Here is a 131,712-nt window from a genome sequence, read left to right as displayed (position 1 = left end):
ATTTTTGCATAAAAAGTTTTTTCCTAATTATAAAATTGGCAAAGTTATAGTCTGTTAAAGGTTTATTACCTATACTTATACAGTTATACGAATAAACCGTTTTTAAGAAATTTTTAAGTACCTATGTTAAATTTTCACTTAAAAATCAAAATAATATTTTCGATATTTTTAAATATCTGTTTTTTGACATATAAAATTATAAAACATAAATAAACACTTATTTGTTTTTATAATGTACCTACTATTTTTTTGCCATTCATAATACGTGCATCCGAATTATGATAAACTAAGTATGAAAGTAATGAAAATAATTATAAAAATATACACGCTACGATTTTAAATGTCGAAGATTTAAAAAACAAAATACGAGTGGCATGTAGTATGTAAATATGTAATAATTTTTAAAGAAGACCACATAATAAACGCTGCCTCATCAGGTGAATTTTTAAAACGTTTAGAATCATGTTTAGAACATTAAGTTGAAAAGTTTGAATAACTATTATTATTAGATAAAACTATGTAAAGTAACAAATTGCAAATAAATAAATACTAATTTTACTTTCGTAGTAATTGTACATATATTTATTATTACATGACTATTTATATACAGAGTGATTCTTTTATCATTAAACACTCATTATTTCATCAAATATTAACTTTTTTCATTTTACTTTCTTGATTTTTAATCAAGTAAGTATGGTAATTGAAATGAAAAAAGTCTGAATTTTTAAAATTTCAAGAATTTGTGTTAAATATGAAAATGATAAAAATGTAACTCAGTTGTAATGAGTAGGTGGATAATTAAGCTAGCTTTAACATAAAATATTAATGAGGGAGATCAGTACTCAAATGGTATAACGATTTAAATCAACAAAACGTCGGCGTGAACAGTCCCAAAATTTCTATTTTTTTTTTAACTTTTTTCCAAAACTATTATAGCTAAAAACTTGGTTTATAGATCATTAATAAGGAATTATCAAGTAGATACAAAATGTGAGATTAACATTTAAAAAAAAATGATTTAATTTTTCACAGTTAAAAAAATAGTTATTTTTTGATAATTTTCATTTAGCGAGGCAGATTACCGAAACTGGAGAACGAATTTTGTTGTTTGGGGTTTTGTTAGATTCACATTGGCCATTAGCTAGGAGAAGTGCAGTGAAATGTGTTTTATTTTTTTTTGAAGCTCTGTAGTGAATTAACTATAAAAGTTCTGAAAATCTTCACTGCACTTCTCCCAGCCAATGTGAATCTAACAAGACCCCAAACAACAAAATCCGATCTCCAGTTTCGGAGATCTATCTCACTAAATGAAAATGAAAATAAAATACATTATACATACATAATGCATACAATTAATAAATTTCTAAAATTTGAAAATCAAGAAAGTTTACATGCCGATCTCTGACTTGGCAAGGATTTTTTTTTCAAAATATTTTGTTTCAATATTTTTTTCATTCTTTTATTTTTTAATAGCAATGAAATAATTATTAGGTATCTTGATATATTTGATTTTCAAATGGCAACCTATATTTTAAATATACTTAATTAAAAGGGCCATTTTTTTTATGAATTTTAACGTTCAAATTATTATTTTTTGTTAATTTTTTAGCGAGATATAGCATTTCATAATTGGGTGGTTTTCGGTTTTTATAATGTGCTACATCTCGTTTCGATCGTTCCTACCCCTCTAAATTACGTGCTTTCTACTATAATAGTAGGTACTTAAAGCTATTTTCAGATTATCTAGTTTTCATGGGTATTTGAGGATCTTCAATAAATTATTGACATAACCCATGGTCTGTGATAACATATACGTATTATCAAAGATTAAATGAAGCATAATATTGTCATAATAAGTGGTATTATCATAGAGTAGATAGATATTTAGTACCGTGGCCTTAGATTATACTGAATGCCAAGATAGTACTATAATCACAATAGTAAAATAATATATTATAGTAATATATTATATAATTATTAATTTAAATATTCAATACTCAGCACTCTAGAACATAGTTACCCAATGGAATTATCATGTATCAATAAAGTGCAAAATTATAATAAATTGTTTCGTACAATTAATGTTAAATACTTATACTTTATAAAAAATTGCTCTTGCTGTCTATAAGGTTGAAAGTTACCTAATTGAAAAATTATGTAATTTATTATTTTGGTTATTAAAATGAAATATTAAACTGTGAACTATTAGTTTATTAAATAGATATTTTGAGTATATTTTTAGCTATTTTGTTAATTATAAAGCAGTTAAATGAGCAGCAGCCAAAACCGTTTCACTGTAAGTATATTTAATCTGCTAATAAATTTTGGTTTCACTGAGAGAATTTTTATTTTTATTGTCTTATATTATTATTGTTGGTCATTTTATTTTCAAAATGAATCTATCTATTTTAATATAATCAATATATTTTGTTTCAACAATTTATTACAATTTAGTATCTTAAGGTATGATTATCATAAATGTATAACAATGAAAATTAATATTGTTCATTTATCTATCATGTTGTGTAATATATTGAAACACACTTTTATTACACATTTGCATAATAATTATTTCCAATTTAAACTTGGCACATCTTGTTTATGCTTTGTGATATAACAGTCTGAATCATTGGTCAATTGAGTCATCAGACATCAGTTATCTGTAATACACTAATACCATCTGTGCCAATACAGTTTTAAAGTAAAACAAGCATGTTTATTGCTTAAGGATTATGACTGTGAATATTGATATCATAGAACAAATTGTTGTTATTTAATTTAATTGTTCAGAAGTTTTCTCACTGTTTATGACAATTATATAGCATGATAGGTATCACTTATAAAACAATTTTTCATTTGTTTTTATTTTAATAATTCAGTTGTTTTAATATACATTTTTATTTAATGATTGAAATAGACTAAATACGGAACTATGTCTCATAATAAAAAGTTTGATTCATTTTCCGAGAAAGAAGATTCAGTGCCAATCGGATCATTAAATATTTTATCAGCAAAGTATGAGGTGAGTTATTATTAATATAATTATTTGTATATTATACTTGTAAAATACATAATGTGTATGCTTTTCCGTTTCATATAAAATTTAAAATTTAAAGAAAACATTAGGTATTAGATAACTAGAAATATCATTAAATTAAAATAAGTAAAAAGAAAACTATTTTATATTACAAGTTTTATGTAGAGATTATATTATAATTTATTAGTTACCTAGTTGATATGTATTGGTAACATTCATGTACAGACTTCTATACTAGATATACATAGAAGTCTGTGCATTTATGCTTTGATTTATTGATATGATAGATAGTCATGCAGAAAGATTTTATTAGGCGATGTCCAGAATTTTCTATATCTACCACCACTATCCTCTTATGATCAAATCAACAAATGCACTTATTTTATTTTTTTACTACTTATCCCAACTGAAAGTATTATTCAATTATAAATTAGTAACTGGATATTTTTGAATAGTTGAATAGGTCTACTTGATTTTAGTTTATTCAGTAATAGTAAAATAATTATTTTTCATTACTTCTTTTCAGGAGCGGGTTTTATCACTCACTAAGGGGGGGGAGGGGCTAATTATTGAGGTTCAAGGATTTACTTAGCTATACATAGATCAAGGCGGGCAGTTATATAATTTTACAGGGACCGCGCTGTGTGTCAGAGCCATTCAGAGCATTCAATTAATAAACAACCATATTATTCTTCTAAGACGATATTTTATAATAATTATTGTTAAATCATAATACTCGCTTTAAAAAAAAAGATAGCTTAGTCCCAAGGAGCGGGAGAGCTAATGCCCCCATAGCCATCCCCTTAAACCCGCCACTGCTACTTTTAATATTTCATTGCACTCAATTGTTTTCATTCAAACTATATAAATTGTATAAAAGATAAAACTCAAAAATAATAAAAATATCAAAATATCCATGTTACTAAAAATGTTAAGCCATAGAATCTGATAGTTGTAGACTATTGTATTTTTAATAAATAATAATAGATACAAAATATAGTACCCTTAGTGGCTAGAATTTAGAAGCTTAATATATCTCACTGTTTGTCAGTTAAATCATGGGCCATGGCTAGAAGTACATAGTACCTATTACCTTGAATCATACACATTAACCTATGTCCTATACTTTAAGATATTGAATGATAAATTAAATATAATAGATTTTTATTAGTTATTAGTTTGGTACTCGTCTAATATGTTACCTACCGTAAAATAATATCTACCAAAAAACTGTATACGTGTAGTATACTACATACCGACAATAGGCTACCGTAGTTATTTTTATTTTATTTCATTTTATTGTGGAAGTACATTTGATTCATTACGATAAATGTAGATGAAAATTTATCAGGTGATGCTGACGTTATTGATGATGATCATTCAACTCAAAAAAATTACGGTACTCGCATTTGAAGTCCGTGTATTTTTGGTATGTGTTGTAAAATGTTAATGGGGTTGTAGAACAAAGATTTTTTGAAGTGGAAAAAATAGATAAGGCAACTTTATTACCAATAATACAAAATAAAATAGAACTAGGATCAATTATTTATTCAGATCAATGGCGAGCATATAGTACCTTAATTCTTAAAAGATATAGGTTATCATCATGAAACCTTCCTATTCAATTCCAAATCATTCCTAGTTTTTTGTTGATCCTACAATGGGCGCACAAACACAAATGATCGAGTATATAATATGGAGACATATCAAAACTAAATAGTAAATACGGAATTAAACCCCAAGGAGCAACATATTTGTAGACCTACAATTTAAAGAAGAATGGTGGAGCGGACCATTCATACGCAACACGACTTATTAGAAGATTTCTGGGATGATGTAAAAATAATATAAAATATATTGTAATAATATATAATGGCGTTTAGAAATATTATAAAGTACTTTATAATAATAAATTAATAAATTATTATTATTATTTTTTTTTTTTGGTAGGTATCATTTTACGGTAGGTAGCATATTGATATTAGACGAGTACCATTAGTTTATTACTTCAAACTCACTGATTTACAATCTTATACATCCGATCATCCTGAACTCAACTACCAATTTTAGTTGAGGAGTAAGACTCAAAAGCACAGGCTTTGCAATGGCATTTGTGGTGGGTACTATCAGTCTCTCCAAGTTGTGGATTAAAATAATTGTAAAGATAATTGTTGTTAAAATAGTTTATTTATTAAAGTCTAAAAAAATGTACATAAGTATGAGACATGACGGTGTTGATGACTATCAACAAAATTATGACAAAATTGAAAATGCTGTGCTACGGACTTACTTATTATATATTCCTCTTCTCCTATACCTTGAGGTCCACGATTTGGCTATGGCTTTGCTGTTGCACCTCCCAGAAAGCTAGGTTTTTGTAAAATATAATCATGTGGTAAATCGTTGTGATTACTAATTATGTGTGACATACCACTACATTTCTACATAAATATAAGTAGAAGATATTAGTCTAACCTATTTATTTATACATTGGATGTTATTAGTAAGCTATTGGGGTGAGGGGGGGGGGTTCCGGACCCCTGGACCTAATTATTTGAATAATGTGTACTGAATACCTATTTTAAAATTTAAAATTATTTAATTAGTATTAAATAATAATGACAAAATAATTTTTTTTTAGAGTTTAGATTATGAAATTGTTGAAAACTATGTTTATCGCGATGAAGAACGAAAAAAAGGTTACCCATTTGTAGTCAAGAAAAATTTTGTGAGATGGGTTATTTTCTTTTGGATTGGTGTAATCACTGCTACCGTTGGTATTATAATTGATTTATCAATAGAAACTATTGCAGATTTGAAATTTAGTCATGTCAAGAAATGTATCCTTTTATAATTTTATTTTATATTTTATATGATAAATTCTTTAAGTATTTTTCCTGAATTTTACATCTATTAGATATTGACAAATGTAATGAATCTGATTGTTTGTGGAGACCATATTTATTATTATTGGCTTACAATATTGTGCCAGTTTTAATTGGATCTACTTTAGTTGCTTATGTTGAAGTAAGTATGTTTAAAATAAATATTAGTATATTTATTATTATTTATAATTCAGGTTAATTTAATTCAATTTTTCTAGCCAGTTGCATTGGGATCTGGAATTCCTCAAGTGAAATGTTACCTCAATGGGATTAAAATACCAAGATTAGTTAGAATAAAAACTTTATTTATAAAAGTTATTGGTGTCATTACCACTGTTGTAGGTGGCATGTGTGGAGGAAAGGTAAATTATTAATTAATATAGTATTAATTTACTACTTAAGATTCTAAGCAAAGCAAGAAATGTTAAATTTTAAAAAGAAAGTTTAATTTTAGGTAGGAAAATATAAGCAATAAACATAATTTAAGAACTTGGGCCATTACACCAACATATTTTGTCTGTTTCCTACATTATGTAGTAACAAAGATATTCCATACATCCACATTTATGATTGTTTAGTTCAGTTAAGAGCAAAATGACCTATTATATGTTTTATAAAAAAAGACTTGCTTAATAGTTTTTTTTAATATTTTTATTTTTTATCAACATCATTGTGTTTTAATTTGACTAAATATCTCTTACTTTTAACCATTAATAACTTAAAATGTTAATTTTCAAATTAAATTTTAAATTTTAAATTTAAAACATAAAATATGATTAAAATTGCTAAATGTTTAGATAATTTTTATTAATTTTTATCAATTCAATTTTTTTTAGGAAGGTCCCATGATTCATGCTGGTGCAGTTGTAGCTGCTGGAATTTCCCAGGGGAAAAGTACCACATTTCATAAGGACTTTGGAGTTTTAAATTATTTCAGAGAGGACCATGAGAAAAGAGATTTTGTATCTGGAGGAGCTGCAGCTGGAGTTGCTGCTGCTTTTGGTTCACCAGTTGGTAAATATTTTATTAATATTATTATTATTTGTATTAAACAACTTATAAATTATTCTAAGGTGGCGTATTATTCAGTTTGGAAGAAGGAGCTAGTTTTTGGAATCAAGGGCTTACTTGGAGAATATTTTTTTCATCTATGATTTCAACATTTACACTAAATTTAGTTTTGAGTGCATATCATGGTCACCCTGGTAATATAATTGTTAATTATATAGTAAGAATAAAACATGGACATTTTTGAACATTTATTTAATTTTATCATGAAATAGGTGAATTAACATATTGGGGCTTATTGAATTTTGGCAAGTTTAGCGATTTTGCGTTATCTTATCAAATGTTTGAACTGCCAATCTTTATTTTTATGGGAATTATTGGTGGACTAACTGGAGCGCTATTTTGTCATCTTAATTATAAACTCACCGTATTTAGAATGAGGTAATTTATTGTTTGATTGTCTATATCATAATTTTTTAACTTATTGTATATAATTAAATGGTATTTCAATTAAAAAAAAAAAAATACTTTAATGGAAGTTATAATTATATAATTAAACTAAAACTAACCTATCTTTTTAATCCTAACACTTGTTTTCAGCAATTGGAATTTTTAGTGTTACTTTATTTATTTTTATCTTGTATTATATTTAATACAAATATACTTAATATATTTCAGTAATTAACAATACCCAAAACTTCAACTAATAATAATAACATTAATAATATATAACTAAAATATAGATCCATTAATAGAGTGTATAACATTATTTAATTAAAAATATTTTCCATAGAGTTTTATTTTTCATTTATGTAAAAAGGTACTCACTGTATTAAGAGTTTGATGTAGACTGCGATGATCATTGGTTGTCGCTGTCCGGTCAATATTGGTGTTGTGTAAAATGTGATGATAAGACACTTTACTAGATACAAAATTGAATGTATAATGCATATAGACTTAAGACTACGTTTCTTACAAACATATAACATAGTAAATAGTTTTATGAGCAAGGACCACTCAAGCTGTAGCCCAAGTTAAGCAACCAAATTTTTACACTATAAAGAGGAGATTTTGGACTGTGCAACATCATTTTTATATTTTTTTATATTAGAAATACAGAAAAAGTAATAAAGTTTAAAAAATAATGGATTTTGAAACAATAAGAATTTTTTTTGTATAAATGATATCAAAAAAAAAATAAAAATGATGTTTTCCTTTTTATAGTGTTTGTAAATATAATTGACTCAGTCTTCTGTTCTACCTCTCCCATGGTTGGGTAAGGTCGGAAAGTCTACCAAGTCTCCTTGTTTATGTCCCAAAGAGGTTGATAGAAATGAGCGTTGGCAGTACGCTGCAGTGTTTGTACTTTGTAATGTTGTAGACTACAATAAACATAAATGTATTCAATTAAATTAATATCAAGTCAATTATAGATGCATACAAAATATATATAAATATTGTTTTAATTATAATACTAATCATTATAAAACATTTAGGTAATACAAAATTGTATATATTTCATTTTATTTTTCAGACATTTGGTGGATCGCTGGAAGAAAGTCCTAGAAGCAGTCCTGGTTTGTTGTTTTACAGCAACTGTGGGAGTTTTGTTAATGTTATGGCAAAATGATTGTAAACCATTGGGCCTTGATCCAACAAAAAATCCTGTTCAGGTTATAATAATTTTATTTGTAATTTTAATATTAATTTATAGTGGATATTTTTGGGTATTTTTTATTAGTTAAACAGTCTTTTTTTGTTCTTATTTTATAAGAACCTTGCCAGTAAACAGAAATATTTAAACTGAAAATCAATTAAATTATATAATATGTTATTTATTATTATTATGAAAAATTGAGCATGAATATGTTTTCTGTATTTAGTTAAATTGTAACGATGGTGAGTTTAACTCTATGGCATCATTATGGCTTCAAGTTCCTGAAGCTTCAGTTAGATCGTTTTTTCCATGATCCGACAGGTAAATTATTTGTTTAATTATTTTTGAGACTTAAAATATTTTTTTATTTTAACTTTTGCTAAACATTTTTCAGAATCACTCGATGCAACTACATTAGTGTATTTTGCTATTTCTTTTTATTTACTTACAATTTGGACATACGGCTTAAGTGTTAGTGCTGGTCTGTTTATTCCATGCTTAGCTACAGGTGCAGCATGGGGACGACTTATTGGACTTGGAGTTCAGTGTATATTTCCAAATGTAGTAAGGCTTATCAATATTTTTTTGTCATTTATGTATATATATTATATTTCAATAATTTTTATATTTATTTATTTAATGATATACACAATACATAATTATATTTAAGGATGTTGGAAAATATGCATTGGTTGGTGCTGCATCCCAACTTGGTGGTGCTGTTCGTATGACCATTAGTCTTACGGTTATATTAATTGAAGCAACTGGCGATATAACATTTGGTTTACCACTTATGATTTGTCTTTTAACTGCAAAATGGATTGGTGATTATTTTACAGAGGTTAGATACTTAAGTAATTAAATAAATAATTTATTATTATTATAATTAAATATTTATTGGATTTAATGATTTTAATATTATTTTTATTATTTTTAAGAGTATTTATGATATTCACATACAATTGAGTGGAATACCATTAATGGCATGGGATCCTCCACCACTATCATCAAATATATATGCTAGTGAGGTCATGTCTTATCCAGTCATTGCATTTAGATCAAAAGAATCAGTAGGAAAAATTGTGGATACTTTAAAAAAATATACATACAATGGATTTCCAGTAGTTGATGACGTTTTTAGCACTGATTCAGTAAATTAAAAATTTATCATAAAAAAGTAGAATCATAGTTTCTTTTAAATGTACTTTGCATTTTAGGAAGGAGGTAACAATAAGCTTAATGGTCGTTTACGTGGATTGATACTTCGATCTCAACTTATTGTACTATTACAAAACAAAGTGTTCAATGAAGTTCCGGCAGCTTGGGATAATGTTTCTTTAACTACTTTCCGAAAAGATTACCCGAGATATTCAAATATAGATGTAAGTAAAATTTCTTTTATATTTTGATTGTAACATGCATTATAATTTTTATTTCCTCATTTATTACTCTTTAATTTATTTAAAAAAAACACTTATGATTGAAAATATTTTATCATTTAAACTTCACATTTGTTTATATATTATTATTATTATATAAGTAATATTTTAGAGTGGAATTATTCTAATACTTGAATAAGAGTCAGTAAATAAATTAGAATATATTTTTGTATATTTAAGGGTTGTTGGTGACTATTTTTTTATACTGAAATTCTTATACAGACTAAGTGTAAAATAATTCATTTGAGTTTAATAAAATATAGCTATGGGATTGCTTTTTGGTTATTGTATGTCCGGTAGCCAACATAGATAAATCTTGATTCTGTTTTCATACTCTGAAATATTATTATAGAATTTAATTTAGGTTGTTCATTATAGACACACATACTGCAAATAATGAATATAGTTGTTAGCTGCTGTAATAAATAAACTATTACAACTCTGCAATAATTATTTTATAAAACGATGGATAATGAATGTAGATAATGTAAAAGTTAAAAGTATAAATGTATTCATTAAGGGTTAATGATACATTAATTTAACAATATCAATTATTATTTTAATAAATATAGTTATTACTTTTATTTTTTGACACCATAGAATTTCATATAACTAGGAATTAAATATATTACTATTTTTAAATATTAGTTAATGAGTGTTTTTTTAATTTATTAGGTGATCGCTATAAAGATTTAATATTTTGATAATGCTTCTGATCAAATGTATAAAATGAATTATTAAATTTATAATTTATCTACGTATGTCAAAGTAAATAGTAAAGAGTTTGAAGTTTGGTAATAGAATTGAAATTTCAGCCAGTAGCCAATTGGTAGCCACTGGAATATGATAATTAAAAGGTTCATAGGTACTAGGTAGTAGATACTATGCATTGTCATGAACGCTTTTCGGTACAACATTAAAATTATTAATTAACAGAAAGTATTATATTTTTATTTAGAATATAAACGTCTTGGACAGTGAAAGGCAATATACAGTTGATCTATTACGATTTATGAACCCATCTCCATATGTTGTACAAGATGTAAGTACATACAATTTTAAATTAAATGTTCAGTTTATCTTTATTACATATAAACTAAAATATTGAACTATTTATTTATTTAGATGGCATCATTACCAAGGATTTTCCGGCTTTTTAGAGCAATGGGTCTTAGACATATTGTTGTCGTTAATGATTCAAATGAGGTATTTATTACACAGATAATTACTTAGGTAAGATAATATAACTGATGATTTTTATATTCAATTTATTTCAGGTAACTGGTGTTGTGACCCGTAAAGATCTTACCCGTTATAGAGTATGGAAACATAGAGGTGCTATTGGTGTCGAAGAACTGAAAGTGTCTGCAAAATTGTGATAACTTTTCTTACAGTAAAATTAACCTAATAATATATATTCTAATAATTTAGAACTTTTCGTTCATTATTGTATATTAATTATTATATTTTATCAAACTTGTTTGACATTCTATATTTTATTTTTTTAACAAATGTCAATTTATTTAAATTTTTATATAAACCAGTGGTTCTCAAACTGCAAAAGACCGTGAGGTAGTAGTACGGAATATTAATATTATTATTTTGTGTTCTATGTATGTTAATATTAAATATAAATAAATTATTTTTATATATTTTAATTGTTACAAATGTATTGCAATTTTGAATAGTTATATAGTCATTAGAGATACATGACTGATTCTCCGTACAAGTCAAAAAAAGTTTGTGAATCTCAGGAATAAAATAATATATATAAAAAGTATAAGTTTATTTTGAAAGTGAATTACTAGCCAATGCAATTTTTTCTTTATTATTATTAGTTATAAATTATAATATTTATATATATATATTGGCAATAACATGAAATTATTATGAATAATTATATTATAAGTTTTTAAGTAATAATTAATTTTCAATGTTTCAGAAAATAAAAAGATTTTTACTGAATACATTTCAATATTTTAGGTAGTATGCAAAATACAGTACATTTAAACTTATAAAAAATAAATTAAAAAATCATTATAATAAGAGCTTAACATAATTCATTATATACGATATACATATACATATACATTATTATTTTAAATTGCTAATTTGAAGTAAGATCAAAATTATATGTTTCATTTTAAATAATTTATTAAAATTTATCACGAATAGGCATTAATTATATAATCAGTGTAAAGCTTTTTATACACTCAACCAATTTTGACTAAAAATATTTATGGTTATTGTATTCTTAAGTTATAAAAATATAAAAATTTTAAAGTCACACTCAATAATATAAATTTATTTATGTATTAAATATAAGTCATAGGTACATAAAACCGATCTCACAAATGAGTTTTCTTTAAATACTAAAAAAAGTTCTATTAGTGAATAATGAATTTGTAGGCATATAAACTTCAATTTTTTTTTTTTAAAGTAAAAAATGAAGAAAAAATACAATTATTATACATATTAGGTGCTCCAACAAAACCTAAATTAAATATTTCTATAATTAATCTAACAAAATTTCCATCTGTTACCACATTCATTGCACATAACAAAGGTTGTCATTGGTTCATCGGCACTTCTTGTCTGGATTTGGTTGTAAGTACAATTTCGTTTCTTACATTTACCACATTTCAATAAATCAGTTGAAGTTCCCTGTACAGTCGCCAATTGAGCATCATCTATAGATTCTTTGATGAGTCTATTTCTCAATGTTTTCATCTCGTTACTGGCCATCTCTTCAGCAGTCATTTTAGCTAATTGAGCAGGAGTAATAGCTCCAGCAATGAAATTGCTTCTTAGTTGTGGGTTTTTAGCATCTCTTAGATTTGAGTATCTACTTCTTACTCTGTTTTTGTAACGAGCATCAGTGTTTTTAAACTCAGAATAAATAGCATCTTCTAGTTCATCAGCCAGTTCTTCAATCGAGGCACAACCTCCAAGTTCATCGTCTTCAGTTTTCAATGCAGTGATTAATAAATCACGACATTTAAGACGAATCGCATCTGTTGTCGATGGTGTTGGAAATACTACTGGTTTTGGCGTATCTTTCTTTGAATCTATTTTTTGCTCCCTTTCCTCTGATTTTTTGCGCTCTTTTTTATCTTTCTTTGGTTCTTGAGGCACAGACTTGTCACCACTTAATAATTTTTTCCAATTTTTAATCAATGCTTTTGAAAACGTAATTACTTCTTCATCTTTGCAGCTTTTTCGGAATGAATTGACAGTCATTCCTACTCGAGTCTTGGTAAGTATGTCCAGTGTGATCGGCAGTTCTTTAAGAGCTTTCAATAAATCAAGGGCTTGGCTTTGATCAGCATTTTCATCAGACATGTTTTGTAATTTGTTTTGAATTTTAATTATATCTTTTTCAACCGACATTGTGAAGATGAAATTGGTAATCAAACAGTGTTCATTAACAAGTAACCTTACCAAACTTCGATGTCTGAAAAGTCGATTTAATACCGTGCGTGCTTAAAAAATAGTGTGGGTATTATACGTAATATTGTAGACACACGTTACAAACTAAAGGAAATATAATATAAGATTATAAACAAACACGGCGGCGGCGTGTACCCTCCAAAACAATTATTATTAAAATGAAGAATGAAACTTGAAATAGAAAAAAAAAATTGTTTGATGATAAAAATTGGACGCAAGCAGGTATTTCGTAAACAGTGATACCAACATACGAGAGATCACCAAAGCATGCACTGTATCAAACGGTGAACAGTCACATAGATCCCTCGACAGCTAGATCCCGGTGACTAACTGACGCAAGAGGATACAATTGATGGGGGATTAAAATAATCATAAGGATTTTACAAATTAATTAATTTTATAATTAGTATTATTAATTTTTAATTATCAATGTATTTAAATGCTTTTACGTTATTACATCGTAGTAACACTAGTATAACAGTTGTTATCTAGCATAAACCATATGATTTTTGTTTAATAGACAATTAAAAAAAATTTTCTATTATTATAACCTAATGTTTTAATAATACACGCATAAATTATTTCATAAATAAAGCTTTCATAATGTTCGGTTTTGTTTATACATCTAATAAAAAATTAAAATTTAGTAACTGAAGTTACTGAACATTTCACTTCTCAGTTAAAATAGCCATAACTCATGTCTGGTCATCATCTTATGTCTTTTTTATATTAATCAGAAACCTATATAACTATTAGTACAACTATATAACTAGCTATAGCTACTATTATATTATTATTATTGCTTAAAAGTTTTAACTTTATTCATATTCTCACTCCCAGTCTCAGAGGTTATTCGTAAGTCCAGTGGCGCCGATCTATATTTCATGTTAGGGAAAAAAAATGCTGGTGTTAGACCCACCTACTAAAAAAATGTTTAGTTAGTTACGATAAAATGGTACTATATTTATTTCTAACTATATAGGTACATACAAGATACTGCATAACAAACTATTTTTGATTATCACCCACTCACCCATAAATATTTCTGGTGAATTTTCCCCAGTTCATACCCGTGTTCGGCGCTACTGTTAGTACATATACCAAATTTGAATATTGACAAAACTGTATATTTTAACGAAAAATAACGATTATATAGGTATAATTATCTATTTTGTTTTAAGTTATTACAAAAATATTATTTAAAGACACCAATTCGTGTATTATTATTTAACACTAACAGAGAAGTATTCAAAATATTATGTAGATTAGTTTTAAGCTGTTTATGCCATAAATTTATTAACACCTGCAGTGGCGGCTCGTCATGGGTCTTTGAGATGGCGGACTTACCATAAAAAAAGGTAGTAAAGCAATAAAAAAGTTTGAAGAAAATTGTAGTACCTATAATTTAATATTTTTGTCTATTTGGAAAATAATTATGATAGTTTTCGATATTAATATTGATTATTGATAATATTATAATATTTTTACATTAATAATGAGAAGACGAGTGTCATTCAATAATAATACGGGCGAAAAATATCGATAACAACAACTAATTACTAATTTATGCGATGCCAATGGCAGAAACTTTGAATGAGTCTATTGAGTCTAGTCTCAATGTCCTGAACAACATCAATACAATCTACCCCGCCCTCCGCCATGTCATGCATATAAAATTTGTATAAGTACACAATTGAGTCTCTCGAACGGCAGACTCCCGAATAAATTTAAATGTCTGGCTAATAATAATATTACAACATAATAATACAGTATATAATCTATGGATATGGATCTATATCATATTAATATATTATCTATGGTAATCATCAATCTTCGCTATTCGTCGGAGACGATTGACGGTTATAATAACTTTAACGGAGAAAAAATAGACGTACAAATGGTTAAACCGTACTTTAATATATATAACATTTTACACGCATATGCCGTTCTGTTCAGCTTATTTTTATGAAATATCTCAATATCTGCAATTCGAAACGTGGTAAAGACGGACGAGGAAAGGTGTTCCTGCGTCGGCGATGTGGTTACTGAACATGTGGACATCAAATATGACACAACTAAGTTTCACAAAAAAAAATCGATGTTTACGTGAGTTTGATTTTCTATAATTTTAGAGCTTTAATTTACTTTTTTAGACATAAAATAAATACATACTTATTGCACCGGACAATCTGCTACACGCCGGGTGACGTATACGTATGCATATATTTTATTCCCGAACGCACGGTGCATAAAATACGTGAGACCAAAAATACATAATCGTCATATTAATATATTACCGGACCCATTTTATAAAATAATTTATATTTATATTAATTGTATGAAAAGCATTTTTCATTTTTAACTGGCCGAGTACTTGACTAATATAAGTTTTTTTTATCCCTAACAAAAATAAAAAGTTTTCTGAAAAGACGCATTAATATTTTTTTATAATTGTCTGAATTTTGAATTTTTATGACATTATTAGATATTCATTTCATATTTCTGTGATAACTATTTCTGCTCAACCGATTTTTGTTTTTTTTGTAGTAATTTAAAAACGAATAACTGTAGTTATTTGAAAATTTCACCAAATGTTAATGTTTGCAATTCTTATACATATTATAATTTTCAAAATATTTTGACTATACACTTATAGGATAAAATAACAATAGCATAATACCATAAATAGATGCATTTATTAAATATATATATATATATTAATATCGCAAATTATCTGAACATATTAACATTAGAACCTATATAAATAGTATGAGTAGATATGTATTATTCCTAAACAGGACGGTACCGAAACGGGAATGATATAGTCACATGTGTATATAACGAGTCAAATGTGAATAACTACTTGTATTTAGAAATTAATTTTATTGATTTTGTAAGTCCTTCTTTATTAGACGTAGATCATAATCTATTAACTATTTAGTATGTAATATTAATTGAATGATTCAACTTTTAAATATTTTTAAAATTATTAATCATTTAGTACAGCCCACCCGTAAACTGCTGTATAGCTACTATAGTAGGTGACTACAATACTACATGTAGACTAGGTTAAGTATGTCACTATAACGAATTTGTATAATTTGAATCCAATTTTCAATGTATATTGCATTAATACATTGTGTACAATGTAAAATTATGCTGGTCGAAGATGGTCTTATTTGTTGGTGAGAAATTTTACCAAACAACTATTGAAATAATAAAATTATAATTTAAAAAAAAATTCAGGATATACAATTATTATGGTTTTACGTATGAAATTAATTAGATACCAAAAGTTTCGTATGCAAGACAGCTGAAATATAAAAATGAATCCTATAATATCACAAAGAGTTCTATAAAAAAAAACATATGATCTATCATATTATTATAATATTTGTCATCCATGGCAAACATCAATCGTCGTCATTTGTAGGAGACGATTAACCATTCTAATATTTTATTGAACAGTCGTCAAACAACAGCCTTCAGTACATGACAAGTGCTCTCATTTTCATAAAAAATTTCAATAATTTCATTCTGAAGCGCAAAGAAGACGAATGAAGAAATAAGAGCTAGCTGTTTCTTCGGTGGCTGATGTACACGTTTGAACTTTAATATGGCACAGCTTGATTTCGTCGAAAAGCGTCGAAGGATACTTACGTAGGTTAATTTTCTTATAATTTTAGGGTAGTAATAAATTAGTTTTTATACTTTAAATAAATATTTATTGACTTGTACAAGCTGCCACCCCGATTACTTAGACCTATATTCTATTTCCGATAGTTGGCAACCGGCGGGTTATTGTATACGACCCGTTTTAAATTCTTAAACGATGAAATCTTTTTTTTAATATTTTATTATTTTAAAGTTCTAGATAATATTTTTTTTCATAGTAAATTATTTAAGAATATAAAATTTTTATTTTTGTCTGGTCCGCAAACTGTTTTTAATTTGTGAATATGGCATGAGTGTTCTAAAAGGTTAAAGATAAAAAATAGCCAAGAATAAAATAAATTCGTCAATATTACCTTGGATCCTGGACGTAGCAATGAATCTATATTGATTTTAAATTTATTTAGTTTTTTTTTATCTGTTATGAATTCTTGTAGCAAATATGATATATTTAGTACTTTGAGTGGTTCATAGTAAAATAACATAAACAATTTTAGATCTTGTCATAATATCGAAAAAACTGGAATCATTACGCTATTACTTGTATAATTTCGACAAAATTAATTAATTTAATAAGTTTTAGTTCAAAAATTCTAATCATAGAAGATAGAATGTTGAAAATTTTACCAACTGTCTACATTATGATTTCCTATACATTGTATAATTATAAAAACAATTTTAACAATTTTAAATAATTAATTTTTTTTTTAAGCCGATAAAAATTATTGATAACAAATATGATTTAAAATTTAATACAGTGTTCCTCATCAGTCACTAAATTACTGCAATAAAAAATGTATAGTCATGATATTATATTTTTTTAAACGTTTAAAATCAAAATTTTGTCTAAATTTATACAATTTTCAAATTATTTTTTCATGAGATATTTATATAATATTGTCTTTTTATATACAAATTTGATATAGTAGTTCTCATTAGTTCTTTTAAATATAACAAATATAAAAGGTTTACTGGAAAGTCACATTATTTTTTACGACTGAAGTTCAATATTTTATGACTTATTGTGTATTAATTTTTCATCCCCAAAAAAAACTATTTCTTGTAAAACGATTTTTATATTGTGTTATAGACTATAATACTATACATAGTTTAAAAACAAATAATCTTATACACCGATAACTTAGTCTTAATTAATTTTTTATGAGAGTATTTCTTATTTATGTTATTATTTTAAAAATATTTTCAAACTATATATATATAAAGAATGTTCTGTATTTTTTTATTATTGCAAATTTTTAAAATTTTTAAAATGTTCAAATTATTTTTTTCATTAGTATTCATATAAATATTTTCTTTTTATATCTACAATTTTAAAATGTTTTATAAAAATTCTCATTAGTTTTTTTAATGCAAAAACAAAAATAAAATGGTCACTGGAAACTTATATTATGACTGTTTGAAGTTCAATATTATATAATTTATATATAAATTAATAAAATATGCGTCTACATCGATTACATCATCCGGGTAGCGGATTTTTCATAAAAATGAATATATTTTATTTTAAGTTTAAAAAGTAAATTGATTAACTAAAGCATTGACTAGTGACTAGGTACTATTTGTTTCAAGAAACCACAATAAACGAAATCTATGAATTTTTTCTATTATGATAGGTGCCTTCAGACACAATATCTACAGACAGAGGTAATTGCATCTAATGTAATAGATAAGTAAGATTAAGTTAAAACACTGCGCGTGATTAGAATCAAAATAATGCAGAAATAATAACTTAGAAACATAACGATATTGATCATAATTCTTTTTTTTTAATACTTAAAAATATAATTATTTTTATTTAGTTCACTATTTTCACAGATTAAATTAAATAATTTGTTATCATCTTCATTAGAATAAAATATTAATACTTTGCAATATCTATAAAGATTTGGTCTAGTTTATATGTTTCAATTTTACGTATGTCAAAGAGCTAAAATATAATAATAAATCCTATAAAATCACAAAGAGTACTATAAAAAAAAAAATTATAATATTTATCATCCGACATCCATGGCAAACGACAATCGTTGTCATTTGTAGAAAACGATTAACAATTCCAATAATTTTATTGAACAGTCGTCAAACAATAGCCTTCAGTACATCACAAGTACTCTCATTTTCATAAAATATTTCAATAATTCCATTCCGAAACGTAAAGAAGACGAATGAAGAAATAAACTACCTATATAGCTATTTCTTCGGTGACGGTGCACGTTTGAACTTTAATATGGCACAGCTTTATTTCGTCGAAAAGCGTCGAAGGATACTTACGTAGGTTAATTTTCTTATAATTTTAGGGTAGTAATAAATTAGTTTTTATACTTTAAATAAATATTTATTGACTTGTACAAGCTGCCACCCCGATTACTTAGACCTATATTCTATTTCCGATAGTCGGCAACCGGCGGGTTATTGTATACGACCCGTTTTAAATTCTTAAACGATGAAATCTTTTTTTTAATATTTTATTATTTTAAAGTTCTAGATAATAATTTTTTTCATAGTAAATAATATAAGAATATAAAATTTTTATTTTTGTCTGATCCGCAAACTGTTTTTAATTTGTGAATATGGCATGATAGTTCTAAAAGGTTAAAGTTAAAAAATAGCTAAGAATAAAATAAATTCGTCAATTATACCTTGGATTCTGGACGTAGCAATGAATCTATATTGATTTTAAATTTATTTAGTTTTTTTTTATCTGTTATGAATTCTTGTAGCAAATATGATATATTTAGTACTTTGGGTGGTTAATAGTAAAATAACATAAACAATTTTAGATCTTGTCATAATATCGAAAAAACTGAAATCATTACGCTATATACTTGTATAATTTCGACAAAATTAATTAATTTAATAAGTTTTAGTTCAAAAATTCTAATCATAGAAGATAGAATGTTGAAAATTTTACCAACTGTCTACATTATGATTTCCTATACATTGTATAATTATAAAAACATTTTAACAATTTTAAATAATTAAATTTTTTTTTTTAAGCCGATAAAAATCAGTGATAGCAAATATGATTTAAAATTTAATACAATGTTCCTCATCAGTCACTAAATTACTGCAATAAAAAATGTATAGTCACGATATTATATTTTTATAAACGTTTAAAATCAAAATGTTGACAAATTTTGTCTAAATCTATACAATTTTCAAATTATTTTTTCATCAGATATTTATATAATATTGTCTTTTTATATACAAATTTAATATACTAATTCTCTAATTCTCACTAGTTTTTTTAACCTAAAACAAAAATAATATGTTTACTGAAAAGTCACATTATTTTTTATGACTATTTGAAGTTTAGTATTATACCTATAACTTATTAAATGTTTATTATACACCCACCCTAAAAATAAATATTTTTTCTCAAATAATTTTTATATTTTGTTATAGTTCAAAAACGAATAATCTTAGATACTTAAAACTTTAATTAGTTTAATTAAATTCTTATGAGAGTATTTCTTACAAATAGTATTTTTTCAAAATATTTTGAAATTATGTATATTTACGATATTTTGTTATTATTTAAAACATTATTTGTAGGGACATAAAAGTTTTTTTTACATGTTATACTATACGGACACAATGACATTTTTGACATACGTATAGATTAATCTTAAGATATTATTTATTCAAATTATTTTACGAAAGGGTTGTACCTATTAACTCAAAAGTATATAACAAAAATATAATACGGTATAAATTATATTTATTATTTATACAATATTATAATAATAATTATGATAAATGCAATGTTTTCGGAAAAAATGTAGCTTGTCAAACTTTACACAAAAAAAAATAAAATAAAATACTTAGCAATATCAATCAACATATAATATTATAAGTCATAATACATCAAAATTATACTTATTAATGAAGGTTGACTGACTGTTTCTTTCAAATTCAAATTTCACACACTAATTACAGTAATAAACTTAATCACTAATGTATAAACCAACACTGTAATATAATTACTTCTTTATCTTTAATTTAATGTAATTTTTGATTATTTTGTAAAATGGTACTGAAAATTGAATTCCTCAAAGCATTGACTAGGTACTATTTGTTACATGAAACCATAATAAAGGAAATGTATGAATTTGTTTCTATTATGATAGGTGTCTTCAGATATATATATGTAACATGTAAGTTTACATGTAAGAATTTACATGCGTGATTAAAACCAAAAGAATGCAGAAATAATAACTCAGAAACATAACGATATTAATCATAATTCTTTTTTTTAAATATATATAATAATATAATTATTTTTGTTTAGTTTACTATTTTTATAGATTAAATTAAATAATTTGTAATCATTTTCATTAGAATAAAATATTAATACTTTGCAATATCTATAAAGATTTGGTCTATAGTTTAAATGTTTCAATTTTACGTTCATATGTCAAATGACTCAAATAGCTAAAATAGAAAAAAAGATCGTATAATATCACAAAGAGTTCTATAAAAAAAAAACCATAGATTTATATAATATTCGTCATCTGTGGTATACGACAATCGATGACATTCGTCGAAGACGATTAACAATTCTATAATAGTCTTAATGAACAGTACTGAAGTACATGACAAGTACTCTCATTTTAATTTCGTGCTGTTTATTCTCATTTAGAATCACGATTGAAGATCGATATGAAGAAAATTTGCAGTTTCTTCGGCGGCGGTGCACTACTCCGTATAGTCTGAAGATTGACACAACTCGGTTTCACGGGAACAGTCGACGCTTAAGTAAGTTTTTTTTTATTTTCTTTTTTGGGATTAAAATTATTTTTTAAACTTAAAATAAAATATACAAATTTATGTGAACAATCCGCGCTAGTCGGACGATGTAATTGATGTAGACGCATATTTTATTCTCCAGGGTCTAATGAAAAAATAGTACACAATGCCTACTTATTTTACTCATTAGTTATAGTAGAAAAAAATTGTGAGAAATAACAACCATGTATTATTCGCGATTATATTATATTAGAATAGTAGTAGAATAGTACACCTTAGATCCTGGACGTGGACGTAGCGAAAAATGTATAATGATCTTACAATTATGTAGTTTACTTTTTGTTTGTCATAAATTCTTGTAGCAAATATGGATCAATTTGTTACTTTGGGTGGTAAATAGTAAAATAAAACAAAAAATTTCAGATCTTGCCATAATATCGGAAAAACAAAAAAAGTGAAATAATTACGCTATAACCCGGAGGACGATTGGCAGTATCATTAAGAAGCTCATCTGAATAACACAAATAAGTGTCGCAAGGCTGTGTTTGTTTAATAATATAATTTTTTGAACAGTAGTACAGTATATTATGAATATTTACTTAAATTATATTTAATTTTTATGGTTTTTTTTTCAGATAATATACTGTACTACGGTTTTAGGTGTTCTTTTTATTTTAATAATACGTTGATAAATTACCAATTTTTTCAATTTTTTTTTCTTATCACAAAGCTAGTTCGTCTTTGTGTATGTTTAAATTTATATTTTTTTATAGTTATTGTGCTGTTTAACTTTCTTATAAAAGAGAGTGAGGAATTAAAAAGGTGGCCACCGAACAGAAAGTTAAACTGCAATATACTATAATCTTTTTAGTTCATGTTTACATTTTTAACTGATAAATTATGAATATAAAATTTCAAATTAATTTAAATTCAAAAATAAAAGAACACCAACATAGATTTCTTAAACATTAAAATTTTACTATAAATTTAAATTACATTTAATCAGCACATTAGTTGAAGTTTTATAGGAACCGAATATTTGGCTGGATCATGGACTACCCACCGACGGAGAATTTGTCATTGAGCTGAAGGAAAATGTGTCAGCACTCGGCTTCGTTTCAACCCGGAGGACGTCTAGCAGCAGCAAAAAGAAATTCAACTGATGATAATCAACTGTCGAAAGTATTTGTTTGTATTATATTATAATTTTTAGAATCGTAGTAGGTACAGTATACTATATATAAATATATAATATTTATTAGTGAAGAAGAATTCGTCACAAAGCTGATGGAAAATGTGTCAGCACTCGGCTGTATTTGAACACGGAGGACGTCTAGCAGCAGCAAAAAGAAATTCAACTAATGATAATCAACAATCGTAAGGATTTGTTTGTATTTTATTATAATTTTTAGAATCGTAGTAGGTACAGTATACTATGTATAAATATATAATATTTATTAGTGAAGAAGGATTTGTCACAAAGCTGACGGGAAATGTGTCGGCACTCAGCTTCGTTTCAACCCGGAGGAAGATTGGCAGCATCAATAAGAAGCTCATCTTAATTTAGTTGTCCCCCCTTTACGCATTCGCTCTCATCTCTCATCCACTCACCCAACACATTGACTATCGCCGGCCGGCAACACACATATATTATACACATTACCTGTTTTATATTGTATAATTTTATTAATACCTACATAGTTTAAGTTATTGTATATTTTTTTTTATTATTTGAATGCATTCATATGATCAGTTGTGTATTTAGGAATTTTAGGATAAGGGCAACACATATTTTGCCGCATTCCCCCCATTAAAAAAAAATTAAAAAACTTCTACGCCGCGCAATAGTGGTCAAACTGTTAATACCATAGAATACCATGTTATATAAATAGTATAGTATTTTATACCTCTATGGCACACATGTGTTGTGAAAATTATTAATGATTGACGTCACTACGCCAGTACGAAATAAAGTACGAAATAAAAATTTACCGCCCCTCTAAATCTTTAAAATTTTTCCGTTCTGGACAACTGAACCCAAAACCCCTACCTAAATACGCACCTGCATATGATGCGTTCTCGCTTACGATGTGGATTAGGCCTACTGGGGACACCACAATAAAAAAACGCGCCTCGTGTAATACCTCATAAAGTTATTAAACAATACGGACAATGTTATTGTACGTCGTTTAATAATAAAGGTGGTGTGGAAAATTACCTAACACTGTTATTCTTATCTTATAGTTACCTTGCATACATTTTTTTTTATTAAATACCAATTAAATAATTATTTATATTAAGAAACGAGAAATATTATAAACTTATAAATAAGTCCAATATAAATTTAACATTAAAGGAATAAGTGGTCATACAATGCTTGTAAATAAGTATAGTCACCCTGTTAGGTCAATGGTTAGGTTTTAATGTATTTACCTATTATAATATATAGGTATTTGAGCAAGTTCTTTTAAAAACTATATATAAGTTCTACATTAACATAATCGATAATTCATATATCGTGTATATTAGAATATAATGAAACGTTACTACTTATTTAAAACATCGAATCTAATATCATAATTAATGGAATTAGAGATTTTACTAACGCCATGTAACTTCTTATACTTCATACTATTTCATAATATTTTTAAAATTTAAATTGTTATTTAAGTATTTTTTTTAGACAAGTTTTTTAAATTATCGCCTATTTCTGGGTACCTAAATGACGTGGGAGATTATAGTTAATATGAAATCTAAATTGTCTTTGAGGTTCTAAATATCCAATGGGATCCAGTTGACGTACGTGGATCTACTTGTCGCGGGATCTAGGTGACACGTAACCGTATCAAACATAATTAAAGGTCTAAAAAAAGAGATTAAAATAGTCTATGGTATTATTGTATTAAGACTGACCAGTAGACAGTAAGACAGAATTTAAAGCATAGACCTTTTACTCCTTTAAAGGTCTATGGAGTAAAGTTACCGTAATTCAAATGAAATTGCATTTATTCTGTGGTAATAATATTACTCTATGGTTACTATTGCAATTTAGACCTAACCTATAAATTAACCTTGGGATTAGTGTAGGTTGTTATCATATTAGAAGATATAGAACTGTTATCTTTTTTCCGGGATTTCTGCTTAAGTGCTTATATAGTTATTATAGTGGTTAGTGCTTACCGCAATACCGCTTATGCTTTATTGCATACTGTTTCTGCTTTTGATGATAGCAGTAAGCAGACAGATTGACATATTCACTACCTGTTTAAATATTGACTATTGAGTACTTAAGTCTTAATAATATGACTTAAGTTATGGTCTTCAGTCTCGATTATTTTAGTAAATAAGTATATAACATAACTTTTATTTCTTAGTTTATGTTTTTACTCATAAATACTTGTTAGTAGTTTTCAGTTGTATTTTTTTGTGATTTCCATATTCATAATAAAATAATGGTTATCTGATTAATGTTAATTTAAAAAAACAATTGTTTAGACATTTGCTATTGATTTTAGCATTCAGTTGATACAAATCATCATAAATATACACTAAACAATTTTTTTTTAAATATTATGATTTTAAAGAACATATCTGTTTGTTGTCATACACTTGTACGTTTTTGTCATTCAAATGTAAGTGATCTCTCTAATTTTTTTGAAATTTTGTACATGTTTCATAGTTGATTCAATATTTTTTAGGTTAAATGGAAAGAGAGAGTATTTTCAGGTATTCAACCAACAGGAACCCTACATTTAGGTAATTACTTTGGTGCTGTGTCCAAGTGGGCTCAGCTACAAAATGAAAATAAAGAAGTCATATTCAGTATTGTTGACATGCACTCTATTACTTTGCCATATGTTAGTTGAATGTTGTATATTAGTTGTAAATTATGACTTGTATTGATGTATTTTTATTATGTTAGAATACTAAGGAATTAGAAAAAAATGTTTTCCTCATGACAGCTAGTCTAATTGCATGTGGTATCAATCCTGAAAGAAGTACTCTATTTTTGCAATCTCAGGTAATTCAACATTTTTGATTATGATTAAAAATACTATTTGTTTTATGTATAATATGTAGTTTTATTATAGTTTAATGTTAAGACTTTGATAATACATTATAATTATATTTTTTTATAGAAATTTACTAATTTAGTTATAATATGATACAAATATAATACCAGATTTTAAATTCAATTTAATCTTAAGGTACCTGAACATACACAATTAAGTTGGGTGCTTGGATGCTTGACTACTATGCCTAGATTGGGTCAGTTGCCTCAATTTAAAGAAAAGTCTTCAACTTTGAAAGATGTTCCTCTTGGTTTGTACTTATATCCAGTTTTACAAGCTGCTGACATACTTTTATATAAGTAATCAACTATACTTTTTATCTAATGTTTTCGTTATTGTCCTTTTTTATTTGTTATAGAGCAACTAAAGTACCGGTTGGCGAAGATCAAATTCAACATTTGCAGTTGGCTCATAACTTAGCTCGTACATTTAATAAACGCTTTGGTGAAACATTTCCTGTACCTGAAGTCCTTATTCAAAGTAAATACAAAATATATATAATTTATGTATTCAGTATAATATACTTTAATGTACAAGTTTTCAATTTTATCTTTAGAAGATTGTTCTTCGAGAATCAGAAATCTTCGTGACCCTATGAAAAAAATGTCTAAGTCTCATCCAGATCCTCGTGGAAGAATAGAAATCACGGATGAACCAGATGTCATTATAGAAAAAGTGAAAAAAGCTGTTACAGATTGTAAATCTGAAATAACTTACGACCCTGAAAATAGACCTGGTGTTTCAACGCTTCTAACTATGCATTCACTTATTTGTGGATCATTACCAGAAGACATTTGTGAAGAAAATTCGCTCTTGGACACTGGGCGGTAATTAAGTTTTAATTTTTTATTCTATATTATTAACATTTTTATATTTTTACCTATATAATACAAATGTATAACCATTGATAATTATTTTTCAGGTATAAATCTATAGTAGCAGAAGCATTAGTGGAAAAATTCACACCTATTCGCCAAGAGATTTTAAAATTAATAGATGCACCAGAATATTTGAGTAAAGTTCTACAAGAAGGACAACAGAAAGCAAATTTAATTGCTTTAGATACATGGCAAGAAGTAGCTTCAAAAATTGGTACAATACCAAGAGCAATAAGATAAAAGATTCATATATCAAAAAAATAATTTAATACTATAGAATTGTTTTTAACATTAAAGAATTTAAATTTTTATTTTAACAATTCTTATTTACACTATGTTATTTTTGAATTGATTTTAGGGTTTTCCATTCTTCTAATTGTTTACGGGCACTTTCAATGTCAGCATCAGTTATTGTTGGTGTTACTCCACATTCGATTTCTTCTTTTTTAGCCCATTCTAATGTTTCCAATTTTTGTTGCAAAAATTTTTCTTTTTCTTTATCTAACTCACTACGGTATTCAGCCAATTTTTTTGATCTTACTTCATCACACCATTGAGATGTTAGACGACGTAATGACTTTTTTCTTTCTACCCGTTCATACGGTCTATAAACAAAAATAAGAATTTATTATCAATGCATATATTTTGTAAAATTATTATGTAATTTACTTACGGGTGAGAATGATACTTTAAATCCAAATTTTCCAATAACCATTCAAACTTCTTATAGTCCCAAGTTCGTAAATGTTTCAGTCTCTTTTTACGTTTATCTATTATTTCTTTTAATGCTACTCTAGAGTTTTTATCTCTTGGAGCTAATTTGTAGTGTTCTTGAAGATTACGAATGTTTGCTGTCATACTGGCAACTAAGTATAAAACAAATATTTATTGGTTAGACTTCAATTTTACTGCAAAGTGCATTATTGTATGATTGCTTTAGCGCATACCATAACAAATACATGATTTGTTTTATATAACATAAACTTGAAAGGTAAAACTTTTATTTTGGAATTGTTGCCGTTCCCATTTTTTGATTAGTTTATTAATTTAAGTGTATATTAATACATTCAGTAGGAAATTTAAAGTATTTATCAAAAACATTATTTTCATAATATTATATGATTATTTTAGGTTTTTTTACATGCCAATTGCACTATTTATGAAAGTGGATATATTAAGATATAATGCATTTATTGAATATGATGTGTTATCAATCAGGTTACATCTCAATTGCATTTATTTCGAGTATAATATTGTTTATGTATTTTGAGTGCTTAAGTTCAACATTGTATGTAGGTATTATAGTTACTTTAGTTAAGATTTTTAAGTTTTTAATGTGCCCTAAGTTAAATTGGTAGTATTATTTTAATTGAGTGCCTATCAAAAGTTCTACTTAGTCAATTTTTAAGAGCCCTATTGCATTGGACATTTAAATCATTAAATTAACTGGCACTAAACAATATAACAAGTCTTCAGACTTTGCAATTATAATCTAAATTAATATATTGCATTATAACCTTACTTTGAACTTCACATGATGTATAATCCAAATTATTGGCTTTGACTTTATCAATGAGCTGTTGACGAGCTAGTTGTGTTGCATATCGCCGTCCCATAAAATCACATGAAAAGACTTTACGCACATATTCGTTAGCTCTAAAATATAATTTGACTATTATTATAACCGTTTATGTTATTAAAAAGTATCAAGTGTTGTCAATTATTTACGTTTTTAGTTCCTCGGAATCTTGAAATTCCAACGGAGGTTTGGTCATATCTAGTTGTTCCAAAGGTGATAAGTCACCAGATTTTTTGGGATCCCAGCAAGCAATTTTTTCTGGTCGGACCCATTTTATATGTAAATCAGACTTAAGGCCCCTAACTGATAGGACTAAACCATTCCCAGGGTGAATGAGTGAACGTAATGTTGTGAACATGATGGCACAGGAAATTAAACTGATGAATGAAAACAAATAAAAATTATTTATTCATTTTAACAAGTCAAAATCAAATTAAATTTAAAATTTGAAGTAAAAGAAAACCTTAACTGGCTTAACTTAATAGAAAATTTCAATGAAAAACTACGCCACTACGGTGACGGGTGAATCGGTAATTTATTATCATTGTTATCTCGCATTAATTCTTTTTTTATTATTATCATATAATTTTAGAGGTTAGTACAATTGTATTTTGTAGGACAACTACGGTGAATAATGAATGATAACCTGGTCACTGATAAGCACTAAGCTTGTTTTTGATAATCGGCTTAGGTGTTCTCACTGTTCTCGGTTTTTCACACGGATATATTATATAGAAATCTACAACCACAATGTATCCGGTTTCCTGTATTCCGGTACCGGTAGTATCAAGCTGACAAGCTGTACGCAGCACGCATTTCGCATCTTGTATACTCGAATTAGTCGAATTGTAATCGTGGCATGAACGCCACTGAAATAAATAAATAAAATTATTTTTTTTTATATAGATTTATTTATTTTGAATATCTATGATACTGCGTGGATGGCGCCATGGCAGGTGTTAGCGACCCACATTAGCCTTCAAGACTAAATTCCTAATTTCTAATAGAGCAAATTAGATTAGATTTTATTACACTCATCCTATCGAAAATAATAGAAATCAAAACAAATTTTTAATATTTAAATTCACAATATTTGAATATTTTTGTTAGAAATTGTCTACCGCTCTATAACCGTTAACTATAATTCAATAATAATAAATCCATGACAATATATATGTATTTTGTCATGAATAAATCGAAATCCGTTACTGTATGCTGATTACCATACGTCGCTTGGATTCTATGTTAATTGTTTGTATTATTATGTCTGTCATATTTGTATTTTATATTTATTAATAATTTATTGTTAATAATATGTATGTATTCGTAATATTTTCAATTTTGTATATTACGTGTTGCTATCGAAATTTGATGCCGTAGCGCCGTGTTGCAGTGTAGATGTTACGTCACTAATCCCGTGTCACTACGACCAACGTTACATAACAAAAATTGTAAAATATACCTATGTATAACATCCGTGGAAAGGCGTATTTGTAACCTCTTTGGTATGCGTACACCATACGTGTCGCCGACTCATCGACAAAAATCGTTTCATGTGTGTTCGTGTTGATGTTGTCGGTCAAGCCGCTACGTGGTTGTACGTTCCACTAAATATTGAAAGTAAACCGTATTGTGTTGCCGTGACGTCCACCTTTTGCCGATCACTCGTCTCTTATGGTTCCTGACGTTAAATACGTGTCGTTTTACCACTGATGTTCTTTAATAATTGAAGCCAAAAGACTGTCACGAACACAAATCTATTACAATGGGTTGTAAGTATTATTTAGTATTATTATACCTGGTTATTTTTCATTTAATTTTTGGTTTAAACTTTTGAATTTGAGTTTTCTTTAGCCCTTTGTGGAAGAACCTCTTTAAATTAGAGATACCTGTTGACCACAGGCATCTGCTGTAAATTGATTTACACTTCAGCATTTAAATATATGTTTCTTTCTTTTCAAAACTGTTATTACGAATTCTAAAATAATTGGCTTGAAACATTTCTTCGATTTTTTCATTTTTAAAAAGTGGGTCAGGTTTTCGAAATTTGATCTTTTGAAATTGTTGTTCAATCATTCATAAACGTGTCATTGAATATCTGCATAAATGATAGGGCTTTTTGTTTAAAATAGTTAAACATAAATTGTAATTAATAAAATTAGCATAATTAAATATAAATTTTATTAGTCAATGAATTTTACAAGCATGGGTTTATATAATTTAGCTATCTGTTAAGTCATCATATGATTAATAACTATAAGTGATTAATTTATAATTGTATTTTGTAAACAAATACTAATACCATGTATCGTCATGTTTAATTTTGTTAGTATTGTACATTTGGCACCTTTCTTACACTTACTTGTTGTTTAATAACTCATATTAGATTTATCAATCTTAAAAAAAGAATAGTATTAAGTATTCTATGAAAAAGATAGTGTTTGTAGATCTTATTTGCTTATATTTTCTTGTACACACCTGTGACTAAATAAACATGCATTTCAGCTAGTTTAATTTTCACTATCAATGTTTATGTTTCCTAGATATTTAAAAAACAACTACAGTTGAATATTGTATATTATCAAAATGTTCAATATTTTAGATTTAATTCCAAATTTAGGCTACATATTTCCATGTATAGTGTTATTTAGTAGATATGCCTATTTATTTAGTCAAACATACTCTGACCATTTGTATCTATCAAATTAGATCTATTAAAAATTATTTTAAATTTCAAATATACAATCCTACTTATTATCTAATACACTTTAGATTGTTCAAAACAAATCATTGTAATACTAGTATATAATTTATTTATTTGTTTATTTTTGTTTCAGTTAAATTTTTAGAAGTAATTAAACCTTTCTGCAGTATATTGCCAGAAATTGCTAAACCTGAACGAAAAGTAAGTATTTAAACATAGTTTATAAAGTTATAACTTTTTAGTATTTATGTTAAAAGGATATTTATAGGTCACTAAAAACAAAACAAACTAAATGACACATGTGCCATAATTAAAAGTGCTCAATCTTAAGATCCAAATTAAATTAATTATTCTTGTTGTTTATGACAATTATATTTTAGTTAAGCAAATAAACATATTGATTAAATATGATCATTTTAATTTATAAATTTATTTTAGTTCATTTATTGGTTATATTATATTTTATTTCTAATTTTAATTCATTCTAATTATTGGTTTATTGTGTATATTTTTAAAAGTATTTGCTGATACTAAAGATTTAATTGTAAATTACCTTTATATTTGTTTAAAATTAAAATTAAATAATGAATTTAATTCAATTTACTAATTATATATTTTTATTTTACTTAGATTCAATTCAGAGAAAAAGTATTATGGACTGCCATTACTTTATTCATTTTTTTGGTGTGCTGTCAAGTAAGTTATTTTATTTTATAACCTTTTTTTATTGGATTCAGAATTTTAAAATTATTTTGTTTTTAGATACCTTTGTTTGGAATTATGAGTTCAGACTCTGCAGATCCTTTTTACTGGATTCGTGTAATTCTGGCTTCAAATCGAGGTACTTTAATGGAACTTGGAATTTCACCAATTGTAACTTCTGGGCTAATTATGCAATTGTTGGCTGGAGCTAAAATTATTGAAGTTGGTGATACTCCTAAAGATCGTGCATTATTTAATGGAGCACAAAAATGTATGTTGTAGATTTATATTTTAAAATATAATTATTTTAAAACTAATTTTGATTTTAGTGTTTGGTATGGTTATTACTGTTGGACAAGCAATTGTTTATGTTATGACTGGTATGTATGGTGATCCCAGTGAAATAGGAGCTGGTGTATGTTTGTTAATCATCATTCAGTTGTTTGTGGCTGGATTAATTGTCTTGTTATTGGATGAACTCTTGCAAAAAGGATATGGTTTAGGTTCAGGAATATCACTTTTTATTGCTACCAATATTTGTGAAACAATTGTCTGGAAAGCTTTCAGTCCGACAACTGTTAACACAGGTGAATTATATTAAATTATATTATATTATACAATGTTGTATAAGTTATTTGTTATTTTACAATTAGTTTTAATAAATTTATACTTATGTTTCAGGCCGAGGTACTGAATTTGAGGGAGCTGTTATTGCCTTGTTCCATTTATTGGCTACAAGACAAGATAAAGTTAGAGCACTTAGGGAAGCATTTTATAGACAAAACTTACCAAATTTGATGAATTTATTAGCAACTGTATTGGTGTTTGCTATCGTAATATATTTCCAAGTAAGAATTTAAATTAAAAAAATAAATAAATTATGATTTTAATAATATGTATATGATATAGGGTTTCCGAGTTGATCTACCAATTAAGTCTGCCAGATATCGTGGACAATATAGCAGCTATCCAATCAAATTGTTTTATACATCTAACATTCCTATCATTTTACAATCTGCTTTAGTATCAAATTTATATGTTATATCTCAGGTAAAATATTTGTTTTAAAATTGTGATTAAATAATTAAATACTCATATTTTGAATAATTATTCATAGATGTTGGCTGTCAAATTCCATGGTAACATATTAGTGAATTTATTGGGTGTATGGGCTGATGTTGGTGGTGGTGGACCAGCTCGAGCATATCCAGTTGGTGGTTTATGCTATTATTTGTCTCCACCAGAAAATCTATCTCATATTGCGGAAGATCCTATTCACGCTATTCTTTATATTGTATTTATGTTGGGATCATGTGCATTCTTCTCCAAAACTTGGATTGAAGTCTCTGGATCATCTGCTAAAGATGTTAGTATAGCAAATTTATATTCAATTTAATTCATGAATTTATGTTAACCTTATACTATATTAAAATACTACTTATGGTTATAGGTTGCAAAACAATTAAAAGAACAACAAATGGTTATGCGTGGTCACAGGGACAACTCTATGATTCATGAATTGAACCGTTATATACCTACTGCTGCAGCATTTGGAGGGCTTTGTATTGGTGCATTATCTGTGTTGGCTGACTTCATGGGTGCCATTGGATCAGGCACTGGTATCCTGTTAGCTGTTACTATTATATACCAGTATTTTGAAATTTTTGTTAAAGAACAAAGTGAAATGGGTGGTATGAGCACCTTGTTGTTCTAAAATGTTAATACATTATCTAACAGTTAATGAAATTGTTGAATAAATCATCGAGTCCCTATGGGACAGAACTGTTGTTGTCACGATCTATGTGTGACTCAAATTTAAATTATACTGAAAATAACTTTATTTTTAGAAATAAAAATTTACTGATATATCGACTCAGCTTTTCAAAATAATGTTATTTAAAAAATTGTCTAAAAAAAAATATCTGTCCCAACAAAAAATTTATATTTATTTGTTATTTTTTTTTTTTATTTTGTAAATTATATAAATGTTAGAAAATAGGAAATTATAATATAATATGAACATTTTTTTTTGCTCTTAAAGCTTACATAATAATATAAATATATGTTGCAATTGGCAACAATTCTTCCTAATTTTTTTAATGTAAATACTAAATACTTACAGTAAGTTAATAGCAGTAAAATTAAGAATATGTTTTGAGTCAAATGATTATATTTTTTTTTCTGACCATCAACAGAATTGTTTTGTCACTTCAGTTACTAATGACTCATTGCTATATGTTAATGAATAATAATAAAAAAAAAAACTTATATTTACCATCATTCTTTTCTATAATGATAGAAAAATGAATTGATATGGTATAATAATATATACTTATGAGATTCTGTAATTGAAGTGCATTTTAAGCATATCTATTGTTATGGAAAAATTGTTATACTAGATCAATTATGTCGTTGATCGTCATTTAAAAATTGAAATGGCATAATGATAAGGGTTTTCTTATATTTTCACTTAACATTTTTACGTACAATTGAATAAAAACATTGTTTTTGATAATATTTCATTTTTTTTATTCATCAGGATCATTGTTTAATATTATTAATGAATTATATCTATGAATATGTTTTATTAACATTCTAAAATAATATTTATGTGGTTTTATCAAAATTGCATAGGGAATTGGGATGAACCACATGCGCTCAGTATTTTTCTAGTTCAAATGAAGATAGTTTTAATTCAGCAATTGTTATTATTATTTTCATATTACAACGATGTATGACAAATTAATATCCATTCTAAATTAAATATGCAATATTATTGAATACAATAATTAGATTTTATCATTTTATTCAACTAGGTTTAATTAGTTTTACTTACATTAAAAGTTTTTCTCTGTATTTAATTTAAAAAATAAGTAAGTAATAACTTACATACCTAGGTAACTATGAGTTTAGTAAATCGTACGTTTACCATCAAGTAGGTATACATGAGCACGGAAAAAGGTTTAATTCTAATACTATTATAGTGTGGCACGATATTGTTTTATTATCATAGCAGTAAAACCATTATTTGGACTCAATGGCGAAAATACCGCAATTGTGACGAGACCCTTAGCGGGCAATAGACTGCAGTATTACTTTGCATTAAATCCTCCGAGAGTACATGCGTCAATTTTTATTGACATGTCATACAGTTTTATGTGCCTATTGCGCATTGATAGAGTACCTACGCCATACTTTTCGCAATGTACTCGTGGTTGACGGAAGCGAGGAGGTCAAGTGCGCTATGGTGTGGGCATCTGGTCACGCAACGTATGGGGCAGTATATATAATACTCGTCGGTGGGTTACCGGGGTGCAGTGTAAGGGAAGAACGCAATGCATCCGCAGCAGCGCGCCACCTCTTGGGCGTGGCACGTCCTATCCACCACAGCGTGCGGCTGAGCGGCATCACCATTCCTCTCTGCGCGCGATTCCTCGCCATTGCTCGCTTGCTCTCTGTAGCTGTTTCTGTCTTTCTCTCTCTCACACTCTTTCGCGCCTTTGCCCTGGGTCCGACGTTGCCATGGAGACCGCATCTTGTCCCTCGTCTTAAATCAATAATAAAAACGTGGAACTCGAGCGAGCGATTCTGACGCGCCGTGGCAACGTCGCAGCAACGCCCGGCGCATGATGACAGATTATCTGGTTCGGTGTGTTTAGAAGAAAATTGGTATCCGGGCACTACACTTGCCGGTATAGATAATTCCTAAAATGGTGTCAAATTTTTTCGCCCATACTAATTGCATTAAAACAAATAATAAAGGTTAGAAAAGAGGAAAATGATTTTGGCTTCAGAGCTAATTATTGTGCAGGCAACGAAACCTTCCTTTCGACCCCTCTTTTTACATTCGTGAGAGTGCCGTGACGGAATAATGTAGATACGGGGAAGCGAGACTTCTCGGATAATGACTTTGGGACTCTTCTCGTCTTAAATTGGGTTAAACATCAATGGGGTCGGTGCGTCATATGCTTTGATTGCGGATTTTTAAGTGGTGCTTGTCGAATTATTTTTTTCATCACGTTGTCGGCTGACGACAACGCTACTGAATTGCCTCCGGGTAAGAATAGGTGGGGTGGTGGCAAAAGAGGCACTCGAAGAGAATGGCTATGCGTTCAAGAGGTTCGAGATTATGGGTCAATAAAATGAATGACGCTGGTTTTTGAACACGTTGCGGTAACAGGGATTCTCGGGTTGGCCGTATATACCGCGGATACGTGTCTCGTCGACAAAACGACCAAAACTCCGATAACTAGAACCACAACGTCTCCTCGAGAATACCACCGAACAAAATTTTTATAAAATTTCAAATTTTCTCGGGCCGCGAGAGTTGTTGTGGATACACGTAACGCCACCGTCACCTTAATGTACGTATATAGGGTCTGTAGCTGCAGCCCTCCTGCACCCGATCCTACAACACCATCGTTTCACGATGGTACATCGTGAGTAGGGGCACCGTTATAGAGTACGGTCACCGCCGAGTGCATCAGACTCGATGTGATCCCGGCAAAAGCGTACCCGCAATATTCGGGTGGTACGTCGGCGGAGGGCGCAAGGGAGTGGCGTTGTCCCCGCGGTTCGCAGTGCATCATACAGAGTTCGCCAACGGTCAGATCGCCCCCGCGATCGCGTACTCTCTCACGCACTCGCACACACATAGTGTAATAATAATATAATAGTCGCCGCGGACGGGTAAAGGACCGCCGGGTAGCGGCGGGACACTGTGCGCGCGTGTGTGTGTATAGAGTGTGCGTGGGCGGCAGAAGGAACTACGAGTGAGCAGGAGTGAGAGAACCTCCTCCCACTATTTCCGCGAGCTTGCATTGCCGCGGTGCGCTCGAGTCGAGATGGCCCCAATTTTCCGCCAGGACGTCAAGGGCGGCGGCGGCGGGGCAACACATACGCGGGCCGGTGTGGGTGGTGCGGAGGATGCACGTCGCGGCGGCGGTGTAAAATCCTGGGGCACGCCGACGGGAAAATCCCCGGATTACTTTACGGACTGTCGTCGCGGGCTGCGATAGCGCGAACGTGCCGCTGCCGTCGTCGCCGCCGCCGCTGCCGCCGTGCGCGTTTCGCGTCGTGTGCCGCCGACGCGGGCTGTTGTACAGGAGAGACTCAGTAGCGGTGCGTGCCGGCGGGTCGGGTGTCTCTCTCTATCACTCTCCGAGCGGTCCGCGCACGGTTGTGTTATCATCAGCAGCACCGTTGTCATTATTACTATAATACCACTGCGGTTATTTATTATTAATATTTTATATTGCGCGCGCGTTTGGGCGTGTGTGTGTGTGTGTGTGTGTGTGTGTATTGCGCGCGGAAGACTGTGTGATCAGTGCGGGCGCACCACCGCGGCCGATACATAATGTGATATATTATTTATAGAAATATATTATTGTGGTCGTTTACTCGTCTCCGCCGCCGCCGTTTAATATTAACGTCGTTTTAAATGGTCCGCGCGTACGGTACGCGCCGCAAAAGCCGCGCGACCGACTCGTCTACGTCGTACTCGCATGTCGTCGTGCGTTATTATAGTGTGCAATAGAGCGGTTCGTATAATATACAATACATCGTTATTATTGCCGTTGTCGCTATTATTATCATTACATTTGAAATTTACAAAATTTAAATTTTTCAAACGTTTCGTTTCGGGTCGCGCAATATAGGACATCATCGTTATAATAATATATTATGTCGCGTGCCGTTCACACCGTGCATCACACGAGACCGTCGCCGCCGCCGCCTCTGCCGTCGTCGTCGTTTTTGTGCAGCCGACCGCCGCTGCCGGCGTCGTCGTCGTAGGAGAGCAACGCACCACCGCCGCAAATTCTGCAACCGCCGCCGCTCCCCTGTTACCCCCGGACGAGACGTGTGAGTTGTGTTTTGTCGTTATCAGTTATCACATCACTGCTCAATTATATCGTCAGCGCATTTGTGTATGATATATATATGTTATAAAACGATAGCCCGCAGGCTGCAAGTACCTATATGTAGTCCTATAGTATATAATATACATTATACACGTATATAATATATATATATATATTTGGGCATTCCACATGGGGTGATTGAGGGAGGTATGCGGTTCGTTCTCAGGGCAAAAACAATCGACCAGTTCGAACTTTCGAAGTAATGATCACGTGCTCAAAGCAACTTTTTGATAAAACGAAAGAAAAATTTCAGTTATTGAAAAATCATTCGTACGGTCTTTGCTAAGATACACGATCGCCTATAAATGTGGAATTTAAGGTATTCGGAATACTCATTATAATACGTAGATTACGTAAAAACATGAATTAGAAAACGAATTTAAGGCATGCCAAACCGGTGATTAAAGCGATAAACAATTGACTTAAATAAGAAATTGTTCAGCGTACCAGTTCCCCTATCATAATTTAAAAATAACGGTTTTGTCGGTTTTATTTATATATATTTTTGAATAGGTACTTAAACAAGAACTTAAACAGTCAAACTCAAATAGATACCTAGTAAACATTTTTTTAAATAAAAAAATGGAGTAAAAAACCGGAAACGTGGTGGGATATTAATATATATTAATATTTAATAAGGTAGGCTTAAATAATTTTTACAAAAACAAATTTCATATAGGTATTATATATTATATTATTATTACTAGCTATTATTAAATAATTAGTCAATATCGAAGAATGGTGTGAACAGGTTCGTGTTATAAATAAATTGAAATTAAAATGAATATTTAAATATTTTGAAAATTATACTGTGTAAAAATAAGTAAAAAATAAGCATAATGTGGAAGAGTTCAATTATCTACAAATAAAATTTTTTTAATTAAAATAAAATAACTATTATTTTTTGTTTAAATATATAATTAATTAAAAATTTAAATTTTAAATAAGCATAAAAAGGATACATTTTTAAACTTTATAGGCAGCTGTAAAGAAATCTTGAGAAAATGTGTACTCAACTTTTAAGCTTTAGGTCTTATCTTAGGAAAGTGCTGTATCCAGTGGGGCACTGGGGTTACGTCTTGCGTGCCTTCTGAAATCTTTTTTTTTTTGGCCGTATAGCTTAGTGCAGGGATCGCCAACCAGTCGATCGCGTAATAAATAATCGGATAATGTTAATTACTATATTATATTCTAGGAATTTACCATTATCTGTATATAAAATGGCTTGAAGATTTTGCATTTTTAGTTGATATTACTGAAAAAATTAATTTCCTAAAGTTAGAGTTACGAGGAAAAAAAACAAATCATTAATAAGATATCAGATGTTCAAGCGTTTTCTAGTAAATTAGCATATTGGGAAAATAAAATGAAAAATGGTGATGTCCAGCATTTCCCTACACTTCAAGAATCAATAATTAATTATTCTGAAAATATTTATGATTCTACAAACCACATAAATATAATTCAACATTTACGTTCCAAATTTAAAAGAAAATTCACGACTTTAAAATACTTTAGCCAGCTGCGCAGTTTATATCAAATCCATTTTCTGGGGATGTTGAGACAGTTTTGGAAACACGCAAGTACTCAAAAATACCCAAATCTACGAAGCATTGCCTTTCATATAACTTCATTTTTTTGGTTCAACTTGATTATGCGAGTCAACATTTTCGAGTATCAAATACTTAAAGAACAAATATCGGTTCAAAATTACAAACAGTAATTTGGGTTCAAGTATACGAGCAGCTATTTCTAATTATATACCAGAATTTTCAAAACTTGCAGAAGAAAACCAATGCCAGTTATCACATTAATAAATTATTTTTTTTCTTTTCTTTTTCTCGTGTATTATTATTATTTGAAGAAACAACTTTTTTTTTTTGCTCATCAAATAAATCTCTTCCTAGGTCGATTAGGTCGATCACTAGGGTCTTAAAATTTCAAAAGTAGCTCACTTGTTTGAAAAGGTTGGCGACCCTTGGCTTAGTGTATGGATGTTCCCTATAAGTTATATCATTAATATAATATTCATATAATTTATAGTAAAACCATGATAAATTATTTGTGATTTGTATTCATAAATGTCCAATAGTAATAATTAAGTATTAAGTATAATGTTAAAATAAAAATTTGATTTATTTCTACGTTATCTTCAATACTTATTTATAATTACGTGACATTGGCGTAGCCATGGGGGGCAGTGTGCTATGCCCTCCCCACCCCTATGGGCTGTATCAACTTAATATAAAATTAACTTTTATTGTTGTTTATGATTTTTTAGTATTTTGGGTTTGCCCCCCATTTTAAAATCCTGGCTTGCCACTGTTATGGTGTACCTGCCGCACACTGTATTTAATTACAATTGTACTACATATATAATATAGATAATAAGTATAACCACAATTCCTGAAACATATTGTTATAATTTAAAGTAATGAAACTTAGAGACTACCTACTGTTTATTTTTATTTGTTGAACATTTAGTATGTACCTACGTCGTATACGAATACTACGAACGCACGCGGTTACACAGCTATTTGTTTATTGGAACTTCGTGTACAAATTGTGACTTATGTTACGTTTTTAAGTTTGGCTCCTAATATAACCTTAGGATTGACATATTTATAGAAGAAAACGGAATAAATAATTCTGACTTAATGCTTTAATAAAGTACCTAACAATTGTTTTTGATGAATTTTGTTAAAATTTAAACTTTAAACACTTGTTTTCTATTTTCAATATTTTTTTAAGTGGTTATACTCATCAACTACGATTTAATCATACATAAATTGAAAATTTAAAATAGTTAAAGGTAGCATAAAATTTTTAAATATTTTGAAAATAATATTATATATTCATAAAATGTTAATACAAATATTTGATAAAAAATTCAAATCTATAACAAAGTGTGAAAAAAATCTACCTACATGCGGCCCATTTACAAATTTGTGGTTCACACTAGAATTGAAATGTATATTCAAAAGTGTGAAAATAATAAAAATATATATTTTTGTGGTTCTATTATAACATGCAATATTAAACACGAAACTTTTGTGTATCAACAATAAAATAACATTAAATATTTAAATTAAAAAAAATCAAATAATAAATTAATACAACATAGTCATAAATAAAATAATAATAATTTATTTTAATTTTATGATAGTGAACTTAAGAGGATGTCATACCCGCATGTGTTGTCTCCGTTTTACGAACGTAAAACATTGCAAATTTGCGATCAGCAGAATCAATTTCATGCTACTAGCTTTAATATTAAAGTCAATTTGCCTATTACTTAGAGGTCATAATATTATCTAGGGCATCCATAGGCTTTTATTGATATCTTAATTTTTAAGTGAGTTTTATTTATGTAAAATATTAAAACTTTAAAATGCTCGTAACTCGCTTAAAAATTAAAATATCAATAAAAGCTTATGAGATGCCCCAGATAATATTATTACTTTTAGGTTTGCTAATAGGTAAATTGACTCTAATATTAAAGCTAACAGCATAAAATTGATTCTGCTGAACGCGAATTTGCTAATTTTATAAATTGATCATAAAATGTATATATATTTTAACATTTAAAATTGATCATTATGTCAATGTGTCAAATAATATCTTTAATAAAAATTGTGGGCGGTTTGCAAGTAGTTTTAAAATTAATATTTAGTTTTTTTTAAATTATATAGCAAGTATCACTATTCTACACTACCTAATTAATTTTTGAAAAACAATAAAACAAAAATAAATCAATTTTATGTACTAATTCTTGGTTTTTCGATTATTTTGAAAAGTACTGAGAATCTTCTACTTGTGACCCTCTTATCCATATGTGTTTATGTGTAAGAAAGAATAGACGAAAAACGGCAAACCTTCTGTTCCAATCAAATGGGAACATATTGCTCCATTTTGGTTTTTCGTTAAAACAGAATTTCGTCTCTAGATGTTCAAAAAATTTAAAAAAATCATGTAAACTAACTTTTCTCTTTTCATATTTGAATAATCAATTTTAATAATACATACATTGCTGATGCTCTATTTAAGTAACACAGTATTGATACGATCGTATACAATATACATGTATACGTATACGTTATAAATATTATACGTAGTGCACATAAAGCTGAGAATAGGTAGTTAAAAACAAATATGATATTCTTCATAATTTAAGTATTATTTCAGTAACGTGCATGATGACAGAGAAATTATTTTTTGACTTAGTCCCGTCGTGCGTGTGTATGTACTACATATACTGACGTACTCGTAGTATACGTTAATATATATACAGTCGAGTCGCGATAACTCGAAGTCGAATGGAGATAAAAATTCGATTCGAAATATCTAATTCGAATTTATATTTTAATTTTTATATAATTTATATTTCTAGGGGAATAAAAAAAAGTTTCTCGAGTTATCGCAACTTGACTGTATATATATATATATTTATATAATAATATATTACCTTCAAAATATATATACCTACGGTGATGTAATTTATGTGGTTGATACACACACGTTGTACAATAACTATGATCTGGGCGTATTTCAGAGTTCATCTTGAGAGGGGGGGAAGAAAAAAGGTCAAATATGATATTTGCCACTTAAAAAAAAATTTGGCATATGATAAAACAAAACGCAACGTTATAACGTTATTTAGTATCGAGGAAGCTTATTGTAAAACTTGTATAATCTACCTACAGCCAGCACTATGACTGCAGACCAACGAGTTACCAATGTTTTATTATAAATTATTATAATATTATGCGTAGGTTAGGCATAATCTAATCTAACCTTGCAGTAAATACCCGCATGCCCTGCATGACATTGTAATATAAGTGATATAACAATTAATATTATCAAATGAATGTTTATGTTCGTGTGCATTTTTGCTAATTTTTTTTAGTCTCACCCTGGTGTCGTTCGGGTGGCTGACCAATTGGTTTTTAGTTTTTTTAGATAATTAAGTTTGAAGACTTATAATATTATGGTCGCAAATTGGTTCTATTCTTCGATTACTAGAAAAGGTAGTTAAACTTTTTGAGCACTCAAACTAAATACCCTAAATTTGTTTTTTAAGAAGATAATTTATTTTTAATTTTAATAGTAAGACTAATACTTAATAATGCAATATTTTCCTTGTTAAATTTAAAATTTAAAATATAATAATTATTAAAAATAATTTACATGTAATTAATAAATTAAAATAAGTGAATTTATTCTGGTTATTTGCTGCATAGAAGATTTCAAATGTATCTCGTTATAGAGTAGATGTAATTTATTTGTGAAATTTAAATTTAATAATAAATTATTGAATACGAAAAACGATTCTGTGCGTCGATGTTGTGTCAGCAACTATTTCTAAGGTCATTTTAAAATTGGAATTTGGTTTATAGTATTTATTTATATTACTATAAGTAATTTATTTTTCTATTAGTAACACACTAATACGATGGGTTTAACGTGGTTCTGGAGCTGATCTTAAGCTTATTTTAAGCCTAAGGGGGGGGAGGTTAAAGGGATATTTATGAGTGACGTATAATTTGATGAGATGAAAATATGACTATATTTATGCAATTTGCTGAAAATATTTTTTGACTTGTTTTTAAGATAAAAATAAAAAACTATTTTTATTGTATAACTTTTTGGATGTATGAATGAACTGGAAAAGAAATAAATTGGAGTATTAATATTGATCGAAAACAATAATTCTTTATATCCGAGATCAAATTTACTTTAAAATAACTTGTGACTAGATTTTAATGTTTTTTTAAAAAATAGCTAAAAATATGAATGGTAAAATTGTTATTTTCCGTTGAATATCAAATTTCGTCCTAATTTGAACTTAATATGCCTTTAAAAATTTATAGACTATGAATTTTCGTGGTATTCATCTGTTATAACCTAATATTACGTATTTAAACATTAAGTAGGTAATTGAAAATAATGCATTTTCATTAAAAAATAATCTTAAAATGTATACGATTTTGATTAATTACAAAGTTAAATAATATTGTTTTAGATGTTATATTTTAATTTCTTGTTATTTTTTAATTATATGAGAATCCTATTGAATAATCGTATATTGTAATACATTTTAAAACTTTTTTCATCGAATAATATTTTTTACCAACATAAATTTAAAAGGAACTAAAAAATAATTTTCGGAAAATGCTAATATCTTAAGTATTTAGGAAACATTTTAAATCTCTGATTATACATTTTTGAATTACTACACAATTGGTAGAAAACTGGTTTACGGAAATATATTTGTTTTGATTATTCATGAGAATTTTATAATTTATCTAACTAATTTTAAATTTCACTTATCAAAGTAAATCAACTAGATCAAATTTTCATCTAAAAAGCTCTTTAATATTGAAGGATGAAGCATTGTTACCTTCTTTAGTCTTTACGTTACATTACACACATGGACACACAGACACAGACACACACAGACACAGACACACACACACACACAAATTGGAATTGATTCTGATATTGACGATATTGGTAAGTGTATAAGTTGAAAAAGGATATTTTATTATGCTGAGTGATTCTATTTAAACACTCATTATTTTAAAATATATTAGGAGTATTTTCTTATAAAAAAATTCGAAATTCGAACGACTAGTTTATGAGTTATACGTGTTTAAAGTTTTTGTATACAAAGAAGTTAAGTAGTACGTACTACGTTAGCCCGTAAAATGTTGGTCTACTACTCCGGTCATTTAAATTTTAAATAACTATTTAATTATTAACTATTAAATTACAAAATTTAGATTTTTATATTAAAATGTGTCGGGAAATATTCTGCTTCAGAATATAAATTTAAAAAAAAATATATGTTGTCATTAAAAATAATTTATAACGATAAAAAATGTTTTTTTTTGACTGGAAATTATGTAAGAAAAATATTTTAAAAACATTAATAGATTTTGAAATAATGAGTGTCATTTATTTTCCTATTAGAACCTAATAAACTAATAAATTATTATTATATATTTCTTATGTAGGAATAATTATTATAATATTATATTATACTTATATTATATACTAAGTTAGTATTACTAACTATATAATATTACTAATTAATAATTATAAATGTATTATATAAGTTATTTGGAAACACACTGTAAATCGGTGTGAATACATATACGTTTGTGATATATACAGATAAAATTAATCTGAATATTTTAATATTTTTCATTGTGTAAAGAAAATAATAATATATGTAGTAACATAAAATTCAACTACGAATAATATTTTATGAATTATTACGATAAACTAACTAAAATTTCTTTTTTAAATTAACTTTGTAAAGTAGGTATAGGGAATTTTTAACCCCTTAAAGTGCCATCTTAATCCAATTTGTCAACTTTTCTTGAAGTTGAAAATAGAAGTATTTTTTCTAATGTACAAAGATACACATACAGACAAAAAATAATAATAATAATAAATAAATAAAAATAAACACATCGGTTATCGCTTCACTCAAAATCTAAAAGTAGAGATTTTATTACAAATAAAAATAATAAATTTAATTATGGTATATATTAACCTTATTACAAAAATAAATATAATAATTGCATAAATCTCGGCTCACTTAAAAACTTTTTGGGAATAACATCTGTTCCACTCATGAGCGTTTTTCGTTCGAGGGGTCTATACAAGAAAAATGTATACGTAGTTATCACTCAGTCTGTCCAGTCTTGCATTAATGATGACAATATTATTTGAAACGTCGTTTCCATTTGCCAAAGTAGATATTGATTTATTTAGCTCGAAGAAATATATTAGTTTTTGATATTCTGATTTTATAATATTAGCATAATACTTATCATAAGTACTTAATTTAAGTTTAAGCAAAAAAAAAAAAACTTTAAACAATAATTGAATTAAATGCATTGGCGTAACTAGAGAGGGGTGTTTGGGTGGTCTTAGCCTCCAGAATTTCTTAAAGCCTTATATTTTTTTTTATGAAAATAAAAACTTTAAGAACTAGTTATTCCTATGATTAGTTGTATTGGATATCACTATGCAAATATATAAAACTTTACGCGTATTGAATTATGGTACTATATTTTATTTAATATCTATACAATTTTATAATCAGGGCTCGGTTTTTATAGCATTTGTTAATTATTATAGGATACAGATAAAAATAGCAGTGAGCTATAAATTTGTTTTATGCACCAGGGACTCCAAATATGAAATTTTATAATGCTATTTTTTGCATGTTTAAAGTATTTTAGGTTTTTGGTGCTATTTTTCAAGTTTTGGTGCTACTTTTTGCTAATTTGCATAATATAACGTTTTATTTTGTATTTTCATAAATCTAGTTTATATAACGTGGTATGAAAATTATAAAAATGTTGTCATTTATTTTATTTTTTTGTTTTTTGAATACATATGAAAAATACTGACATTTTCGTTCATATTAAAGCCTATTTTGAAATAGTCCGGCGTATTGGCCATCGAACAGTAATTATGACTCCTTATCGGCTGTACCGGTCGTATCTTTCTTTTTAATTATGAACAGAACACATTTTAATTTTTGCTATTTTTCATGTTTATAGGACATATTATAACGCTTATTTTAAAATTTTTTAAGTCGCATATTATATCGCATATTTCATTTATTTTTAGTGCTATAAAATCCGAGCCCTGTTTATAATAATGTGTGCGCAACTATGTGGAGTGTTTTGATAATATATTATAATATAAAGATAAAAGGTAATATTGTTAATTTATTTTGCTAATGTTTCTATATTATAGTACTTCTATAATCATTATAGTCTATGTTAACTGCTGGGTATTTGGATTTAGTTTTACACTTTTAATTATTTTTATGTTTTAAGTATAATATAATACACACTTCGAAGAAAAGATAGTTAAGTATTATTTATCTTTGTATAAATATAAAATTTGATTTTCTAGAGATGAAAATTATAACTTTAGTGGTTGACATTTCTGATTTTAATCGCTTTTAAAGGTATTATAATCCACACGTTCCCCATTAAATATCAATAAAAATTGCATGACAAGCATTTTCAGAGTGAGCGAGGCAAAAAAAAAACAGCACAATTGATTACTTAAATATATGTGTATATATATATATATTAGTACTTATATTTCCAACTACGACAAAAAGAAACAATAACAAATAATATAACGTAGGTATTTATTGTAAGCACTTAGTAACAGTTTTATTTTTATCAAACATTTAAAAAATACTTATTAGACATAGGCACTTAAAAGTTAAAACTTATTAATATTTAAAATTTTAAACTATTGTGTAAATATTAAAAAATATTATAAACTAAATTGTTTTAATTCAAAATTATCTGTACAATATATTATAACAATATTTAATAAGGTAACGTTTTTATTATTTAGTCTGCATGAATAATTTGATTAAATTCGATTACTAATTTTAAATTTTTATCATATTATTTAATAGATGTATTTATTTACTTTACTTTTACTAAAAAACTTATATTATTAATCAGTTATCACTATATGCATTGGGATATACACATAAATAAACATTACCTACGTTTTTTGAGAATCAATGTTATAATTGATATTAAATTCAATGGACAATTAAAATGGTATTTGATCGAAAATAAAATAAATCATGTCCTAAAAAATGACGTCCAATTAAATGAAGCGTTTTGAAGAAAAGTAATTAATTTCTAACATCTTTTAATCTGAATTATATCGGATTACGTTTTACGTATTTATTGACTAGATATATTAATTCACCTGCATAGCTGCGTGAGTTGTTTAAAATTTAAAATATGTTTAATTAATGGATAAAATAGTTAAATAAGTTAAAGGTATAAAAAGTTTAAAATAATAATATGTGTTTTATATGATTCATAACGGAATAATTTTATTTATAGCAATGCTTATTACTTATTTATAGTTATATTTTAATATATATTCTAAATTATAATACACATATTATATTAGAGTGGGTCAAGCCCAATATAATGGTGGGAGGAGGGTAATTGTCTATAGACGCATATAAAAGGGTTAAGACCTAGGGCTTATGCACGTCTATACCTTATTTTAAAAGCTGTGGAGCGATTGCCCCAATCACCTCTCTCTGCATCCTTTCTTGTATAATGTTGAAATGTTTGAGGTTCGTATTGTAAGGAGAATCAAATTTTATACTTATGGTTAATGAATAAATATAATAATTAACATATTGTATATTATGTATATATATAATATATATGTATTTACGATTAGATTACGTTACTTATTAATTTTTTTTTTCGATTAATTTACTAATAGATTTTACTAAAAATCATTTAAGATTATGAAAATTCTGAAAATAGGGCGTGTCATGATTTAATATTATTAATAGGTCGCTCTGATTACGTCGATTACACCGAATATAAACACCTAATTTAGCGTGACTGCCATTTGGTTAGAATCCTTGTAAGATAGTTCTTTTAGAGACTACATCGTCGTGATCGTCGTTTGTGCACTACCACCAGTTAAGCTATTATAATATAGTATGGTAGTTATGGGGGGTATAATGGTTGGTTTAGTAACAATATCATAAGACAATACAATGTTTGTAACGCTAATTTATTGTTGTCATTATTTCCGTCGTATACTTAGATGAACTAAATTATCTTTCAGGGATGTATTTTTTTTTTTTACCATTTTTGACAAGTGTCTTCATTACAACTTTTGTTTATTCTGTTTACAGTTAAATTAATTCAAACATTATTAGTGAATATAATGGACTATTTAATTAGTTATTGATACTCATCGGTTATTTATAGTCGTGTTGTACATTTGTGTACAATAATTAAAATTATATTTATTACTCAAACTATATTATCCATTACTCTAAGTAGTTATTGCTTATTGGTAATTTTATGTAATTATTTATTATTTTACGACACGAAAGATTTTAAGTAGTAATAAATGTCGTTTCTGAGTAGCGATAGCCATGGGTGTTTTGTATTTTAATGTAATACTATATTTTCATTTATAGTTAAAATAGTTATAAATTGCTTACTTATTCTAAAAATATGTCTGGGTACCTACATTTCCTAACCTGTAATATGTACACATTTTGCGATTTGCAGAAAATTTAGGTACTAAATAAGTCAATTCAATAAATTTGTTTTAAACTTTTACAAAAATATTCTATATCTTCTATAAAGTCCAGTGACTTGAAAACAAAAAATAGATATCATTATCATGATCTCAGATAAAATAATCTAATTATGTTATTCAAGTCATGATTAATTTGAATGTTACGTAATTTGTGATTTAATCGGGTTTACATTTTTTTTTCTGTAAGGGTTTGGATTATTTCAGTACAAATCGTTGATTTTATTATTATTATTAATCCTGGGCGTGGCAGTGGATTCAGATGAATTAAAGAGAGCTGTGTTAGTCACGCGCTGAAATGGACCAGATAGACAGCTATGTTGCTCGATTAATTTTCATGTTATTATTGTATACATAAAGTTTTACATTATCAGTCTGTGAATCAACGTGTACTTGTCGTTATGGTGTCTATATCCACAGTAACTGTACAACCAAATTTTTGATGATAATTTCAATAATCCTATTGAGAGTAACAATGTATAGTTTATTTAAGTAATGTAATTTTAAAAACTTAAAATTTTGATTAAAACATTAAAATATTTTATATTTCTTAGGTATATTAATATAATTTGTCTTTAATTTTTGGTTCACACTCACATAAAAAAAAAATTTTTTTCCTACTACCTGGGGCTCTGTACTTAAATATTATATATCTTTATATATAGGTACGAATTACGAATTATATGGGAATTCATCTTTCCTAAACCAACGAATCTATTGACTATAAAATCAATTTGAAGTGTATTTTTAACATAGATATTGTAATTTTTGTTAGTTAGCTTTTAGACTACGTAGATTTATTATATTTTCATGATTGAATCACTGCATACGCAGCTATTTATAAAAAGGGGGAAGTTCTATGTTAAGCTGTACGGTGTTTTTATTTAGCCATTTGATACTTATAAACACAGTACTCTATGTTCTCGTTATTTGTTGATATGTTTTTCTAATTTAATATGTTAAAATCAATATTATGTAATGTCATGAATATTATGAGGATATAATATACAGTAGGGGCGAAAATAAATAATCTAAAATGAAACTAGTTGTATTTTTAATTTTAATGTACGTAGTCTATAGATAATAGATATACAATGTATACATGTAATCATAACGATGGCGGTATTCTTTATTGTCGTCTAAATAATAAATAGTATAAATTATAAGACCAGTGAGGTCGGTAATAAATAATACTAAAAATAAATCGATGTAACGCGAATCGTCCAATTAAAACTTAAAATGCATGAACAATATAGTAGACGATAACGTACACGATAACGCCGTAAAAACGTAAATATTTCGTATTAGTCGGTATCTCGGTGTGTGTACCAATTTAGACACATTGGTATCGGTTTGAATCGTGTGTGTATGAAATAAAAGTCAACTCGTTATACCATACTGGGAATGGAAATGTTAATAATTCGTAAACGTCTTGGGTTCACATAGATTATCTTATAATAATAAACTGTTTGAGCGGAAAGTGATGTTTAAGTGTACACGCGCATGCGCACAAGCGATATTAAATGCGATACGCACTCGTTTTATTATTTTTTATTTATTTCTGCACGTGAACACACACCACCGACGACCGACATACACTGTACAAATATATTTACATAATACAATTTATTATGTACGGCACGCGTTTACATGTGTATACTGCAGATCGATGCAGTGGTTCATGTAGTATGTAAGACTACACTACACTCCACCATAGGCACAAATTCAAATTTTTTCTTCGGGGAAGAGGAGAGGGCAAAACAACTTTATGCATAACAGAGCCATGGAAAACGAATCCTTGAGTTTACCTTGATCAATTTTTATATCTTACGAGATCCTTATTTCTTACACTACATTTTATTGATATTGTCATTATAACTATGCCTGTCCAGGGAGGGAGCAAAGGATTGTTACCTCACACACAAACTCATCTATAACAAATCAAATTACAAATTAGTGCTAACTAAACTCTATAAGAATAATATAATCACCACCTAATGGATGATACCATAAGTTATAATATTATATTATAAACATATTATGAAGTGTTCTGTTAGCGTATTATAATATTTTATGTTTTTTCTGATCCACTGACGCAACATAGTAAATTTGCATTCAGCTGAACCAATTTAATATTATTATATTTTATATTCGAGCGAATTCATCTATTATAATATCAATCACAATCTACATTATCTGTGTTTTTAAGTTGGCTTTTTTACGGTGTTCCATTTTTTATAATATAATTATTGTTTTTAAATTCTAATATTTTATATACTTATAGCCTGTAATATCGCAAAAAGCCAACTTATCGAAATAGATAATGTTCTTAGCTCAAAGTTAATAGTATACTAGGTAAATCCACTCTGTTCTGCTGAACGCAAATTTTGTAACGCTGCATGAGTAGCTAAGCCACTCTTAACCCCTCCAAATTGCGTTTAAGCGCACCACGTGACATCAGATATTGACGTTTATTTAGTGGTGGCCTATAAGCATGAAACGTGTGTAATAACTCTGCGCAGTAAATTAATAGTCAAATAGCCATGTTTTCTGTTAGTAAAAGTATAGGACGCACGATGAGTGTATACACAGCCCGCGGTCGGAGCTCGTGACATTTTATTATTATTCAGACAGGGCGTGTGATGGCCACGGGTCGGCGGCGGTGGTTCCGCGGGACACACGCCCTTGTGTAGGTATACGCTATTCATTGACTGGACCCCGCAGCTGCCGCAACCGCCGCCGCTGCCGTCACTATCGCTACCACCACGTCTGCGGGTCGGTCTGTCTTCCGGTCGGTCGGACGATGGGTCGGTTGGTCGGTCAGTTTGTCGGTCGGTTTGTCGGTCGGTCGGACGGGCCGTCAGCTGTGAGGAGTCGTTCAGCATCTCGCCGCGCACGCCGAGCTGAGCATGTGGAGCGATCTGCCGACGACGGCGGCCGCAACGGATACTACTAATATATATTCGACTGCGACGACGATCGGTGCGCGCACGCGGCCTGGCTCGACGCTGCCGCCGCCGCCGCATCTATCTTTCCTACATCGCGCGCCCGAGGAGGAGGCACCACACTCGAGAGTTGTCGCGCGTACACGTCCGACACACCCTGCGTGTCCTCCGATCGGCCACCTTGGGGCGTGGACAGTGTTCGGTGCTTTTTTTTATTATTTTTATTATTATTATTTATTTATTTGTTTGTTTTATTATTCTTATTATTCCGCGCGCGTTGAAGTGTGTATATAGTAATAATATAAGACCGTGCGTGTGCGTTTGGTGCTCTCGTCGGGTAATCTCATCGGAAATCGAGTCGGAATTAAACGTCGGCGGCCTGACGTGACTAGCTTAAATCATCGTGTGACGTGTACCAATAATAAATATAATATTATATTATTGCACTAAACTCGAAAGTAATAATAATAATAATAATAATAATAATAATAATACTATAATATATTAAAAGTGGTAAAAGTACAGTGTGTGGGTGGCCAGATCAAACAGCGCGAGTGTTATTAGATTCGATCAATCGTTGATCGTCGTCGTCGTGATCATACGGTGTCGGTGTTTCATTACTACGCGATGGGCATACATCCGAGCGCTATGCGGTCGTCGTCGTCGACGTCGTCGCACGGCGACAGGCAGATGTCCGTCAGGTCCAGGCGATCGCAGGTATAGTGGGGGAGGGTATAGGGATGTGTTGTATGTAATATTATGTTTGCATTTGTCTTTTAACTCGTCGTCGAATGCAGCGTTAGGACATGAACGCGATCCATTGATGTCAATTGCAGAAGGGGCTCTTAGGGCTCTTACGTGCTTGCGCATTGCTCTTCACGCGAGTAATTATGTACACGTCATATATAATGCATATTGCCTGCGTGTGTCTATGCGTGTACACGGATTAATACTTTAGCGTAGGTTGACCAGTGTGCGAAAGTTGTTTTTTTTTTGTCAGCCCGAGGAGACCTTTAGTGTAAGTTTACAGAGTCTGTGTGCGTGTGCGTGTATGTGTAAGTGCGTGCGAGCGCGCACCCGACCGCCAAAACAGACTTTGGCACACACTGAACGACGAACACTCTCGCCGATTTCCCCGTAATACCGTCTCCTGTCCCACTTCGCGGACCGACTCAACGATCTCGCGTAGTAGGGGTTCGCAAAGGTAACGCGGCGCGTCAGATAGGCAATTCAGGTGCACGCGCGTCCTCGGCACAAACCAAATGATGTCTGTACGAATATTATTACTATTATTATTTCGGTACACTGCAGACGCGCGGGCGCCGCTGCGCGAACGTCCACGTCGTATATTATTTTTCTATTATATTATACACCGTTTCGCGTACACCACTGCGTGTGGGCTTATGTTGTGTACATACAATATATTACGTATGGTGATATATGTATATATATATATATATATATATATATGTGTTTGTAAAGTTGCAATAATATGCGTACGGAACACGTCACATGTACGATTATCATGGTGACCACGTCCGTGTACGAGTGACGCCGATAAAGTTTATAACAAGATTCCATTACACACATATATATATGCATCTATGTATGTGTGTGTGTATGTGTGTGAGTTTATTATGCTCGAGTTTTTGTTGAGCTTGACCCAATTGTTGTAACGTGCCTTAACGGCGTTTGATTTCGACACGCTTTGTATTGCACCCCGGCATCGCGTGAAAGCTGCTAAAATTGTATTCTGTTCCTCTTTATCAGTACGCACGTTTGCGATTAGCGTATTAAACGTAACGGACGCTTCGTCGATGGTCTATTCATATATCCCGTGGGTTCAAGTAGTGTAGTTGTATGTAGAACGATTACACTTCCCCATACGTTAAACGTAGAATAAAATGTTTCGTAATATATTATAATAATTGGCATGCGTTTGAATCGAAACGTGCGTGTGTTCGAGTAAACTTTGATTTACTAACGATTACCTAATGAAATAATACCCAACCAATGCCGGCTGAGTAGGAAAGGTTTACATGGTTTTGGTAGGACACTTGCATAGCTTTAACGTTACGCAACGAGCAGTTGGATGGATTTTTAATCCGATTGATGTGTGTATATATATATAATATGTACAATTTGTACGGGAGTGGGTATACCATTCTTCGTGTGTATACTTATCGTATTCAACGATTACTTAATAACTGGACATTTAATATCTGTCCCTGTTGTATAATAAAATTTAGTTTCAGAATCGTCATGTTTTTAGCACATAATTTACACTTTATTGTTCAAGAAATGTATGCTACGCGTACGGTTTTAATTATCGAGCAACAAGTTTTCGAAAGCACTGATGATATTATATATTTTTCATATTATCATGACTATATCTTATGTTTTTTTTTATATCTCTGTGGGATTATGCATTTTATTATTTTCAAAATAATAGGAAAAATTTTGCTCATTTATTCAATGGTTCTTCAAAACAACCTCTTGGCTTCGTGTAACTACTAACTCGACATTCATATTATGTACACTACCATGTTCTTTATTACTTTTTTATGGAATTATTTGTACATATTTATATATTATATGTATTAAATTCTTGGGTTTATTATTATTATTTGTATTATTCAAAAGAGAACTAATACGACTATAAATATTAAACAAAATATATAGCAATATTAAACAACATAAAATAACATATTTTTATCCTTCTATATGGGTATAAATATATACGGTATATCTCTATATATTACACAGTTTTATCAACTATAAAAAAAATATTAATAAGTAACATAAGTATAATGGTATATGTATTAATATGTATTTATTTTTTTATTGATACAGATTATTTGGGTTTAAAAGTATGTATTTAAAATAATTTTCACCTTGATGTTTGATAAAATATTTAATTTAATTTTATAACCAAAAAAATTATTTTTATTTTTATTTTTTTGTATAAAGTTACGATAATACTAATTAAAAACAGAATAAATCGATTTTAAAATAAATTATGTGATTTTAATACCCATTATATACATAATGATTAATATAATGTACAAATATCGATATCATATTCTAATATGCTACGTATGTAAGGCGTGTACATATAAAAGATCTTTTTTTGCACCGCTATCAGGTCTATAGTTTAATATGGTCAATTATTTGGGATCCATTTATTCTGATTTATACTTATTAGTTATTCGAGACGTATTTAGTGTTAATTTCATTTTTTTCTCTCTTAAAATCGAGCATCAACCACATGATTATTCCCCAATTCTATGATATTTAAAACGTACTAGTTTATCTGATGGAAGAGTGTTAGTCAACTTAAACTTTCTCAACAAACTTGTTAATGGCTCCATTGATGCACCTGAACTTCTAACAGAGGTAAATTTTAGGATTTCGGGTAGATCATCTAGATTATTGGCTCTTAACTACGTTCCTCTTCATCACACTAACCATGACCATAATTACCCCATCCATCGAATGATGCGTCTAGTAAACCTTTGTAGCCAATAACACTTCATATTATATAATAAATTTCTAAATATTATTGCTAAATTAAGCAACTGCATCTTAGATTCTTAGGTAGCCATCCATAATGTATGTAAAATAAAATATGTATACTCATTAAATTCGTAATTGGTTTTTAAAAATTTCATTCATTTTGCTAAGATGTATGGATTACAGAATGAGATTGAACTATTTCATTAAATACGTATATAATATACTATTTAGTATTTTCTATCATTTTATCAAATATTAAACAATTGTAAAGCTATTTAGTGAAAATTATTGTTTTATTGTAATAATATATTATATCACTATTCTACCGATTTATCAAAGTAAAAAAACTGAATGATTTCTAAAAAATACCAACACAGATTAAATGAATACCTATATCATACATTATTGTATGATTTTATAGTTTATCTATAAATTAATATAATAATAATACGTCGAGTATAAATTTGGTTAAAATATATTGATTTTTAAAGTTTCACTATACTTACGTGAATATCTAAATGATGGAACAAGTTATTGATATATAGATTATAAGTTTTGATATATATATATTTTTTAAATAATATCCTGATTGTGTAATTACAATAAATGTACACATATTGACATGATGTATAGAAAACTATTTTATTTCGTAATGAAGACATAACGCGATATATAAGGCATGTATAACGTACCTATAATCTATATAGATGTGAAGTATATATAAATTAATTTTTAATTTTTTAGCGATGTTTTTCAGATTTTTATTAGGACCAATAGTTTTTTTTTATAAGATCATAATAACAATACACACAAACTTATAGTAAGCTGAAAGAAAAAAAAATTACGTTTTATTTATAATAAATCAAAATGTCTTATTGTCTTTAATATTAAGTTATTTAATTGAATTATTTATCATTGCTTTATAATATTATAACCAATAATGGTGGATCTAGGATTTTTTTTTTTTTGTGGGGGGGGGGAAGCCAACATTTTTCATATTATTATATATCATATCATATAATTTTGTTAACACGATATTTAGGATTTGATGTTAGACCTCAAAAATATAATATAACTGTCATGGAAGGGGCAGGCTCCTTTGCCCGTCCTTGAACCCGGCACTGACAACTAATGTAATTAATCACGTAAATTTATTTTGTTTTAAAATTCGTGAATTTTTATTGACCATTGAACCATTATTATTTTAATTTAATATTGATAAATCATTTATAGTAATCTAACAATAAAAAAACTACTAAATTATTGAATTTCGATTTATATAAATTTAGAAATATTATACATATTGATAATATTGTTATTTTAATGTGATGTTCATGAGGATTTACCATAGTGCATAAACAAAAGGTATTTTTTATACCTGTAGACTGTATGTGACTGATTGTATGTGATTATTATTTATTTTTTAGAATGGTAATAATGAATGTAAAATCACCTTAAAAATATAAAACAATTTTGATTTGATTATAGAATTTACATGTATTTTTAAAAATGTATAAATCATTTTATTTTTTATTTTTATGAAATATATAGGTAAATTGAAATTTAGACACGATTTTATATTAATACTTTTATTATTACCTACTATAATACCATTATTTATATTCTTATAACTGTTTGGATTAATACATTAATATCAAAATGTAGTAGAAATGATTTTGCTTTCATATTTCGTGTTTAAAACGTAAGCGTATTTGAATAATTTATATCCTGAACATTATTCATAAGACTTTGATCATAAATCTTTTGTGTACATTAATATTATTATGTACACCGAAATAGATTTCAATTGACTGTTAGGATGAGAACATTAATAAAGTACATAAATGTAACACTATTGTGTGTTTTTGTGCGACTTTTAAATCGATTACTCTATTATATTATAATGATGTGTAGGTAATATCTGTATTTAGTAGACGGCTGCGTTATAATTTCGTGTACACTATTATGAATATTACGCTACACGTTCGTATAGTGTACGTATAAATTACTATGTAGCGAGAGCAATAAATACACCTACAATGTTTAGTAGCCCTGACCGTGATATGGTCCCGTGACGTCACGGGAATCATATATACCCCCATCGATCGTGGGCGTTGTTAAAGCATCCAGAACGATTCGTTGGGCTGCGGTTTATTATAAACGCTATCGGGTCAGTTTTTTTCCTAATCAGAAGAATTATCGAAATGGGTTCCTATTTGCTTTTAACGACACTGTGCTATTTTAGTTGTTGCGTATAATATTGTTATATTTTATGTAATATGCAAAAAAATTAATAAACTATTGAGGTTTTTTAAACCTTTGTTTAAAGTTTCAAATTATTATTAAACAAACATATATAAGATTGATAAAAATATGTTTATATTATTTATTTGAATTTATATCCTATTTCTGTATTATACTGCTTAAAGAAAATGTTTATATAACATTTTATTATTTTTCCTTTATACTTTCATAATACATAGTATTAAAATGCTTATGGATGAATATAATTTGAGTTAAAAATATAAAATAATTAAATAATTTGTATTACGTTTATAATAAAATTATTAATCAATGAAAAATATTATTTCTTTTAGTTTTTTATTTAATTTACAGCAAGTTAAAAATTAGAAATTAAATACATATATTAAATGGTCATCACTATATTAGAGTTATATTTTAATTTTGAATTCTTATAATTTTGTGAATTTTTAGAAATTTAAATTATGTAGATTTGTAAAAGTTTAATATTTCATAATATTGTTTTATACACAGAGAATGGGGGATGACGGTGGAGGTTGGTGACCAGAACAGACGCAGGGGTTGGACATGGGCAACAAACTGAGCTCCTGCGGACCTCTAATCAAAAAATCATACAGATACGATGACGTTGCCGGACCATTCCAAAGCTCATCGAGAAGAAGAGATGGTCATCTTCTTAGGTGATTTTATTATTAATTAAATAATAAGTGTATAAATTAATGAACTTAATAAAATGAAATAAATTAATAAACCGCAAGTTACTCAAATATTTATTAACACAAACGCAATAGAAAATAAATTATATGGTAAAATAAACTGTTGTAAAATGTGTAAGTCATGATATTATAATGAAATATACACACATATAAAAATTCGTATACGTATCATACTGTAATATAGATGCGCCGTTGAATGTGCATTTTATTTTTTTTGTAATGTACAAGTACATAATAAATCATTTTAGAAGAACAAAATATAATGATCATATTATAGATATAACTTTGATATATCAATTACCACTTACATAATTCTAAAATTTTAGATGCGATCTATTTAAATTCATTAAAAAAGCTAAAAACTAATTATATGAAAAGGAAATTATTTCTATCCTGCTGTTAAATTACAATACGAAAAAAAATGTTAATGAGTACAAAATATTCAAACAATTGTCATAAATTGTTATTTCCACGAGGATACATAACAAACTATTAATATAAAAACAAAAATAAATAAATATATTTTATATTGATATGTTAATATTACAGTCATTATATTCTTGGAAACGAAATTCAAACGGTATTCATCATTGTACAAAACGCATTTTATCTTGTTCGTAGAAAATACATGTTTTATTTTTTAATAAAACCTATAATTGTAGTTTTTACTTTATTTATATCATACACATATAAATATTATGCATGTATTAAAAAAAAAAAAATTATAAAAGATATTAAAATAGACGCAGTGATTTGGAATCCATATCACAAAAATTGTGCGAATTTTATACTAATATTGTGAGATTACTATTATAATATTTATAACGCATATTTCTAATTTCATTGCATATTATATTACCTATATTATATACACATCTAACTTAAGTTGACTCAATAAATAAGAAATATTGAAAATAGTATTATTTTTATTTATCTATATTATTTAAGGCATTTTTCTTATTTCCAGTCATCAATTGACTTTGTTCAACTGTGTTTGTTCTTACTTTGTATTCGAAAGTTTCATCTTCTCAAGTATTTTTCGTTAATAATTTTATTAAAAATATATTAAACTCCTTATTATTTTGATAAATCAAATCATTTCGAATATTATAAAAAATATAATAATATTTTATATATATATTTTATATTGTTATGAATGTTTTAATTTTAATATTTATTCAGTTGATATATAATTTAATAATACAATAAAAATATATATTACACAATTAAATCTTATTAGTATTAAAGCTCTATTACAATAGTATAATAACCGTATACTTATTTGTATATAATGAAATTAGGTTTTATTTTTTAATTTTCAAATATTATTATTATCAAACCATTATTAACATTTAAAACATCTAAAGAATTATTAATTAGTGTATAATGAATCTCTGAGATTTATGAATTTACTCGTACATGATAAACATAAGAATAAACAATAGCTCATGAAAACTTAAAGAGTCATAAAACATTGAAGAAGATAATTATTATTGTGTAAAGTCTGTTTTCTCCCTAAAGATTCAATTGCTACGAAGTTCCAAGTTGCCTATTAATATTTAGTATAGATATAACAACATATAATAAAATATTTAGAAAAGGTTCAATCTAATATTCTAGATTAAGTATTTCAGTTTTCAAGAAAGGTGCACTTTTCAATAGATTATAAATTCCAATTTTATTAAAATAAACTTGAAAAATATTTATCATTTAATTATTTTTAATATTATTACATATTAAATGAATAAAATACGTTATATTGTATAATAAAATAATTAAAAGTATTATAAGTTTAATACAGTAAAATAATTAATAAATTCTGATTATAATATACTTATATATATTAAAATATATATATAATATATATTTATAATATATATATTTAAATAAACTGCTGTATAGGTGTATTCTTTACGCATGCATTACATTTTATAGATTTTTTAATTATTTTTCTGTTTTAGTTTGTATTGACAAATATTTAATAAAACATCGCTTGATATACTTTATTTTTAAAATTTTATATTAAAAATGGCATTCATTTTTTTTTATGTAAAAAAGTATTAATTTTAAAAAATATGTTAGGATTAGTCATTTGATCCTTCATTCTAATATTCCCAGCGATACTTCGTTTCGTAAAATAACTTGGCAACCTCAAGTTTCATATTATTTACTCATATAACAGATAGTAGTAATACTTATCATAACTGACGACTTCCAAGCTAGGTACGAAATTCAAAATCTACTATATGTTTACTTATAATTCTATAAGTATATAATAATCTGAAATAGAGATCAACTACTTTTTGTAATAATATAATAAATATAAATATAAGAGTTCGAATTTTAAAGTTAACCCATCTTTAAAATGATGGTTTTTTTATTTTTATCTTTTGTTTTATCGATATACTTCTTTGTGGAAACTATTTTTTTAATAATATGAAATAGGTATATTATATTACGTACTATAGGAAAAAGTATATATTAACATGTATTGGACAAAGAATATAATGTTATTGAAGATCAATGATTTTATTTTACAATAATATTACTTGATAATATAATTTGTTTAGTATGTTTGTGTGTTACACTTTATTTTTCGGAAGTATTAAATATATATTTTTAATATAATTTCAGATTATGGGCTGAAGTATTTCACGTGAGTGCTAAAGGAGAAGAAATAAAATGGCAACAAATATCCGAAGATCTCGTCCCTGTAAATATTACCTGCTTACAAGATGGACCAGAGTATATATTCCATATTACTGCTTACAACAGTCAAGTGGAAAAAATCATGGATATTCGCCTGGTTCAGCCAGGTATATTAGTATATAAATGCTCAGTTAATTTTTATTATACACTGAAGCCTATCCATGCAGAACATTTTAAGAAAAGTTTAATATGTCTGCTATTAAAGGCTGTTTGTTAACAGAGGTTTTACTGTATACGTATACTAAAACAAATTGTGTTTATTTTTAGGCACAAAAATAGGGTTAGCTTCAGAATGTTTTGCGTATTGGAAAGAACCACATAGCAATGACACTTGGGGCTTAAATTTCACATCACCAATAGATGCTAAACAATTTAAAGAATGTTGCGTAAGTAAAATTAAGTACATACATGGTTTACCAATAAACAATATAAATCTTAATATTTTTTTTTTTGTAGACTCCAACTGTGAAATTGTCTCGGAAATCATCTTCATCGTATTCTTTAAAATTAGATACATCGAAAAGGCAAAGTACGAAAGTGAGAAAGAAACCACTATCGACACCAACTTCACCTAGTAGATCAAGGGAGCCACAATGTACTTGCATGACAGCTGATCAATTTAATAGACTCAGGGCACAAGATCCGAGATACAATAAAGAAAGATGTTTGTTACATTTTAGATAGTTATCACATAATATAGATAAAAAAATCATATAATTTTATTTAGCATCTACGTTACCACGTTCTCATACTCGACAACTTTCACTTGGAGATGGACCTTCGGAAGCTGATAAAACAACAGTGCCTGAAGATACGTCCAAACAGACCATATCCCGAAGCTCAAATACGAGAGACAGAGAAACTGCCACGCCCGGTGGAAAATTAAACATTACCGGAACTGGGTCACAAACAGAACAGGTAAAAAAATTGAACGTTAATCAAACATAAAAAATATAAAACGATTGTATAGGGTCAACAAGAAAGTTGTAAAAGCGAAGGAGTGCAAACAATTGGTGCTAAGACTACGTCTACCACGGGCACATGTACTCCAAGAATGCCTTCCAAGGACTATTCAGAAGGGTATGTGGAGTCAGATTTGTTTAAATCATCAACAACTTCAAAAAATTCAAGAAATCAAAACAAAACATACAGAGATGATTACCGATATAGAGACAGTAAGTTGTAACTGAATTTTTATAGAGTATGATAAATTTTAATCAAAACGTTATTTTGTTATTTATATTATTCATCATTACACGTACAATTATTTTGCCTAAAAGAAAATTGTATTTGAATTCAATCTAATTTGAACAATTTGAAAATTATTTAGATATGGGATCAATGAAACGTACATTAAAACCAATGCCATCATTAGAAAGTCCTGTTACTTCACCAGAAATGAATCGGAGACGTGGATACAGTTATTACACTCAGCCATCATCAGTGTCTTCAATGGTACCTCCTATGCCACAATGTCCAAGACAACAATCAGCATCAGAACCAGAGTCTAATGTAAAACATAGAAATTCACGATTTAATAACTCAGGTGAAGTCATAACTATATTTTAAAAAGTAAAAATAAAACCAACAATTAATTTTGTTTTTTACTTTTAAATTAAGGTTCTCGCTCATCATATGATATAGGTCGAAATGGACAAGTAAGGGATCCAAGAGGTCTTTATTTGGAGTTGGATAGAAATGGACGGCCTACTCATGGTGGAGACGTTTCACCACTTTCCGATAACGTTATGTTTGATAACCAGTGTTATGCAACGACACCTAGCTCGAGCAATGGTAATTCCGACCAGGAACAGAGTAACAATAAGGGTATATCAGGTCCGTACGCATGGGAAACAAAAAGCATGCTGGACAGTTGGTCAATAGGTAGAAAAATAATTAGAGGGCTCTGACGTATATTGAAATACAGTTTTTAAGTTTTACAGTAAAACTAAAAATACAAGTATAATCAGTTGTGTGCTTTCCATGCGTATAATTTTAATAAAAAATTATCTTACTGCATAGTGCTTAAATATTTGCAAATTAAAAAAACAATAGGTTTCATTAAATAAAAAGTAAATAATGATAGTTATATTTTAGAAATTAAATGCACTATATAAATAAAATAAAATAAAGCAATAAAGTTATGAAACATTAATAACAATATAAAGTTTTTTGTAAAATAAAATATACTAAGATATTTTTAACTTTAGGACGTTATCAAAAACATGATAATCAAGCAACAAGTACTCCTGGTTCACCAACTAGTCGACTTTTACTCGAATATGAAATGCACTTACGAAATACTTTAGCACGTGGTATGGATGCTGAGAGTTATAGCTTGCACACATTTGAAGCACTACTAACTCAGAGTATGGAAAATTTAGGTAACTTTTAATAATAACTTTTATTAGCTTACAAAAGATTAAACTATGGTTAAATTTCTAGAAATGGCAGAAAAGTTGCCCCCATTAAATTCAAGAAGTCCGTATCCTATTAGAAGGCGTTAGTATATTGTTTCTATAATTTATCACTTTTAACGCATGCATATTATATTTATTAAAATAATTTAATTTTATGTACTTATTTTTAGGACCGATGAGTGCTGGAGGGAGTTTTAATAGATCATCTACACTTCCACATAGAATTGAAAGATCATCCAGTGCTACGAGAGAGGGTTATTATAGTGATCGACAAGATGCAGCTAGAGAAAGAGACAGAGAACGAGGTTACTTATCCGATCATGCACTTTCTAGGTAAAATTTAACTAACGCGTTACATCTGTGCATAAAAATTATATATGTTAAACCATATTAGTAATAACTGATTTAAAAACTAGAAAAAATTTAGTAAAATAAATATTTTTTAAAAAATATAAACAGGTGCAAACAATTTCTTAATTCACAAACTCGTAACATATTCACTTTAAAAGTGAATAGGTAATATAATGTATTATTTTAATTAATTCCATTTATACCTGAATAAGTTGAAAATTACCTTCTATAGTTTTTTAGTGTTTTCGATAAAAATTAGCGTGAAAACTATATAAACTTTAGTATAGTAGTAATGTACTTTTTTGCTTTTAACAAAGCATATTAAATAAAGAAAAACAATTTTAATTCATAAAGACTTGTAACTGTAATATCAAATATTTTATAATCATTAGCAATATATATAACATCAAAAAGTGTGACTATTAAAGAAGTTGTTGTATAATTGTTTACATTCTAGAAAAAGTTATATCAAGAGTAACACATTTAATTTTACATACCACTAGAAAAAGACACAGCATAAATATTTTAGGGGTGGAAAAAATACTTTTAAAATTATATTTAAATATAAAATACAAGGAACTAAAAATATTTGATAATTTTTTGAACAGGGTAATATTGATACAAACTTCTTCTCGAAAAATCTCTTTTGTTTTTTGGTAATAATTCAAAAATTAATGTCTGTAAAGATTGGACATTTTTAAGAAATGTTAATAAATCCATTTTCAAGACTCGAAATAATTTTCTAAAAATTTTGATTATTCTGAAATATTACATTTTATTTTTCGACTTTGTATGATAACAATTTTGAATAAGTGTAAACGCTTAAAAAATACATCGTTTTATATATTATGTTGTTAACATCCTACTAAAAATGATCGTAATAACTTTTAATAATTTGTAAGCGTCTAAAATCCATTTTTTTTTTACCAAATTCGTCGAAATCGCGAAAAAAAGTAAATCATTTTTACCTAAAAATATGTAAATGAGGATATCGCTTTATTATAGGTACTGTAGGAATCGAGCGGGTTATTGTAATAATTTAATGGATGTATTCAATTTGAATTTAATGATGTACCAGTGTATATAAAAAATGATACTGAGTAGACGTGTAAGCCTGATTTATATATTTTAAAATATCATTGTGTATAGAATAATTTATAATATTCCTAAAAAGTATAATAATTCTCAAGGAATAATATTTTTGGATCATAACAAAATAATTCAAATTGTTATTAATTATTATTTGAATATGTAATCTCGTCCAGATTTGAACTTTAAATCTATAAACACTTTTTGTGTTTCTATATTTTTTGTTTATTTTTTGAAAAAAAACAAACATCACTATAAAATCAATACACTAAATTCACAATAAACATCATTCACTCCTCATAAATTTAGTTTACTTAAATTAAAAAAAAAGTTAACTTTACACATTTTTTATGAGGATTTAAAGTTTTGGTTATTCAAACTTATAAATAACAATTTATCTTTAGATAATTTAAATTTTTTTGTTGTTATTCAAAGTATTAATTGTATTACTTTTAAACATCCCTCTATCTTCAAACTACCATTTTGTATACTTAATTACATTTTCAAAATATTTAGACTAATTATATAGATATTCTTATTTTTAATTTTTTTTTTAATGTGTTGATAAAAAAATGCTTTATAAAAACTTTGAATATATGTAATAAAATATCCAACATAAAATGTTCTTATAGTAATTAAATAAATATTTAAAATACACAGAAACAATTTTTTTAAAGTCATTTAAAATTCAAATTTTTACAAAAATTATAATGTTCATATTTACTATTACTTCATTACTTATAGTGCTTACAAATACTCAAAAGACTAAAAAATAGATAACCACAATTTTTTTTTTTTTATTATCATTTGAAGTTCAAATTATGACGACATTATAGATATTTAAATGAAAAATAAGGAAAGGTTTGGTAGTATGTTGTAATTTAACAGAATTATTTGTGAGGCCAAATTATTACGTATATTACGAGTATTGTATTTCACAATAATCCTTAATATTTCTTAAAGATCTATATTGAATTTCAGCTATTATCTATTTCTACAGTAAAACAGTTCTACTTGGAACTGTATTTACCAAAGTATTCATATAGCTCTACAATAATATAATATATAAAATATAAATATATATTGGTATTAAATACGTATATACGAAAATAATGAATAATAAAATAAATGAGATATTTTCAGCAAACACTGCTGTTTTAATAATAGTAAAATAAGTTGTAATATTAGCAATTTAAATATTAAAATACATTATTTTTTTTTATAAATAATCAATAGTTTAATATACTAAAAAAAAAACTAAATTAATTTAAAATAATAATAACAATATTAATTTATCTAGTTTTAATTTTATCAAGAAAACATATATGTATTACATTATATTACATTACAATAAACCATGTTAAATAGTCTAGTTTAACCAGATTCCATGTGAATTTGGATCAATTAATGAAGGTTCAGTGTAAACTAGTGTTTGTGTTAGATATCGAATAACGCTAATGTGACATAGTATTACTAAATAGTCTTATGATTAGACTCTAATTAGTACACAAAATAATAATATTTATACAAATCATTAAAAAAAATAATAACTAATATTATTAGTATAAAAAGTACCTAAACTAATAATATATAAATTAATATGGTCGATTGTGTTCAAAATACAATGTTCGTAGATGATTCATCACGTTGACCGTCACGTAGTAATTTATTATTATAATTTTAGCAATAATAGATGTGCCAACTGTTGGAATGAATCTGCTCGAGCTCAATGGTTTAGACATAGTGATGGTTGGCGGTGCGGATCTTCAACCATGGGGAGTAGTGCATCGAATACTGGTGTTCCGTACAGCTCTTTTGACGGACACCATGCTCATCATCACATTCCACCAACAAGGACTAACAAAAGATCAGCTTGGGAGTCTTTACCGTCACTTCGACATGAAAACAGTCTTGTGACAGATAATGGATACAAATCTAATAGAAATGATTTATTCGAACAAAGGTAGTTAAATTAATAATTACAATATTTATTTTAAAATATGATATTTTACATAGGTATTTCACAGTATATGTTAAGTGTCAAGTTTCAAAAGTAATGAAAATAATTTATAATAGTATAATATTATTTTCACAAATTGCTAAAATTAAAAAGGTTTACCTTAATTCTTTTATATTGTTACAGTATCCTAAAATATTTACGCCTAACTAGGGAAATTTGTTTTATTAATTATTATAGATCGTATAAACTGCTGCCCAGGAGAAAACAAATTCGAGGGTTAAGAGCGTAATATTGTCGAATACATTTTTTTTTAGACAAGTAAAAATGCCTAATTATTATTTGTTCTCCTCAACTTGATATAATTGTAATAATGTTACGACAACAACGGTTTTAAATTTAAAAAAATGTCTTTGTTAAGTACTTAACGAATTGTTCATATTATTATTAAATAATTAGTTAATTTAAAAAACAAAACATTCTTGAAATGCAATTTTGGAAATTGTACGTTTATGGCTGATTTGCACTAAATTTAAAATGTATAGTAAATATATAAATGTTTATGTTGCATCCATCTAACTTTTTGATCCTTTTAGTGTAACTATTAAAAATTACATTTATGTTATAAAGCATTTATATATATTTGATAAGTGATAGTAGCTTATAGCTAATGAACAAAAATATGAAAAATCGTTTATTTGGTACAACTATCAGATTTAGTTCAAACAACATTCTAAATATTTCTGTACCATACCATGTAACTATTGTACCTAAAAAAAAAATTCTGTAACTTTCATCAAAGTTGGCTGATTAATCTTTAAGTCTATAATTTATATATTTATATACCACAATTATTACACATTGACATTTATGTATACAGATGTATAATACTAGTCACTAAAGCTAACAATTAATAGTTAATTTTTGTTTAAAGCAGTCAGTTGTTTTTTATAATATTCATTATGAATTATTTGCAGGATGTTCGAACGACAAGATAGTGCCAGAATGGATTATATGGCTGAAAGAGAGGCTAGACATAGCTTTAGTGGAATTACACAACAGACTTCTGTTGAAAGCACAGATTCTCGTCTGTGTTACCTTACGTCGTCAGAGGTAAGTGCACATTTTTAATCAAAAACAACTAACTATATATATATATATATGTAAATTAGCTATCGTCATGTACTTCGTTGCTTATTTGATTTTCCATGAACTTGCCTCGTCTTAAACTCTGTTAAATTTAAACTGCAGAGATATTTACCACCTTTTTAGGATGATCGTTCAATAAAACAAATTCACAATTCTCCTGTGTACATTCATTAAGGACATTTTACCACCTATTTAATTTATGTGTGAATCGTTTAAATATTATTTTTATATATTACTTCGTACGTTGAGTTCGTAATTTACATTTAATTTTTTATTTAAAAATACATTGTTTGTTTGTTCAATAGTTCATTTAAAACCTTGTATTGTTTGTAAATATTGTTTATCTAATACACTATTTGATGTATTATATTTTTAATTTTTACTAATTATTATATTAATATAATCTATAACCAATGGTAACAACTATTTAAATAAAAAAATATATTCTATTTTATTAAATCAAAATTAAATTTATATGTGAGCTATACATTGCAATAGAAGCTTAAAAAATTAGCTACAAACACTCCGAGTTTCAAGGAATTTATTGTTATAACTTTGATTGAAAACGGTCCAGTAGTTTTTGATTTTATTTATTTCGAATATACCAATATAAATTTATATAGATATTAAATTTTCTAGTATAAAATTAATTAAAATGAATATTGATTTTAAATAGGTACATTTATTACAAATTATTTACTTTAAATTTGACATTTAGGTAAGTATCTTTAATATGAAGTATACTAACAGGCAACAGCTATAAAATCATATAGTTACACATTTATTAATGAAGTATAATAACTATATACAAAATACGAATAACAACATTGAATTTTTTGAATAGGTATATCTGCAGATTATTTGATTTAAGTTAAATTGATTTTTTACGGTTATAAAAAATAATTATTAATATTTGGATATCCAAGCTTTAAATTTTCATACCTTAGTTACAAATCACAGTAAAATGAATGGGTTCGTTATTTTATAATAAAAAAAAGAATATTTATATGATATTTTTAGTATTCTGGTAGAACGATATACAAGTAAATTAAACTTTTTAATTGATGAGTTAAATTGTATCTTGATACTTTGAGTATTTTCATAAATCAGTTGACGCAATACTCAGTAACTTTGTTAACTTCTCTCAGTATCCAATTAACAGACTAACGATGTGCAAATAATATACAGAGTCAAACTATACGATGTATATACGATATAAATTAAATTAAGCTCCCAACACTCACTCTCATACACACACACACATATATGTAATGTTTATGTACATGATTATGAAATTAAGACGCCTAGTACTTTTTTTGTCATATACCGATAATTTTACTTATATATATGGTAGGGAAAAATAGATACATCATTGGAAAGGTATTGTACTATTGTAGAGTAAATTTGTATAACATTTTTTACACATTTTATGACGTTAAGAAAGGTATAAAAGTTAACAATAGAAATAAATTTAAATTGAACTCATAGCTTTAGGTGTTATAAAATGGGCTTGTTCTTTTCCTACTTTTATTGCACTAAATGCCAATATTTTATCATATATGATGTAAATCTAAAAACGAATTTAAATAAAACATCATTACATAGTTGGTAATTAATTAAAAATATTTAACTTATTATGTAGATTAATAATCAATTTAAGTTTAAATGCAGTAAATCATGTATCTGCAAATTGAAAATTATTAAAAACAATTTTACAACTGAATTTTTCTTCAAAAGCTTTATTACAAAGAACAAATTTAATTATTGCATAATATTTTTTAATAAAATAATTATTAATACATTGTATACAGTCTCGTATTATTTTATGGTTAACCATACAATATATACATACTTACATGTTTTTGATTACGCCGAACTATTACGTTGTTATCGTCGTTTGTATCCACGTCAATTATTAATATGTACATTTTTATAGACTTGTCTTAAACAATATGGACAAATATAAAGAAAAACATGAAATACGTATGTACATTTACATTTTATTCATGAAAAAAAAATGGATATTTATATCTCAACCGTATTATTTTGTAACACAGCGATACTATATGCATATTAGCATATTATAATAATATATTGTATGCAAAGGAGTTATACGGCTTGCTTAATGTTTAACAAATCCCGTTTACCGACGAGGAATGTTTAAGATACACGACAAACTGAACCAAACGAAACAGATACATATGCCGCGGAATATACTTAAAATGTAAATTTTTAAGAGGCGTCTCTCACGTTCGATAATATTAACACGGCTAATATCTACTATACGTCTACACATTATATTTTACGGTTGAAAAATGTTTCTACAAAATGGGAACATCAAAGGAGTCGGTTATTATTTCTCGAAGCATTCCCATAATATAACGTGGAATGATGTAATTAAAAATACACGTTTTCTTTTACTAACTGACAATAACAATAATTATCAAACACGCGGACGGGAAAATACTCGAAACCCACTTTTCAATCATTTATACTATTTTAATCGTTTTTTTTTTCTCCGCCGCTTACTTGATGTGTAGTGTCCGCGATATCCGAGAACCTTTTCGCGTTTCGTTATTATTATATGTATAAACACAAAACACACACACTCAAACGCACACACGGTCTTTTTTTTTTTTTTTTGTTCATTTCACTCGGCAAACGCGTGTGCGGATTCAATACACATTTCTCGTCGGGCCATTTCCTTTTGATGTGTGTTACACCAGAGGGCGCCGTCCGGGCGCCGGGACGCTGCGAACGCCGCTGAAATACGCCCTCGTGATACACCCTCGTCCGCTAGTCCGCTAATGGAAGCTGAACGATCGCGTCGCGCTCCCCGCAGTGTATAGTCCACTCGGTACGGCTGCAACACCATCGTCACAATCGCACCGTCGTGCGCCGTTCACCGAAACACTAATATACGGGCCGTGCACCGATCATACCGCGTAGACGGGACGGCAACACAACTTGTTATGGTCGCGAATTCCGAGTGGACGATGACGAAAACAGCGATCCGTCTTTTACGTCATTGATGTTACGGTATTTCTTTCGGATAACACGTCGAACGCGTTAACGTTGTCGACGTCGTACGTCAACGTCATCGGATAACGGAGTCCGTCGCGATCGACATGACGTCTCGTCCCGCCGCAGGTCTGTACGACGACAACAATATCGTAGCGGTGGTGGTCGTCGTCGTATCGGCATCGTTATAAAGCCGTCGACGTCACCACGTTCAACTGGGCCGCTACCACCGCCGCCACAAGGTACGACAATACACTACGGCGGTACAATAGTACGACAATACAATAGGGTACACGGCGGGCACAGCGACACCGAAGAAGGGCGACGATGGACGATCGGGAAGCGTCGTTGTGGTGTTATTGTTTGCGGTGCGTCCGGCGACGGCGGTCGGCGCGTGTCAAATGCCGAACGGCGGCCGTACTGCCGCGCGTGCACCACCGCAACTGCCGCATTGCGGCGGTCACTGAATAACGGCAATCGCGCTGTCCGCCGATGAAAATGGTCGAAACGAACCGGCCGAAACCGCCGTTGGACGTCGCCGCGGCCGACGCGAACTCTTCGCCGACACAGCAGCAACACGAACACCAGCAGCAGCGACGCGAACACCAGCAGCGACGCGAACGCCAGCAACAAATCGAACACCAGCAACAACACCGGGGGCAGCAGCCGCCGCAGCACCGTTCGCAACAGTCGCGACACACCAAGACGGTGCACTTCGAAACGGACGTGCTGGCCGCCGACTCCGCGTTGGCAGTGGCCGCGGCGACCAACTGCACGGCCAGCGTGACCAGTCTGCCCGACCAGTTCGACAGGCACGTACAACAGTTGTTCACGTTTATCGGCACCGCTTTGAGCGGAGGTCACAATCGTCATTGCAGCGACGACGACGATGACGACGACGACGACGACTGCAGCGGTGACAACGACGACAGCGATTGCGTTAGTGACGGGTTTTGTGGCGGCTGCGGTGGCGGCAACGACGGCGATGACGACGACGACGACGACGATGACGACCGGAGGTCGGTTAGTGACAGCGAGACGGTCAGGAGGAGATCGACGTACCGGCAGCGACCGGCCGCGGCGGTGGCGCCGCACGCCGCGTCGTCGTTCTCGCGTGGCGCGCGTACCATTAGTTTCGAATGCGACGTGGACAGGGGCAACACGCCGTTCAGGCACAAGCACTGCAAAACGACGGCCGGCACATGCAACAGAGTCTTTCTCAAAAAGGTAACGTGGCGGATCCTAGTGGTAGTCGCAGTGTCCCCCTGCACCTCCTCTACCCCGGGTGGATGGTTATGAGTATTGTTTTTGTATTGGCCGTCTTAACACGATAGGCAGACACGTGTCTGATGCTAATAAAAAAAAATAGATAAATAAATAACTCAAAACACGCCTATAATGGGTGTCAAAAATGATTTCGCATAAATTTTCCGAATTCTCGCGATAGATATTCCGACAGCGCTTTTGTCAGACGACAAGAATATTGTGAACACACGTTTGTCGGAGAAAGTTCAATGGTGATTTTTTAACGACTAAAGTTTTTGCTATACACGCTCGTTTAAAAAAAAAAAAATAATAAAAAGTAATAAAAGTTTGTGGCGCAGAGTCGGTGACGACAACATCGACGCCGTGTCGTCGTCGCAAATCACGGTGACGGAGCGATGGCGAGACGGTATATGGGAGGCAATTATAATGTGGCATTTTGTCCGGAAATTAAAAACGTTTAATAGAAAAGCCTTTTCTATTCCGCCCCGCCGGATATCTCATGCAGCCGGAACTAAAACAATAGGGACATTTGTAATATTACAACCTTCGCCGTACATATAGCTAAGGCTATTATTACAATAAAAACGTCGAGATTAGAATATTTTTTTTGTTTTTTTTTTCTGTTATTCTACTACCTATAACCTCTTATTATTATTATTATTACTTCGCGTGTTATTTACTTTTTCAAATAAATTCGTGGTAATGAAGAATATTTCATTGTTTGACATTGAATGAAATATTTAGTAGATTTTCCATTACAAAACGAATAATGTATATATCAATGTATATGAGTCTAAAAATTATATTTTAATATTTTTATACGAATAAAGAGAAATTTAAACATAATAATATCATATCAGAGTGCTCTAGTTATGATGGATTCAAATTATTATTTACTGTACATCATTGTTAGTGCATCGCAATATTAAAATTATGTAGGTAGGTATTTATTTTCAAAATAAAATACACATAACGCATGTTTAATAGCACATAGACGATAATCAGATCATTGGATTTTATGAACGTATTATATGCTTGTATAGAAAAATCATTTCTAAGTATAATAAGTTATCTTGTTTTTGTAAATAGGAAGCATACATCTTAACAGTCAAACATATCATATTACCCATAGAATTTCATTCATTATTGTACCATAAGTCACTTTAAAACGATAATATCATTAAAATCATATGACATGACTTGGATAATATTCTTACCTTTATGTTTGATAATATGTAAATTAACCACAATATTATAACTAACATAAAATGTGTTCTACTGAACGCAAATTTGGTATGGTGTACGTGTTAGACATCGAAGATAGAGACAATTCATGTGGCTATAACGTCCTCTTAAGTAAACTTCAATAAAAACTATTAGAATTATATATCAAATTTCATATTTGTTATTAATTAGAGAGTATGCTTCTGTATGTTGTTTATGTGTTAAATAAATCGATTTTAAACGTATGGTCAGTGTTTGGTTTCTAACCATGAATAGATATTTAATTCACCACATACCATATTGTTATCCTCAATTCATATTTACATAATTTATTATATTTATTACAGATATAAATAGTTAATCGTTTATTTTATGGGCTTATAATGAAATAAATAAGTATGTAAACAACGATTGATCTATATTTCAATATTAAGATCAAATATTTAAATAAATGTTATTCGTCCGGTTTTTTATCGTCTAATTGTAACATTATTTAATAAGACTGAAAGGGTGGCCGATGTACTCGTATAACAAAAACGTAATAAATTATTAGTAATAAAAATATAGTAATAACTATTATTGCTATTTTTTTTAATTTAATACACGAATTTCATGCGAAAATAAATAATTTATCAACTCATCTAAATCAAAATGTGATAATATCTGTATAGTTAATCTATAGTTAATTTATATCTTTATAATATGACGTATTAATTATACTATACGTACGTCAACATTTTATTAGACAGCATACGTATTAATAGATAGTATTACAGATTTTTTACGTCAACGTGGCATATTTGATAGGACAAATGCATTTTAATCGACTTAATCCGTACGAATATCTTTTACGTGAAGCTACCCTTAAAAGTGAATTCATTTTGAGCTACCGAATTTCCGTTTATGTCAACATTTTTGTTATAAATATAGAGAATATCACGAAATGTTTTCTACGCCATGACAGTGATAATTTAAGAGCACTTATTTGAATCAGTCATAAAAAAAATATATAAAATATTTATTATACACAGTGACTAAATTCGCATTTTATTTAAACGTTTCTATTGAATACATTATTTGTTCGAAATATTATTTTTTGATATTTCATTAATATAGAAATAGTATGGGTAAAGGAGTATAATAATTGTTTACCTTTATTTTTGTTATTTTATCCGAGACTCTGAGCTATACTTATTTCAATTATCTGTTATTGACGCATACTATGTATCTATCTATATCGTCCTAAATATTCTTCTTAATGTCGAAATAGCTTATTGTCTTGAATATAAATAAACGATATTTTCAATTGTGTAATAAGTTGTTTATTTTAATTAATTTTAAAACCAACGTCACATACAGATGGTGTAAACATATTTCTGTCGTGTGAATTATAACAATAATAAACACTCAAATACCTTATTTTAATACCAATCTACATATTAAACCTAATAAGAAGCTGTAGCTGTCTCGTCATAAATAACTAAATAAATTAAAAATCTTTGCAAGGTATCATTCAATTTAAAAATCTTACTAAATTATTAATGAGAAAAACAAACTACATGACAGTGATGTACCTAAAATGCCTATCCAAAACGCCGTGTTACCACACTTTTATTGGATATTATTACGTCTAAATAATAATAATTATAACGAAAATTAATTTTTACCAGGAAATAACATTGGAAATAAGAAAACGGCTAAAATTAAATCAGTGACAACTAGGCACGTTAACCTATTTTTTTTTAATGGATTAGAGACATTTTGAGATTTATTTAACAATTTTAGGTGGTTTTAATAAATAAAAATACATGAAAATAAAAATAAAACGTTTTGTATTTAAATTTTATCTAAATTCTTATATATCTCTTATTTTAGTGGAATATATAGGGCCTACATTGTAGGTAATTAAAACTTTAAATTTATATTTTTATTTTTATTTATAGCTTTATTTATGAGCAAAAACGATTCAAACAATTTTAAATTTATGAATTTACAAATACACAACAAATTAATTTAAATATCAAAATTATTTCGTTAATGCAAAAAACAGTTTATGGCTGGTTTATATATTAAAAATTTTAACGGTGTTATACTACTAAGTATTAATACTAATGAAAATGTTGTATTTTTGGCTTAAGTTTAAAACATTAAAAATGCATTATCGTCTTTATAATACAGAGTAATTATTAAATGTATATGTATATTCAAAATGTTAATACCGTTATATTGTTTATCTCAATAGTCTATTGTTAATTGTTATAAAATAAAATATTCATGTAAATTTCACAGTGATTGTTTATGTTTTACCAGTCGTACATTAAAAATAATTATTTTGAATTAATATTTATCACGTTTTATCGTATTTTGAATAATTTAAAATTATTATTTTACTGCTAAACATTTATGAGTAATTATAGTAGTTATAACACGCTCAAAATTAAATTTTATATTAATGTTGATAAAAATTAATAAAATGTTAATAAACAGCATAAATTTTTTAACTTTTTACATAATTTTTTAATATACTTATAGTTCATAAAAGAATAATAAATCTAACCATTATGTAATTATTTAATCATTTATTATACTCATTAAATTAATTGTATTGTTATTTTCTTTTCAGTTTAATGCACCTCCAACTTTATTGTTTATTCGGTTAAATAATTTTAATTTTTTTTTCAAGATTGAACTACCCTTACTTAAAAAACATTATGTAGATAAATAAAAATAATTTAAAATAAAATATTCAATGGCTACCCCATAGTCTAAGTATATTGAACTAAAACAACAACAAAAATAAATAAAATAACAATAAAACGAAAATATTTATTGTATTTTCCTTTATCAATGTTTAGATTTCCATAATATATTAAATTTTATATTTTTATCATTATGATAGTTTATTTTCAATATATAACTTTGTTTGAATAATAGAATAATAAACAATTATATAAGCGGTAAGTTATAATACTTCGTTATTGGATACTTAACAAAGAGTGGAACATTTTCTTATTTTTCCAAATAAAAATATTTTAAATATATATATTTTATTTTAATGTAAAATAATGATTTTTATACACAAATTTATATACTAATATATAGTGTGCTACAAAAGTTTCATAGACTTTTATTAGCGCAATATTATTATAAATTTTAAACTGTAATTTATCTGCATAATCATTTTAACAAAAAAATAAAAACTCAAACCACTATTTTAAGAACGGTCAAGTGCTATTAAATCGTAAAAACATTCTGCATTATCTTTCAATATTATTAAATAATCATACATTTTTAATTTGAACTTACTATTTATTTTAGTGTCAATATTATAGCTCACGGTCAAATCAAGGTGTACTGAATTCTGGCTAGATTATTTATTTTGCTTTTGAATTATGCAATTTTGGGTTTTACGGCTTTGCATTTCTAATTCGACCCAACCAAATACAATAACTATAACGCCATCTTGTTATTCGGTCCGTCTGTGCGTGTGTCGATTCACGACTATGATGGTTAAACAGTTATTAAACGCATATAATTAATGTATATTTTAGTGTCAGGTTGTGTGGAAGCTATAATGTAGTCGCGATGGATGTGTTGGATAAGAAGCAGTGAACTAGTTAGTAGGTTGTATGAGAGACAGTGTGATTTTAGATAATAGTCGTATATATCAGGAATGGCAACTGGTAGCTCGCGGGCCGTATACGTATAATGCTTATTAGTTGGCTCGTGTTTTATTTTTAAATTTGAAACTCAAAAGTTTAAATATAAAAATTATTTCATAAAATAATAGAAAATCATGTTATAAGTTGTATTTATAAACTATGTTGTTCGTAGACTGTAGATATTAATTCGTATCTTCTATTTAACTGCAACTAAATTATTAAATTCCTAAATATATACCCATAGCTAATACGTGGTAATAAATTTTTATTTGATTATGTCAGTCAGTTTTGTTATTTATACCGTATCACGCTATCGTAGTTTTATACGTGTTTTTTACTGCTTAAAAATTGTCCATGAAAATATTTTTTCGCTTTATATACTTTGACCTGATAGATTTTAGAGTTTTAAAATCTTTCTTAACTTTGAGTTCCCCACCCCTACCTCCTGGTATACCTTTATTTAGGCATTTGCATACATATACAAACCAAGATGAACGTACACACACTGTGGCTGTGGTGAATTTACGTCAGAAGTCCCTAGACGTGAACGAATATTGATGCGAAGGTTGAATGTGTGTCATCGCGGCGCGTGATGATTCGGTGAATATTTAACGACTCCCGACCCGGAGGCTCCGATGAATCCCGTGAGGCTGTGAGACCACCCCCACTGAAAATACACAAACAAACACACATACATAAAATGTTGTACATCACCTCGAGGGTTATACGACAGCTGTGGCGATACATTTTCCAGTTGTCGGCAACGACAGTATTAATATTTAGACTTAGACGGAGTGAATAAGAGACAGTATACGGATGTTAAACGAACGAATCACAAATGTCCAAATACATATATTTATATATATTATATAGGACATAGGTGTTTTACTTTTATATAATATAGCATTTGTGTGTTTGGTGCATAATATATATTATACAAAATATATTTTGTTATATTTGTGTACAGTCGTTGTGGACGGTAAGGTTAGAGATAGAGACAGTTATTTTGTTCAGCCGTCAATCACGAATATTTACTTGCTTTTCTAGAATACAGATCGGTATACACATGGTATGAATATATACTGTATGTCCAAAGAATCAGAAAGCACTAGGTGTCTTATACATATTTATAAATTCGGTTTATGGAACACGAAACAAGAACTCTTGTATTGTTTTTATGTATGTAGTTGATATTGTAGTGCTCTAAAGTCTAAACCACGACACAATCATAATTTATCAATCTAAATTCAGCTATTATTCTAGAAACTATTATTTTATTTCAATTTACCAAGTATTATTACTTACATAATTTAGTAAATGTATTTTTTACTATCGAGATTTTAAGCAAACAAAATTCTACATTCATTATTTTTTTTAATAATACGTTTATTTATTTTTTTTGCTTCTTGCTCGTTTGTCAAATAACACGTTTGATTAGGTAGTTAAAATTTGGGATATTTTAGGTTTAAAAACAAGTTGATGTATTAAAATAATTTGGAAAAATCAAAAAGGTCATCACTTAAAAAATATATTAAGATTAGGGGATCTTATTTAAAAAATAATATGTGATACGCATTCATAGGATACATGATTTAGGGTAACTCATGTCACAGATTATAATTTAATGTTCCGCTAACGCACTTAAAAACATATTTAAAGTATTGAGTTATAAAGCATTCCGTGTTTCAGTGGACACACAATATGTAGGTGTCTGAAAACGCTATTCGAATTATATTATTACATATATATAGTATATTATGACGATTCATTGACCCGCGTCCTGTAGTTACAATATTTGTGCAAACAAAACTACGAAACAATAACAGGATACTGTCTCGCCGATGACGCAATATTATGTAAAAAGCTCACCGTTAGGTAATAACGGTGCAATGTTGACAGTTTGTATTGTAATTGATATAAAAATATATAAAAAATAACGACAAACGATACATAATATACAAATATAATATTAATATGTACACACTACACATACATGTATCCGACTAGTTCTAAATATATAACACGGAGAGGGTACATAATATATATTTTGCATAATACCCTGGCAGAATCGTAGAAACGATAATCCTCGAAAACACCCCTTTCCCACAGCATTCTATCATGTAACCGATACATGCATGTATGTAGTGTACATTGTAGGTATAAACTAATATACGTTTAGACACCGTGACGTATGTACATAGTTATTAGTTATTACAACTAGTGTGGTGAGAGTCTATAGGTATTTAATGTGAGTATACAAATGGCGCCCCCCGGATGGAAGTGCTGTATACTAAAATGTACGTTTAATTTCTAGTATAATTTCGTAATAAATAACAGTTTATAAAACACAAAATTCTATAGCTTTGAGAGAAAGAATAATTACTCAAATAAAATAACTACCTATTATTTAAAAAACTTATTTTTCGTTTTATTGATGAATATAATATACATTTATGTTTAATAAATTTATTCGTTTACTTATTTACACCTCTCAGGGTAAAAGAACAAAATTTAACAGTTTAAAATTATACAAGCTCAACTAAATTAGCTACGTAATTTCAGAATGCAAATATTAAATGAACATTATATGATACAATACAATACATCACTTAATATAATTTATATTAATTATTATAATTTATAACTAATGCACTGTAAATAAAAATAATGCCAAAAATCGAAATTCTTAACTTTGATGCTGGATTAATACAATTTACAGGATTATTTCACATAATATAATTAAGCGAGTCTGATGAAAGGAAAATGAACTAGAATTAAAGGAGTGACTTTTCGTATAATATTTGTTTCTAATAAATCTAAAAAGTTATCAGTTGATAAAATTAGATATAAATTTTACATCAACCATTGTACGCCTATTTTCTGGTGACTTAACTTCATGTTAAGATCTATTTCACTATAAAAAGAACAATTTCGTGTTCCTATTTTATAAATTATCAAACAGAATCATCTTTTTGGGATTTTCATTTCAAATTTTTTTATTAATCCTCTCTGACTAGGATTTCAAACTTTAATAACGAATAGACTAGTGCAAAGTATAACACTTTTAAATAGGTAGTTAATATCTGAGAACTCCGAAAACTACGTTAAATATAACTTAAGGTTCTTTAAGTGTCTTACTATAAAATATAAATCCAGTTTATATGCAATTTAAAAGATAGGGCCTTGGATAGAACGATAACTAAATCTTTTATTTTATAAAAACAACATAATGACTGGCCATTAATAGTGATATAGTGTAGTCAAAGCTTAATGCATATATTTCAAGATATTCTGTTTTAGCATATTTGTATTACACAACGCCACTATTCAAAATTATAAATATCATTCTGAATTCATAAACAGTCGTCTGGAGTATTTACTGAAGCAAACAGTCAAAATAATCAAAATGTACGAATGTAGAGAATTTAAACATACCTATTAATTTATTTGTAGAAGTTACGTAATAACATTAAATAATGTTGATGGGCATTGGCAATTTTAACTCGTTGAGTACGGCCAACGATGATCATTGATCGTTAAATAACACATAAATTAGAATAGTATGTAATTAGATTAGTATCAGTCGATTTCAACTTGTAAAAGCCACGTTGTTCGTTAATAATATGTTCAAATAAACTCTGTTTTAAATATATAATACTGATTTTAATACATTTTTAAACAATTTTGGCAATATTAAATCAAAATATAAGAAAAAATCGTATTACTTTTATATTATTTGAAAAATAAATTAAGTATCTCTATTTCTCAATTTTCAACAAACTTACAATGGATTATTTTGACAGCGTACAAATTATGTCATAGTCCTAATACAATTATATATATATTAATGAATGTTGTATGACGCTCTTCAAGAACATCATAACTTAATTCTTTTAAGATTTTTAATAAAAAAATGTTTTTTAAAGGCCGTTACATATTAAAAATAAATATTATTAAACAGAAATTAAAACTTAAAAGTTCTTAGAAACTTAGATGTTTAAAATTTAAACTCCTAACGTTTATAAAAAAAATTGTGACAGGATTTTTAAAATTCCTTAATATGTAATTGTAAAAAGGAAAAAATACTGGGTACTGAAGAGAATGATCAACGTTCATATTTGTTGACTAAGAGAAAAAATGTTATCACTATAAATCGAAGAAACTTGAAAATTGCATGTGACTATAAACAGCTCAATAAAAGTAAACATAATTTTAAAAGCATTTCGTGTCTAGAAAATGCTAATACAAATATTTGGAAAAATATCAAGTCTCTGCGGTTATTCGTTTTTGAGTTACACCAAAAATCAAAATTCATTTTGTGTAATGTTAATATTCACAAATATTTAGGTTTATCATTAATTTATTTTTACCTCGATGAATTAGAATAGAACTAACAATATTTAATTTTCCCCCCTCAAATTATAAAGTAGACCAGAAACCATTCTCAATGTTGAATATTGACACATACAAAAAAAATACTCATCATTATTAAACTAATAACGGTCCTCTTCTATCTAAAAGGATGTAATTTTTCCTGATATAATTTAATTAGCCATTATTTCTGATAAAAAAATATATATATATATCGTCTACTTTAATAAAATATTTTTTATTTTAAATGTAGATGTTACGATTAAATATGGTACCGTTTACTTTTAATTTTTAATTATTTAGATTAAACCTATTATACGAAAGAATTAAAATTCATTTTTAATCTGGCTATTTAATCACTAAAAAAAAAAATTCACTGAAAAAAATAAGACTAAAATGAATTTCCAAAAATATAAATCATAGGTAGTATCAGTTTATTGCAGTAGTTCTTTTTTAGTTAAAAAATTAAAGTTTAAATTTTGTTTTGTCTAACATTTCCATAAGAGATTAATAAAAATAAAACACTAAGAACTAAAAAAAAAGAAACTTAAATAATTGTTCCTAAGTGTAGTACAATATTATTCTAACGTTTAATATTATTAGAATTTATTATTACACATTACATTATAATTGTATTGAAATAGAATAAGAGACCCGTTTTGATTAATTTTAATTTCAATTTTCAAATAAGTGGTGGAAAATGGTATTGTTCTTACGATGATATATATATTTTTATTCTATATTATTTTTCTGACTTTAATTTCTGAAGTAGAAAGAGTGCTAAAAGAGTTACATATAGTAGTTTATAGACAGGAAATAAAATGTAGATGGGACTTTAATAGATTATTTTTCGATTTATCTTAGTAATTTTTCTAAGTGTATGAACAAATACTGAACAATTTTGAAGAAATATTAGCAGAGATGGTTTTAACTGAACTATTTCTTAGAACCTTTTTTTGAATACAGTGATTTACCATTTCTTTTGAATTTGATATAACAACACGCTATTGAATTAATAAATGAAACGACATTAGTTTCCAACTTCTATTGTCTGTATGACTGTATCTTATCCGGCTTCTTAATTTTATGTCTATCCATGAGTAAGTTTAGGGTGAAATAAATATATCAAAAGTTGCATTTATTTTTTATTTGAACTCGAGTCAACATAGTACTCATTAAATTGGGCGAGTTTCAATTCCGATTCAATTGAAATTTTCAATTTTTCTTAAAAACTAACGGATTATATATCAAAAGACCGTGAAAAATTTTATTTTACAGTTTAAAATTTATAATTTTAATATAAATAAGTAAGTAGATATAAACTTTAGTATTTATATACTAGTGCCTGTAATGTCATTACTAATGACTTATTAGTTATTCTACTAATTATATATATATTAAATATAATTTTTTAAACTATAAATATCTAAGACATATAAATGTCCTTTATCGAATTTGCAAAAATGTGTGATATTCAATTTAACTCAAACATAATTATTTAATATAGTTAAGTATTAGATAGATGAGTTACTTTTAAAATGCAAATATCAATTTAAATTTGGGTAGGTAGGCAGTAGTCAATCGTAATTGACTTTCATATTAATAAATTAAACATTTAATTTAATTTTACCACTACTTAACATATGATTGTATTTATTTTATGTATAATACATACATATGATACGTAAAATACGATTAAATAATTTATCGTAGTACCTATAAATTTTTAGTTTTTTAAAAATTTTTTTGGATTCTTGAAGTTATTTTAGATAAATTAACTAAGCCAATCCATATTTTTCAATTAAAGTGAAAAATACAACTTTTGTACCTACCCATTAATCATTTTAGTTTATTTTAATTGCTTTTTACAGATATCAGACGATGATCGTATGTCTTTGACAACCGCTATCAGCGACGAAGACGACGCAGAGAGCACTCAAAATTCACCATACCGGGGTAAACAAACAGGGACTGCAGCTGCCTCGTTTAATTGCACAGGAGCTGTCAGAAAAGCAGGGTAAGTAAATATATGTTAAAAAAATGTCGTTTCTTTAGATATCTTTTGAGATTAAAATCACATCTTAGTAAACATAAACCAGATGCTTATCTAGCCTCGCTGGTTAGTTTCATCATTATATATATAAATAATAATGTATGATGATGAAATAGGTACATTATACAAACAGAACCTATATTATTTGTCGTATAGTTATTATAATACTTTAGGTTTATTAATATCTTCAATGTAATATTAATATTATATTTATAGTTACATAATACGGATATAACTGCAGATATTCTATGTTGTACAACGAGTAAAAGTTTAATAAATAATACCTAGGTAATAGGCTATAAGCGTGGTATGTTTAATCATAATTATATATTTATATCTAGATTTCAAATTTAAATACTTGAAAATGTTTAGTTTTAAATCAAATTTTTATTTTTATTATTCATTTTAGGTTACACAAATTGTTTGGTAAGAGTGCACCAATAGAATTACATAATGTTTCTATATAACAACATGTTTTTCTTGTTATAGTACTTTACAGTTTTAAAGAGACCAAATCTTATGAGCTTTTTATTATTTCTATTACACTTAGGAAAAAACTAATGAGAAATTTTATAATTTCATATACAGTCGTACACCAAGTTAGTACCTGATCTTATCGTTTAATAATTCAAATTTTGTTATTTTGTAAATCTAAAATATGTATTTATTTATTAAATTTAAAAAATATTTAAAGACTATATGTCTAATTTTATAGATTTTATATACTGTTTAAGGAGTGTTTTATGACGATTTAAACTACTCGTTTTATATGTGAATCACCTATAAAATTATCAAGCCATTTGATAACAAATTGCAGTAAACAATAAGGTTGATTCTCATTAGAAAAAAATAGGCTGGGATCACAATAAAACATTTATTAAATGGTATAAAAATCGAAATACTTATTTTAAAATATGTACCTTGAATATACTTAAAAAAATCTAAGAATTAAAATTTAAATAAATAAATTATTAAAAGAAAAATAAGGCGAGCACCATGCTTGATAAATCACAATATATAATATATATATAATAAATGTTCAATGTTTAATATTAAATGCAAATAATCATTATTATATACATTTATAAAAAAAATGTATGTGCAAAATAAGTAATAATAATGTTTTTATATTATGAGATAATAGATTAAACTATTTAGTTAACTATTTTATTAATAGTTGTGTGATTTTTATTATTCTTAATTATTAATATACTTATCCATCAGTTTACATCCAATTAAAATTTGAATTATTCGAAAGTCAACATGGGTGTCCAAAGACCAATCATAAATTAATACATTTGATAAAATACTTTTAGTACTAACCATAACCATTTACTTCATGCATAATCATTATATGATATTGCTTAATAATTATGAGTTTTAAATTTTTAATAAACTTAAAAATGTATGTGAATAAATATTCGGAAAAAATTGTGAATTATGATTGGGTATAAAATAAATTATATGTAAGCCCTAAGCCCTAAGGACTTATTTTCGTCAGTATTTTAATTTTATTTGATCCAAGTACATACTCTGACTGAAAAATAATATTCACAAGTTTTTCCGTCACATTTAAAATTTTAAATAAATTATACCTATAAACAGTAGGAGTAATTAAACACATTTTAATAATACTAATACATTAAACAATGGTGTTGAGGATGAATAATTAAATAATGACTAATGCCGGAAGAATGCATACATGCCCACTGCTCATTAAATCATGTGATGCTAAACGAAGTTTCATTAAATATTAAAATCAATAACTAACAAACTCGAATACTCGATTGAATGAAGAATTTTAATGTTGCTTTTACGGTTATAACAAATAAATTATTGTAATCATCATGAACATTACGTTTTATATTGATTTTTGTTATTGGTTAACAAAAACCTTTACTGAATTTTATTCAGATTATCTAAATTCTAAATGTATCTGCTATGCGCCACGAGGTCATTATGAGCAATTATAATACCATATAGATATTTTATAACCTAACCGTCCTAACCTATGAAATATAATAAATATACATAACTATTTTAAATATACAATTATTTATATTACAAAGAAAAATAAATATATTTCTATTTAAAATGTATTAAGCAATAATTAAATACACAAGCACATTATTTAAATAGACTATTTTGAATTAATAATGATGTACATTGCATAATATAATATAGGTAGGTAGATAAATTAACATATTTCAATATTTGTTCATTTAAATTTTAAATTTTGGATTCTCTATACTACTATAGAGTCTATAGTAATGTACAATAAAGAATTATTTTAAATATTATTTATTTGAAACACACATGTAACTCACGCAAAATATTAAAATGTTCACAAATTTGTCTAAATATAATAATAACTATAAATTTATATTTTAGTTTAATATTTTACAATAGTATATATTTATTTATTCACTAACACATTTTAATAATTGATAAATTTAAAAACTATTATATATAATAGTATATATTAGCAAAATTTAAAAAATGTTGAGAATGTACAGTACAAATTTAAAAATAAATATTAAATATATTCCCTTCAGTAACTTAAATAATATGAATTAAAATTAACTTTAAAATTATAATATTATATGAAATATTCTTGAATAACTATATTTTATACTGCACATATTTTTACAGTACGTTTACAAAAAAATTTTGTAAATAAAAATAAAAATAATTAAATGTGTTAAATTATTATTTTATTACCTATACAGTATAATATAAAAATTCAATATATTTTTATAAAAAAAACTCGCCTTTGCTTTTCAGAGTAAAACAAATTTATAATAATTAGTAAGGTTTTTTTTCATATTACTTTTAGATAAATTCAATTCTACAATAACACGTATATTTTTATTTAGTAAAACAATAGAGGTAATCATTATTATTATCATTACTCCTTTTTTCAAAACTGAATGTATACAATATTTTTTTCGGAATACATTATATTATGCCATTGAGCTTACGGTTGCTTAAAGTTATTGTACGACAAATCATAAATTTTAGTTCCTTATGTGTAATAAGAAAAAATGGTTTCACCAAATACAGTATAAGGTTATAGTTTTGAACTCAATTAATTTGCTTTTACACGATTACATTTTTACATCACAAAAATAAAAAAAGACATACCGTCTGGAAAACTTTTGGGGACTAACCTAACCTGTATGGGTAGGAGAGGAATAGCTCCTGAAATGGAACGGGGTCATAGCAATAAAACAGTTTCTTCTTAGTGCTGTCGTTCATAAATAACGGATAAGACGCCAGTCTCGGCGCGAATAGACGCTTTTAAGTATTAGGTACATTTTCTCCTTCTTTTTTTTCATTTGGAATACTACCAAATATACAGTTTCAAGTTTCCACAATTATATTGATTACATGAGCCCAAATGTTGGGTTAATGACTTAAATCTCTAGAACTAACATTCTTATTTAGAACAAAAGTCAAAGATTAATGTTAATTCATAATAAGTATATAATATTGCTTTTATAGAAAAAAAAATGTTTACTGAATAGAAAAATCTATTGACTGAATAAAATAAAATGAATTAGAACATTATTTCAGATCGTATTTCTATCAACAAGATAAATAAATAAATGGTACGTACAAAAATAATTTTGAGTCGTAAAAGCATTTTAAAATAGTTAAAAATTAATTTTAAGATAACTCGGAGAATTATTTAAAAAGTCTCACAAATTCAATTTTAATATTTTATAATGAGCTTTTTGATGAAATTTAAAAATCACTTTTTATTGAACTTTAAAAATATTGACAGATCTTATAAAATATAAAAACATAATTACACGCTTAACAGATTTTAATACTCTAACTCCATAGAAATATACTTATTTATGGTTTATCCAAAAATATTTTAACTTAATATAATTTTAATAAATTTACTTGAACCATTTTTTTTTCTTATCAAATCTTATGATGACATGAAATAAGTATTTCCTATTTAGTATAAATTTACTTAAAAATATTTTATTATAGTTATTATGTATTATTTTTTTATTTTTTTATTAATTTATTCTATTATCGCAGTCTCATAAAATTATTTAAATTTTGAAATTATAATAAAACAAGCATCTAATAATATTAAATTATGTGTCATTTATTTACATTGTCTTTTTTTTATAAGATTTAGTTACTGCTATTCATTCTTGACGTTTTTCTTTTTCTGTCATACATCATAATATACAATCATTTTTTTGTTATATAATATACCTAATATATACGTAATACGTATCATCATCATTTTACGTAATTTTTAAATTTTATACTCAGATTTGCTATGTTGTATGTTTGTAAGACGGCGATGACAAATGAGGGTTCAGTGTCACCTTGAGATTTTGGAAATATTAGTATCGACCGTTGTTTGATTTCAACTTCATCATAACTCTCATTTATTTTGTCTCAACATTTCAGTAACAATTGATATAACGTAATAACAGTGTAGAAATGAAAGGTAGAAGGAAAGTAATCGATATTTTTAGATAACTATATTACTATCAATTTTATTTTATTTTTATTTTGTATACTAGTAGAGATAATTAATCTTGACTCACAAAATTACATAAGGTGAATAAGTTGGGATTCTATGTGTTATTGTGTTATGAGTATCCTAAGCAACTAGTATTCTACAGATATCCAATTAGATACATTTAACTGTTTTTTATTATGTTTTTCAAGAATTAATAAGTAATCTGTAGTTTTTATTTTGTCGTAAACATCTATTATCTCTAGTCATGTAACATTTTAAAGTTTGCTAAAACTGAGTTTGATTTTTATACAGTAAAATTTCTCGTTTTAATATTTAATTAATATTTATATGAATATATATTTACAATATACTTAATTTTAATAAACGAAATAAAATAAAAATAAAAACGAAATGTTTAGTAACCAAGAATTTATTATTTATTACGCTCTCTGAGTGGGCTTTCCTAACTTGTTTCTTTGGTAGCCATTCGACTTGTTTATATAAATATATTTTAATTAAAGGCTAAAATTTATATAATAATTAATAATTTTAATATAGGTAGGTACTACAGATATAACTTAATATTTTAGTATATTTAAATTGTATGTAATACTTAACATTCTATTACTTGTATTTATTTTTATAAACGTATATAAAAGGTAGTGACACATTGTGCATTATTTTTGAGCTGTTTTATTTCTGGATACATATTTTCATGAAATAAAATTATCTAATGTATTTATCTTAAGTAAGGTATTTATAAATACAGCATAATAACAAATAGTTAAACCATCAAAGATAAATTACTGTGAATTCTTTTACTTTTTTTCTAAAAATGTGTATAACTATATAAGTTACGTCACTATATTAATTATATTTTCTTAAAAATATTTCAATAAATATCTATAATAAATATTAATAACACCATAATACAAAAATTATCACAATCGTATCGAAAAAATGATCTTATTGATATATTTATACTTATTCGTCAATATCTAATACACTTCAATAATGAGATATGTAATTACCATTATATTATAATATCATTGTATACGAATATACGATAAACTTAACACGTATCGCATTTATAATATAAGTTAAAATGTTTTATTTTCAAAAATAATTTTAGAATTAACAAAATAAAAAAATCTGTATCTTCCAGTTAAAATAAATCTTTTTAACTTCATACTTGAATTTTATAAATACCATAAAGATATTAAATTGTTACGATCCAGATTTTTTAGAAGTATTATCCTACTAAAAATATTCTTTATTCTATTGATAACTTTCCGAAAGAAAAAAAAATAATACAAAGTTTCAATACTAATTTTCATTTTTTAAGTTTTTCATTTGTTCATAAGAAATATAAATACTATATGAAATATGTGTTTAATATTAACTAATATAATGATTAATAAGAACTTATAACAAACAAGATATAATATATATTGATCAGTATATTAATTTATACACAATGAAATATACAAATTACATAATTAAGCTAATTTATAATAAATAACTAATAATTATAAAAATACAATATTGATTTCGGTTTTATTGTATAAAAATGAATAATAAATAATATTGTATTTTTAACTTATGTAATCATACAAATATGTACATGTTGTTATAATGTTTGTTGTCATTCTATTATTTAAAAAAAAATATTGTAAGTATGTATTTTTGACAGTAATTCATACATTTTAAAGCTTATACATATATTTATGTACATAATATATACATTATGTCAATTTCAGAAGGTTTGATTCCGATTTATTTCATGTAATATTAACTATCGAAACCACTAAACTGATGTAGAGTAGAATATTGTATGTCTCAGTCTCCTCATCCTCTCTCTTTCTTACTCAATCACTCTCTTTCTCTCTCTTTACATTTATATATATTTATTTTTATGGATTACTTAGTAATATGCCATTGCAATGAAAATGTAGACTATATTGTGTCAACGTTACTAAAACTACGTTGCTATGCGTTTATAGATTTATATACAATATTATATTTGAAATGACGACTTTTCAATTTTTTTTATACAGAATTGTAAAAAATAATGTTTAAAGATTTGTATAGAGACATTTCCACTTGAAAAGTTGACGTACCCAATAAGTTATAAGTTTGTATTTGTTCTATAAGTGTATAACAATACCAAAATAAATAAAGCCTTATTAGAGCTTAAGTAAAATTACACGATTTAAAACATTGTATTTAACACCTATAACATTAACTATAGAATTATTAATCTATTTTATTTTTAACTCATCATTTTTATTTTATTTATTTAAATTCAAATATGAAGTTAAATTTAATTTTTACGAATAAAAAAAACTTAATTAATCATAATATTATATACCATAGGTTAAGTAAAATAAATTCAGATTTAAGTAATTAATAAGTTTTAAAAATGATTTTAAACTGCAAAATTAAACCGTCAGATATGAAAGCTTGGATTGTATTTTTTGTGGTATAATATGACTAATTATAATGCAACTCATTTAAAATAAATTTGTATTGATCATCATGTTTCGTTTTTGAATTTTTCCGAGAAACTCCGAATGGGACATTTTTTGTTTCGTTTTCACTATATATATATATATATGCGTAAAAAAATAAAAATATGTATACAAAACAAATGAATAATATTTTTACAGTTTTATGTCGAAACCAAAGTTATAAACAAAAATGTTCGTGAAACGAGCGCTGAGTACTAACAAACATTATTGTCAGTGATCAGCATAAAAAATAAATATTTACGCATTGTAGTACTACATTGTACATTGTAATATTTTTGAACTTGCACGAATGTATCCTTTCTAGCATCACACTTCGTGTAACTGGCACATGAACTGTTATTTCCAAAATATCTTTAAAATATAAAAATTATTATTAAACAACTTTTTTAGAGATTTTCTCTTTTTTACATAAATATGGTCACCCTAGTATATTCGCTTGAATGTTATATAACACCACTTCTAAAATTGTTTTGTAACATTGTAATGGTGAATATCTTGACACGCTATGGTAAAATCAGTTTAGTCTTAAGTAGCCTTCACTCGATGAGAGCCACTCATTTACCTTTATACTGCCTTTGTTACATTTAGAGTGACTACTATATTGTGTAGATATTTTACACAAAGAAATAAAATATAATAAAGTCATAGTTTTTCATATAAAATACGTATTGTACATTAACAGGAAATATCAAAAAAGAAAAACACTTATTATTTAATACTTGGGAAGTTTTTATTTAAAATTATTATAGTTAATTTTTATGATAAAATGTAAAACTTAATTATAAACTAATCTGTTGGTTCTTTAATTTTAGGTTTTTGAGCGTAAAAAAATGGTTATTACGAAAAAAGCACCAAATCGAACTTGCTAGAAAAAGAGGCTGGAAAGGATATTGGGTGTGTCTTAAAGGTACTACATTACTGTTTTATCCATGCGATTCTAGAGAAGGCCGAAGTGTAGAGGCAGCACCAAAACACCTTATAATTGTTGACGGAGCGATCATGCAACCTATTCCAGAGCACCCGAAAAGAGATTATATTTTTTGTTTAAGTACAGCTTTTGGAGACGCCTATTTATTTCAGGTATGTTAAGACTAAAAATGCATTTATTTAAATGATAACAAAAAAGAAAAAAAATTGTATTAAATTATATATTGGTAAATATTATGATATATATATTTTAGCAGGATGAAAAAGTATTTATTTTCTGGAAGTATAAAATAGTTGTTCGATGTAATCAAAAGTTTAGAAACTCAGTTGGTTAGTTAATCTGATCTTCTACGTTTGTTTTAAATTAGATACAAAGTTTTTTTAATCATACTTGCACAAGACCAATATAGATGTGATTAAAATTTGATCATTGAGATTGACCTAGATTTTAGGCTTTTCACCACTAGCACACGTAATACAATGCTTATTACTCAAAATATAAAAAATGGCAAATATTTTATGTTAATATTATACTATTATATAAACACAGATGTTTATTTTCACTAATTTTGAAATTCACAATTAAAAATATGACAGTATATAGTCATATAGAGTATGTTTAAAAATGTAAGCAAGTATTAATCAAAAAACAAGCAGATCACAAAAACAAAAAATACATTTTTAATTTCGAAATAATAATAACTGTATTGTTTTTCAGGCGCCTTGTCAAGTAGAATTGGAAAATTGGGTGAACAGTATACATTCTGCATGTGGGGCAGCATTTGCTAGGCATAGAGGAAAAATAGGAACACTTCATTTATTACAAGAAGAAATTTACAGAATTGAAAAACAAGTGGATGCGGTTTGTATTGAAAAAAATTTTTATTTAATCTTTGAGAAATATTAACTTACCTATTCAAAGTCGATAAAAGTTTTATACGCACGTATTTTATTAATATAATAAACTATATTATTAAGTAATCACAATACCTATTGTCATATTTTGTAATATTAAAATTCTTACAATTTCGCAGCGCAATTTGTTATTTACCTTTATCTTTTTTAATTTTTTTGACGTTTAATAGAAAATATAATTTTCCCACACACAATTTAATAGTTTTTACTTTTTAATAATAATTAGGTACACATAGTAGATATAAGCTTATAATATAACTAAATATCACGTTAGTATATGATTGATAATGTTAAGGAATCACTGAAAATTTATACCACTTAATTATGCAATTATAATTTCAAACACAAACTAAATATCATAACTAGAACTTCCAATCAATATTGTTATCGGTATGTTCTTGATTATCAGTTATTATTTAATAGTGAATTAATTTTAATTTTTGTTATTGCTTTTAATATACCTACATAAATATAATTTAACATTTAATATGTAATCATTACTATTACGAACGACCTAATTACATATCAGGATTGATTGATGAACGTTTATATGACTATTTATGATTGAACGAATATTAAAATACATTAAATATTTTTAAATGACCTTCATTAGCATTCATTATAAAGTTACATAAATATTTCATGAACAACAAACATATGTTTTAAATATTTTCATTGAATATATATTACTATTTAATATTTATAATACATGATATAATATATTTGTTTGTCTATATTATATCATTAAACTAGTTATAATTCTTGTTTAATGGCATTTAGTAATTTATATTTAAAGAAATGTTTTCTTTTATAATATGCTAATTTTAATTTTTAAATAAGAAAAAAATATGCCTATCAGTAAATTTTTTTAAATTTAAAATATGTAATTTTAAGTTTAATAATAGTGTATAGATAATATTTACACCTGATAATAACAATTATTATTTGTTGACAGGATCAAAAACTCAAACATATGGCTGAAGTAGAAGTAGAAATGCTGACGGATCCAGATACTAAAGAACAAATAAAAAAGCAAATTTTAGCATGGGAAGAGAATTTAGAGAGATTACATTGTGAACAGTTTCGGCTCAAATGTTATATGGCTAGTTTACAAAATGGTGAACTTCCAAATCCCAAGGTACATTTAATTGTGCATTATTTATATAGTTATTTTTTGTACATGAATTTATCGTAGAAATAGTTATTTAATAAATTATATAAATAAAATATATCTATATAATTTATAATTTAATTAATAATAGTATGAAAATAAAAAATTTTATGTAACATTTCAGATTCTTTTAACGCGTGTATCCAGAGCCACAAAAATTACACTAAACAAATTAGGTGTGTTTACTGTATCTTCGCTACACGCATTTATATGCGCTCGTTCTCCGTCATTGCTCAACAATCTTTTGGCTGGACGTGGTGCAACCAAAAGAAAAGCTCCAGTCTTATCTCGTTCGAATAGTAGTTCAGGTAGAAGATCATTGCAATCATCAACATCCAGAGATGACCCAGAAAAGACTGTGAAAGTGTCCTTACCTGATAATCAAGTAAATATTCAACTCAATATAACTTATAAGTAATATTTTTTTAATTGAATATAATTCATATTTTCTTCTACTATTAAATTTAAATATTCAATTATTTTTAACGTTTAAATATTGAATATTCCTATTTTAATGACCATAATATTTTTTTTTTTAAACAATACTTATTAGTTATTAATTTTTCTTGAGTTAAATAAAGAAAATATATTTTCAAATCAACATTTTTAGTAATTTAATAAAATTATATTTTTCAAAATTTATTTACAATTTATTTTTTATAAAAAAATTGTTTACTTATTTGTCTAAGTAAATTATTGGCTATGGATTTTTATATAATAAAATAATATTGATTGTTTGTGTTATAAATTATAATTATAACTGGGACTTATTAAAAAGTATATTTGTTTTGTAGTCGGTACAAATACATTTGCGAGAGGGCATGACAGTTGATGAGTATTTGGCATTATCTTGTTCAAGAAAAGGACTTAATCCCATGGAGCACTTTGTCAGGGTAAAAAAGAGAAGGGATATGGAAGATCATAATTATTTTGTCCCTCACCGAACTGATAGTATTGAAACTTATGTAAGCATTTTATTCAAAATAAATAAACATAATTTATATTGGTATAATTTAATTTATTTAAGCAATTTTTATTTTTATTTAGTTACATACTCATGAAGTTGTCGAAGTTCGTGCCAAAATCCTTTATCAAGTAGAACTTGAAAGAAATACATTAGATCATATGTGGGGATTTTCCGTAGAAGCAGAATTAATTGAAAATGCCGAAAGACAAGATGAACTTTGTTGTTATGTTAGTCGAGTTGAAGACAAAGGAATTGCTATTCAAAATGGTAATCAGTTATTTAAATACTTACAATTGTAATTTCTGTTAATTTAAATATTCAAAATAAATTGATATTTTACTATAAACTTAAATTACAGACATAGTAATTTATTGATTATAGGTTTAATTAAAAGCGATGAAATTATGGTGATTAATAGTGCAATAGTAAGTGATTTAGATATGATGTACTTGGAATCAGCTCTTCAGGAAGAACTTTCTTTAAGTATGATGATGAGATCATCCCGAACAGAACCTCCTCAATTACCTTCAGGCTCAAGAATTATATCAAAGGCTACTGACGATATAATTCAATCATTAGTGTGTCCTCCACCACCTACAGATCCACCAGTGATCTCGGAAGAAATGATATCTGGATTGATCGTACCTGCTCCAGGGTGGAGTAAGTTTATACATTGTACTTAACACTATTGACATACAATTTATTATTATAATTTATTAGATAGGGAAGGTATTTATGAATTGGAAACTAACAACATGACACAAGATTCAAAACTTGCTTCCAGAGGAAATTCTTTTGAAATAGAAAATTTAATTAAGGTTTGTTTTATTATTTATAAAAATGACATAAATTAAAACAATTATGTTCAATTATTTAATTGCACTGCTCTTAGAGTGCTGGTGAAGTTACTGGATTCTGTAGATCTCCAGAGCCAGCAAGAAGAACTAGCCCAACCGTTATTTCTGCAATACAAAATCCTCAAATAACTATTGGCCGTCAGTTGACGGATGCTGAAAAACTTAGAAAAGTTATTTCTGAACTTGTAGATACTGAAAAATCATATATTAAAGTAAATGTCATTAATATATTTAATATTTTTTTAAAAAATATATTAAATAAAATAATTAATTTAATTTAAAATTAAGATTTGCTTACTTAACAAAATACACAGATTGTATATTTTCTATTTCTAATAAAAATAAAATTAAAAATATTTACAGCACTTAAATAATCTACTGGAGAATTATTTAGAACCACTTAAACAAGAAACATTTTTATCTGGAGCAGAAATAGCTGTTCTGTTTGGTAATATCCAAGAAATTGTTCAGTTTCAACATCAGTTCTTACAAAATTTAGAAGAAGCCGTACGCCAAGAACCTAACTTCCATAAATTTGATCAGCCAGAACAATTTAAAGTACAATTATTATAAAAATATATGAACAAATATAAATTAAATAGGTTCTAAAAATTAATATATTATAATTTATATTACAGAATATACTTTTTTCAATTGGAAGCGCCTTTTTATATTATGTCAATCATTTCAAATTGTACAGTTCATTTTGTGCAAGTCATTCAAAAGCTCAAAAAATACTTAATCCTAGTAAGAAACTATCATAATGATTATAAGAATACCGATTGACTCGTAAATAAATTAAAATTATTGTTGTTATTTTTTAGATGAAGGCAATCAAGCATTACAAGAATTTCTATGCTCCAGAAATCCTCGGCAACAACATTCTTGTTCTTTAGAATCTTATTTAATTAAACCTATTCAAAGGATATTAAAATATCCACTATTACTACAACAATTAAGGAATCTTACTGATCCTCATTCGGATCAACATCTTCACCTCGTTGGTAAGTAAATAATTAGTTATAAAATATTCAAATTATATTTTTTTTAGTAAAAACTAATTATTAGCTATTGTTTTTATAATTTAGAAGCACTAAAGGGAATGGAAAATGTTGCTGAACATATCAATGAAATGCAAAGGATACACGAAGAATATGGAGCAATCTTTGATCACTTATTCAGGCAACATCAAAAATCTTGTAAACAAGTAAGTTACTATTATCAAAACATTAAAAAAGACTGACATACAATATTCATACATAAATTGTTTATTTGTAGTCTATTGACTTGTCTCCGGGTGATTTACTGTACTACGGAGGAGTTGAATGGTTGAACATATCTGATTTCCTTGGAAAAATAAAAAAAGGACTAGAGCTACATGCAATGTGTTTTGTTTTCAAATCAGCGGTAGTGTTTTTGTGTAAAGAACGTTTAAGACAAAAAAAGAAATTAATGGTTAGTTTTAAATGATTAGTTAATTATAATATAATTTTTAAGAATACTTACACTACTATTATTTTATTTTAGAGTGTATCAGGTAAAAGTGAAATGGAAATAATTAGATATCAAGTTTTAATACCAGTAACTGAAGTACAAGTTAGAGCAAGTTCTGCTAAAGATATGGAGACACATTTCTTGTGGGAACTGATTCATTTACGTAGTCAATCCCACAGAAGGGCAGAAAAGATTTATGTCCTTTCAAATAGGTATGTTAAATGTTTAATATTTATTTAATTGTCAGAATGTAATTTGTCATTAATAGTATAATACATTTATTTAGTACTGCCGAATTCAGAAATGCGTTCTTAAAAACTATACGCCAGATTATTCGCGAAAGCGTACGAAACATGAACATTCCTACTGCCAAACCTTCTACTAATTCCCCTGCTCAACTAGTAAGCAATACCGCAACATTAGGAAGACAAACAATTAATACTGGAGGTAAATACTATTTTAGTACTTTTTTTTATATACGTATTGATTAATGTTGAAATTTATTCCAAGGTTTACAACTAATATCAGAAGATAATAAAACGCCTGATATTTCAAACTTAGCACAAGGATCACAAACACTTGGAAAACCTAAAAAAATACCACCAAAACCGCCTCAAAGACATTCTTCGGGAAGCACTTTGACTAAAGTAGAGTTAAGGAATCAAGGAACATCGTCGACTGATTCTACAACGGATACAGCAGGGACACAAACTATTTTGCCCAATTATAGATCGAGAAACAGAGGTATATAAAAAAATTGTTATTAATTATAGTTATTATAATAATGAACAGAGCTAGGATTTATATGCAATAAAAAATTGTAAAATATGAATTTTATTTACCGAAATATGCAAAAATATGCATGTCAATTTTTATAAGTTAAACTATAAAATATTGTTACTAAAAAAATATTTATTTATTGAAATAAGTACATCAGTGATTGGCTGTTTGTCTTAGTATAATATAATTGAGAAATAAAATAAAATAATTTAGAAATAAAATTTATAATTCACATTCAATAGTAGAAATACTTTGAATTTTATGTTTAAAAAATTGGAAAATTTAGTTTTGACAAAAAAATCAAGTTTTATAATCGACAGGGCTAGAATTGAATACGAAATATTAATATACAATTATAAATATTAATTAAAAAATATACTATAAAATATACATTTTTCACATTCTTGTAATCGAAATATGCAATAATATTAATTTTATTCAATATATGCAATAATATGCATTTTATCTAAAATATGCAAAAACATGGAAAACAAAAACACCACTATTTATCTTAGCATGAGGTGATTCGTGGGACATTACTGACAAAATCAATAATTAGAAGTCGCAAAAAAATATGCTGTTGCATATAAATCATAATGAACAACATAATTAGATTATTTAATTATATTATATTATATTTCATTATAAATAATTAGTAATAATACTTTTATATTGAATTGTTTTTAGAAGAACGAAAAGTTGATGAACAAAAATCCGAAGGTGAAGATGATAGCAGTAGTCAACCTGGACCATCTAAAGGACTTCCAATGCACGGTAGTCTGGGAAAAACACCTAACTACTTAATGCTTAGTACCACATCTACATTATCAGCAAGTAGTACTGGAAGCCAAGCAGCCAGACTGGTGGAAAGATCACAACAACCAGAAAATTATCAACCACCTCAGGTGCAGGACCTCGGTAAGACGGATCTGCACCAGGATTACTAAAAATCGCGCTACCCACTGAGAATAGGTTAGACCCGTTATAATGTTAGCCAAGGCTATGGGTCGCATACTATGGTAGAGTGAACTCATGAAAGTAACATAAGAGGGGATGGCGGTAGAGTTCACTCCACCGGGTAAACAAATTCTAAAACATGTATAAATGAATAGTGTTAATATCTTATTGTTTATAGGTTGTATTATATATGTTAGGTGTTATGATTTGTTAAGATTAATTAGTCTAGAGATATTGATGATGGTATTTTTATTTATATTATTCCACAGGTTCTCCAGTATGGAAACCCAGAGAATTGGGAGAATCGTCAACATTGCCAAGGAAAAAAAAGTCGAATCAAGAGCAGTTTGAAACAAGGACAATGGTGAGAAAAGGAGAAAAAAAGGATAAAAAATGAATAAAAACGCGGGACAATCACTTATAAAAAAATGTTTATGCATAAAAGTACCCAATTAATGAGGAACGTGATAGCTATCACCGAATCTTAAAAGTCCTTTTTAAAAAATCTAACTGGGGATTTCTATGATGTCCTTGTTACCAATGGTATGGAAAGGATCTGCCGGCCGAGGGTCGAAGAAATTATGTTTATGATCAAGTTAGATTATTTCTTAAATTCTCATTACCTTATTGGTATGTTCCTACTTTATTTATTACATAAAATTAGAATTTATTACAGTCTTTTGTTTCGTGTACATAATAATTAAAACGAAACTGAAACATTTTGTCACAATTAAAAACTAAAATATACCGGATTTGGGCTGTTTATTATTATCGGTAATTAAAATACAAACGTCGATACAACCACCATGGTAAATTATTCTTTTAACCATCTTTACTAATACTGTTATTAGACACCATACATTTGGGATACGCATTATGAATTTTATCCACGTTACGTTGACTTATATATATTAAATATTTAAATATATATATGATATATAGACCATGTCTGTTTTAATGATTATGCACCAACTTAAGGTTATATTACAAATCGTACATATTAAAAGCTCAAAGCTCAATTTCATTTAAATTATTTTCTTCTTTCAAATTTCAATAGATTTTATTATGAATTGTTAACATTTCTCCATTTGATCTCATTAGTGATATTTGAACTTAAAAAGATTTAGAACTCCTCCAAATGCAGAATACATAAACCACGAATCATTTAATTTGTTTGAGCACATAGGATAAGTAAATAATGATTATTTTTATGCTTAATATGTACATTGAACATTTTGAGAATAAATAATATTATATAATGGTCAACGCGTGAACGACAATATATTGTTATTGTGTAACGACGACGAACTATGAAATAAAATCTAATTAATTATTATATTCATTAGATGTATTGAAGTGGTCTAGGAAAACGGTTTCAATTATTTGAAGATTGAATTTGAAAGTTTACATTAAAAAATAATATGTTCCCCAAAAATCTAGTCTTATATTTGTTCATGTTCTGAATTTCCTAATGAAATCATTGAAACTATTGTTGAAAATAATGTTTAATATTAACGATAAACAACCTAATGTAGTATCATTAAAATAGTTCTAGTTCTTTTGGAAAAAATAAAATTGACAACCGTAAACTATGTCATCTTGTGTGCCACACAAGTACCTAACATAAATCGTAAAATATGTGTTTGAAAAAAAAACAATTATATACATATTTTCTAAGTACTATTAGGTTATCTTATAATCATTATTATTAAAATACGGAAAAATGTCGTGCTCATGTAGGTACCTTAGAAATTTTAGAAATAAGTTTTTAAATTTAAAAAAAAAACCACCCGGTTATGTTTTCAATTTAGTACAATCGTTATCATTAAATTATTATATGAATTAATCGAACATTTTATTTCATTATAATGTTTATTACCTACTCAAATAAAAAAAAATATATATACGTATATAATGTATATGTGTGTGTATATATACATAGCATATTATATATATATATACATGTTTAAATTAGGCCCACCGCACAAAATAAAAAAATATTATTATTATTATTATTATTATCTAATTTTATTATTATTTTAGTTCTTCCGTCAATCGAAAAAAAAAAAAAATGTTGAGAAATTATTGTTGTGTTATTGTATTTGTAAATAAAATATAAATGAAAAACGTTTTAGCATTTTATTATTCGCGTACATAAAGCGTACGGTACATAATATCATAAATACATAATAAATATCATAATATATAGGTACTATGCGCCGCTATGTCAACACAATATAATAATTAAATTTTTATAAAATACGTATATAATTAATATTATTTTCGTCGTACTCGTCGTCAGTGGGTATACGTATCATATTGTATGTTGCCGGTACGTGAATATGCAGCTAACTATAATGCCTACGTGACATATATATAACGATGATGGATTTCGTGATGACGACTTGCGAATGCCAAAGCTCAGACGACATAGCTGACGGCTGGCGCGTACGGTGCCGTCTGGTAAGCCGCGACGACGGGGTGTTGATGTTGGTAGGTTTGCACATGATGCGAGTGCACGTACGACACCGGTTCAGCGGGGTAGTACACGTGTCTGAACACGGGCTCGGTTTGTTGTACGACGTATGGTTGTCTGACGACTGTCACGTCCGGAGACGCCACGTGCACTTTGGGCAGGATCACCGGGGTTATAAATCCGTGTGTGGGGGCGGAGTGCACCGCTGTCACCGATAAAACGCAACAAATCGCCACCTGTTCATTGAATATTTAATAATTTACTATCGAATTCCAAGATGATTTCGGGTATAGTATTGAAAAGTGAATCTAACTGGTACTTTTCAAAAAAATTGGAAAAAAAAACAAATAAAGAATAAAGGTAAAACGGAAAATGTACACACTGTGACCTGCACTTTTAGCAGAAGTTTAAATTCTTCACCAAATATTTATATTAGCATATTAAATCCAAAATATTTTGCCTTTTCGTGTGTTATTCATAATATGATATACATATTATGTATGACACATTTGAAATTGTCAATCTTTTTTTAGTTTTTTTTTTCGGTTTAATTTGACGATGAAAATTTTGTTAGCTATTAAAAATTTGAAAATTTGAAAATGTATTATAAGTTTCCTCAGAATTAGTTAAATTGTAAATTTATTAAAATTAAAAAATATCAAAAATCTAACTCACATTTTTTTTATAAGCGTTTAACTAAATTTAAATATTATAGGAAATCATTAAAATTTTAAATTGTTTTTATTATTTTAATATTTATTGAGGACTTAAAAATTATGTACAAGATTTCTTATAAAATAAAAATGTTTAAACATAAACCCACATTTAATTTTTATAGCCGCAGACTATTTAAAAATAAAATTTTTATATGTATAGCTAGGATAATTATAACTATTTATAAGAAAAATGACGATTAGGTATAGTTATTTTGTTGTAATTTGAAAAAAAATATTCATAGGGACTTGAAACATTTTGCCATTACATATATATTATAATTTATTATTTATTTACGATCATGAAATTGTTAAATTCAGCTTGGTAAAAATATTTAACGGCTTAATAATAATTAAAAATACTCACTAAAAACTTCATTTCGACCAAAGTTCAGCTAAATAAAACTAATAATAATGAAAAATGGATCTTTAAATTGGCACTTGTAATAGTATCAACTATGAACTGTAGACTATAGACGGTACGTTCGACATTCAAATTTTTGTAAATCAAAGTGAGTTATATAGCAGACGGGTACCTTTCTGATGAAATTCCCACCACCTTAATGGTATAACAATTTCATTATCACGCCCAATTCGCAGCGGAGATCCTGCATGGCAACGACCTCCGCCGTTACTTTTTTTTAATTATCTACGCAAACTCATTTGTCTGTCACATTATTATATTACATGGTAGAATTAATATAATATTAAAACATGAAAACAATTTTCATTAGTACCTATTGTGTTAAGAAGAATGATAAAACAAAGTCAATTCTTACTATCGTCAATCGTATATTTTAATTAAATTGCTTTATAGAGTTTATTAGACTTAGCGTTGCGAGTACTGAGTAGGTATAACATACCATACCTATACCATTTAATCTATAATATTGCAGTGCCTAAACAAAAACAATTATTTCGGAATTTTTCTATTCTTGATAAAAATTATTGTAAAACCGATCATATTAAGAGGATATTAACCCTAAAATAAAAATATATTAAAGTATTGGAAATATTTTCTCACATTTTGGATTCTATGCTGTAGACTGTAGTTAAAAATTGATAGTTTCACATGAATTCAGCGATTTAAAATTATTTTAATCTTTTCTAATAGATTCTATATGAAACGAAGAATGTTGTAGTATACAATTTAAAAAAGATATAATATTATTCTCATTGAAATCCGAAAATAAAATAATCATACTTTGAAACATCCGAATAATATGCTATACCTAAGGGCTAAGAGTATAGTCTTTTGGAATTACATAATATGCGCATATGCCATATAAAATTATAATAATTATTGATACATAGGTACAAAAAAAACGATTTTGAGCGGAGACAGTCTATAAGTAATTTTAGTCTAGACACCTAGTATAGTAATATTTATTTTATTTGTATCTTAGCTATGTCTACAGTAGCAGATACTGGTTTAACGTTTCACAACCAGAATTGAAAAATATTTACAGGGTAATGAGTACCTTGTTTCGGCGGACACACGCAGTAGACAATTTAATATACCATAAGAAATATTAGGATTTTTAATTTAACAATTTTAGATGTTGTAAAGTACCTTATTCAAAACGTATGAATTAGTTTTAAACTATTTAACTTATTTACATAATTGCACGATACATCGGGATTAATTATATACAATACGAAGTTATAGTATCATCTTAAACTTTTAACTCTTAAGTAATAAATAATAATACATAAAATAATAGTATTGATTATAATTTATAGATAGAAGTATCTACAGGGTGGTATCCCAAAAAGAACGCTTTTTTTAAATCGGTAACCTTTTTTTTTGTTTTTATGTTCACAACATTCTCATCAGTTTTTTAATTTACTATCATTCCGGTTTGTCATCAATCAATTTTTGCCAAGTGTCACCATGGACCAAATATCAATTGAAACACATGACGTGTTGGTTGTTACTTGTTATTAAAACCTTTTACCGATCTAACGAAAGTGCAGGTGCGGAGACTACGACGACATATATCGTATCTTACTCGGACAGAACGTTGCTCCTATAATGTGTTATCGATTCGTCGGCTAATAAAAAATTCAAAAAAACTAATTCAACTTTTGATCTTAAAAGCACCGGTTAGGTTAAGGCTTCGTCGTAAAACTCATTAGAGAAAACTGAGAGGCAGTTATTGTTAATTTTCTCGACTGGACTTCGGCCTGTCAACAAACTAGTGGAGGACAATCGAATAATTTATTTTTCATACATAAACCGGATGTTAATATGTTATACTGAAACTGGTATAATGTACATATCCTTTTTTTTGTAATTTTTTTTAGCTTATTTAATAAATCGTTCTTTTTGAGACACTGCATAATAATCAGTGGTACTACGGTACGTCACTGTTGTTATATACTAGCTGTTGTCATTGAATCATTATTCATTTCCAAACAAAAAATGTTGCAAAAGTTTTGTAACTATTGAGTTATATTTAAATAATATACCTAATACACAATATTGTTATTACTATTTTTTTTTTTATAATATCTTGTTTTATATTTATACTTAAATACGAGGGGTAAAAAAATACATATATAAAAAATTGAATACCTATGTAATCCGTGCCACAATTTTAACTCGTGCCTTGTATAGTTGTATAGTCTAAATGTCTAATCTAATATAAAAAAATATTGAACAACAGTAGATATCGTGATGTTTACAGTTTGCCCGATATTAATCGCGCTTGCATTCTAGAAATGTAGCTATTAAAATGAACTTGATTAATCAACAATTAAAAATACAATATGTTAATCTGTAATAAAAAAATGTTTGGTTATTTAAGTGGCACAAATTACAATTTTTGAAGGTACAAGATGATGCAAATTACATGATGCCCTTTTATTTAATTTTATTTGACGCAAACTACAACATTAAAAAATTGCACTAATTACCAAAATTAATTTTTAGATGTGGAGCAAATTACATAAATATTTTTAGGGGGAGGGGATTGTTTTTGGCGCAAATTACGTACCTACGCCCAATAAAAAGGTCAAGTAAAGTATCTACTAAAGTTATCTACATTGTGGCCAAGTCTACTCTTTCTAAAATCTAAACCTTTAAATCTCACTTCTCTTCTACTTTGAGTTACAACGCTCTAAGCTTTTTTATTTTATAGTTTTATACTGGGCAAGTTTCTGAATTGACCTCTTATACGTTATTAAAAAAATTTTACTCACACAAATAATAAATTTTCGGTTTTTGTTGTTTGAACCTTTTTTTAATTAAACAAACTTGGCCATTATATATAGATATAGTTAGGTACTTTGATAATCTGAAATCAGAAAAAAGTCTTGTATCTTTTTTTCTTCTTCTGGATTTTCTTTTTCGGTTTTTTCCATCACCAACTCTTTAGTCATTAGATTTTTAAGAAACTGATTAAGTGTTAAGGAATTAAAACTAAATGAACATTATTTATCATGTACCTAAGTAGTTGTAAAGTGAATTAATGAACTAAAGAAAGAGTAAACTTGGCTACAATATAAATATCATAATGATGGGCTATATTCATTCGTTTTTTAGTCTTAAACTTGGCCTTTTCTTAACAGTTATGATTTTGACAACGATATTATTAAATTTATTGGCTTCAGCACCGAAAGCGTTGCTTTTGTTTTTTCTAGGTACTGAAGAGATTATGTATTTATGACTTTCTTTAATATTTTATTATATATACAGTGGATTCCGCCTAATGTGGGCACCGGTTAATATGGGCACTCTGTATGTAGGCAATTTACATACGTATATGTATTTAAAAACGACTAATTTAATCGGGTCACGTCGTATCTATGAGATTGTGTTTATCGAAAGTATTAAAAAGCATTACCATTTAAACCTTAAAAGTTAAAACCCCTTTCTGCATATTTACCAAAAATGACACAATTTAGTTTTTTGTAGATGGTTTCTATTGTTGAAAATAAAGTTACAACGTTACTGCCGGATTCGGCTCTAAAAGGCGAACAATTTTGATGTAGGTCATATAGTCTATCAACTTAGCGGTAAAATTATGAACTTCAGATGAAAAATAAACGACTGAAAATATTATTGTTGAAAAACTACCCATTTTATGTTATTACAACAATAACAATATGGTTGTTACCGATCTTAGGTAAAAAAAAATACTACCTACCTTGTAGCAATTTTTGTCCGGAATATATATATATAATATATATCATAAACTTAATATAAAATAAAATTTTGTGCTCATTAACCCTTATTCAACTTTTAGGGGAAGTTTCACTTGAATATATTTTTTAAATATTGTTCCCATCATCCTTGTGTTTTTTTACAATATGTACATTTTTTCAGAAAAAAATAAAAATTCATGCAAAAAGGGATTTTGTTGCATTTTTTTGACATTATAATTTTTTTAATTTTTTTTTAACTACTTTCGGTTTTTATGGGCAACGGCTTATGTGGGTAGACAGGGCTAGTCCCAACATGCCCACATGAAGTAGTATCCACTGTATATATAAAGAATTAGGTATACATCAATGTATAATCAATAATAATTTTAAGGTATTTTAAAAATATTTTAAAGTATTTTACAGAATATTAGCATAATATAAATTTTAAAACAATACAACAATCCAACTCCTATTCATAACTGTTATTATCTTTACAGTTTTAAAATATTTTATACAAAACATTTTTTTTAAATAGCTATTTTATATCATAATTGTTTACAAAATTACAATTTTATTAGTTTAGTTTAATTTGTTGACCGTTAGACTAAACAATTGTAAGTTTATAAGTATTAACATTATAACAAATTACCAGCTTTATCAGTTTCCTAACAATATTATCAATGTTAACAAAAAGTATTTGTTTCTATTATTATTATTCATTCTTCAATTTTTCTAGTATCAAAGAAAATAATTTATATCAAATTACTAATAGCTGTAAATCATAATCAATTTTCAATTTTAACAAGGAAATGTTGAAACCACATGTGCTTATGATTATACCATGACTTTCTTTTTATAATTTATAATAGCATATACATTCTCCGATCTTTTATATTATTATAAAAGTAATTATATTTGCTCTATAGAAAGCACCATAGAAATATAAAATTATAATGTATTTTTTAATAAAATTAACTATAATTCCTTTAGGGAATGTTGGAACATTAGGGGAAAAGATTTAATAATTAAACTATTAACCTAACATTACATTTAAAGTATATTTATGATTCTAAAACTTAAAACTATTTAAATAGTCTTTATGTACTATGTAAATGGTAATATTTTATACATTGGCATTTTGTTGAGCAGTAATTACATGTTCATTCATAATTAATTGATACTCTTGAAATCTTTGTGTCATTCTTTCAGAAGCTTTAAGAAATTTGCTTGTACAATTTTCAGCACACCTTACCTTAAAACATAAAATTGTTATTAAATTAAACATAAATTTTATAAAAAGAGTTCAATATATAAATCATTTTATTATACTTATTAGTATAATATATAATTTAAAGAAACAGAACTTACTTCATCACTTTTAAGATCGCCTACTGTAAAATCTGTTGCACAATCCATAAAACATAACTCTGTTAATTTATTGTATGACTTAAATATCTCTTTAACCTGAAAAAATAATAATATTGAAATAATTTGTAAAAAAAAATTGTATTATTAAGGTATAATGAACAACATAGATACCTATCCTCATGATTTTGGTTAAACAATATCAAACTTAAATCAATGAAACTCCCAATAAATATTTATATACTATAATATCTAATATTTTTTAGCAATATTTTTAAATACATAAACTTCTTCGGATTTTAGGCTTGTAACAGTCCATTTAGGACCATTGCTACTTCTATTATGTTTTTCCATTTCTCTCTGTCAAACACCGCCTCAATGCCCAATGAAGCATTGATTTTTTAGGTAGATCTTTTACTACTGCATTGTATTATGTTCCAAGGCCTGCTACTTGGTTTTTCTCTATTCATTTTTTTATGAGCAAACCCTCTGCTTAGAGGTAAGTGCTAGAAGTATCCTACCTTTTCTAACCTCTTTCTAACTAAGGAAAGTCATATACTTGAATTATTGAACAGTTATTAGATGTATAAAATATTAATTATTATATTCATATAAAACATAAAATCACAATATCAGAAAAATATTTTAAATAGGTAATACACACATATATTTTAATATCTGTAAGAATACAATTGATGGTCAAAGGTCAGGTTTTAAAAACTAAATCGTTGTTGACCAGAAGATACGTATGGATTTAATTGGTTAAACATTAAACAGTTAATAAATTGGGTATATTTTTTACATAGGTAACTTACACTGGCCAGTTGAGAAGCATCAAAATCCATATTACTATCAGTCACGCTTGCATTTGTGTTATCCATTATGAAGTTAAGTGTTGGTTGACGGTTATTATTAGTTATAGTATTATCTATTTTCTAATACTAATATTGGAACGAACAAATCAAAATGAATTGCAACAAAAATGCAAAAATTTGGAATCGATTTTTTTCAACCGGTACGATATGAAACTTGTAAAATGTAAATCATTAAATACAAGTTATTAGTATTCAGTATTATCACAGAATAGTTTGTTTTTTATCATTTTCTGATAAGGAGGTTATCACTCTAGCTGTTAACACTATACTTGGTGCAGGCTACAAAAAAGTATGGGAAAAGAGTACAAGACATTTAAAATTTCATTATTTCAATATATTATATTTATATTATATTTTATAACAATTTGATTATTCGAGGCAGACATTTAAAATCAATCATTCAATATTAAATCATGAATCAATAATCTTATAAAGATGTCATAACAGGCTTTGAGGCTTAGCAGTGCACTTTTTTTTTTGAATCAATGACTTCCACAGATATATAAAATAAATTTAGTTAAGTTTATTTTATATATCTGTGATGACTTCAGACATTAATATTTTTTTTGTTTTGCATTGCATATAATATTATCAATCATTTTGTTTTTATCTTGGATTGCATCGTTTATTTTTTCAAAAATTTAAGAACTATGTTCTAAGGAAAATACTTTTAGATTAACTATGTATATAACAGTTTTCTCATCCACAACAATATAATTTTTGTCATACAAAAATTCATATCAAATTATCTAATACTTATGAACCAAATTAGATGTAAATATAGAATAACAAGATCATTAAAGTACTAAAATAATATCTCCAAGGATAATACCTCCTCCATTCTAATTTTTTTTTAAACTCATTAAAGACTAAAGTATATAGTAATATAATGTAATCAAAAATGAAGAAATAGTTTATTTATGATACCATTACATAATTAATATTAAATTAATTTAAATATTTTAGCTATAATAATAACATATTCAAATTTATAACATTCAATTTAATATATTAATAATGGGATGTATAAATATTTATTTTAATTTAATAGTTCTTCAAATATTTAACAGTCTCTTAAACATGGACGTGACCTATAAATATGGGTTTGTAGAATTTATGAAGGTGTTGTACAATTCAGCACAAATAAAGTATATAATATAATATAATATAATTTTCTAAATGACATTTAAATTTTTTTAAACGAAGACAATATAATCGTATGTTTAAAATGAAAAATAACATTTATAAATATTTATATCTTTAAATTTTTAAAAATAAAAACTTAATACAAATGTTGATGCAGATCTACCAATTATTATCCCATTTGTTATTCCATTCATCTTGAATTGGTTGATATTTTTCAGTTGTTTGATCTGAGGACGATGCATGAGTATTATTAACATCCCAAGACGTCCAGCTGTTTTTCCGCTGCACATTTCTATTAAAAAATAAATACATATTTCGCATTTAGGTATAAGTTATTAATATGAATAAAAGTAAATTATATTTTTTTTTTTTGATGCCTTTATAGCAAACATGGAAAAATGAGGCAAATTTCATTATCTACTGTGTTTATAGTTTAAAAATAGTACATTAAAAAGCAACTATATGATTAAAAACTATTTTTTTTCTTCAAATCAGATAAAATACCCTTAATCAATAGAAATAAAATAAAAATTTTTATCAAGCAAAATTGTTTATAAACTGTACAATGTACATAAATAATAATATTTACAATAAAACGCTTTGATTATGTTAATCATATATCATAATAATCATTGCAGTGGTGTATGCAGAAATACGCAGGGGGGTGTCATATATCATAATTATATGCACAAATTGACCTTTTTTTTAGTCATTGTTTCATAATTTGAACAAATATTTATTTTTAAGGGGGGTGTCATATCTCTCTAACAACCCCCTTCCTGTAATCTTTGAGTAGAACACTATTAATATTTAATAACAAGACAATTTTTAAATAAAATCACATTTTATAAATATAATTACAATATTATGTACCTTAATTCATTTAAAAATGTGTTGTATACTATATACCTACTGTTGTGAGTAAATTAACTGAAAGCATGGAAAGGTTTATAAGAAATAATCAAATAAATCATTTATTAGATTACTCATAATAATTGTTACATTAAGTCATTATAGTAATTTTAAAATATTTAATTTAATGTAGCATGTTTTAAAACAATTAATATGTGCATACAAGTATTTCCTTACACTTCCTTTCACTAATGTAATGTTTTCATTTTTGGAAACAAATCAGATTAATTTAGTGAAAATTAAATTTAACATAAGAAATACAATTAATGACTATAATTTATCCTATTAAATATGACTTATGGTGGGATAAACTATTATTTATTTTAATAAACTAAGTTTGTGAGCAACTTCATTTTAATTTTAGAAGTTAATAATACTCATTCTTAAAAATTTTTGAACGATAATAAGTTATAAAGTTAGAAGCTAAAATAAAAAAAATATTCAATAGTACAGATTTTATTTTTTTTTATATTTTTAGAGAATATTTCAATATTTATACGGTTATATTATAGTTATTTTTGTGCTATATGTTTTCTGAAATTAAATTATAATATTGTATTGTTGAAATAAAAAGGTTGGGAATTAATAATGAATCCGTTGTTATATTTTTGTTTGTAAATTAGGTCACTAAATTTTTAAGAGAATTATGACCATGTTATACTATACTATCTTATATGCTCATGATAAATATATATTAATATCTTAAAACTTGCTTAAAAATTTAACTATCGTAAAAAAAAGTGATGTACAGACACAGATAATGTTCTTTCCTATACATTTCAAAATAGATAAATTCACTGTTAAAACACTGTTAGAAATAAACTAAAATCACAAAATTGGTTCTATCAAACACCAATTTTACAAGTTGTAAGTTTGTAGAACGGACATAATACATGCAGGTTAAGTGTTCTCTTAAATAAAGTCAATTTTTGTCATGTAAAATCTCAAAGGGAACAAAAAAAGTTCAAAATTTAGAGTTTTAATTTAATGTATATTAGTGTAATGGTAATTTCAAGAAGATAAAATTTAGTTTGTGATGATTGAAATTTGAGATATTCACGTTCAATATAAGAAGAATCTACTGTATACATTATTTGCTACTTTGTAAATAAATATAATAATTAATTTTCATACTTTTGATTTCCAGAAGAACCATCAGAAATTAATGAAGAGTTTTCAGTGGAATGGGCTACAAAATTAGTTGATTGTGATTTTGGTGGTGTTGGAATATTACTGCCAGTGATATTTTGCCATTCTTTACGACCTAAATCGTTCACCTAAATTATAAATTACATTATAAAAATAGGAAATATAATATTTGAAATTAAGTAAATAATGAATACAAGTTATAACAACATTAATACTTTACCTTTGTAGTCATAGAAGAAAATTGAGTGGATACGTCATCAATTAATGTACCTTCTTTTATCTAATAATACAGATACAAACAAGCATAACATAAATCATAAAAACTTAAATACTACAACTAGTAACCAAGATATATATATTTATTTTAAATAATAAAAAAATAATAACTGGAAAACACTTAGAAATATAATAATTATTAACTTAGTTTAATATTTTAAGATAATTTGGTACTCAAATACAAAAACAATATTAATGAGAACAAAAGTAACTACACAATATTTACTCATGCTATACTATCGAATATAAATGTTCTTTATAATTTAATATACTATAATATAAATATTAAATTCATGCTATAGAAATTATTGCATGCGACTTACCTTTGAGCTTATGTCAGTAGTTATATCTGATACCTTTTGAGTGGCTAGTCCACCTATTTTAATGGCACTTTGTGTTGCTTGAGATGCTAGTTTTGATGCAGATGAGGAAAATAAAGACCATCCCTACAAAATTTTACCAATGGCTTATTAATAATTATTAAAATACAGTAAAATAACACATTTAGACATTTCTTTTATACTATTAATTTAAAACGAATAGATAAAGAATTTATAACAAACATAATAGATAGCTTCTAGACTCTAGTTAGCAACATTTTTAATATCGGAATTGTCCTATCAGCGCTGTTGATCTAACCCACTTGACTACTAATTTAATTAATTAATGTTTATTGATTATTTGTAATAAAGTTATTTTCTACTGTATGTGTATAAGTTCTAAGCAAAAAATATGTAGAACATTGATAATTTTTATTTTTTTTTTATTTTTAGTAATAATAATAAATTAATTAATTTCTAAGTTTATATATAGTTTATAGTTTGTTAGGGACTAATAATGAGACAGATCAACACTGCCATTACTTTCTTTTTTATATGAGAAGTAGAGTGGTGAGTAATGGTTGTCTATTGGTTTTTAATAAATAGACATGAAGTTTGGCATGTATAATTTTTTTTGATTCTAAAATTACTAAAAACCATTTAATTTTGACATGAAAATTACAATCAAATAAACTTTGTAAAAATGTACAATGGCTTATGGCAACGTTTCTCAACTTGGGGGTCGCGTAGGTTAAAAAATGCCAATTTACAAAATGAACCTTTTTATTATATTATATATATAGTATATTATTTGTACATCGCAGATTAATAAATAATGACTCTCCCATTTGGTTAATCAATTAATGATAGATATTTTTATTGTTCAAATTTATACTTATTTTGGGGAATGTGACACTAAAAAGGTTGAGAAACGATGGCTTAAAGGAAACAATTATTGTATAAGGTGTATATTAAATTTATAAATGTATAACTTACACTAGAAAATGATGACACTGCAGAGTCAAGAAGATCTTGAGATTGACTTCTAGGTGGTGGTTCAACTGTATTGCCAAATCCAGAATAACGTCCACCTTGATTTGGAGGTACATTGCTGTTAGAAAAATTACAAAAACAAATTATATATACCGAAAAATATGAATTTAAAGAGAACATATTATTTTTTTTTTTTACATAATATATATTTACTTATTATTTTAACACATTTATAGTAATCAATTAGTTTGTTCCTTACCTAGGTTTTGTCATATTTTCATATTGTTTTCTAGCAAAAAATGCTTCTTTTTCATCTTTGATACTTGGAATGTTAACATCATTTTGATAGCCAGAACTCAATTCATTATAATTAGTTGATGGTTCATTAAAATTATACTTTTGAGATTGGTTACCCTTCCTTAGAAAAATAAGAATACATTGAATATTATTTATATAATATATTCTTATTATAATAATATAATGAAAATAATTATTTTTATTAGTTCACCAAATTGAATTTACATTTTCATATGATCTACATTATAATCTTTAGCTGATGACGTAGTAGGGCTCCATTGTTCTCCTTTAGCTAAGTTTAAAATCTATAAACAGACGAGCAAAATTAATTAATGATGAAATAAATAATAAATTGAATAATTAATTCTATTAACCTTATCTCGGTATAGGGCTGCAGCTTTAGTATTATATTTTTGTTCAATAGTCATTGAATCACTCCAGTCTGGTTGAGATTTGAAGAATTCTATAGCATTTCTATTTCCTCCAACCTAGATATAAAACATAATATTATTTAATATTTTTACTTTTATTTATATTAAGGTGCATTTGCTGTAGATATATAATTATATTATTCAAACATTGATAAAATTAACTTACTCTCATTTTTTCCAACTCTAAATCCTTCCAAGAATCCATAGTGATGGATCGTACAAATGACAGGTGAACCCCGAGACCTCTATGTTTTCCTGAACACATTAAACAAATCCAAATACCATAAGAGACAGAAGCCCATTGTGGATTATGAGAACCGCACTCAAAACATTTCTACAACAAATTTTAATCCATCAATTTAAACTAGTAATTAATTAATGTAGTTCTTACCGAATTATCCTGTTGAGTCATAAGCTCTTGAAGAATTCTTGGGGTTTTGTTAGTTAAATGTTTCATACTCATGGTTATGAAAAAGAAATTTACTACAAAATATTGAACGAAATATACAAACAATTGGAAGTACAAACAGAAATTAAAAATATAACATACTGCAGAATAAGTTTAAGAATTTTATTTACACTTGTATAACGCAACTAGTGTATTAGATAACATAATATTTAGATAAGTCAAAAGCAGTAAAATTCGAGTAGGCGTGAGACAAACGAAACGAACTCGCGATTGCTTGTTACCAATAACTTCCTATCGTATATTTTCGTTTTTATCCCTATAAATTTCTAATCTAACAACTATTAGTTATATAATTGTCCACGACGGGTAAACTAAATAATAGAATACTAGTGACACAAGGCAGTAGGCTAGTAGGCACTCGCCAATCGCCACTATCCAGTGGCCACTAGTGGTTGATGCCTATTGAAGTATTGACGGATTGCATGAATTCTGAATTCCTGATATTATGCATATGACGTGTCGCCTTTTCTTTTTGTTATCAATAACGTCGGTAGACAGTGTTATCACTTATCACGGTTGCCAAAGTAGGGGGGGCTGTTATCAGCTAAGGATACTTCTATGGCGGAAAACAGGTGTTCCGTGTTTATATTACATATATCGGTGTACATCGCAATCGGCCCGTCTGTGGTCTGTCCAACTCTGTAGTCTGTAGTTACTAGTCTGAACTTCTGTAGTCTAAAGTCTTACTTATCTTTATAGTGTGCACTCGGTACCTATATTTACGAAAACAATTATGATAATTGTTGTTGTTTAATGTTCTCATCCGTTCTATTTATTTTTCGCCGCGAGTTGAATACAAGTCGACGAGCCGATGTTCGATATCCGTCATAGACCGTCCTCGCCGCCTACACTTAATATTCATCACTGTTCACACTCGTCTTGCTGGTTTAGAAAACTCTACACCTGAACAAAACGAGTAGCCGTGTGTCGATAGTTGATACAGTAACGACTGTTCATCGCATAATATTGACGACAAGTTACTGAGTATCGTTTTGTTATACACGATGGTTAATTCTCATTGAGTTGTGTGTGCATGTGTCCGTGTCGTTCCGCCTGCAGCTTCTGAGAACATTGACGGAATGAGGTAACCATTGTCGAGGTAGCTAGTGTTGCCTGCGTAATTTCGTTGTGCTGTACATCTGACACCCATCGTTATCGTTACTAGTCATCGACATGGATCCTAGGGTGCAGCCTTCCAGCAAGTATTTCCCAGGTATGTTTTCAATGCAAAAATTTGCTGTACAAAGCAAATATTTTTTTTTTCACTCAGTACAAATTATGGATTAATATATCTTAGTTCATAATACAAACCAAATATTCTATAAAGTTTAGAAGACCACTCGTAGATACCTGCTGCTAAACTTTTATAGACCATCCCATATTATTTATGGTAGCAATTGACATTATTGTTCTATATAGTTCATTATTATCAACAATAATAGATGAAGGATTTAATTTGACTAATTACCTATCATAAAATTAGTGTATAATTTATTGTTTGTGTGAGTTATTAACCAAAAATATGGATTGGTGATTAGTATTATGCTAAGTACCTATTTATGAATAATTGTATTATAAAAATTGGTTCATGTACTAAATTACAAAAAATGAGTCATGCTCTTGAACAATAATGTCTAGGTCAGTGTTTCCCAACTGGTGTTCCGCGGAACCTAAGGGTTCCATGAGAAATTTGAGAAAATATATATTAATTAATAATAATTTTGATTTGAACATAGAAAAGCTACAAAAATTATACGGGGGTTCCACAAAACGTTCAAGCTCCTGCAAAGGTTCCGCGAGTAAAAGAAGTTGGGAAACACTGGTCTAGGTAATAATATTATGATTTATTCATTAATCATTCCCTATTATAAATATAAATGGCTGTTTGGCTTTTAAACCAGTATTGTTAAATCAAATATTTGTATTTTGTTTAAAATTTAATTAAAGTTCAGTAACACTATTAGTAAAAAAATATATATGTAGCCAATTTATATACCTTACAATACACATTAAGAATGGTACAGTGTATACTTTTACTTAAATCATAAAGATCTCAATTTAAGAAAAAAATTGATTAAAATAGGTAGATACCTAATATTTTAACATTTTCTATACTATAAATAGATTAGAATAGGTTTTACTATTATTATATTTATACAATTTTAGAATAAAAATTATTTTCAATGGATCAAAACTATTATTTTAAAAAGTTTATGTTTAATTATGTTGTAAACATTAATTGTACAGTTAACTCACATATAACTCTTTGTTTTAAACATATATAACAGTAAATGCTCGAGTAAATGTATGCATTAAATTAGTAATTTTGTATTCTTATAGCTTATTAGTATAAATTATAATGAAAGAATAGATTTTAAAATTTTTTTTTTTTTTATAATTTATTATTCTTTTAACATATTGACATTGACAACTTAACTCGATTATAAATTTCCTTATTAAAAATAAATCATCAACTTTTATGCTTGATAAACTTCTATGATAGCTTTAAAGGCTTACACATTAAATACAACTGAAATCATGTTTAATAATTGTAAATTTATGTTATTAACATTCTTCTATATTTGATATCAATAGGTGACTTTCTAAAGCATATGTTATATTATGTATTTTTTATTTTTACCTTTTACTTGTATATTTATATCCTAGTTACTGAATGTGTTAATAAATGCACTTAAGTAGAGATTTTTTTTATTACATAAAATAAAATATGGAACTATTATCAAAAATAAATAAATTACTAAACAATTCCATTTATTATAAATATTCTGTTTCATAAACTTTATAATTTATTAATTGGCTAAAATTTATAAAAATGTTGTTGCTACATATTTGCTATGTTCATCATATTATGTAAAATTTGATAATAAATGATTTACTTGAATACTTTGTACTATTTAAAGCATAAGCCTTTAGGAATAAATAAAACAATTCATTAACTTTCATTCATTTTATTTTATATTTTTCTAATTTAAATTTATTTAAATATTTTAGTTGCAATGACTGATAATGAAGAACCATATCCTAGTCTTTCTGATTATCATGACTATGAACCAAACTTAGAATTTGATGATACTGAACTTCAAAGTCCATCTGCAGATATTGGTAAATTTTATTTTATTTTATTTGTGTACAAATGATTTTTAATGATTCAAACCAATTAGATATTTTGTTATGTACTTTAATAAATATTTTTTTGTTTCATCAGATTTGGAGAAAAGTTTAGCTAATGTAAATGGGACAGTAGGAACATTAGATTACATGGAATCACCTGTTTCTGACGGTACTATTGAGGAAAATTTTGAAGAAGAATTAGTAAATGCTCCTCAAGTTGAAGGTTTAACATCTGTAAATGATACGGCAACAGGCAATTTATTAGATGATTTGGAAGCAGATGATGTAAATATATAATATTATTGCTTATAACAGTTATAACTTAGTAATTAATGTAAAAAATAATTTTTAGCATAATTATTAGATCAAACTTCTACTCGTGTAAATCTTTTTAAAAACTTTTTATGTCTGTTAGATAGAAATAAAGCTATATTTAAGAATATTTCATGACTAAATTTGATTTTTTTTAGTCTAAAGAAGATGAAGACTTTAGCGATGTTGCTGAATGTGGTGTAGTTGATGTAGTAGGTGATGATGCAGTTGGTCGTAAAATTATTGTTGTATCAGCTTGCAAATTACCAAGCAATAAAGAAGTTGATCATCCAAGGCTTCTAAGGTATAAAATTAATATACAATTAATAAAACATATTAGATAATGAACTATTAATCAACTTTTAATAATAATTAAACACATATATTTTTTTATTATAGGTATCTAATGTACACTTTGGACAAATTTGTAGAACAAGACTACAGCTTGGTCTACTTCCATTATGGGTTGACAAGTAAAAATAAACCAACGCTATCATGGCTATGGCAAGCATACCGCGCATTTGATAGAAAATACAAAAAAAACCTAAAGGCTTTGTATTTAGTACACCCAACTGGTTTTATCAAAGTGGTTTGGCAACTTTTTAGAGCTGTTATTAGGTAATTTTAATTAAATAAATTGTATCTATTACACTGAAAATAATATTTACTTATGTTACTATTTTTAGTGCTAAATTTGGCCGAAAAATTATGTATGTTAACCATTTACAAGAATTGAAACTGTTCATGGATTTGGATCAATTAATTATTCCAGCTCCAGTCTTAGAGTAATTTTATTCAACAAAAAATATATTGTTAGAATTGTAAACTGTAATTATTTTTCAGTCATGATGAACAATTAATGAAAAAATTAAATAAAAGAAAAGTTTCATTAGTTGAACAGGAAACTGAACAAAAACCTGAACCATTACCAACTCAACAATTTGGTGTTTCATTACAGTTTATAAAAGCAAACAATAATGGAGAAATAATTCCACCATTGGTACAAAAGTGTGTTGAATACTTAAGTCTACCAGATGGTAATTTAAAAACATATGAATAAATATTAATTTTTAATATTAATACTATATTTATTAATTATGCAGCCTTAGAAACTGAAGGATTATTTAGAAGATCTGCAAACATTAATCATTTAAGAGATTTACAGAGTCGTATCAATCTAGGTGAACCAGTTGACTTTGGTAATGATGTACATCTTGCAGCTGTTTTGTTGAAAACTTTTTTGCGAGAACTTGAAGAGCCTTTAATGACATTTGATTTGTTTGATGAGATTACGCAATTTCAAAGTAAGATCATATTGTAATAAAATTTAAAACATTTTGTATGTCTAGTTATTTTTATTTTATAATGATTTTTCATAAATAAAATAAGTTTAAGTATACTTTTAATTTCAGCACTTCCAAAAGACGAACGTCCTAGGCAAGTTAAAATTCTGATATTGGAAAAACTACCTCTTGATAATTATCATTTACTCAAATACCTTATTCAATTTTTATCAAAAGTAAGTATTTCTTATTGTTTATATACACTATATAGGGTGATTCTTTTATCATAAAACACTCATTATTTCTAAAAGTATTGATGTTTTTGAAAACATCTTTTTACATATTTTCAAGTTGTTAAAAAACAATGTTTTTATTAAAAAATTATATTTTTAAATATTTTTTAAAGTTCTTTACTTTTTTGAATGACAACATAGTTTTAATTTCATATTCCAAAGCAGAATAATTTCCTGAGTATTTTGATGCATCAAAATTGAATTTAGGGCGACTAGTTTATGAGTTAAACGTATTTAAAGTTTTGTTAGCAGAGTGGAGTGGTACGAGGTTACACCACAAAATGTTTAAATACTTATAACTCATAAACTACTCGCCCTAAATTCGATTTTTATGCATCAAAATACTCAGGAAATTATTCTGTTTTGAAATATGAAATTAAAACTATGTTGTCATTCAAAAAAGTAAGAAACTTAAAAAAATATAATGTTTTAATAAAAATGTTGTTTTTTAACAACTTGAAACTACGTAAAAAAATGTTTTCAAAAACATGAATACTTTTTGAAATGAGTGTTTTATGATAAAAGAATCACTGTATATTTTTACTTTACTTTATATTATTTTTATTTTTGCAATAATATTAGTTATGCTGATTTATTGAGTTTATTATAAATGGTATAAAATGAAATGCATTAAAAAATATTTTTTTAAATTAAGGAGTCAAAACAGATTTTAAATAAGTATATTTAAATTTTAAATATTTCACATAGAGCATAAAAAAACTGATAAAACTTAACAAAAAAACATTAAACCTGTTTTCACTCCATAATTTAAATAATTAAGAATTCATATAACTCATTGATTATGGTTTATGACTTTTGTTTTAGGTAATGGATAGATGTGACCTGAATAAAATGACTTCGTCTAATTTAGCAGTAGTTTTTGGTCCAAATTTGGTACGCAGTCCAAATAGTCAGTTATCTTTAGCGGCGATTGGTCCAATTAATGCTTTTACCGATTTTGTACTAGTCAATCATGACCAAATATTCATTATATGATGACAGTATAAAATATTTAGCATAGTGTATTCTGAATGTATTATTTTGTGACATGGTTTATTTAACATTCCAAAACTTAACTATATATTATTAACTTTATATGGTTGAAATTTATTTCACGGTTGTTTAATTCATACATTTACTTACCAATGAAAGTATTTTTGTTAATATTTATTTCTCTTAGTTTATTTTTTTTCTATTTTCAACTTTAATCTCAAAAATTTAAATAAAAAGTGTTGGAATTAAAATAATCAAGATTCTATCAATATAGTATTTTGAAGGTTTATAATATAAACTTAATATCATTTAAAGTATTAATAAAATAGCAGATGATATGTAATATTGAACAATAAACATTTAAAAAAAAGATAATTAGGAATTAACTTTAAACATAGATTTAATAAAAATAATTGCTATTAAATTGTATGTTGAAGTAGTATGTTTTTATGGTTTGTGAATTAATCTACCATAAGTAAAAATAGAAATTCTTGTAATTTTTAGCAAATTGTTCTATATAGATTCTATGGTTAATGCTCATGTTTAAAGTCTTATGACATACCATTTTTTTTTTACCATAAGCAATAACCTTATTTATTTGTTAATATTATATATATAAGCATTTTATTTTTTTAATTTAATAACTTATGTAAAATTTATTCTTTTTTCTGGTTTAATTATATTATTATTTATCCATTTTTGTACTATATATTTACTGTATAATTTATCAGGTTGTTAATGAATAGTTAGGAATCACGTTATTGACAAATTTATCTTGCAAAAATCACTGCACTAGGTAATGGGTACACAATTTTTTATTCAGAACGTTGTGTATGCATATCAAATTTATTTAATTTTAGGAAATAATAATTTTAGTATATGAGTTTAATTTTAATATATTAGGTGTAAAACATCCGCTTAAACATTTTACAAAAATAGTCTGTGATCAAAATGTAAATGGTAATGGAATTTCATCACTACAATTATTTTGAAATTTTTCAACAAACATTAAGAATGATAACTTTTCTTCAATAATAATTTATGTAATCAAATGTTTATACTTAATGTGAATATATCTTAAATCATTTTAAACAGATTAAATTACCTTATTTGATCTGATTCTGATGCAAGTCAGTTAATTTTGTGGTCCTTTTTAAATCAAAGTATTAAAACTTCGAACACAAATTATTACTCCTCAATCATTTAAAATAACTTTAGTCATGGAAAATAGTATTTGTTATGTTATAATGTTTTTTGTCTTCATATTATTCCAAGATAGTATATAAACCTACTAATTTTGTCTTAATAATTCAAATTTTCAATTACCTATTTATTATTACATCTATTGGATCATAATTTATGATTAAAACATTGGAATATTTCAATTTTTATTTTATTATTTCAACATAATTTCTTATGAATAAAATATTATTTGTTAATCATATATAATACATATATAAGTATAGTAAAAATCCAAGACAGTTTTCTAAATTGGATTTTAAAAATGAATAGAAAAATTATGTTTTAATTACTTTTTATTATATTCATACTTTAATAATAGTATTACAGTTAATCAAATATATGAATTAATTATGATTATTACATAATATCAAATTGCTTTTCACCAACTATAGTTTTATAAACTCATCTGAAAACCATAACTTTATTTGTATACCAAAGATTTTGTGTATTATTATTATTTATTTTTTATTTTTAGTTTATTTTAAAATTATTATTAAAATGTTACCTAATTTATGTACAGACAAATTACGCATCCATATATTCTGGTCAAATAGTTCATAATTGAAACTTAGTGATATTTGTACATCATTGTTATAATGATTTTAATCCATTTCGGGAGTTTTTGTACACAGTAAAGTATATCATTATTGTTGATGCATATGTTTAGCTGTATTTATTTTACTTAAATCTTTTAACACCTTTCCTTTAATCATCCTTATTGGTTCATGATATTTCAAAAATAACTAAAATGATTGCATTTAAATGCACAAATTTAATTATTAATTTATTGCGGTCAATAATAGATGAGGAGTGAATTAAATATAAACTAAACTTGATTATAAATAGTTAAACAATATATTTGCAGTTACAACACAGTAAATAAATTTGCTCATACCTATTTCATATTTATAAGGTTATTAAATTATACAGAAATCATTTGATTTTTTAAATGCATACATAATTTTATCATCTATTACAACTAAAATATAAATCTACACTATAACCTTGACTTGTATATCACAGATAGTTTTAAATTTTTGATTTTTTTTTTAATGATATCAATAAAAATTAATTTATTTTGTTTTATATTGATTAACATGACTTTGCCAGTCAATTCCATTGTAGGGTAATTTAGATTTGATGAATGGGGAAATCCATGTTATATACCATTTTTCCCCAAAAACAGTTTCCAAATTTCGCATCAAGCCAAAATCATAATTATTCTCTTGTTTTTCATGACATACCAGACCTTTGCGTACCTTATCTAGGTGATAAATTAACAACAATGAAGATATTGTTACAGCTATAAAAATCAATGTTAATAAAACTACAAAAATTTGACCTACGGTTAAATGAAAGCCAGTTAAAACCGATTGAAATGGCACTAAAACCATCAAATCTGAAAATTTAATAGTCACTTTATAGTATATGTAATAAATTATCAAAATTATCTCATAAAAGCTGGCTACAGACAAATATAGCAAAAACCACAAGAAGTATCTTCTATTATAATGACCAACACACGTCGTACTAAAAGTGCAATGATGATCTCTAGTCAATATGCAGACATTGCATATGTCACAGTGCCAACATCTTAGAGGAACATTACACTGGCAAGTATAACAGTATGTAATATCTTCTGGAAAAAATGTAATTTATTATTATTATTTAAATTTTTTTATACTATAATATAATATTTTATACCTTTTGATGTGAACTCAGACGTAGTAAGTAATCTGCCAATAACTGATGAATCGGCATACATTATGGCTAAAAAATTTGTAAGCAGATTGAAAACCACAAATGTCAAAGACAGCAGGTGTGTTAAATACAAAACTGACGGTAACCGATACATACACGGTAATATGTAAAAAACATCGACACAATAGTATACACATATCAAAACCAATAGAAATAAACACAATACTAGCTCTGAAAAGCTCTTTTTTCTAACAGTTTTTAAAAACTTCCAGAATTGGTCTAAAGTCACCATAATCATAAATTTGTGTCAAAATAGTCTTTCTGCTACTTGCTAGCTAGGTCCTGAGTGAAGTTGCAGTGATATTTAATATTGTTATCATCCCTTTAAACCTTAATCATGTACAATAGTCAATACATTATGACAGGCGGTTGCTATGGTTACATTTACACATTGTACTGCACACATATTTTATAATAATTTATTACATGATTATTACTTGCAGAACTGTAGATTTAATGATTTTGCATATTAATAAATTTGATTCCAAATTCTAAAAAAGTGATGCAAACTTGATTAAAAGTACAAAACTATTTGTTCTGCATATTTTATAAGTTATTATATATACATACATATTGTTTTTTAAGGATTTTATTCATAGGTATTTGTGGAAAAAATTATGAATTTGAAACATTAATTTAATATTTATTTTGAATAAATTCTTCAAAAATATATACATATATTTAATTATGATAAAAATTGTTTATAATATATACAATATATATTTAAAATTTTAGCAAAGTATTTAATATTATCTTTCAATACTTATTTTCAAGCATTGCTCCTACATACATAGTTATGAATTTTTTTAATGAGTTCATTTTGAAAAATTTTACATATTTCGGAGCTTTTAATATATAAGTACAGTGGAACCTCGATAACTCGAACCTCTATAAGTTGAATTGTTGATAACTCGAACCTCTATAACTCAAATTTTATTTTTGTCCCCAACCGATTCAAGTTATTGAAGTTCCACTGTATGTGCATATTTCATAGCTCTGATTACAACAATCTTAATCAATTGTGACATACATAATACCACTTATTACTATAATAATAGTAATCCAGTACCACCGTCTACCAGGTAATTTATATATAGTTTCAATTATTTCAGTTATTACTATATTTGTAGTAAATATATTATTTTTTTTAATATCAAGTTACGTTTATATAAAGTGCAATAAATGCTGAGTAATTCTCAAGGGTGAATTAGAATACTGAAATATTGTGAATTTTCTTGATTTACCAATGTTCTTTGGGCCACTTAATTCATATTTTGATTGTTTTAAAAATGGATTCACACAAAATTTTTATGTGAACTCATATTAAAACTTGAAAAAATTAACAAAAATATTAATATGTTTAGTTCACAATCATAATATTATTAAATTTGTCTTTAAGTAGGAATAAAATTTAAAAAAAAATCATTTTTCCCAATTTATAATATATATATATAGATAGATATCTCAAATTGATTCTAATTATGACTAAATTAGTATTAAAATTTCATTTTTTCATACTTAATTTAAATAATACTTATAAGGTAATAGGTACTAAAAAAACAATTAAATTAGGATGCTTTTTTTTCAAAATAAGTCCACGATAATTTAAATCTTTTAAATATGATATATTGAATGATATAAACTAAACTCAAAAAAATCAATATGGTTTAATAGATTAAAATAGGAGAATATAATTATTTAAGTATATAACAACAAAAAGTAATAATTTTTAATTTGAAAATGTATTAATTTTTTATTTTTGCAAAAGTACAAAATTAACAATGTTCACAAATCAAAAACATTTAATGTATAAAATTCAGTAAAAATACATCAACATATTGTAAAATATTATCAATTTTTAAATAAGTAATAACATAATATTTGCCATTTCCCAAAAAGATAATAATAATATAAATATACATTTTATATCAGGTTACTCAATATAGTACATTAAATATTTATGGCACATTATTTAAACAAATTTAAGGTTAACTTATTTTATCAAATATTAAAAATTTAGCAACAATAATAAAACTTATAAATTTTCCAGTTTATAATCCGAATAATATTGGCATCACAGAGAGATGGACGGAAACTTATGTTAAAATTAATTTGAAAACTACTTCACTTGTATGGCAGTTTTATACATTATTTAACAAGTTCAGTAAATTATTTATTATAAACAAAATTAATACATATTGAACATTAATTTATATATCTATTACATAAGATTTTATAACAAAATACTAAACTTTTCTCTAAACAAATTTAAATAGCTGTACCTAATTGTAAACAGTTTTTGTTTTTGTAAGTACAATCATCACAAGCAATATTTTATTAAAAATTATTTTGCATTAATGAGAAAAAGTTGAGTTTAGACTAATTAATAATAACACCTAATACATATAAAATTGAGGTATGGCTAGTGATCATTACAATAAAATTTGTATTGTCATAACACATAAAGGTATAATATATTGTGTACCTGTAAATTGAGCTCAAAAATAATGGTATATTTTTATTTTTTCTGTTCTATTCAAGCACCGATTTTTTGTACAGAGCATTTTTTTTTATTGCACTTGGTAACAGATTCCAATTGTTAAGGTATATATGACTGACCATCAGGTTTACTGTCTAATCTCCCTAATTTACGTCCCATTTGGGTTCGTGTTTGAAATAATTCTCTAATAAGAGTCGCCTTTTCTCTTTCTAATGTTGATATTCTTTCACTTTTTTGTCCTAGCTCCTAAAAAAATTAAATAGTCTAGTAAAATAATAAAATTAAAATGTAATACTAAATAAAACCAACCTCAGTGAGAATATGGTTGCGATGTTTTAATGTAGCCATTACTTGAGGATTTTGATGTAACATCGTTCCAGGATTATTTGCTGAATGTACAGCTAAGTTCATATGTAACGGTAGACCACCCCATCGTTCACCACCATCTGTCAATGCGGACAAATGTCTATTAACCTCTAAGACTCGAGCACGTTGTAACTCAATACGCTCCTGTTGTGCTTCAGTCCATTGATCCTGCTTTAATGATTACAAAAATAAATGAATAAACAACAAGTAAGAAGTAAGATAAAGTAAATGTTGATAATTTATAAGTCATATATGTTTAACTTACTGTATGTGAATTTGTTCGTCCAAGATATTTCATTTTTTCTTGTACAGCAGCTATCTGCTTATGGTACCAGTCTCTTGCCCTTTCTACAGCTTGGAGACCATGCATGAGAACTTCTTTTTCCTGTTCTATTTGCTTTATTCTTTTCAGCTGAATGAAAAAATGGAGAAATTTTAAGCATTATATAGTTATTATTTTAATAAAATAAAAAATATACATACCATATTATAATCTACTCCACTTTGGAGAGTATGACGTCTTGGTTCTCTTCGTCGTTGATTAATTCTTTTATAAGTTTGTTCTCCTAGAAATAAATTATAATTGTTAGGTTCTAACTTAAGACATAACTATATTAAATATTCATAGATTTAAAAATTACCTGACTGTTTTTCACTTCTAGAACAGCTCTGATCGTTCAACAACACTCCCAATTGCCAATTTTGTAAAGCTGTTCTTATTTCAGCCTTATCAATAATACGTTCACCAGAAGCAAGCTGTAAACCACGTTCTAAGCCCGCTGCAGTTCTTGGAGGTTTAGGTGGTCCAAAAAGCGACGATGTGGATTTTTGTGACAACTGGTGTACTTCCTTACTATTACGTTCCAAAGCTAATTGTGGCATACTTAGAGTTCTTTGCTGAGTAGGTCGAATAGCAGCCATATTTCCATTTGTCCATTGTACATTAGGCTTAATATCTACATCCAAAAGTGGAGCAGATGGAGGTCGTACGGAGTCATTATCCCGACGACCATTTTCCATTTGATTTCGAAGTAGGCACATTTTTAAACCAGTACAAAAACGGTCAAAAGACAGAAGACCGTTTGGTGGTGTTACTTTTCGAAGACTATCCAATACACCTTTAGGCAAACCTTTTGTACCATCATCTTGCCATCTCGTCTCTATTTCTGCAAAACAAAAAATAAAATAAAATCATTTTTTCACTAATGAAATAAATGCAAAATAAATTTACCAGAAAACTTAACATAACCAGTCCTTTTATCGTCTAAAATGTCAAACAATGTTCTCATGGACAGAACAAACTTTGCAGGTAATCCCTCGGTGGCAGCATTTTTGACGTCTCCTACATGCGTTGGAGTCATGGCAATGTAATATATGTGACTATCCACGTGCTGTAAAAATTTATTTTTGGAAATTACATAGGTAATTACAATAAGTATAAAGTGAGAGAAAAAAATAAGCACGAATACGACAAAACAAAAATATAACAACTAAGCGGAATAATTGATATATTTTTTTTTATTTAGAAGATTAAAAATCTATGCTTATACAGCATTATAAGAAAATATGATGATAATAATATTTGCTAGTTAGCAGTTCCAGCGTCTACGACAATACAACACAATATTATATATAATATTATCCGTCATACGGTGGTCGCAGCACCGAAGTCGTTTTATAAATCTAATGAAATATACTCACATGTGCAGATCGTGTGGGCAATATCCGTAATGTGCGTTGTGTCGCGGTGTCTATTGGAAAACCACAATATTCAATTTGGGTTGTTAAAAACGGACTACCCGAATTAATTATAATACACCTATAACAATATTTATGTCTTGCAATATTTCTATTATAACGACGACAATATCGTGGCCGTGTCGGACAAGTAGTGGCGGATTGTATTCGGTATTGGTTGGCGATGCCCTAAAAACGTACACTGTCGGCGATGACTATATGATGCTGTTGCAATCGTGGAGGAGTGCGTGCAATCGGCAGACGACATGGTCCTGCAGAGTACTGCCGTCGTAGAAAGTGCGAGGCAGCCGCCGTATCGCAGCGGATTGCACGCAATGGTACGTACGTAAGACGTAGGTGCAGCAATGCTCAGTAGTTATGGTACGTCCGAAGACTTGTTATCGGCTATCCGTTATGGTACGGTCACCCACCACCTCCACCGCCACAGGACCATCCAAGAAACGATTCTCATTTCTCGCCAATATCGGGACGAGCCGACAAGGACGTCCTTCTACGTTAATCAACAGGTGCGCCGTCGACACTCGACGCCGCCCACATATTTCCCCGTCGTGAATCCGGTGAAATCACGGAACGGGAGAATGTGGGAAACCAAGATAAAGCGGAGGCGCTAGATCGCGCTCTGTCGCTCTCCGACTATCGCCGCGAGCACAGCACATCAGCTCGAGAAACTGTGAAGTGTGGTGAACTGTATTTACATTTTATACCGTAACAAACGAGCGAGCAAGGTAGTAGGTACCTATATTATCTAAAATACGTACCTAATACCTATGCTATACTATTACTTAATAATTAGTTGTATAGAGATTCAAAACATGTCTGGTTTCGTGTTAAAAAAAAGATTTTGTCTAAGGAGTCTAAAAATGGATTAAAATAATTATTGGGTTTCAAGTTTAGTGTTCAAAAACTGGTAAATTATATGTAAGTTCGAATAACGGGTTAAAAAACTTTTCAATCTTGATTTTTTTTGTTTTAAGCCTTTAAGGGAATCACAAAAAACAACTAAAAGAAAAATAATCATGGGTAAATTAAAACCTAATTTGTATATTTTACTTTTACCTATGTCTCATATATTATTAGTTATTATTTTTAATTTTCCAATCTTTTACTTTTGACCCACCAAAGTACCAACTAGTTTCAATTTCCTTTTCAAAGAGGGGCTGAAGTCAAAAATCAAAGCACTTTTACTACTCCAAAACATGATGACAGAATCATTCCGTTCAGAATCTAAAAAACATTACCTACTTTGCACTATTATTATCATAACTATACATTATCAATATTTAACAATATTTCCATCAAGCCGATAGTGTAATTAAATAATTTTAAAGGAAATATTAGTGTAATACACTCAGTGTATTCACTTTGAATAATTCCTACTAATTTTTTTCCCTTTTTGGGACAAATGGTTTGTGGAACTTACTGTCCTAGTGGCTAATATCACTTATCGTCTTATCGATGAAAATTTCATGGAAGAAAAAATCATATGCTTAAATTGGTAATTTTGGTGTTCGCCTGTTGCGGTTAGACCTCAGTAATTTTTTTTTATACCATCATGTACCATACCTTCACAGCTGGTTAGTTTGTGTTGGTTACTTCGTTTACTGTTTAGCCGGCTTGGCGGGCTGTATGTCATATGCATAATATTATACAATACTGTTTAGTGTTTACTTTAGACATTGGTTAGCTGTATAGTTGTTGTGTGCTCTTCTGTTCTGTGACGGATTTCCAGTTTCCAATTGCTATTTTTATAACTTGGTTGTTTCATGTTCATCTCTAAGTTCATTCTTCAATTTTAATTTTAATTATCACCGATTACCTACCAATCTAATATTGTGATTTGTGTTACACTGTTCGTCGACTATCGACTATCGAGTCTTGCATTACCCTTATTGTTCGACAATACGCGTACCTCGTGTTTTAGAGATTCACTGCGAAATCTAAAAGATTACATTTTTACGTAAATAATATTATCGTTTTTTTTTCTTAAGTATCTGTGATTTATTAAATTATATACGACATGGCTTCCGAAATTACAAAAAATGGTGATGATCAAATGTCGAAAGACGAACGCAAGGTTTATGACCGACAAATACGCCTATGGGGTTACGATGGACAAAACAAGTATGTGTAGCTACGAAATGATTAAATTTTTGTTTCATACATATTTAAATTTTTATTACTTTTTAGATTAAGAGCATCAAAAGTACTTTTAATCGGAATGCAAGGCTTAGGCGCAGAGATAGCTAAAAATTTGATATTGATTGGTGTGAATTCTATTACATTGAAAGATCATACAGAAGTGTCAATATTAGACCATTGTTCGCAGTTCCTTATCCCACGCGATAGCCAAGAACGTAATGTAAGTGTTGGCATCTAGTAATTTCAAAGTATAAAGTGTAATAAAATTGTTATATTAATTAATATGTAATTGTAGCGTGCTAAAGCAAGTATGAGTGCTGCTCAAAAGCTAAACCCAAATGTGAAAGTCATTGTAGATACAACGCCTATTGAACAAAATGTTGATAGTTTTGTTACCTCATTTGATGTTGTCATAGCCACTGAATGTTCTCCAAATACTTATAAAAGATTGAGTGACAATTGTAGAAAAGCTAAAGTAAAATTATTCATAGCTGATGTTTACGGTTTATTTGGATACTTTTACCAGGACATGTAAGTAATTAGTAAACTTATAACTATAATAAATATAATAATTATAAATATTTTATTTTATTGTTTAAGTAATTTTGAACATTCTTTGTATGGCGAGGTGTTTCCAAACATTGATCAAAGCAATATTGTTCCTATTCCTAAAAATGTACCGCAGCTATATTTTTTGACTTCAGGTACCTTTATTAATATTAATTTTATTATTGGTTAGGTATATTTTAACTAAATAAAATAATTTAAAATTGAATTTTTTTTTAGCTTTATTAAAATTTCAATCTGAATCTAATCGTAAACCGAATCCTGATACTTGCGAAGAAGACATTGAAGAATTGAAATTACTTATCAACTTATCTCCTGATCAAACTAATATTGATAATAGTCTATTTGATGAATACTATGGGTATGTGTATAAATAAACTGTGTAACTGTTTAAATTAAACTATTAACTAATATTCAATTGTTTGTATTTTAGTGAATTATTTTGCGAGTTGAGTCCAGCGACTTCTATTGTTGGTGCTATGGTATCCCAGACTGCTATAAATACTGTAATGGGTATGCCTATTGAAAAGTTAAATGTGTTTTTTTTTGATCACATTAAACATGAAGGAAAATTCCATTTGTTATAAAAATAAGAAGACTGTCCTTGAATTTAAATAAATAATATTAATCAAATACTACTTTTAAATCAAGATTTAATTAAAAATTCAAGTTTTAAGTTATTTAATTTTTTGTGTGTAATAAGTGATTTTCGGTTTCATTAAAAATTTTTAACTTTCACAATTTATTATTATTTTTTTTTTTTAATTAACTAATAAAATTTATTCAAAACTCATTGTTTTATTTTTTTAAATATCATTATCATTAATCATAATTTATGGTTTACAACATAACAAAAGTTGTTTTCTGCCGAATACAGTCTGGACCGGATTGGTCTGGTGAGTTACTGAGTAAAACTCTGAGGTTGGTTTTTTGAGTGTTTGGTCAAATTTTTTTTTATTACAGTGATAAGAGTACAAACATTGGTAGAATATATAATTGATTTGAATTATTTAAACCATACAATAGCTGTAGCTGTAATCAAATGTTAGAAATTCTAAGGCCCCGGTATTACA

The 131,712-nt window shown here is 27.3% G+C and overlaps 13 protein-coding genes and 2 long non-coding RNA genes across 23 annotated transcripts; 8 read left to right on the top strand and 7 right to left on the bottom strand.

Moving 5' to 3' along the window:
• Positions 1-1,955: 1,955 nt before the first annotated feature.
• On the top strand, positions 1,956-11,687 carry LOC132920412 (H(+)/Cl(-) exchange transporter 7-like). The gene is given in 18 exon segments (XM_060982797.1): positions 1,956-2,299; positions 2,921-3,025; positions 5,682-5,880; positions 5,958-6,067; positions 6,144-6,287; positions 6,762-6,939; positions 6,999-7,130; positions 7,209-7,374; positions 8,468-8,606; positions 8,817-8,891; positions 8,893-8,911; positions 8,985-9,154; positions 9,261-9,431; positions 9,529-9,741; positions 9,808-9,972; positions 10,988-11,071; positions 11,155-11,235; positions 11,307-11,687. Coding segments are annotated over 18 exon segments (2,280 nt in total). The 5' UTR covers positions 1,956-2,272; the 3' UTR covers positions 11,409-11,687.
• A 626-nt stretch (positions 11,688-12,313) lies between these two features.
• Positions 12,314-13,669, bottom strand: LOC132920413 (transcription elongation factor S-II). Its single transcript, XM_060982798.1, has one exon. The coding sequence runs from the start codon at positions 13,417-13,419 to the stop codon at positions 12,550-12,552; it is 870 nt and encodes a 289-aa protein (XP_060838781.1). The 5' UTR covers positions 13,420-13,669; the 3' UTR covers positions 12,314-12,549.
• Positions 13,670-19,262: 5,593 nt separating this feature from the next.
• On the top strand, positions 19,263-22,510 carry LOC132921750 (uncharacterized). Its single transcript, XR_009660936.1, has 3 exons — positions 19,263-19,440; positions 21,812-21,927; positions 22,342-22,510. It is a non-coding gene; the product is annotated as an uncharacterized LOC132921750 (long non-coding RNA).
• Positions 22,511-22,566: 56 nt separating this feature from the next.
• Positions 22,567-24,130, top strand: LOC132921749 (uncharacterized). The gene is made up of 3 exons (XR_009660935.1): positions 22,567-23,100; positions 23,181-23,295; positions 23,380-24,130. It is a non-coding gene; the product is annotated as an uncharacterized LOC132921749 (long non-coding RNA).
• Positions 24,131-25,099: 969 nt separating this feature from the next.
• LOC132919701 (tryptophan--tRNA ligase, mitochondrial) lies at positions 25,100-27,189 on the top strand. The gene is made up of 7 exons (XM_060981486.1): positions 25,100-25,550; positions 25,617-25,775; positions 25,841-25,939; positions 26,127-26,290; positions 26,350-26,471; positions 26,548-26,818; positions 26,914-27,189. The coding sequence occupies exons 1-7, from the start codon at positions 25,491-25,493 to the stop codon at positions 27,107-27,109; spliced, it is 1,071 nt and encodes a 356-aa protein (XP_060837469.1). The 5' UTR covers positions 25,100-25,490; the 3' UTR covers positions 27,110-27,189.
• On the bottom strand, positions 27,120-28,997 carry LOC132919703 (small ribosomal subunit protein uS15m). The gene is made up of 4 exons (XM_060981487.1): positions 28,598-28,997; positions 28,392-28,525; positions 27,543-27,735; positions 27,120-27,474 (listed from the first exon to the last, which is right to left on the bottom strand). The coding sequence occupies exons 1-4, from the start codon at positions 28,804-28,806 to the stop codon at positions 27,207-27,209; spliced, it is 804 nt and encodes a 267-aa protein (XP_060837470.1). The 5' UTR covers positions 28,807-28,997; the 3' UTR covers positions 27,120-27,206.
• A 1,008-nt stretch (positions 28,998-30,005) lies between these two features.
• On the top strand, positions 30,006-34,371 carry LOC132919700 (protein transport protein Sec61 subunit alpha). The gene is made up of 9 exons (XM_060981485.1): positions 30,006-30,220; positions 31,286-31,353; positions 31,783-31,848; positions 31,915-32,125; positions 32,184-32,441; positions 32,536-32,702; positions 32,764-32,904; positions 32,972-33,220; positions 33,305-34,371. Exons 1-9 carry the CDS (start codon positions 30,214-30,216, stop codon positions 33,566-33,568), a joined length of 1,431 nt encoding a protein of 476 aa, XP_060837468.1. The 5' UTR covers positions 30,006-30,213; the 3' UTR covers positions 33,569-34,371.
• Positions 34,372-36,908: 2,537 nt separating this feature from the next.
• LOC132919699 (protein still life, isoform SIF type 1) lies at positions 36,909-99,474 on the top strand. 5 transcript variants are annotated; one of them, XM_060981483.1, is made up of 34 exons: positions 36,909-37,716; positions 58,154-58,320; positions 60,991-61,172; positions 61,333-61,451; positions 61,522-61,729; positions 61,793-61,983; positions 62,036-62,240; positions 62,396-62,611; positions 62,686-62,901; positions 63,276-63,449; positions 63,511-63,567; positions 63,656-63,818; positions 66,610-66,888; positions 67,860-67,995; positions 83,447-83,592; positions 91,467-91,734; positions 92,300-92,443; positions 93,452-93,634; positions 93,792-94,052; positions 94,462-94,632; positions 94,715-94,901; positions 95,016-95,294; positions 95,355-95,452; positions 95,527-95,703; positions 95,855-96,049; positions 96,130-96,238; positions 96,316-96,495; positions 96,580-96,698; positions 96,770-96,946; positions 97,019-97,197; positions 97,272-97,432; positions 97,496-97,729; positions 98,453-98,737; positions 98,992-99,474. In XM_060981483.1, exons 2-33 carry the CDS (start codon positions 58,208-58,210, stop codon positions 98,710-98,712), a joined length of 5,787 nt encoding a protein of 1,928 aa, XP_060837466.1. In that variant the 5' UTR covers positions 36,909-37,716; positions 58,154-58,207; the 3' UTR covers positions 98,713-98,737; positions 98,992-99,474. The 5 variants fall into 5 exon arrangements, with proteins under 5 accessions (XP_060837466.1, XP_060837463.1, XP_060837465.1 ...); XM_060981480.1 differs by having other exon boundaries at positions 36,912-37,716; positions 98,453-98,683; XM_060981482.1 differs by having other exon boundaries at positions 36,914-37,716; positions 62,686-62,859; positions 98,453-98,683.
• Positions 99,475-100,847: 1,373 nt separating this feature from the next.
• LOC132919704 (uncharacterized) lies at positions 100,848-102,433 on the bottom strand. The gene is made up of 2 exons (XM_060981488.1): positions 102,279-102,433; positions 100,848-101,434 (listed from the first exon to the last, which is right to left on the bottom strand). Exons 1-2 carry the CDS (start codon positions 102,288-102,290, stop codon positions 101,144-101,146), a joined length of 303 nt encoding a protein of 100 aa, XP_060837471.1. The 5' UTR covers positions 102,291-102,433; the 3' UTR covers positions 100,848-101,143.
• Positions 102,434-107,099: 4,666 nt separating this feature from the next.
• On the bottom strand, positions 107,100-108,496 carry LOC132922813 (mitochondrial import inner membrane translocase subunit Tim9). The gene is made up of 3 exons (XM_060986524.1): positions 108,241-108,496; positions 107,429-107,524; positions 107,100-107,312 (listed from the first exon to the last, which is right to left on the bottom strand). Exons 1-3 carry the CDS (start codon positions 108,304-108,306, stop codon positions 107,184-107,186), a joined length of 291 nt encoding a protein of 96 aa, XP_060842507.1. The 5' UTR covers positions 108,307-108,496; the 3' UTR covers positions 107,100-107,183.
• A 696-nt stretch (positions 108,497-109,192) lies between these two features.
• Positions 109,193-114,739, bottom strand: LOC132920059 (ADP-ribosylation factor GTPase-activating protein 1). Of its 2 annotated transcripts, XM_060982105.1 has the most exons (10): positions 114,216-114,738; positions 113,991-114,158; positions 113,768-113,881; positions 113,619-113,698; positions 113,356-113,514; positions 113,100-113,214; positions 112,107-112,229; positions 111,728-111,787; positions 111,493-111,635; positions 109,193-109,738 (listed from the first exon to the last, which is right to left on the bottom strand). In XM_060982105.1, exons 1-10 carry the CDS (start codon positions 114,285-114,287, stop codon positions 109,606-109,608), a joined length of 1,167 nt encoding a protein of 388 aa, XP_060838088.1. In that variant the 5' UTR covers positions 114,288-114,738; the 3' UTR covers positions 109,193-109,605. The 2 variants fall into 2 exon arrangements, with proteins under 2 accessions (XP_060838088.1, XP_060838090.1); XM_060982107.1 differs by lacking the exon at positions 111,728-111,787 and having other exon boundaries at positions 112,140-112,229; positions 114,216-114,739.
• Positions 114,740-114,885: 146 nt separating this feature from the next.
• LOC132920058 (rho GTPase-activating protein 1) lies at positions 114,886-122,208 on the top strand. 2 transcript variants are annotated; one of them, XM_060982103.1, is made up of 10 exons: positions 114,886-115,506; positions 117,306-117,416; positions 117,520-117,710; positions 117,896-118,041; positions 118,137-118,355; positions 118,424-118,522; positions 118,581-118,774; positions 118,841-119,041; positions 119,150-119,256; positions 120,139-122,208. In XM_060982103.1, exons 1-10 carry the CDS (start codon positions 115,467-115,469, stop codon positions 120,307-120,309), a joined length of 1,479 nt encoding a protein of 492 aa, XP_060838086.1. In that variant the 5' UTR covers positions 114,886-115,466; the 3' UTR covers positions 120,310-122,208. The 2 variants fall into 2 exon arrangements, with proteins under 2 accessions (XP_060838086.1, XP_060838087.1); XM_060982104.1 differs by lacking the exon at positions 114,886-115,506 and adding an exon at positions 116,103-116,121.
• Positions 122,202-123,722, bottom strand: LOC132920060 (probable palmitoyltransferase ZDHHC24). Of its 2 annotated transcripts, none has more exons than XM_060982109.1 (2): positions 123,253-123,722; positions 122,202-123,184 (listed from the first exon to the last, which is right to left on the bottom strand). In XM_060982109.1, the coding sequence occupies exons 1-2, from the start codon at positions 123,545-123,547 to the stop codon at positions 122,622-122,624; spliced, it is 858 nt and encodes a 285-aa protein (XP_060838092.1). In that variant the 5' UTR covers positions 123,548-123,722; the 3' UTR covers positions 122,202-122,621. The 2 variants fall into 2 exon arrangements, with proteins under 2 accessions (XP_060838092.1, XP_060838091.1); XM_060982108.1 differs by having other exon boundaries at positions 122,202-123,187; positions 123,253-123,721.
• Positions 123,723-124,913: 1,191 nt separating this feature from the next.
• On the bottom strand, positions 124,914-128,470 carry LOC132920226 (suppressor APC domain-containing protein 2). 2 transcript variants are annotated; one of them, XM_060982454.1, is made up of 7 exons: positions 127,877-128,470; positions 127,407-127,566; positions 126,817-127,341; positions 126,659-126,741; positions 126,441-126,587; positions 126,119-126,343; positions 124,914-126,055 (listed from the first exon to the last, which is right to left on the bottom strand). In XM_060982454.1, exons 2-7 carry the CDS (start codon positions 127,534-127,536, stop codon positions 125,909-125,911), a joined length of 1,257 nt encoding a protein of 418 aa, XP_060838437.1. In that variant the 5' UTR covers positions 127,537-127,566; positions 127,877-128,470; the 3' UTR covers positions 124,914-125,908. The 2 variants fall into 2 exon arrangements, with proteins under 2 accessions (XP_060838437.1, XP_060838436.1); XM_060982453.1 differs by having other exon boundaries at positions 126,119-126,346; positions 127,877-128,466.
• A 1,056-nt stretch (positions 128,471-129,526) lies between these two features.
• LOC132920227 (SUMO-activating enzyme subunit 1) lies at positions 129,527-131,432 on the top strand. Its single transcript, XM_060982455.1, has 6 exons — positions 129,527-130,054; positions 130,121-130,292; positions 130,368-130,603; positions 130,673-130,776; positions 130,859-131,000; positions 131,073-131,432. Exons 1-6 carry the CDS (start codon positions 129,951-129,953, stop codon positions 131,224-131,226), a joined length of 912 nt encoding a protein of 303 aa, XP_060838438.1. The 5' UTR covers positions 129,527-129,950; the 3' UTR covers positions 131,227-131,432.
• The last annotated feature ends 280 nt before the right edge of the window (positions 131,433-131,712 follow it).

The sequence above is a fragment of the Rhopalosiphum padi genome, chromosome 2 (assembly GCF_020882245.1).
Source record: "Rhopalosiphum padi isolate XX-2018 chromosome 2, ASM2088224v1, whole genome shotgun sequence".
Lineage (NCBI taxonomy): Eukaryota > Metazoa > Arthropoda > Insecta > Hemiptera > Aphididae > Rhopalosiphum > Rhopalosiphum padi.
This window is presented reverse-complemented; position numbering and strand designations above follow the sequence as displayed.

Coding starts and splice junctions, on each gene's coding strand:
- LOC132920413 (XM_060982798.1), bottom strand. CDS start 13,419: ATGTCGGTTGAAAAAGATATAATTAAAATTCAAAACAAATTACAAAAC.
- LOC132919701 (XM_060981486.1), top strand. CDS start 25,491: ATGATTTTAAAGAACATATCTGTTTGTTGTCATACACTTGTACGTTTT. Junction 26,291..26,349: donor GCTGACATACTTTTATATAA/GTAATCAACTAT, acceptor TATTTGTTATAG/AGCAACTAAAGTACCGGTTG. Junction 26,819..26,913: donor TCGCTCTTGGACACTGGGCG/GTAATTAAGTTT, acceptor ATTATTTTTCAG/GTATAAATCTATAGTAGCAG.
- LOC132919703 (XM_060981487.1), bottom strand. CDS start 28,806: ATGTTCACAACATTACGTTCACTCATTCACCCTGGGAATGGTTTAGTC. Junction 27,736..28,391: donor TACATCATGTGAAGTTCAAA/GTAAGGTTATAA, acceptor TTTTATACTTAG/TTGCCAGTATGACAGCAAAC. Junction 27,475..27,542: donor TTAAAGTATCATTCTCACCC/GTAAGTAAATTA, acceptor TTTTGTTTATAG/ACCGTATGAACGGGTAGAAA.
- LOC132919700 (XM_060981485.1), top strand. Junction 32,126..32,183: donor ATTTAATGGAGCACAAAAAT/GTATGTTGTAGA, acceptor TTTTGATTTTAG/TGTTTGGTATGGTTATTACT. Junction 33,221..33,304: donor CTGGATCATCTGCTAAAGAT/GTTAGTATAGCA, acceptor TTATGGTTATAG/GTTGCAAAACAATTAAAAGA.
- LOC132919699 (XM_060981480.1), top strand. CDS start 58,208: ATGGGCAACAAACTGAGCTCCTGCGGACCTCTAATCAAAAAATCATAC. Junction 61,984..62,035: donor CTGGGTCACAAACAGAACAG/GTAAAAAAATTG, acceptor ACGATTGTATAG/GGTCAACAAGAAAGTTGTAA. Junction 96,699..96,769: donor ATCAAAAATCTTGTAAACAA/GTAAGTTACTAT, acceptor GTTTATTTGTAG/TCTATTGACTTGTCTCCGGG.
- LOC132922813 (XM_060986524.1), bottom strand. CDS start 108,306: ATGGATAACACAAATGCAAGCGTGACTGATAGTAATATGGATTTTGAT. Junction 107,525..108,240: donor ATGCTTCTCAACTGGCCAGT/GTAAGTTACCTA, acceptor TTATTTTTTCAG/GTTAAAGAGATATTTAAGTC. Junction 107,313..107,428: donor GCGATCTTAAAAGTGATGAA/GTAAGTTCTGTT, acceptor TTATGTTTTAAG/GTAAGGTGTGCTGAAAATTG.
- LOC132920059 (XM_060982105.1), bottom strand. CDS start 114,287: ATGAGTATGAAACATTTAACTAACAAAACCCCAAGAATTCTTCAAGAG. Junction 114,159..114,215: donor TGACTCAACAGGATAATTCG/GTAAGAACTACA, acceptor AATTTGTTGTAG/AAATGTTTTGAGTGCGGTTC. Junction 113,215..113,355: donor GAAAATATGACAAAACCTAG/GTAAGGAACAAA, acceptor TTTTTCTAACAG/CAATGTACCTCCAAATCAAG.
- LOC132920058 (XM_060982103.1), top strand. CDS start 115,467: ATGGATCCTAGGGTGCAGCCTTCCAGCAAGTATTTCCCAG. Junction 115,507..117,305: donor TTCCAGCAAGTATTTCCCAG/GTATGTTTTCAA, acceptor TAAATATTTTAG/TTGCAATGACTGATAATGAA. Junction 119,042..119,149: donor TGAGATTACGCAATTTCAAA/GTAAGATCATAT, acceptor TTTTAATTTCAG/CACTTCCAAAAGACGAACGT.
- LOC132920060 (XM_060982108.1), bottom strand. CDS start 123,547: ATGATTATGGTGACTTTAGACCAATTCTGGAAGTTTTTAAAAACTGTT. Junction 123,188..123,252: donor GTCTGAGTTCACATCAAAAG/GTATAAAATATT, acceptor CATTTTTTCCAG/AAGATATTACATACTGTTAT.
- LOC132920226 (XM_060982453.1), bottom strand. CDS start 127,536: ATGACTCCAACGCATGTAGGAGACGTCAAAAATGCTGCCACCGAGGGA. Junction 126,588..126,658: donor GTGGAGTAGATTATAATATG/GTATGTATATTT, acceptor TTTTTCATTCAG/CTGAAAAGAATAAAGCAAAT. Junction 126,056..126,118: donor GCAACCATATTCTCACTGAG/GTTGGTTTTATT, acceptor TAATTTTTTTAG/GAGCTAGGACAAAAAAGTGA.
- LOC132920227 (XM_060982455.1), top strand. CDS start 129,951: ATGGCTTCCGAAATTACAAAAAATGGTGATGATCAAATGTCGAAAGAC. Junction 130,777..130,858: donor GCTATATTTTTTGACTTCAG/GTACCTTTATTA, acceptor ATTTTTTTTTAG/CTTTATTAAAATTTCAATCT. Junction 131,001..131,072: donor CTATTTGATGAATACTATGG/GTATGTGTATAA, acceptor TTTGTATTTTAG/TGAATTATTTTGCGAGTTGA.